Below are 141,586 nucleotides of genomic sequence, written 5' to 3'. Positions count from 1 at the left end.
TCAAAGCTGATGAAAAATATAGGATTGCTCCCTGATGTCACTATCGAACTGCAAGGACAGCACATTCCTGTGAACAAAGACCATAAATTCTTGGGCTTCGTATTCGATTTGAAACTATGTTTCATCTCCCTCATCAAATACCTCAAGGCCAAGTGCCTGAAAGCAATGAACATATTGAAAGTTATCTCAAACATGAATTGGCGCAGTGACTGAAAATGCTTAATGAATCCCTTCTAAAGTCTTTTACAATCACGTTTAGACTGCGGGGCTGTGGTGTATCGGTCTAATACACCAAGTGTCTTAAATATACTTGATCCTGTTCATAATTTAGGCATCCGCCTGACTACAGGAGACCTAAGTACTGACCCTGTACAAAGTCTCTGTGTAGAATCCAATGAGGTGGTCACCCCATCTGCAAAGGTCGTTCTCAAGTTTCATGTATTTCCTCAAAGCACACTCTAACCATGAACATCCTTCTAAAAAAAACCGTAATTTGTGCCGCACTTTTCCACAATTGTCCAAAGTGCGAGAACCCTTTTCACAACGTGTGAGGAAGCCCAACCAAGCAATGGCTGTCCCACTTCTTAAAAGCCCTGTCATGGCTCCAGCCAAGCCAGTATCACACTGGCTGTGGCAGCTGATAGATAGCGACATGTCTTTTGTAGCAGTCACACAGAACGCCCCAGAAATACACATAGAAATGAAATTCCTAGAACATCAGTCAAAGCACTCGTGCGCAGAATTTTACAGTGATGCTTTCAAGTTGCATGCCAGTGTTTCTTATGCTCCGATCGGCCCACCCTTCTTGGAATCCGGCTGTTTGTACCCGGAAACAAGCATCATTAAGGCGGAGGCCTGCACACTATTGTCGGCTGTAAGGCACGTCAAGGAAATAAAACCACAAGAGGGAATACATTTACAGATTCATTAAGCGTTGTGAAAGCCCTAACCTCTCTGCAAAGGAATAAAAAAACAGTCTTTACTGAGCTTTATTCAATCATCTGCGCTTTATATACGTCTCATCAACATATCAGAATACTAATGATAGCGTTGGGGCGAATTGGAATATCATACTTATAAAACAGCGCTCCTAAGTTGGAACATACACGGGACGCTTCGTCTGGGCTGTTTTCTTCCCTGTGTATTTTTCAATCTTGCAGCGCTGCTTGTTAAGTATCCTAATATGCTGGGTGCCTGGCTATAGAGGCATCGAGGCCAATATACTTACCGAGCATATAACCACATCAGTAAGTACAAAACCAAGTAATTCATCCATAGTGTCCAAGCTATTAATTTAAAGTTCTTCCTACGCAAGAAGCTCGGGGTCCATTGAGAATGTAGGTGGGAGACTGAAACACCTGATAAACTTCGCGTGTTAAGCCAAACGTAGGAAACCAGCCACCGACAGCAAAAACACGACAAACTGAAATTATCTTCCGCCTCCCTAGGGTAGGCCACACTTATGGCACTTACTCCTACCTATTGACCGGTGAAGAACCTCCCGTCGGCGCTAAATGTGGCGAGACGCTAACGGTCCCTCAGGGACTGTAAGAGTTTCAGGAAGTAAAAGCTGAAATAAAAAAAAATATAGGACGCTCAAGCTTCACCTTTAAGAGTGGAACGCGATAGATTTCAACGATGCCTGACCGCTCGTCACGCTTCCCGGCAACCGCAGCTTTCTTGCGGATGCGCGGAGGCGAGCGCGATGGTGTTGTTGCCAGGAAACGAGCGGGCCGCGCCGCTCGGGAAAGGGATTACGGTTTGAGTTTCCACGTAACAGAATTATGTTTTCTGGTATATTCAAGTTAAACTCGGACGCTATCATGTCTGTAGGTTGTGTTTAAGTCGTATGTTATTATTTTTCTGGCGTCTTTTACTTTGAGTAATTCAGTTAGTTCAGTAACACGTCTGAGCCTCGCGGATGGCCCGCGTGGTTGTGGTTCGGAATAATTTTTCGCCAAGCGACGTCCGACACCGAAATAGGATTTTTTTTGTGGCCACGGGGCCCCTGCATACAGACAACACATTCCACATCTATCTGGCAAGGTTTCTAGGCATTGAATCACTTTTTGACAATAAATGAGTTCCTGTGTTTTTACGAGATGTTGATACATTGCATATTACCAGCACAAGGGATACGCAGCACATCTTCTCATTAGAGGCTGTGCTGCGATAGCGTTTTTCTAAAGCACGTGCCTCCCAGCCCTAACGTTCAAGGGCTCATTGGCGAAGTACGAGTGCTACATTACTCACACATTTACTACATCCTCCCTTTGTAATGGAACTTCTATATATGGTCATAGCATACTATTCATGGTCATTATTTTATCGTCTATACATTTTATTCACTTTACTGCGATTCATTTTTAGGCTGTATTACATCTGCCATGCACAATTCTGATTCGCAACTCTTAAAAGTTGTCACGTTCTACCATTGACAATCCATTCATTATATTTTGCTTGACGCTTTGTATCCATATCTGGTCCTTGAGCCAATAAAAAGATCAAATCATCATCATTGCAAGGCGCACTTTCGGGCCGGAACAAACTCGACGACCACGACGTTATAGCCATGCCATACCAACTAGAAGTCTCCACCGAAGCACTTCTGCATGCAGCTATAATAGAGAAAGGTTCGGCCTTTAATTTCCTTGTAATAAGCTATAATATTCCCGAACACTAAGCATCGCGATTATAGGCAGCACGGTATGACTTATAGTGCTCACTTTTAGTGTCAACTTGAGCGCACTTGTTTTTCCCAATTGTCTTTTTTCCAGAAATGAGAGGAGCAATTCCACAAGAATTTGGTGTCGAGTTGCACTTCATCAGTGACTACAACCACAGCAAGCACTTCGAAGGGCGAACAGACGATCACGTCATGTACGTGACGCTGTTTATGCATTCGGTGAGCAGTGTTAGTGTACGGCCTTGAACAATTTGGTGTGCCGCTTGTGTAGGACACTTCTCTAATAACGGGCGAGGAATCTCTGCCAGGGAATGGAAACCTTTACGAGATCGTAATGCATTTGGCTCGCAGGCGCAAGTTCACGCGAAGTTCCTGGAAGTCACGTTTTACCAACAAAATGACCGAATTACAGTTTGCGTTTTTCATTGCTATCTATACGGACACTTATGGTCAACTCATCATTGAGGGATATTTAGACATCTGCTTCCATGTACCCGTTTCCTAGTTATGCTTTAGAGACAATTATACAGAATGATTAACAAATAACCCAGAGAAAGGATATAGTAGAAGGTAATTCATATGTTTAACGAACATGTAAAAAGATGTCAAGGAAAATTAGAGTTGCTGAATAGTTATGTTGCCTTATGCGGTGGCCGAATTCAGTTGCTCCGCCTTACACGTGCGGCGTTTTACCTTGCACCAGCACCTCTCTCGGGTGTTTTCGTTCATTTTAGAGCGCAGCCTTCAGGCGCCGAGCACAGCGAACGATGAGACAGCGAACGCGGAGGGCAGAAGGGGATGCAGAAGGGGGGGCAGAAGGGGGGAAGAAGACGCGAGGAGGAAAGCGTGCATGGGAGGTGCAGCGGAACCACGAGGCGGAAAGTGAAGGAGGAGGGTATGGCGAAAACGTGAGAAGAAAAGTGTAGTGCGGCGGCGATGGCCACGGCATGGCGCCAGAGTAGCGCGCGTCGTCTGGGAGTTCTGTCTGCGGCGGCTGCTGCAAATCGCGCCCACGCGTCACCCACGCGCTGCCTCTCGTAATCTCCATATTAACTCGTTAGCGTTAAGCGCCCCTTGTCGCAAAAAATCTGGTGTCGGCGTCGGACGTTGTTTCGCGAAAAAGCTTTCCGAACCATAACCACGCAGGTCCTCCGCGTGGCGCAGAGGCGTTACTGAAATAATTGAATTCCTCAAAGTAAAATGTGTCAGAAAAATGCTAAAGTAGGACCTAAACACAACCTATAGGCATGATGGCATCGATTCTAATTTGAGCATACCAGAAAATATGATTCTGTTAAGTGGAAGCTCGAACGCAAACCCCTTTTCCAGCCTTGCTACAATCCATACAGCGGCGCGGCCCGCTCGGTTCCTTTCAAGAACGAAATCCAGGTGGCGCTCGCCTCCGCGAATCCGCAAGAACGGTCCGGTTGCCGGGAAGCGTGACAAGCAGTCGGGGACCTTTCAATGCTATCGCGTTGCACTCTTTAAAATCGAAGCTCAAGCATTCTCCAATTTTTTAGCGAGGCAGTCACGCCACGCTTCGGTCCGTTTCCAACGTTCCGCACGAGACAGATGGTCCGCGACAACCAATATATCGCGAAATGGAAACACGTATGCAGCTGTGCTAAAATTTCGCAATAGGGCGTATCGTAATTGTCTGTGAATTATTTATTTTGCTTATTCATTCTACATTTCAATTAAACTTAACAATTAACTACCCCCTATGGCTTAACTGGCTTCATTGTCGGTCATTTTTTATGACCTTTGCTGACGAATATCAAACCCATCGCGAGTATGTACGCTTTGCTGTATTTATATCCACGTCTTTGTCCTCACTAAGAATTTCAGCCAACGCTATTATCGAATATGCAGGCACGCGCCCGCTCTGAAGATCTCCTGCTATTTGCAACCTCGTTTCAATGCTGCCACAAAAAAGCACAAAAAAGAACCATGTGTGTCTGATATCACTTATTCCTCAGGTCAGCCTCCGCATGGACCAGCTTACTCCTCCTGTCCCCATCGGTATAACAAAAATTCAGGTGACGTCAACGGTAAGCCAATAGTCAAATTGTTTTTGTCCTGTCTCAATTAAGAGGTTGTACTTGCAGGACAACGAAAGCTATGTTGCGCTGTGGGACAATGGTGACCTCATTGGTAACGAGACGCTTAAGAAGCTGAACGAGGTAGTAAAGAAAGACAGTGACTCTCGGAAGTCGGACGCGGTCTACATGGCAACAGGGTAAGCAGAATCTCACTTTACGCCAATCCAAGTGCACGCAGTGGGAGACAGGCACCAGAACTGCTCGTGATGGGGAAAAAACGGTGTGCGTGGAGGGAAGGGCGCTAACTTAAGCATTTCCACAAATTAAAATTGTGTATCAGACTGAGATTCTAGCTTTGTCTCACTTTGCGACTGCATTGAGATATATGTTTAGGAAAATGCAGGCTGCAATGAAATCACTCGCGAGTTACTTTAAGGTCCTGCGTCCACCTACGGGGCTTCAAAGGCACTGAAAAAAAAAACATTAGAAACTATATAGAAACATACAGTTATGCTCCAAACGGAATTATAGTATTCATAGAAATTAGAGCATGGTTTGAAAGTACAAAGGGATCAAGCAGAAAAAAAAATACTTGTAAATATTCTTTACATATCTAGTGTACTAAACCAGCCAGTGTTACCAGCATATGAAACATTCTTGCAGAATAATTTTCAATCTCCAAGAATATTTAGAAGAAATCTCAAGGAGTACTAAAGTGAACCGGTCAATGAAAAGAAAGTTTTGCCTACTCGAATGCACTCACGGCCACGCAATAAGTACCATTTAAAGGGAACGATTACCATTATCGTATTTTGGCATGCTATAATATGCCCCCCCACCCCCCCCCCCCCCACCCCCATAATCGATAAATAACTTGTCGGGCATTATAACACGATGAGAAACTAAGTGACCTATGCCCACGCGCGAAAACAATGTCGATGATGATTTCAACGAGGAGCTCAGGAACCAGTGTGTGGTTAACAGAAAATAAATGTGGAAAAAATGCAATAACGTAACCCATTTTGAAACGGAACGCAGCTGTCAGAATTATAAATAGAAATAAACCATCAAATTGGCTGTTTCAACCCACGCGCGCCCCTTCGGCGAATTTCAAGTGGGTGGTTTGTTGTCCCATGTCGGCGGCACGTGTCGCTCGGTATTTGGGCTAACTTCGAGAAGAGCGACGGGGGGACAGTCGAACAGGCGAAAGCCTGCTGTGCAGTGTGTGACGAGTGGAGGCACAGGGCACGGCGTCGTGCTGCCCGCGCTGAGGTTTCGTGGGTTCGCTGCATCGTTTAGAGAATGGAGCAAAGGCATTGCCGAGTTCCAAAGTCGGCTCTCCCGCATATCTTACTCCGTGCCCGCGTGAATCCAGTGAAGAAGACCTCGTCTTCTTTGCTGACTTCAGCAAAGCGCGTGAATTCGACGTGCGCGGCGAAAGAGTGGGATGTGCCAGAACGTCCAGAATATCCCGCCCGCGCGATTAAGCTAGCGCATACTCTGCAGATGGCACTAGTATTGAAATATCGCTCTCAAACTCGACGTGTGGTGGAAGCGTGGGGCGGGCGGCAAACATCCCGGGTATCCCGCACGCGCGTTCAAGTTAGCCCATACTCGGCCGGTTGAGGCAGCCGAGATTGCCAGACTTCGTAACCAATGCGTTAGCACGCCGTTCTTGTCACTAACAAAAAAAGAACTTGAGCTTTTGCACGTACAATCATTATCTTGAGGGCAAAAAGAAAGTGCGTGTTTCACATGATGTGCTTCTCGGCCTTTTGGCTAAGATCAAAGTGTATAAATAATAATTGCGTGTCTTTGACACATGTGGGCAAATGTATAAGAAGCTGTTTTTCTTTCAAATAAACGTTGTTAAAAGTCAGCGCTTATGGTGTCGTCTTCTCGTCTCGGGTCCTGTCTACGTTTTGCGCTGTTAACACCACGGTGGCACTAGTAGCACTCTATTATCCCCGATTTTTATGGCTATAGTTATACTCCTTTTTGATATATCCATAGTTTCTTACTATAAGTGTGTTCTCGACATGAATAGGTATCATTTGATATTGTCACGTCACAGCAAGGACCGACCTTTTTAGAGCCCGAGAGACGAGCCGAAGGATCCACGGCACAGTCCACTACGATGATGCACCTACACGCACGATGAATATGATGAAAAGGATGGAGTAGTGTACAATAAATGCCCCTAATATCATTTGCATCTTGATACAACATCTACAAATCACCCAACCATGTCTTTCTGGAATTGGTTAAAGGATAGTTAGATCCCAGATAGGCCAAACGTATGAAGTCACCAAAGAACTTAACGAAAATCAATCATGTTGTCGTCGTCTTTTTGCTGCTGTCTCAACACACAAGTGCACGTCACACACACGCATGCAAAATCCCTTGACGTACACGAAGACGTTCCTCTGTCCGGTAACGCTTTGCAAGACCGCAAATGATGCAAAATCTTCCTGTAAAATGCCTCGTATAACATTGATTCCAACCACACGTGGGATTTGCATAACTCTTTTAAGGTTTTCTCGCTGGGTTTGCCACAGCCGTTCCCATTAGCTTAAAAATGTTTTTTTTTTTCATGGAACAAAACAATGCAAATAGGAAAATTCCGGCACAACCCACCTCACGATAAATGTTGACGTTATTGCGATTAGCATTGAAGATGTGTAGCGGCACACCGTATTGCCTACGACGAAACGTGTATGCAGCCTGCATCCGCTCTCGCACTTCCCACTGTAGACGGCTCACTGCTTTCGGTCATTGAGATAAATCGATGGGTGTCCGTATGTGTCTCTCTGTTACATGTCCGTCTCTTTGTTTTCCTGTAGTTTGTTGTAAGCTGTCGATACGAGTACGTGACCTCCCCGAAGAATGTTGAAGAGTGCTAACAATATTGTTCATTACTTTCAGCCGAGAAATGATCACTCTTATTCCCGGAGGCAAGAGCTCATACATATTAGGTATGGAAAGCATAATTTGTTTCTTAGTTTTAATATCTACCACTTAATCTTTTGAGACATAAGAGCGGAATACAGCTGTATCAGCTAATGCCCTTAGAAAAAAACATCAATATCTCTAATTTGGCATTTATTTACTGCGAAAGCAGCAGGCTGTCACAGCAAACACACACACACGTGTGTGTGTGTGTGTGTGTGTGTGTGTGTGTGTGTGTGTGTGTGTGTGTGTGTGTGTGTGTGTGTGTGTGTGTGTGTGTGTGTGTGTGTGTGTGCGTACGTGCGTGCGTGCGTGCGTGCGTGTGTGTGTGTGTAAGCCGTCCCGCGGAGAGCTTGCGTGTCGGGGGGAGGACCAAGTGTTTATAAGCTGCTGTTGTGCGGCTGCTCAGAACACACTCGCGCAAGCAGTCATGTTAGACTGACACCTCTCTCAAACAGTCATGTTGGACTGATGTACTTTCTCTTGCAGTCATGCTAGACTGATGTAGATACTGTAAGTAAACCCATATTCCTCGTTCTCAATGAGAAGCAGTCCTTCCCTTCATCAACGTCCGCAGCGTGGATAAGTCGGACGACGGCATGGGCCAGCAACCTTCTAATTCATGCACGACTCCAATCTTAACAACGGATCACGAGCGATGGGATTGAGCCCCCCATCCTGACAACGGCACGTGAATACCAAAGTGCAGAAGAAAACTATTTTATTCAGTAATGTGGAAAGTTGGGCAAGTTGGTGATTAACCATCATACCTTGTCGTGTTTTTCTTGTGAGTCTTCGCCGTGTCCGTGTCAGTGCGCTGCTTTAACAACAAGGTATGAAAAATTATTTTATGCCTGCTATTTAGACATTTCCATTTCTTTGTTTTCTATCAAGATCTGAACACACACTTAGCGAGGACAAAAATGCAGAAGTTGGCAATACATATCTCATGGCTTGCAGGTTTGTCAGGTGCATCTCGAGCTTGTGCCAATGAAAGTGCTGCCGTGGGAGAGGACATACCGGGCAAGTTTTCGGGAGTGACCACTGCCGCCCATGAAATTGGACATTTGTAAGTGCGCTGAGTCTAACTCAATATTTTTTGCCTCTGTCTTTAAAAAAAGAAGCGCTCTTTCTTAAAGCCAAAGCACTGTGTGTTGCCCCATTCACCTTCTCTGTCCATTTATTTATGCATGCGCTACAACGTCGAAGATTTCTAAATTTCGTGGTAGTAGTATTGTTGCTAAATAACGAAACTTTGATTCAGGGGAGTTGGTTTATCTTGACAGTTTTTGTATAACAGCACTAAGGGCTACGACGAAAATAGGACATAAAACTGGACGGACGCTGCAAGTCCAACGAGCATTTATTCAACACGACCGGCTACAACACGACCGACCGACCGGCTACATCGGGCACTTAGGGCACGCGTCATTAATCAAAAGATAGTACGATTCAATTAAATCTCGTGTCTGCGGATACTTCGTAAGAAATGACGCCTCTTTATTATGCAGCATGAAAGACGGACTGCTGACACGCTTATCACCTGGTGCCTTTTAAAATACGCTTCAAACTTTTAAAGTCCATTTTTGGCGCTGTATAAAAAAGAGGCGTCATTTCTTACGAGGTATCTGCCGACACAAGAATCGACTGAATTGTAGATGAGAACTTTTACCTGTCATGAACAGTCGGATTAGCTGATTTGCTATATACATTAACGTTTAAGGTTGGGACGACGAATTTTTCCTAGCATGGAATGAGCGCGGTGGAAGAGGGTGGGTAAAATAAATTTGAGGATCCCACGCAATGTGGGAATTGGTTAAAGCGAACCTTTCGTTGATGTTTGTGAAGAGCTCATGTTCCTGATTGGCGACCATTTGCAAGCAGAGGCCACACCACCTACACAGCTTTTCAAGGCGAACCGTCTCGCTCGACATGAACTTATTTAATCCCTAACCCGCCTCCTCCATGCAGGATAACAAACCGGACGTCCGTCTTGGGAACTTCCGCTGCTTTCATTGCCTCTCTCTCTTTCTCTTTCTATCTCTGTTGCACTCGATCATGCAGAGGCTGCACATGTCGACGAAGAAATGATCACGGTAGATTGGCCCTAGTGGCATGACGATTATGGGATGACGATGCCGGAGTGTCGACGCTGGTGCGATGACTGCATGGCGGCTGGGGGACGGCATGGCGGCAACGTGGTGCCGATGATATCACGACGATGGCATAATTGTGATGGTGTGACGAAGGAAATGACGAATCTCACATTACAATGGCAGCATGACTACAATGAAAGAACTATGCTACGTAAAATATTTTCAGCGGTTCGATGATGACGTTATGATAGTAATGTGATCACGAAGATGAAATGACGACAACGGTGCGATGGCAAAGCCATGATGGCAATGGGATGACGACTGTGTAATCACTGTGACGAAATGAAGACCCACCATTGCTCTATGATAGCGGCTCTGTGATAACTACACGATGACAACAATGGCATGATGACGATTAAATTATGATGACAGACTAATCACAACGGAATGAAGATGACGTTAGGAAGGCGCTGGCTCAAATATGAGGGAGTGATGACGATATGACAACGCAATAAAAGTGACAGAGTAACAAATTTCTAGAAACTCCGTTGGATTTGCCTAATTATGCGTGAGCGTTGTACCAATTGCTCATTTCCACGCAGCGCGGTGTCATAATCAGTATCATCAAACTCAATCTGACCTGTATAAATCCGTATCAACCCTTATCAGTCCGTATCAACCTTTTCTAAAGGGTGGCTGAACGGGCATGTTAGTAATGCTGTATCAGTGGTTAGCAGCGTGATGATCTACATGAAAAGTGAAAGAAAACAGCGCTCTTCCCTGTCATTTCTCTCACTTCTCCTGTAGCTAATCGCACTGCTAACTATCTACCTACCTATCTAACTAAATATCTACCTTCGCGTTCTTATACAACAGATGTTTTCCACTTAAGAAGTTTAAAAAACACAACAAAGCTAGAAAGCCTTGGATAACTCGTGACCTCTATAACAGGATAAAATGTCGTAACAAGCTCTTCCAAATTTTTCTGAGTAGCAAAAGCGAAGATGACTTTCGCTCTTTCAAATCTGAGCGTAACAAATTAAATTCTCATATTAAACGCTCTAAACAAGAATAATACGCGAACAAGTGTTTTGCCATCATGGGAAATTCAAATCTTATGTGCAAAGCGATCAATTACGTAATTAACAAAGGCTCTATCGCAAAAGAACGTTGAATTTCAGCATAGTGAATTGTCAGATATTGAGGTTTCAAACACTTTCAATTCTCATTTTATTGATGCTGGTGCGTCCTCACAAAATGATACACCGGTCTCTTGCACGGAATATATATTAAATCGATATTCTTCTACGGTGTTTTTGGCGCCTACTGAGCAGCACGAGATAAAGACCATATTCTTATCGTTGAAAGGCAGTTGTGCTTCGGGTGGAGATGACATAAAAGTGAAGCCGTTGAAAGCCGTCAGTGAAATTGTAACGCCTCTTGCACATATATGTAACTTAATTCTTTCTAATGGTGTGTTTCCAGATAAGATGAAGCTAGCCCGCGTGACTGTCGTTCATAAAAGTGGCCCATTTAACGGCATGAATAAATTAATAACTACAGGCCGATATCCGTTCTTTCTGTCTTCGCGAAAATTGCTGAGCATGTAATTAATAGAAGACTTTGTGAGTTTCTAAACATGTATAAAATAATAGCTCAGGAGCAATATGGTTTCTGCAAGACTAAATCTTCAGAAACCGCTTTACTTGAAATAAAAGAACAAATCCTTGACAACATAGAAAACCGAATGTTAACTTTACGTATCTTTCTAGATTTTAGGAAGGGCTTCGATTGCGTGCAACATGATGTCCTTTTGAAAAAGTTACCTCTTTATGGAATTCGTGGTGTTGCATTATCCTTAGTAAAAAGCTATCTCACCTCTAGAACACAGTACACAACAATAAATGGAGTTAGTTCCAAAACTCAGCACATTAAGTACGGCGTGCTGGAAGGATCCGTCTTGGGGCCTGTTTTATTTTTACTCTATATTAATAATATTGTCAATATTCAAGGCTGTTCCAATATTATATCATACGCGGATGATACTAACGTGTTCTTCTCAGGAAGGGAAATAGGAAATCTTTTTCAGCAAGCTAACATCTGGTTACAGCAACTAAGCTTGTGGCTAAATGCAAATAAACTCCAATTAAACATAACTAAAACTAAGTATCTAGTGTTTAAATCAAAAGGAACAATAATCCACCCTCAGCTAACACTCCAATTTCAGAAGGTCAACCTTGAACAGGAACCAACAGCCATATTTTTAGGAATTATATTCCATGAGTTTATATTACAGACAGACCGACGGACAGATTTCCTTGGTGAGTCGCCTAAGAATGCTTACACATTAAAACAACCGAAATATGACAACAAATCATCTCCATCACACTCCATCCAGTGCTTGCTTGCACCATGTCCTGTACCAGCCAATCGGGCCACGCTAGTGCGCACTATATCCGATGTTTGATTGCACTATGTCCGGTACCGACCAATCATACAATATTGTAGCCAGCAGTGATGACAACGGTACGGCGATGGTGGCATGGCGACCACACAACAGTCTGTAGACCTACGCATTCGGCAAAAGCTATTCAGCAAGACAGCAGCCACCATCAGCATCAGTGGGAAAGTCGCATAAAAAGCTTCGCTTTAATATATTTTGAGGCAATAACAGCAGTTTCAATATATTCACTATGTGTACATGGTAAGTCTGAACCATATGAAAGCAATCAGCAAGAGCCTCAAACGGCTGGACGGCATAGGACAGGAACATTCAGGAGGTGTAAAGCAGTTTACTTACAATTCCGAAAAGAATTTACAAACAGCGTTCTTTTTTACCTGAGGGCCGAACCTTGAAGCCTAGCGAGAAAGTTTGAAAGAAAGTCAGGATATAGTGCAAGGCCGGTAGAAAGAAATACGGTTTTCACAACGTTGCAACATAGCATTGCTGCTGCTGGAACACGCGGCATAAATTTGTGGGCACACGCGAGCTTGCAAATGTTTTGTTGAATTACGATTTACAGAATAGAACAGGTTGTAGACGGATCTAGATATAGAATGCTAAATAAAAGTTATTTACACTAAGACACATTTCAGCAGATAGGCAGATAAGCAAAAAAGAGCGTAGAAGTAGTCATTTTGTTATTCGTGGATGAAAAAGCTTATCGAGCTTTTAGGAATACCTTCTTTCTATGTCTCATCGTTGTTCGATTGAACTTGAGGCCCACAGGATACCCACAGGATTCACTGCACTGAATCCTAAATATAAAGATATATCTCAGTAACTTACCATAGAATGTTTTGCAGATGAGTTCAAAAAAATATGAGATATGTGGATGGAAATTTTTATTTCGCTGAAATCACACCTCGGCGTGCGCTACGCCTGGAGAGAGAATTTCTGTGGCAGTCATAATATTTACTAATATAAAAAGTGAATCGAAGTATTTTCTATTTCAGATTAGGTTCTCCTGACGACACCCCAGGCAAGTGGGGTAATTGCAAAACGGAAGACGGATATCTGATGAGCAGATATGCGAAAGGGAAACGTGACTTTACTTTCTCAAATTGCAGCAAAAATGCCATCGCTGCGTTCCTGAAGTAAGCCCTCTTATTTGACAGGCTGTAATGTCCTTACGTAGCTATCATACAACATTCCTCGAACACGTCAGTGTCGACCAAAATATTCTCTAACTTCAAATAAAGCTGACTGAGGAACATTACATTTGTTTTAAAGAATTCATAGGCTGTGGACATGTTGTGACTCACGTGCTAAACCTTGGTCTGTTTGTTCTTTTCCCCTTCGGTAACTTGTCTATCCCCTGGGTTAATTTGGAGCCTTCTTTTAACAGGTCAGAAACATCTACCTGCTTGACAAAAAGAACCAACTGTCATATTGTGTCCTTCCCCAACAAAGCATTAAAACTTCCCGGAAATGTGATGAGCGGAGATGCCTATTGCAAGCTGTTCTACTCAGGGTTTGCCGCTGCTTATTTTCTTGAGGTGAGAACATCATATTTTATATCCGTGTCCCGCTAAGCAAATAGCAACATAAGTCACAAAAGCAAGTTATCGTCAGACAGAATAAATCAGCCTCTGATAAAGTGCGCAAGACGAGTTTGTTTTATGGAAGCATACAGCACGCGCTTTAAAGAAAAGAACAGGAACCTTGGCAACTGGCATCTTAAAGGAGTGTCCAGGCTACATTTAAACTGACACTATTTTATTTGCATACGAAATGTAGCTGCGAACTATTAGACCACGTCACACCACACTCTAGCAACGCATTCAGTCTCGGGTCCCGAATATGTGAGCCATCTTTCCATCATTGTAGTTGCCGACCGTCATTGTCGTTTTTCGGAAATCATCGCATTGCCATAGTCACTTGCTATGATGGCGTCGTCGTCATTATTGTCATTATCGCGCCATTGCCGACGTCTTTATCATCATAAGCCCAGATATCGTTGTTTTGAGCGGCGTTATGGTATTTCGGTGAGTTGCCCTCAAAACGTTTTTTCCTTTAAGCTAAACTTTCCTCGCCTACCTCACCGGGGTTTGGGGAGTCGTCGACTGGCTGTCTCGCCAATACTGGGAGTTCGAAGCAGTGTCCCCAGGAATAATAGCACGAACAATAGCACCAACTATAGGCTCCAGACGCATTCATTGCATGTGTGAATAGCAAGGTTACTACTACCCTTCCCCAGTATAATCTGGCGCTTTGAGACGCTTGGCACCGGCCTGCTTCCCATAAAAAGAGCTTGATTATAAAAAGTCGCAGTTTCGCCCAAAAGGCGTTGATTGCAATCGAGGGTTCATCATCAGCAGCAGCCTGGTTACGCCCACTGCAGGGCAAAGGCCTCTCCCATACTTCTCCAACTACCCCGGTCATGTACTAATTGCGGCCATGTTGTCCCTGCAAACTTCTTAATCTCATCCGCCCACCTAACTTTTTGCCGCCCCCTGCTACGCTTCCCTTCCCTTGGAATCCAGTCCGTAACCCTTAATGACCATCGGTTATCTTCCCTCCTCATTACGTGTCCTCCCCATGCCCATTTCTTTTTCTTGATTTCAACTAAGATGTCGTTAACTCGCGTTTGTTCCCTCACCCAATCTGCTCTTTTCTTATCCCTTAACGTTACACCCATCATTCTTATTTCCATAGCTCATTGCGTCGTCCTCAATTTAAGTAGAACCCTTTTCGTAAGCCTCCAGGTTACTGCCCCGTACGTGAGTACTGGTAAGACGCAGCTGTTATATACTTTTCTCTTGAGTGATAGTGGCAACCTGCTGTTAATTGAGAATGCCTGCCAAACGAGCCCCAGCCCGTTCTTATTCTTCTGATTATTTCACTCTCACGATCCGGCTCCGTGGTCACTACCTGCACTAAGTAGATGTATTCCCTTACCACTTCCAGTGCCTCGCTACCTATCGTAAACTGCTGTTCTCTTCCGAGACTGTTAAACATTACTTTAATTTTCTGCAGATTAATTTTTAGACCCACCCTTCTACTTTGCCTCTCCAGGTTAGTGAGCATGCATTGCAATTGGTTCCCTGAGTTACTAAGCAAGGCAATATCATCAGCGAATCACAATTTACTAAGGTATTCTCCATTAACTCTTATCCCCAATTCCTCCCACTCGATTGCAATAGCAAATTATAATACAGGTACACGAAGCAAAGGTAGTAGTTTTATCAGCCGTATAAACTTGTAAACACTCGCTGACTAACTAAATTAACAAGCATGGTATCGCACACGCACAGGCAAACATAAACACATCTCACTCGATGGTCGCGGACATTCGCTGTGAAAACGCTGGCGTGAGGAATCGCGGAAGCAGCAGCGAGCAAATTAACCTTCGCGCTGCCTCTCGCTTTAACGCGAACTAAGCAGCGAGAACACAGCGCACACGAAGCTATCATCCCCCAGGTACACCTAGACACTGTCCCCTTAGCAGATCACTTTCAAGATAGGGTCCGCGCGACCGCGCTCAGCGGCGCCGTATACGCAGCCGCCGCCGGAGTGAAGCGCCGTGTCCACCCCCACCCTGGTGCCTTCTGTGCTAGAAGACGGCGCGCATCCTCCCCACCTTCCTCCCTTGCACGCACGAGATCGAGCCCCCATCCTCGACTCACCCTCGCACACGCAGCATCCGGCGCGTGGCCACAATGTTATCGCACTTGTACTTTATACATAACATCATGGTGATGCCGACGGCGGCGGCGGCGGCGAAAATGCGCCTGGAGTGTCCACATAATTGCTATGGCGGCAAAAAAGCGAGAGTGCGCCAACTTCTCCCTTCCCCCGGCAAAAATCGTGTCACATATTTTATTGCAACTCAACAGGGAGTATCTTAAGGTCAACAAAGGTCAATAAAACAACCACAGAATTCCTGTATTTACTTGCAGGACCCAGCCTTTCATGTAGCAGCTAGCGCTTTAACGCCCTATGTAACATTGCACCGCCTTTGGAAGTAGGAGAGGAATGAGTGGTGCGGAGAGGCCTTCAAGGACCCCCCTCTGAATACACCAGTAGGCGCTGGCGTGCGTAGGGAGCTATCACGGCTTTCTCATTCTTGCGCCGTGATCCGCGCACCTTGAGCTCACATCGTAAGGCAACAGCAACGATATCAAGCGTATGGACTCGAAGAACGCAATGAACATACCCTCCAAAACTACGAAGTGGAGCAGAGTCTATACGCAGTAATGGATTCCCTGGAATATGAGAACACATTTGCTCGTAAATGCTAGGGGGCAGCATCCCTACATAGTGATGAGACACCAGCAAAAGTGGACCTTGTCATTTGTACCGGCAAACAAGTATGCTGGCAGACATTTTGTGCAGGACTAGATGGTTTGGTGTCTATAGTGAGTGCGACACTCACTGGTTCCGGTCGGCCGTGTCTTTGGTGTTGGAGCGCAGCTTGCTTACGTCGAGAGGGGCTTTTCCAAGTGAAAAAGTGCCCAACTTTTTCCAGTGGCCTACTTGCAAATCGTCTTTAAACAAACATAGCGTTCTCACGAAACGGCATGAAAAGATTCGCTGAACCAGATTCCCACTGAGCGGGAGACGGCTAAATTTCCTTATCGTGCTTCTGCCTTTATAGTGCGTCAGTTCAAAGTTGCATAGTAGCACACAATTGTTTACACTGCTTCCCTACCGAGAGTACTTTCCCATGTGTTACTTTCAGTGTATACCTTCTTCTTCCTCTTCAGCTATAAGAATCTGTGCCTTTTCTTTCTTTTTGCTCCGCAGCTCTTCGCGTTCCTCAAGAAATGCAAGATTCCTTGCCTGGTTAAGGATAAAAGAACCGAAAAGCTGAGGTTTTTGACGACGCTAGCACCGGATGGCACGCGTTGCGACTACAATGATCGACACAAGGTAAGAGAAGAGATCACTCTACTTTCTCTTCCAAATGAATTTGTCGTTTACCACGCAGTGCCCTGCGTGACACAAATCTATCAGACGAAGAAGTGCGGAACGGTCGATCTTGTTTCTGTGGTTCTTCAAAGTTGTGCGCCTTCTACATATCAGGAGCTTCCCCGAAGACGTCGTCCTCCAGAATGGAGGACGGAGGACCTCCGCGCCCTCATGACAAGGCGAGTCCCGCGGCGGTAGCCCTGTCCGTGGGAAACCGCGACATCACCGACTGTAGGCTTCCCGATTCATCTGACAGCTCAACAGCGGCAGACATGGACTCGGACAGTGATTACACGCTAGTCCAATCGCGCCACTTGAAGCGCAAGCTTCGCCGGACGTCAGCAGGCAGTGATTCTACTCATAACAGCAGATGTGACGAACGGGTCTTCTCCGTGGGCTACACCCCAACTACGGAAGGTACGAATATGAATTCGTTGAATAGACAATCACTGACCAAATACTTCGATCGAATAGCCTCAGGACATGTGAGAGAGATCCGCATTAATGCTCGGAAGAACATTCTGACGGTGGACGTGAATTCTCAGACAGTATTGGAGGCTTTGAAAGGCATTCAAGTGGTTGGCAACATCCCAGTTCGCTCATTCCTAGCGTACGGCAAAGATACCTGCACTGGTGTGATATCGGATGTGGACATTGACATAAAGGATGACGACCTGCGATCTCTATTATCGTCGACAGTGCGAATCCTCGACATCCACCGATTCGGCCGCTCCCGGTGCATCAAGTTGGTGTTCGAGTCAGACTCTTTGCCAGCATCGGTCAAAGTAGGTTATGTGAGGCACTCAGTGCGTCCATATGTACCACGACCGTTACAGTGTCACAAGTGTTTCAAACTGGGCCACGTGAGTGCTGTGTGTAAGAATCCTACGTCGTGCCGAAGATGTGGTGGTGCTCATCAGGTAGACTCCTGTGAGACTGACGCCATGAAATGTGCAAATTGCTCCGGAGACCATGAAGCGACATCCAAGGACTGCCCCAAAATGGTAGAGGAGAGGCAAATTCTGAGAAAAATGGTGAGAGAGAACTCCACGCACAAGGAGGCTGCCGATTCCGTCCGCAAGAAAAGGCGCCGGTTGCGGCAAAGGCGTCGCCGCTCCCAGAGCAAGCCTCGGGGTAAAGAGGCACTTCCTTTGAGTACTTGGATGCAAACCGTGCCACAGAGAGAGCAAGGCCGGCACACACAAGATGCGCCTCCCCCAGTATCTCCGCGCCCGTCAAGGAATGAGGCGTCATCCAACGTGCGTCCAACCTCTTCGGCTATTGAGTGGCCTTCGCTACCACTGAGGGCTTCCGGAGGAGATACTCCTTCGGCGCTCCCCAAGTGCCGGGAGAGTACTGAAAGGCTTGGAAATGAAAAGGTGATAGACATGCTTAAACAGCTAGTAAACACTATGCGTATATTACTCTCCGGATTGGCAACGCCAACTGCACTGTTGGTCGTGAAGGCGTTAGATGCTATGGAGCCGCTATTAGCGGCTCTAAAATAAGGGTATTAATCATGGCTCTCACGATAAAACACTGGACATTGGAACAGAAGATGCATCATTCTGTTATAATGCAATGGAATGCTCGAGGTCTATGCGGCCGCATGTCTGACTTTAGGCAACGAGTATTCAAATACCGCTTCCCAGTGATCGTGATATGCGAGCCAAATCTCACGTCGGAATTTCGCCTTTCCGGATACGTTAAGCTCTGGTCACGTGAAGATGGACCCAAGAGCAAAGTGTTAATGTGTATACGCAGCGACATGACGTTTGTGCGGAACGCGATCACTCCACATGACAGCAATGAATATGTGTGTGTGACACTAAAACATAAACTACATGTGTTTTCGATCATCGGCGCCTACATACCTCCTAGACAAGGACTTGAACTATCTTATCTATCCACTGTATTACAAAGCTCCCCAGGCCCTCATGTTGTTATTGGAGACTTCAATGCTCATCATCCTTACTGGGGAAGTGCCGCAATGAACTGTCGGGGTAGGAACTTGATGGACTTCATAGACAGTGAAGGTCTGGCTGTCATCAACGATGGATCTCCAACTTACATCCGCGGCACTACCTACGGAAGTTGCTTAGACCTCACTATTGTATCTCGGAGCCTCCTGCCCTTAGTCAACTGGTGCTTGGACATAGAAACGCATGGGAGCGATCATATACCAACATATGTACAGATGAAGTGGTTTGTGCAATCAACTCCACCTGCTGTACGCTGCACTGATTGGTCCACATTCTCTACATCTGTCGAAGAGTACTGCGGAGACATCACTTCACCATCTGATATAGAAGACATTATTGTATCATCAATGCAGAAGACAACTAAGCTCATCTGTGCACCTACATCCAGAACGGCGATTGATATTGAATATGAACGACTCCGAGCGATCCGTCGTAGAGCGGAAAGGAAGGTTAGGCGAACTCAATCGTCATTAGACCTTGTCTTATGTCGACGAGCTCAACGAAAAATACGGCGTCACCTTCAAAAAATGGGAAAACAACGGTGGAGGACCTTCTGTTCGTCTCTGGATCCTCGAAAGCCACTTTCTAGGATCTGGCAGGTAGTACGAAGCCTTCGTGCCCCTCCTCAGCAAAAACATCCTTTCCGTGCTCTAGCACTTCACCAATGTCTGACGGAAGTGCAGGTTGCCGAAGACTTCTGTAAGAGAGTCACCCGTACTGATGTTACAGCATGTCCAACATTGGATCGACCCGTGCTACCTCCTAAAGATGACCGTCTTGACCTTCCTTTCACGATGCCGGAATTGGAAGCTGCACTAGCTGCGTCTAGACGATCTTCTGCCCCTGGACCTGACGGTATTTCGTATACTGCTCTGTGCCACCTTGGGATGGAAGGTCGGAAAGTCCTGCTGTCATACTATAACGCCACGTGGTCAACCAGTACAGTCCCGAAGCAGTGGAAAACCAGCCGTTTGGTGGCCCTCCTAAAGCCAGGAAAATCGCCTTACGAAATGTCATCTTACCGGCCAGTAGCTTTAGCTAGCTGTGTCGGTAAGGTGATGGAACGGATGGTACTCACTAGACTAGAATGGTTCATGGAAAAGAATGAGCTTTATCCTGAAATGATGACCGGATTTAGACGTGGCCGGTCTGCAATAGATGGGGTCATTGATCTCGTGTCCACGATCGAACAGGAAAAAAAGCGCCACCGACTTGTAGGAGCAGTTTTCTTAGACATAAAAGGAGCTTATGACAATGTACTGCACGAAGCCATTCTTGATGCCCTCAGTAATCTAGGCATCGGCGGCCGTCTCTACATGTGGATTGCAAATTACCTAGATGGTCGTACAGTCTTCATGTCCACGAATGCTGGCGAAACGACAAGACACGCTGTGGTCTGTGGAGTGCCTCAAGGAGGAGTTCTCAGCCCGACCCTTTTCAATGTTGCCCTTATTGGCCTTGCGGAAATAATTCCTGATACAGTACGCATCAGTACCTACGCAGACGACATATGCATATGGGCATCCGCAGTCACGCGACCACAAATTCGTGCCAGATTGCAGCGAGCTGTTTCTTTAACGTCTCAGTACCTGCAGTGCCAAGGACTGCAACTGGCCCCAGACAAGTGCGCTGCGATAGCGTTCACACGGAAGCTTATGTGTTCGTATCCAATTATGATCAATGGAAATGCCATCCCATATGTCACCCACCACAAATACCTCGGCGTTGTCATTGACCGCGGTGTTTCATGGTCGAAACATGTGGCAATGTTGAAGAAAAAATTAACTGGGCTTGCTCAAGTTTTTCGCTTTCTGGCCGGTATGAAATGGGGTCCATCTGAGCATTCGCTACTCCGGCTGTACCAGGCTCTCTACGTCGGATACATTCGGTATAGCCTGCCAGTTTTATCAAGTATGAGCCCGTCATGTTTGCGTACGCTGGAAAGTGCCCAGGCGCAGATGCTGAAAACATGTCTCGGTGTTCCACGTTGCACCTCAACCTATGGAACAATTGAGGAGGCTCGCGTCACCCCTTTACCTGTCTATCTACGATGCGAACCTCTTCGAGTATTCCTGCGACTGCTTTGCCGTCACGGACGTCATCCCTTATCGAAACTACCCGATACACGGCCGGACTCCACTTTTTCAAGAGCCGTTAAATGCCAAGCATCTGCCATACCAGCATACTTTGCCCCGGCTGACCTTCCACATATGCCCCCATGGGTAATGTCCAAAATACCGGTACGTCTATCTATTCCCGGAATCTCTAAAAAATCGCGAATACCTACCGTCGGCCTCAGACATTTCTCACTTGAATATATGTCGAAAGAATATGACTCCGCGGTGAGCGTGTATACAGACGGCTCGGTCTCGTCGTATGCGTCTGGTGCGGCTTTCGTCGTGCCTGCGCATCAAGTCATTCGACGGTTTCGTCTGCATAACAAGACGACTTCAACATCTACGGAATTAGCGGCAATAAGAGAGGCCGTTAAATATATTGTGCGACAGCCTCCTCAAATATGGACAGTTTTCAGTGACGCAAAATCGGCTCTTCAACTACTTAGAGTGGCGTTGAAAGAAAGCGCTTATAGAGTGTTGGCTCTTCAAACTGCCGAGCTCTACACTTTAGCGCAAGAAAACGGCCACCACATCACATTTCAGTGGATCCCTAGTCACTGTGGTATACAGGGCAACGAACTGGCCGACGCCGAAGCGAAGAAAGCACTCGAAGAACGAGAGTCCCTGCTTTCAATTCCCTTTTCAAGAGCGGACGCCAACTGTCTCCTCTCCAGTGTCATCCGCAAATTGACAGCAAAGCACTGGGACAATCCAGATAATCGCCACAGACGACTCCAGAGATTGGACCCCACCATGAATTTTAGGCTACCACCGAAAATTCAACGAAGCGATGCCAGTCAGAATTCTGCACAGACTAAGGCTGGGGGTAGCGTTTACGCGCGGATACGTGCACCTCATGCGACGCACCGAGTCTCCACACTGTGAGGTGTGCAATGTGACTGAAACTATAGGTCATGTGCTTTGTGACTGCCCTAAGTTCGTGGAAGAGCGTGATAGGTTGGTCAAGGACCTTACGCGTCTCGACAGTGCACCGTTGTCGGAGGATATTATTTTAGGCTCTTGGCCAGACGCTCAGTCGAGTTTTAAGGCCATCAAGGCATTACTGAACTTTTTAAAAATTACAGGCCTGGACTGCAGACTTTGAGCATGCCCAATTGCTTGCCATATTTTCTACATCTTCCTTCTATCGTCATCGTCACCCATCATGCACCTCTTTCTTCCCTCTTTCTTTCCCACTTCCCCTTCCCCCAATGCCGAGTAGCTGGCTAGAGGAATATACCTCAGGCCGACCTCTCGGCATTTCGTGTCATTAAACTTCTTTCTCTCTCTCTCTCTCTCATATCATCAAATACTTTCCTTTTTCCTTGCATCAAAGCAATCAACCCGCTAGTTATTCGACATATATAAATATTCAGGTGTCAAACACTTCAAGTTGAATAATTATTTAGGTCTTATTTCCACTTCAGATCGATACTGGAATGCACATCTTAATGTATGTAACCTAAAACTTTGTATGTAACCGCGCTAACGTAACCCGATGGTGACCCGCCGCGTTTGCTTAGTGGCTGCAGCCTCTAAGTTTCTTAAAATATTACCTATCGGTGAATCTGGCACAACTGTCCATGAGAGTTTTCCATTGGATGCTATGCCGCGTTAGAAAATAGGGAATGTGGGTGTGCGAGGCTTTGTCTCGAACATGTCTTCACCTAACATTTGATCTTGACTGCTCAGAAAGGCTTTTCTCAAAATAATATCTCACAAAAAGTTTTCATGCACCCGTACGACATTTTTAATAAAGTTTAATCACCTACAGCGCATAAGTAAGCGAAAACAAAAAAAATCTGGTGACAAATTATCGCACAGTGAGCGCCGGCTTTGTCGTCTGTTCTCCAACTTTAGCGGGCCATCGATAGCCTTCCCATGGTTGTATGCTTGTACATTCAAGCACAAGTCCTAATCGATGAAAAAGAAATTTCTGCAATATCTAAAAAAATTTCGTTTTCGAAGTGTTTTTTAATAACCAGTGAATCACTGTGACATATGGAATGGTATCCTGGCAGTATCCTGGCTTTCTGAGAACGATGCCAGTACCGTAATTCCTACACGTACATTAGCCGCGCAACGCCTGTTTTCTCTCAAAGTGATATCGTAAGAAACTAAGTCCTATACCCTGCTCATCATGTCGGCGCGATAAGAATCTTACAGGGATATTTGGCGTGTGCCGTCACTCGTAATCTCACATCCTGCGTAAAATAAGAGTTCGTTACAATGAACTTCTTGAAAACTAGGCAGAAAAATATCAGAAATGCAAAATAAAGTTCAAGGGATGCAAGCCACAACTGAGTTAATGTGCAATGGTTCTTTGGTGCCTAAAGGAAGCACCCCAAAACTTAACGATTTCTTTTCGTTTTCTCCCAGGTTTGCAAAAATGCCATCTGCGTATGAGCGCATGATCACTTTCATTTGGAGAATGACTGCTTGTCTCTGAAACGTTTTTCCGTGGACCTCTCACGCCAAAATACATTGTCTTGTATATCAATCAGTCCGTCGCGATAAACTTTGTTCGTGATGCTCCTTCTGAGTGTTGAATAAATGTTGATTTTTGTGAGTAGCAAACAATGTGCTTTCTCATGGCAGAAAAGTGATATAAAAACCTGAACTTCAGTATCCTGAACCCAAGTATCTCTCTACAAAATCCCTCATGTACATATTATAAAGCATCCTGCGTTTCTTGGCTGGAAAATTCAGAAGAATATTTCTATAAGGGTGTCCGAAATAACAGAAATAACAGAAATAACAGAAATAATTAAAGGTAAATGACCTATGAGTTCTGTGGTAGCCCGCAAAGTGGAGGAAAGCTCGTTAAAGGAAAAACTGGTTATTTACCCCACTGTAGCCAAGAAGCTGGGATAGAAATATAAACAGGTTTCTCAAAGAAAGCTTCGCAGTTCCTGAAAAACTTTCTCTTGAGAAACCCCGTGCCAGGACAAAATGTTCTTTAAGCCCTCTTTCTGTGAAGCCCACACGAATTTCCTTAGTAGAGTGTGGGTGTAGGCCAGTTGCTTATTCATGAGTTTGGGAAGTTACCGCAAGCAAAAAACGAGACTTGAAGAAAGGGACAACACGAAGCGGTACTGGCAATTAATGATTTAATGAAATGAACGCCAAGCTTATATAGATCAGACACACGTATGCACCCGAAAAACTTATCTTGGTATTTAAACGCTTATCTTAGTATTTTTATCGCACCCCTGTTTAAGATCGCTCTGTGTTTGAGGGTTTTTACGTTGCTTTTCGGGTGCACATGTGTGTCTGATCTTTATACGCTTGGCTTTCGTTTCATTAGATCATAAGCTGTCAGTACTGCTTCGTGTTGACCTTTTCTTCAAGTCTCGCGTTTCGCTTGCGGTAACTACCTAAAATGATGAATTTCCTTGATAGCTTCCTGCTACTGTTGGGTGGGTGACAATTTTCTCTTTCAAGCAAGTGTCCTCCACTGTTTTGTAAATAACTACATGCAAAAACAGAGAAGGAGGATACAACGGGTGACCTTTATCGGCGAGTTGTAGACGGCATGGTTGACTGGGTACACACATGCTAGAGCTCAGATTTTAATTCAGCCTATTAGGGACGCATAACCGGTATGTATTAGTAAGCAAATGAGGGTAGCTGATATTTTGGTTTGTGTTAACATGACGAGGTATAGTTTGGCAGGTCTTATCAGAGAAACACGGTGCTTACTAAGAAAAAGAAGTGGAGTCGAGGATGGCAAAGGATTGGATGACGTGATGGAATAGGGAAATTTGTAGGAGTCGCCTCGTGGCAGAGAGTTGTAGGAGTCACTCATCATCACCCGGCTGGAGACAGCTGGGTGATTTTGTCCTGCAGTGACAATAAAAAAGACGCAGTTTCGCCTGAAAGACCAAGCGTCGATTGTGATAGCAAACTATTAGACAGCTATAGAAAGTAAGGATAGTAGTTTTATCGGTCGTATAATGTTGTAAATATTCTCTTACTAATTGAATGAAGGACCATGGTGTTGCGTGAGCAAACACAAGTGAACACAACCCTCTCTATGACCGAAGACACCCACTGTGTGAGGAACCATGGCAGCAGCAGTGAACGTATTGGCCTTCGTGCTGCCTCTCGCTTCAACGCGAACTAAGCGGCGAAAGCACAGCGCACACGAAGCTATCAGCGCTCTGCCCATGCATTCTCTCCCCATCGCAGATCAATTTCAAGATAGGGCCCACGCGGTAACGCGCGGCCGCGCCATACGCAACCGCCGCCAGAGTGGAACGCCTCCTCCCCACTGGTGCCTTCTGCGCACGACATCGAGCCGCCATCGTCTGCTCACCCTTACAGGCTTTCACACGCACATACAGCATACGGCGCGCGGCCATGATGGTATCGCACATGTACTTTATACGGAACGTCACGTCCACACCCATGGCGACGACGACGGCGGAAATGCACCTGGAGTACCCAAGTAATTGCTATTCAAATATGCAATAATGGTGCGGTGATTACGTTGATATAATGATAGACTGCCCGTCAGAAAGATGAGGTGTGAAGGCAACGAAATCCCGACTAAGCACTTCGTGCTTACTTTTGGCTCAACTGTTCTGCCCAAGTTCATCGAGATCGGGCAAATCAAGCTTCGTGTCAGGGCGTACGCGCCAAATCCTCTGGGGTGTTTCAAGTGCCAACAATCCGGCCACAGTTCACTGAACTGCCGAGGCCCCCAGACATGTGCGAAATGCAGTGCTCATGAACACTCCTCTGAGTCTTGTGAAAACTCTCTACACTCTGTGAACTGTGGTAGGGGAGCATGCCGCTTACTCGCGGTAGTACCCATCCTGGAAAAAAAGAAAAAGAAATAGTGGCAAGTAAAGTGAAGGAAAATACATCTTTCAAGGAGACACGCAGGCGGGAATCGCACCTGCCAAAGAACAGCTTTGCCATACGAAGCTGCCATACACACGTACGCACATCCACATATACGAACGCGTACAGAATTAAACGTTTTAAGTGAATTCTGCTTCCGGTGATTTATTCTGGAATACCCCAGTCAGGCTGTAGAAACCACGTGTGAGTGCCTGCATTTGGATGTGAAGATTTGTAATCCTTGACATGACGAAACAAGTTTTATGTGATCATGCACATTCACTTGACAAAAATATAAATAAATAAAATCAACGATATAAAACGTCTGTTTACAGAGCATGTGCACGTGACCCGCCAATAAAAAATGCAAGATTACTTTGAAAAAAGGTTGCTTGCGCAAATAAAAGACTTCACAATGTTCGTTGTCAATTTTGTTCGCAAAAAAAATGATCCTTTGACCCATGAATGTTTTTAATTCTCAATCGGTTCTTGCCACTTAATTCCGGCCGATCACATTGAACGTACATATTTTTATATGTGTGAAGGACATGTAAAAAGGCATACAAGTTGGATTTATTAGACAAGAAACAGATGACAGGTGGAGAAATTCACCGAGTGCATTCAGTTTCCAGATAGGAATTTCGTTTGTTTATCGTTTATAGCTTATACAGATACCGATCATCTACATTTACACTGCTTTAACGATTATATGTACGTCTTCGCAAGTTGCGCATTTTTGTGCCGATACAAGAGAGAGATTGAGAGATTTTGCAGGGGTACTCCCCAAAATATGTTTATGCATTGAAATAACTGTAGATAGCTTGCAAGCTGAGGAGCAACATTTGGTCCACCTTACAATCTCCAGCCGCGTGCGATACGCTCTTAATACCGCTGCAGATTATATACAGGCGCTTAATTGTCTTTATTACACATGGTATGAATACGCTGCCAGAAAAAAGCACTGAGTAGACCAGTGTGGCGCTTCTGACTAGGACGAGGTGGTTGGAAAACCGAATCGTCGCACCCAGCCGCTCATTTGCGCCGTACAGCTAAAGCCACGGTGAGCCAGCCACCCGTGCATTTCGAGGTCGGCACAGGGAAATATAGTTTTTTTTTTCATATACCTTGGCATAAAAAATTGAGTGGGCAGCTAAACCACATTCACTAACGAGCAAGCGGTATCGGTTAGGTGGGGCAAACGACGCATCGCAGTAATCATAGTAGATGAAGCACCTTGCGTGAAGAGATACGCCACTGAAAGACACATTGACAGAGATACACCGACGCAGTAAAGTCGCTGTTACTTAAGCGCGGCAGGTTTGTCACAAAACTCAGAGCGCGTATCTAAACTACATTTACCGATGGATGAGCGGTACAAGCCAGTTGGTGCAAACGACGCATCGCAGCAGGAGCAGACGACGCGCGGCGCGTGACGAAAGACGCGACTGCAGCGCCGGTAGTTCCAGTGATAGCCGCTGCGGCCACGTCGGCCAGTGGGCCACGTCGGCCGCTGCAAGCACGAGCGGGCTACCACGGCCGCTCAATGGCGTTTCCATTGAGCGGCCGTGATGCTACACTCCGCGCCGGCCGATGCTCTCACCTCCGCTCCTCCCCTTCTAGTTACCGTAACGGAACCGTGCTTGCCTGGCTCTTCGAGAACGATGCCAATCCGAAGTCACAACATACTGGCATTGGGCATTCCATAGAGTAATTTTTGTAGGAATCTCTACGGGGCATTCCCATGCTATGGTGGCTAGAGGCTATGGTGGCCCTCTAGCCACCGTACCTATGCATAGAGTTTCTATGTTCCCATGCATACCCATAAGAAACTCTATGTGTAGCCCAACAGATGACTCGAGGTTTCATACTAGACCATAATTCTACATCAACCGCTGCAGAGATTGTGGCTATTCGGGAAGCGATTCGCCACATCTGCGGGGAAAGACCTGAAGAGTGGTGCATGTTCACGGACTCAAAACCCGCACTGCAAATTTTGGGATGCTTCGTGCGCCACACCGCATATCAGGTTCTGGCACTGCAGATCACCGAGCTATACTTTCATGCGCTCAAGAAAAACACCACAGCATAGTGTTCCAATGGATCCCGGGACACTGTGGGCTCAACGGTAATGAGATGGCCGATGCTGCAGCAACACGCGCCCTCAGAAATGGCCTGCGAACTGTAGTGCCATTCTCCAGACCGGACATCACATGCCTCCTGTCGGAATTAATGAGGAGTGCGACGAGAAGATACTGGGCCCAGCCAGACGCTCGTCACGTCCGCCTTAAAAGGATGGATCCCGATATGAAATTTCCAAATTTCCTATTTTGCGTGGAATTCCACGCCCTCATACATGCCTGATACACAGACTGCGATTAGGCGTCGCCTTCACGCGCAAATATTTGCACATTATTGGACGGACAGTCTCCCCGGACTGTTCAGTGTGTGGCGCTGTAGAGACTATAGAACATGTGCTCGTGGTGTGCCCTGAGTATGCGCGCGAAAGACTGACAATGGCAGATACATTGAGACATTTACAAAACGAACTACTGTCGGAGGACCTCTTGCTAGGCGCATGGCCACAGAGTTGGCAGACGACAGAGACAATGCGTGCACTTTCACGTTTCCTAGGTGACACGGGCCTGGACTCACGCCTGTGATACCAGTTGTGTAATGTGTCCTTCCCTTCGTTCCTCCCATTATCATCACCCATTGTGACCCTTTTTCTTCCCCTCTTCTCCTTCCCTTACGTAAAGTAGCAGTCCAGATGCTCCATTTATCCCGCCGACCATAGAGTTTCTATGCCGCCGACCTCTCCACATTTTCCAATCATTAAAATACTTCTTCTTCTATATGTGCAAACCACAGTGCAGCAGCGCCAGATTTCCCTCTAGGTAATATAGTGAGAAACTCCATGTGCTTGGTCAATGCATTGGCTTGGTCATGCATGGAAAAACTAATATGTAGGTATTTTTGCCGAAAATTAATTCAATATCCTTAAGAAATGACTTCACAAAAAGACAAAGCTTTTTGGCTACTTTTCGGCTACCCAAAAGTTTCGCTTTTGGCTACATTTGAGCTACTGTGGTGGCCAATTTGGCTACCAGTGGTTGGAGCGATCTGGCAACCCTGCACTCCACCTTTTTCTCGTGCGTTTAGTTTACGCGCGTGCTTTTTGGCGCCCGATCTAATGTGGAGAGTTTTTCTGCTATCTCCAAGATCAATGTTCCCTCGTCCCGTGGCTGAGCGTGAGTATTGGTAGTGCATTGGGTAGTGCTAAACGAAACTTTCTCGCCTGACAGCAAGACTAGCTAGTACCTTGAGAACGATTCCGATCGGCGAGATAAAGGATGCCGCCCGCTCTTTTCAGGTTACTACAGAGAGCTTGCGTGATTGAAGTCGGAAGAAGCTACCCTATACTCGCTGAAGAAAAGGACAAATTGCGAGCGAAAGTATGTGAAACTTAACATATGCTTTTACCGCAAATGGGATGTAACGGAAAAACTTCATTATGCAAGTTGCTGGCCCGTGTTAGGGAATACGAGTAAAAATTAATCGGTTGGCGACAGTACTTAGCAAAAAGGTTGAATTTCATATTTGTGAAATTTCGCTAAGGGAGTGCCGATTTTACCAACTTCTTTATATCTATGTTTAACTATCGCCATTCAGAGCACCTCGTACGACACTTATTTATCAGCTATTTAAATTTTGAACCAAGTGTTAAAAATTAATTTGCTGATTCCGTTCCTTAATTGGTTCAACTATGGTGCTGGCAGTTCGGCTGCTAGCAGTGGAGTATAATTCTCTAGTGACGTGTATGAAAATTCATATTGACTGAAGCATGTCATGATATTCAGTAAAGTGGAAACTTGGGCTAGTTGGTGAGTAATCATCATACCATGCTGCGAGTGCAGCGAGTGTCGTCTTTTCTTGTGTGTCTTCACTGTGTCCGTGTCAGTGCGCTGCTTCACCAGCAAGGTAGGATCATGCCATGATAGCTGCCTGCAAAATGTCATGCAAAAAGATATAGAACTCCCCTGGTCGTTTTGATTCATTAGAATCCAAAAGTTCCTTACAAGGAAATTACACAGAATGAACAGTTCTCATTCTGCTGACAGGATTGTACCTCTCAGCTGCTCTGCTGATGGAGAATATTGATCTTGGAGAGCGAGACTGTAAGCAGCTGCCATGATTACCAATGCCCACTCAACATCTATGTACTGGGCAGTGCTGGTGATGTGCCTTCTTTGTGTTCTAGCACATAGCCTTTCCGGTTGTGGAGGTGGTTTTAAGTTATCCTAATGTACTTGTAATAACAATGATTGAGTGCCTCTATTTAGTCTTCATGTTCCAGGGCTCTGCTGCTTCTAATTTTTACTCGATGGTGCTGACGTCCTTTTGTCTTCAGGTTAGTGTGAGGCCTATCAATGTGGTTACAAACTGGATGAATACAGCAGTAAAAAGCTAACATCTATTTTTAGTAGAGAGCAGTGGCGAAGTCTGGACTGGTAAGAGGAGAAAACAGCCGAGTCTTGTGACTTCACCACGAGGATATGTAAATTCCACAAGTTAGTAAGACTCGCCCTTCTTTTACTTCTGGTTGGGGAATTGCTTGCTTGCACCTGCAAATGGTCACTTTGATGAACACTGCTCGAAGCATTTTAAAAGCTTGCTGGGAATTGCATTTCGCCAGGCATTACATCACTGCTTTGCCTTATTTGCGAAGTAATATTTTTTTTCTGCCCTCATCATTTCCTTCATGCACAACAGTTTGGAAGCAAGAAGTGGTTAGCACTTCTGTGTTTACATAATTTTATTGTTTGTTAATGCCCTGCTCACAATAAAAGAAACATTGGAACACTTGATCTCTTACTTTAGCTGGATTTGGTAATTGTCTTTGGTACCTATCTTGGAACTCATGTTAATAATTTGGCCAGAAATGCACCATTTAAGAATAGTAGAAAAAACTGGAGTCATGTGAAAAGATAAATTATAATTCTCGTCCTCGTTAAGAACATTGTCTGGCACTTTTTTCATTGCATTTTTTATTCTACACTTCATTCACGGATAACACACATGCCAGTTCTTACATCCAAATCTGTAGCACTGAATTTCCACTGTGGAAGTGTTCCTTTCATCACATAAACCCTACTGCGTTGTATCCTGTAATAAAGAAAATAGATTGTTCTTGTATGGTTAGTGTAAAGGGGAGTTGATTTGTATGTTTGTGATGCCAACAACTGTTTTTGGAACACCTTACGATCTCTGCTACCACTATTTTGATAAGGGTGCCTTCACTTATACTGCTATTTTCACTTCTGTGTTGAAAGCTGCACAGCTGAATGAAAATATAGACAAAGTCGCAACTGGTAACACTTGCCAAGATGGCGTACAAATTTCTCTGGGCAAACGAGTTAAGTGAAAATTCCTAAAGATGCAGAAAGTTTTGTGAAAGAAAAATTGGCATTAACCTGTAAGTAGTAGAAATCTACAAAGGAAAAGCATTTGGATTTCTCAAAAAGAAAACTTCACAGTCGACGAAAAATGCGTCCTGGTTTAAGGTGTATTTGCCCGAGATGTAAAGTGGTGCCCCAAGCAGCAGCCACAGTCCTCGACCTTCTCTCGAGACACCGTCTTTCTCTTCCCCGTAACAATTTGACTAGGAATCAGAAAGAAACACAATTATAAAATCTGTCTTTATGGCGAAAGTCATGAATTTACATCTGCATCCCCCCCTTATAGTGTAACATCATCGTCCTATCTCACTGACCTCACTTTGCTGCAACATGTTAAAGCATGTGATCTGTCAGCACCTCAAAGAATACCTAGAGAGCAACGTGCAATTTTAATTCCAGGATGGTTTTATGGAAGGCTTAAGTCCTGTATAAGCATTCAGAATAGACACCGAACTTGTACATTCTAACAGAGCCTGCCTCGAAAACTAGGTTCAGTACGTCGAGGTCGGCAACTATTTCTGAGACACTTCCCATGACGTTGAGCGTACCGCAGGGGTCAGTCTTGGGACTGATTCTGTTCCTAACATATGTCAATGACATACTAAACGCGGTTGATTCCAATTTGAAATAAAGCTTTTCACTGATGCAGTACACAATAGTTAAATCAAAAGCCAATGAAACTAGCCTCAACAATAATCTTGATAAGGTTTGCCACTGGCGTAAAGAGTGGGAAATAAGCTTACACATTAATAAGTGCTCTGTTATGAAGATAAGCAGGAAGAAGAGATCTTTACTTTTTCTCTATTTCATTTGCAACACTGTACTTAATGATAGAGCGTAGGTTTGGGCATGTTGGTATTCCATAACTTTTAGGTTTTTAGCGCACAAAAAGGGACGAGACAGACGTAACTTAATGATGTTTCTGGCTATTAGTACCTTGGGGTAATGCTAATGGAACACATGAAGTGGAACAAGCACATTGAAAACATTTGTATGAGCGCTTTATGGGACCTGCTTGCTAGAGCTGTCCTAGAATATGCATCAGCTTCATGGTATCCGTATGCCAAAAAAAAATGGAACTTGCTAAATTAGAATGAGTACAGTGAATAGCAGTTAGGTTCATCCGGAATCACTACAAAACAACTGGTAGTGTGTTGTAGATGCTGAGTACTCTTCACCACTCCAAGCACACCAAGCGTCTTCCTCCCATAGGGATTGTGGCTCATCTGTGCAACTTTGATTTGATAATGTATTTGACAGGGTATGATACAATATGGATAGCACACCCAATACTCGTCAGATTATCTGCTGGCTCAACTAAACCTGCCGAAACACTTCCTAGGGCCAAATCTCCTTGACTTCATGGTACTGGCAGTAAGCTTTCCATTTTAAACATTAATGCAAGCCTCGTCAGCAATTTCTCCAAATTTCTTTCGTTAATCTCGTCTTACTCATCACATTATTGGGGTTACTGAGACCTGGTTACATAATGGTATGCATGATTCTGAAGAAACCCTCCCTGGCTTCAAAGTGGTTCAGGGAAACAGAAAATTCAGGAGAGGAGGCAGTGTTGCTCTATTCAATCTCACCTTCACTTTTCTTTACTGCCTACCCCACCTGATACTGAGTCTTTGTGGTGTAACGTCCAACTTGAAAAGGTGCCTTTGATTATAAGGCCCGTTTACCACCTGCCTGGTTCTAATATTGAGTATTTACACAATCTAAGTGAATGTTTTCATAATTATAATAGTTCTTCATCCAACATTATCTGGATGAGCGATTTTAATGCTCCTGGTGTTGATTGGCCTTCTACGAAAGTGAGTGGAGACGGAAGTAGCTATAGGGTGAGAGTTGGTTCACATTTCGTTCTCCTGTAGCCTGCACCAGATCGTTCAGGATTTCACTCAGCAAACTTCATTCCTTGAGCTTGTTTTTCTTACATCTCTTTGTAATGTCGAATATGAATGTAATGTTATTGATGGGATATCCGACCACAATGCTGTGTTAATTTCAGTTCCAGCCATCGTCCCTAAGTACCGCTATATCTACTGCACATTTCCCGACTTCAACCGCACTGATAATTTGGGAATTACTGACGCCCTACGCGATTATTTTGGTGAGTTTGAGCTAATAAGTACCACTAGCGATACTAATACCTTGACATGTTTCTATGAAAATCTTGTCAGTGTGTCAACCTTTTCATTCCTCTAAAAACAATGAAAACAAACACAAATTCCTTTGATAACTAGGAACCTTTTGCATTTATCTTGTCGTGAGGCCAGATTAAGTCAATCAAAACGCTCTGACTCAACAAGACTTATGCAATTCCTTAGTGCCAAAAAGAAACTTTGTTCTAAAATGGATACTGCAAAAGAATTTCATTACAAGGTCACATTTCATTACCTTGCCAAAATTAATGAAGACTAATCCTCATAAATTTTGGAAGGCTATCCTACTACCTGGATCATCCTCAGACTCGATAATTAACAATGTTGCAGTTTCTGATCCACAGACAATAGCTTCTTTTAACACTTACTTCCACTCTATCTTTACGACTGGTAACTCGGGAATCCCTGTTTTGATCCTGAACCACACCCTCCAGTTGACGATGTATCATTGTCTCCTGAGGTTCTTAACCTAATCCTAAACTTAGACACCAAGAAGTCGTGTGGTCCTGATGGTATCCCGACTCTTCCTCGTTCGATACTCTCCTTGGTGCAGCAGATATCTAACAATTATCTTTCGAAAATCTCTCTCAACCGCCACACTTCCTCCCTCATGGAAGCTTGTTCAATTCTGCCAACTTATTTAAGTTGGGTAATGTTCAATTGTTATCTAACCATAGGCTCACCTCCTTTACAACACATTCATGTAAATTACTCAAACACATCTTTAAACATGTTATAGAATTTCTTGAAACTAACAAAATTTTATGCACTTTCCAGCATGGTTTTAGACGTGGCCTTAGCACTATAACACAACTGACAGAATTCGTTCACATCAGCAGCTCTTTAGACATAGGTGATCAGATTGATGCTATTTTTATAGACTTTGCAAAAGCCTTCGAAACTGTCTCACACCCTGAACTTATGCACAAGCTGTTCGCTATACTAAATAATTCATCTTTGGTTGGCTGGATATCAGACATTCTTTTCATCTCTACTCACCCTTGATGCCTGTTTCATCAAAGGTTCCCAAGGCTCAATACTGGGTACTATTTTACTCCTGTTTTTTATTAATGATCTCCCTTCTACATACCTCAGTTAAAATATGTCTTTTTGCAGATGATTGTTTTATATCATACAATTAAATCTCCAACTGATCATGTTGTCCTTAACAATTATTTTGCTGACTTCTACAACTGGTCCTAAGCATGGCAAATAAATATCAGTTTTTCCAAAACTGTCTCCATGTTCTTTATTCGACATTCATGCCCTTCCTTCTTTGCCTATGCCTTTTACAATATTACTTTAAGTACGGTCTTCGAATTCAAATATTTAGGTATCCTACTAACACATAATTTGTCACGGTCGAAACAGATTGATGTCACCTGTATCAAGGCCCTTAAAAGACTAGATTACTTACATCGTACACTGCATCTTGCTCCTCAAGAAACTAAACTTCTTACATATAAAACCCTAATTCGCCTAATCCTCGAATATGGCTGCATTGTATGGAATTCATACAAACACTGTGACGTCAAAAAACTAGAATCAGTGCAAGAAAAGGCAGTGCGTTTTGTTTGTAGGAGATATAACAAAGAATTTTCACCTTTTCCCCTACTTGGTGTCGCTCCTCTTGCAGAGTGTCGCTAACTTGAAGGCCTAAAATTCTTTGACACATTAATCAATTCTCTTCTCTAGATAACTATTTGACTTTCTCCAAACCCTCATCCACAAGGAGTCACCATGCTCTAAACATTACAACCTTAGCGACCCCGAGTGCACGACTGTGCTCTGTGATTCTAGGACGGCAGTGAAAAATTATGCCAGACCAAGGGTGTGTGGTGAAGCCGCGTGTGTGTTGCGTGTGGTCGATCTCGCGAGTGAAAGTCGGTGTGTGGTGATAAAGTGGTTTCCGGACCACATGGGCAGTGATGTGTCGGATCGCGGCAACGCTAACCACGAGACGGCGAACGCGGCGGCGTGAGGACTAACCAACCGTGCCGCTACTACTACAGCCGACCCGTCGTGGTGGTGGGAAACCAAGGACAAAATGGCTTCCTACAATGAAATTGTGAAATGGTACCGACTAGAGCGAAGGACTATGCCGCCACCTCATCTGGGCTTGACCCGTAAGGAGGCGGTTTTATACCGACAACTTCAAACGAGGTCGTTATTCACCCCGGTGCTGATGAGGCACGTGTGTCCAAGTGTTCATGAAAGTGATCTGTGTTGTGTGTGCCGAAAGGAAAGAGCCACTGCAGCTCACATCCTTTGGGACTGTGCTAAAAATCCGCATGAAGCTGCAACAATAACGATCCTGCCGCGGCTCGAGGCCGCAACGAGATGCTATGACCAAGATGTCCAAACCCAGGCCGTCCAGCAGATTTCGGCGACCCTCGAAAGGCAACGACCGAGCAAAACCGGAGGGAGGCTGCCACCCCAAAAGAGGGGCAGGCACGGTCGACCAAAGGGAATAGTGCAGCCGCGGCCGAAGTAGAGGCGCCACACGCCGCGAAGACGTCATGGCCGCGTCACGGTAACGCCTCCCTAACAGGGGAAGGCTAACCGTTCTGCAGGCGTGCACAACAGTTTCTTCACTTACTCACTCACTCACCTTCTTAGCCAGCACTGATTCTTTTAAATACAGTTTTTTCCATCAACAGTTGAAGTCTGGAATTCATTACCGGGCAACATCCGTTCACTACCACTGAAACAATTCACGCAAGCTTGTTTATAAATGTATGTTTGTTGTTCATCCCACTCCAGCAATCGACTCATTGAGGCTGCGGTATGTGTAAATAGCATAAAACAGTCTATTTGTATTTAATATATGACATCTAACATTACGAAATTGCTTAACCTCTATCCTGCTTGTGTGAACACTCATCAAAACCATAGAATTATACAGGCGCTACATGCCATGAATGATGAACATATTGCCACGACGCCATCTGTGCTCAACCATGTTGACGATGAAGACGACAACCTAGTGTGTGCAAGCGAGGTGCTGCAGAAGAAGAAGCCTGGACTGAGGGCTTGCCCTAATTCTCTCAAATACTGCTCTCCACTCTTGTCTCCAGTGAGCCGTGACACTGGTGGAGGTGCTGGGTATCGCATCATCACCTAATGATAGGGACGACTCCTGCAAGTAGCCCTGCATCCAGCCCTTCAAGACATCACCCACGCGTCGAGACACCTGTGCACCGTGCAAGCGGCTGCCTGCAAGGTCTGTGCCCGGAATTCGGCCTCGTCCAAGGAACTTTGTCAGCGACCTCACCGACTCGGGAAATGGCGCTTGCAAGTCCAACACAGGTGACTGTTCAAAACAATCTAGTCCCCACTAGCTTCCACCGTGACACGTATGAAGGTGCCGAAGACTGGCTGGACCAGTACAAATGCGTAGCTAAGGTCAATCAGTGGCGTCCGGACCAGAAGCTTTCCAATGTGTGCTTCGCTCTTGAAGGTAGCGCAAGGACATGGTTCCAAAACCGCGAGGCACATTTGACGTGGGACGAATTTCGCCGTCGGCTACTTGACACCTTCGGAAGCACTGATCGCCGAGATAATGCGCAACGCCTTCTCAAGTTGCGCATTCAGAAGCCCAACGAAAGTGTTTCGATGTTTGCCGAGGACATGTCTCGTTTGTTTCGCCGCGCGGATCCCAACGTGCTTGATTCGAAGAAGCTGAGCCATCTCATGCGCGGCGTCAAAGAACAGCTATTCGCTGGTCTCATGCGTAACCTGCCTACAACAGTGGAAGACTTCATTAAGGAAGCCACAGCAGTCGAGCAGGCACTGCAGCAGCGTTGCCGGAAATACGAACGCCTGACTAACGATGCGCCTGCAGGAGCTGCAGTACTGACAGTGACAGAAGAGACCTCGCTGCGTGAACTAATAAGAGACATTGTGCGCGAGGGGATTGCAAAGCAAACTGCGACGCCGAAGGAGTTCGCTGTTGCTTCGGTAGCTGTAGTTGTCCGCCAAGAAATCTGGCAAGCATTTGCATCACCTGAGCCACTCCCTGAACCGTGTCCCGAGCCGCACGCATACAGCTATGCCGACGCTGTTCGCCGCCTGCTTTCTACCGGGCCAGTACAGCAGTACTACCAGCGGCCACCTATTGCTGCCTGGATACAGAGGGAGCATTTCAGGCGACCCCAGCTTCGCAGGACTGACGTATGGTGCACTGCTGATCGCCAGTCATTGTTTTCAGTGTGGCGAACCAGGGCACATTTATCGTTTTTGCCCTCATCACCAGGGTGGCATTCAGGAAATGTCACCTGCCACTGCGTGACTGTTTCCAGAGAGACATCGACGCTTCGACGACAGTGTCATTCGGAAACAAGGGAGCTCAGCTGATCTCCGGTCACGCTCGCCGACTCCGTTGCGTTATTCTTCGCTGAACCGTCGCAGTTTCGCCGACATAGTGAGAAAGCGCTCTCCCAGCCCACGGCAGGGAAACTGAAACTGGCGACCTGCGGGGAGAAAGTTGCAAGTTGTCAAACCGCCGAAAGTCCCCCAACATCACAGAGAAACGAGCAGAGCAACCCGGAGAAACGGAACGCCGACGAATTCGTGAGTGCCGACCTACTCTTAAAGATTGATGGGCACGACGTGACAGCTTTAGTCGATACTGGCGCAGACTTTTCAATAATGAGTGAGCAGTTGGCAGACCGGCTTAAGAAAGTCAAAATGCAATGAACGGGCCCTTAATTCGAAATGCCGGGGGCCAGATAATGACACCTACAGGGAAATATACTGCACAACTCCAGATAGGAAATACAGCTTTTGTCGCCACTTTTATGATTTTAAAAGAATGCTGCAGATCACTCATCCTTGGAATGGACTTCTTGCAAGAGTACGGCGCTGTGGTTAACATACGGGACGGCGAGATAACCTTGTCAACTAGTACAGAGATGAGCCACGACAAAGAGCGCCAACGTACATTGTTACGTGTCGACGACGACACCTGCATACCACCACTATCATGCAGTCTTGTCTCCGTCAGTTGCGGAGAACAGTTTAACAAGGACGGTGCAGCCGAACAACTAACTGCACTTCTGTTCCATCAAGGTGTTACCATCGCTCGCGGTATCGTCAGCCTAATCGGTGGTCGCACACAGGTACTTCTGACAAATTTCACCAATGAACGCCAGCACATCAGTAAAGGCACCGCTGTGGCATACTTTGATGAAATTGACCGCGTTCAACACTGCTTTGCTGTAAAAGAGGAATCTACCACCGATACAATGCCACATGCACCCGTCGTCGACGTTGACCCAGGTTTAGCACTGCAACAGAAAAAGTCTCAGGGAACTGCTTGACAATTTTTAGGACTGCTTCTCTACAACGTCCCGAGTGCGTCAAATACCACTGACGAAACACCGCATCATTACGGAGTAAACAGCAATACCCATCCGACAGCATCTGTATCGTGTGGCTGAGAAAGAGCGTGAAGCAATACAGCAGCAAGTCAAGAAAATGCTCAAAGATGATGTCATCCAGCTGTCAAAAACCCCTTGGGCATCCCCCATGGTACTCGTTAAGGATGGTAGCCTGCGGTTTTGTATCAATTATCGCAAGCTCAATCGGGTTACAAAAAAATGTGTATCCCCTACCACGCATCGACGATTCCCTCGACAGGTTACGGCATGCACGGTACTTCTTATCGATGGACTTAAAAAGTGGATACTGGCAAATAGAGGTCGAGAGGGATCGCGAAAAGACTGCTTTTGTTACGTCTGATGGGCTCTATGAATTCAAAGTTCTGCCTTTGGTTTGTGTTCCGCCCCAGCCCCGTTCCAAAGACTAAAAATTATGGGGTTTAACGTGCCAAAACCACTTTCTGATTATGAGGCACGCTGTAGTTGAGGACTCCGGAAATTTCGACCACCTGGGGTTCTTTAACGTGCACCTAAATCTAAGTGCACGGGTGTTTTCGCATTTCGCCCCCATCGAAATGCGGCCGCCGTGGCCAGGATTCGATCCCGCAACCTCGTGCTCACCAGCCCAACACCATAGCCACTGAGCAACCACGGCGGGTGTTCCTAAGACTAATGGATACTGTTCTCAGACCTTAAGTGGAAGACTTGCTTATTCTACCTAGACGATGTCATTGCTTATTCTTCCACATTTGATGAACATCTCAGACGGCTACGGGCGGTTCTTCAAGCGATGCGGTCCGCTGGGCTTACCTGAAAAGTGCCACTTTGGCTATGAAGAACTAGTTTTTGGGCCACGTAGTAAGTCACACAAGTGTCAGACCTGATCCTGAGAAAATCACAGCCGTCGCAAAGTTTTCAAGGCCTACAGACAAAAAGGCAGTCAGACGCTTCCTGGGCCTATGCGCATGTTACCGGCGATTTATTGCAGGTTTTGCTCACCTGCTTAACCAGAGATGTCACGTTTGTGTGGGGCGAGGAGCAGGAGGCAGCATTTAGTGAGTTGCAGCACTGTCTACAAACTCCGCCTGTTCTTGCCCACTTTGACGTGGATGCGCCAACAATTATCCACACCAATGCCAGCAACGTAGGTCTTGGCGCCGTCCTTGTTCAGCAGTAAGACGGTGCTGAGCGAGTCGTCACTTACACGAGTACAACATTGTCACGTGCCGAGTCGAACTACTCCACCACAGAAGGAAAGCTTGGCTGTAGTATGGGCAGTTACCAAGTTCCGCCCATACATATACGGCCGCCCATTTCAAGTTATAAGTGACCACCATTCTCTCTGTTGGTTGACCAACATGAAAGATCCATCTGCACGTTTGGCACGCTGGAGCCTACGTCTTCAAGAGTACGACATGACAGTGGTCTATAAATCGGAAAGGCAGCACTTAGACGCTGACTGCCTTTCCAGATCTCCGATCGAGTCGTCAGGCGGAGATGATGACGAATCCGCAGGTTTTTTAGGAGTTGTTGATGTGGCCACCATCTCTCAACAGCAAGAGGACCAGGAGCTCGCGTCACTAATTGATTTCTTAGAAGGCCGCACCACAAGCAAGCCCAGATTGTTCTCAAGGCACCTGTCATCATTCTGCCTACGCAACAGTGTTATTTTTAGGAGGAACTTCTCTTCAACAGGGAAGAGATATCTACTAATCATCCCTAAAACTCTCCGCAGTGAAATTTTGCAGGCCTGTCACGATGAAGCTACCTTAGGTCACTTAGGCTACACAAGAACATTAGCACGGATCAAAGAGAAATAGTACTGGCCACGGCTTGCAGCACAGGTGAAGCACCGCATTCAGACGTGCCTTGACTGTCAGCGACGAAAAGTGCCACCACCTACGAAACCTGCCGGACTACTACATCCCGTTGCAGTGCCTGAAACACCGTTTGCGCAAATTGGGATGGACCTTTTGGGCCCATTCCCAATATCTGCTGCCAGAAATAAGTGGATCATAGTCGCGGTAGATTACCTCACACGATATGCTGAAACCAAGGCACTTCCTAGCAGCACAGCAGCCGAGGCCACACAGTTCATCGAAAACGTCGTGCTGAGGCACGGTGCTCCAGCGGTCATCGTAACCGACGAGGGAACCGCGTTCACGGCTAAGCTTTTGCGAACTGTACTCACCCTCAGTGGCACGGCACACAGAAGGACGACAGCCTATCACCCGCAAAGCAATGGACTTACGGAGAGCCTCAACAAGACTTGCAGACATGCTGTGCATGTATGTCGATGTGGAATACAAGAACTGCAACCAAATATTACCCTACGTAACGTTTGCTTATAATACGGCTCGGCAAGAAACAAGAATGACGCCATTCAGTCTCCTCCACGGTCGAGAAGTGACTACAATGCTGGATGCTATGCCTACTCATGATCCCAGCGATTCCGAGACTGACACCGTAGATTTTACAGAGCGTGCCGAAGAAGCAAGACAGCTCACGCGCATTCGCATAGCTAGCCAGCAAGACCGTGATGCCCAACGTTACAATCAACACCATCGATGCGTCGTCTACCAGCCCGGCCAAAGAGTGGGTTTGGGCTCCAGTACGCTGCCGAGGCCTCGTGGAGAAACTTTTGCGCCGATACTTCGGACCGCACAAGGTTCTACGACGCCTTAGTGATGTCAACTATGAAGTCGTTCCTGACAGCCCATCCTGCTCGTGGCACCGTCAGGACCTGCCTGAGACCGTGCACGTGGTGCGCATGAAACCTTATTTTTCTGAGTGACATGGACACACTCTGGTTTGCTGGACACCTCATGCTACCCACCGAACATCGGGACGATGCTCCTTCTGGAGGGGGCCAATTTCCACGACGCCATCTGTGCTCAACCATGTTGACGATGAAGACGACGACCTCGTGTGTGCAAGCGAGGTGCTACAGAAGCCTGGACTGAGCGCTTGCCCTAATTCCCTCAATTAAATACCGCTCTCTGCTTTTGTCTCCAGTGAGCCGTGACAATATACAGATATTCGTTCTTTATTAGGCAAATAACGGGATGAATTAGTACCTAAGAGCAACATTGAAAGTTGAAATGTGGGCATATTTATGAGTTGGATTGTTTAGCTATGCAGTTTTCTTTTCCAATCTTTGTGTTTTATTGTTCCTTGATGTGTGCAATTTCTTAATGTTCACTGCTGCCTAGGCTCGAGTGAGTCTGCATTATTTATAAGTAAATGTCGAGAATTTAGCAGTCTACCACAACACGCACTATGGTAAATCCCAGTTTGAGACAAAATGCTGCTCTTATTTTGGTCACGAGGCCCATCATGGCATAACTGAATATTCGGGTTGTTAAACTTGGTTACAACAGCTTGCACTTATACCATGCTTCTTATCCTCTCATTAGGATGTCTTACAATTAAAAAATGTTTTAAGCAAACATACGCGTACATTTCACAAACTTGGTCATTGAGCAAACAAAAATATGTTAGGCAATAAACTGGTGGCCCTGCTGTTCTCTGATCTGATCTTAAATCACCAAGACTTATTGAACGAAGAAAAAGTGTAACTTTACAACTAGTATCTATGTTCTTTCTTTTGTCATTTTGTAATTCCATTTTTGTTTTAAAGTGAAATGCATTACTCAGGTAACATGTTTTGTTTTCCTGGTGCAGCACTGAGGCATTCCAGCTGTCAAGCATCTGCAGATGGTGAAGTGACACCAAGGATTCCACCACAGCTGTAACTCCTGTGCATATGAAGATAAACATAATCTGAAGCACGCACCACAATCAATACAGGCCAGCATCCGATTGAATGGCATTTGTGCCTTTGGAGCTTTTCGCAAATGTTTGAACGTTACTGAACACCTGCAACCCACAAAGGCAAGAGGCCGTTTAGTACCCTTTATGCCCTGAGAGCTTCTCGCAAAATGTTAATCTGAAGCAACACCTGCGCCCTTACACAGGTGAAATGGCATTTCAGTGCACTTTATGCCCTCAGAGCTTCACAAACGAGTCTACACTGAAAAATCATGCGCGCACCCACACAAGCAAGAACCTATTTCAGTGCCCTTCATGCCCTCACAGGTGCTCACAAAAAGGTAATCTGAACCAACACCTGCGCACTCACACAGGCGAGAGGCCATTTCAGTGCCCTTCATGCCCTCAGAGCTTCTCAAGAAAGTGTACATTGCAGTGCCATGTGCGCACCCACACAGGTGAGAGGCCATTTCAATGCCCTGCATGCCCTTATAGCTGCTCAGTGAAGAGTACTCTGAACGAACACCTACGCACCCACACAGGCGAGAGGCCATTTCAGTGCCCTTCATGCCCTCGGAGCTTCTCGGCAAAGTCTACACTGAAGAAGCACATGCGCACCCATACAGGCGAGAGGCTATTTCAGTGCCCTTCATGCCCTCGGAGCTTCTCACACAAGTCTACACTGAGAAATCATGTGTGCACCCGCACAAGCAAGAGACCATTTCAGTGCCCTGCATGTTCTCAGAGCTTCTCGACAAAATCTATACTGAAGAATCACGTGCGCACCCACACAGGCGAGAGGCCATTTAAGTGCTCGTCATGCCCTCAGAGTTTCTCAAGAAAGTCTACATTGCAGTGTCATGTGCGCACCCACACAGGTGAGAGGCCATTTCAATGCCCTGCATGCCCTTATAGCTGCTCACTGAAGAGTATTCTGAACCAGCATCTACGCACCCACACAGGCGAGAGGCCATTTCAGTGCCCTTCATGCCGTCAGAGCTTCTCGACAAGGTCTATACTGAAGAATCACATGCGCACCCACACAAGCGAGAGGCCATATCAGTGCCCTTTGTGCCCTTGGAGCTTCTCACGTAAGGGTTATCTGAATCAACATCTACATACCCACAAAAGGTGAGAGGCCAGTTTAGTGGTCTTCATGTCATCGGAGCTTCTCATTAGAGTGCTCTGAACTGACACCTGCACACCCACACAGGCAGCATGCCTCTTCAGTGCCCTTGATGCCCTCGAAGCTTCTCGCAAAAGTCTGCGCTAAAGGTTCACCTGCACATCAACTAATGTGAGAGGCTGTTTTAGTGCCCTTAGTGTCGGAACATTTTGGACAAGTCTGAAGAACCATGTGCACATCCACACAGACAAGATGCCATTTCAGTGCTTTTTGTGCCTTCAACTTCTCACGAAAGAGTCCTCTGAATTAACACCTACGCGTATACGTAGGTGAGATGCCGTTTCATTGCTTTTCATGCCCTCAGACCTTGTAAGAGGCTGTTTGAGTGGTTTTCATACTTTCCAAAAGCTCAGTAATATATAGGTCGCCAAGCCAGTGTACACGGAAGATTGTTGAAGCAGAAAAAATGCAATGTTCACAGGGTTCATGTGTAAAGGTCACATTGATGCATCTTTTGCCGAGTTGACTTTCCCAAATACACTTGCTGCACAGTAGTGCTGAGTTGTGAAACTTCTCATTATTTCTTGGTTTTCATGGTTTTTCTTTGTTTTTTTAACCCTAGCGCATATATATTATTTCTTCTCATAAAATACTTTGACGATTGCATTTGTTTATCTGGTTCCATGTTCCCTGTGTTAGTTTCACACTTGACTTGTGGATTACCATCTAGCCCGCACCCAACTGTTGCGGAGCTTTTTCTGTTAGGTTCATATTTTTGTTGGCTGTAGGCTCTATGCATGCGAGTCTTAGAAGGGCTTTTCATTGTTATAATGTTTAAGCTTTTTATTCTCTTGCATATAAGCATTTCTTGCTGCTATAAAGTATTTAGCTGCTAATTACGAAATCAGTTGTGTAGGCCTGTTTCAGCTTGCTAAATAAAAGACTTCTGAATGGATATTGTTAATTGTTGATGTTCCACTACTAGCGTGTAATCTTTCAATTCATTAGCATTTTATTGTGCTGACTTTCAATATAATTAAATTGGTGGCATTTGTAAGGTTGTTTATTGGCATTTAATACCATTATGAGAAATATTCTTAAGCAATAGAAGTTATGCTAATGCACTGTTAATGTGCCTTTTTGATTCCTACTATGCAAAGCTTTTGCAAAGGCTGTGATTAACCCTTTGAGGGTCAATGACGTAAATATATGGCACCGCGAACAAGCACAAGATGGTCGATGCCATATATTTACAGCGCCGTCTGTATGTTTAAAAAGCGTGCCTATTTCCTAACTTTTTCTTTTCTGGCATGTGCTGCCACTATGTGGGACTACAGGGAATTTTTTTCTCCCGCCTCCCTCTCTTGGTTTTCGTTGCATGGTTTGTTTTAGAGCTAATTTGCTCCGGCGCGTCTATATACGACTGCACATGGTCACCTCGTTCGCCATAGGAATCAACTGTGCAACATCATCTGTGTCAGCACCACTATGCGACATCCGGATGCTGGATTCCCTGTGGAAGGTCCCATTGGCACTGACACTAGGGCTCCCGCCAAGTATAAAGCTGCGCAATTGTCGACGCCGCTCTGTGGGCTCGGTTGCTGTACCACAATGCAGACAACTAACCCGTTGCTCTTCGCCACACAGGTTGGTAACCAGCATTCTCTTTTTGCAAAGAAGTCTAGCAATTATCTTCTGGTGCAGCTGCTGAGCCCACGGTGCTGTGTCGCTATTGCTGTTAAGAGTGTTTGTGCCATTCGGTCCTTGCTTCTCTTGTCAGGAGACATCTAGTCTAACCCGAGTCCCGATAGTGCTTACTTTGTACTAAAAGAGCTGCAAAAACTATCAGCCGGCCAAAAAAATAATCACAGAAATGAAAGGCATTAAGAACCAACTACTGGCAACAAATAAGATGGTGTGCGATTTGACTTCCCGAGTGACAGTAGTCGAAAAACTTTGCCAAAGCATCATCCCGTTGCGAAATGAAATCAAAGCCGTAAAAGCAGAAACTGCTAAATTTACTGACCTGGCCACTTGCTTGAAACAGCGTATGGATGACGCTGAAAACTGATCACGTAGAAATAACCTAATCTTTTATGGTGTTCCTGATACTAATACCTCGGAAACATTCGCCCAGTCTGAAGAAGCTGTAACCCAGCTGTGCTCTCAGCACTTTAACATTAACATAGATACAAAAGAAATTGAACGAGCACATCGTCTCGGGAGGCATACCGCTGGGCGCAGTCGCCCCATAATTGTTAAATTTACGTACTTTAAAACAAAATAGACTCTCCTATCAAATGGCTATAAGTTCAAAGGCACTGAACACAGTGTCGGCGAAGATTTTTCTAAGGCTGTACAGAACGCCCGCAGGCACCTTGTTGCTTTTGCAAAAGCAAAATCTGCTCGCTTTTCATTGCATTACAAAGCATTGCACATAGGTACTAAACGCTACGTATTTGACGAGACATCACAGACTGTCAAAAAAACAGCATAGCAATCACATTATCCCACGAATATAAGAACTCGCCCTCCCATTCCACGTAATAATCTGTCTTTTTCAGTAATTTTCACGAACATACGCAGCTTTCTGCCAAAGCGCGAACATGTATCAAATCTTATGTCATCATCCGCCAGTAACTTACTGATACTAGCAGAAACAGGGCTTACAAAAGAAATCAGTGACGCAGAAGTCCTGGCCGATCTTCCCAACTTCGATGTTTATCGATGTGATCGGAGAGGCGCACATGGCCGAGGTGTTCTGATTGACTTGAACCGACAATTGCCGTGCACACGAGTTAACATTGACGGCCACTTGGAAACACCGTGGTTAAAATGTCAATGTTCCCCACAAACAGTACTGCTAGGTGTTTGTTATCGACCCCCTCACCATCGTCCGGACTTTTCTGATCTCTCAAACAACATAATAAATGAAATTACTTCAAAGCATGCCAATGCTATTCTCCTTTTTAGAGACTAATTTTCCCAACATTAACTGGCACAATGGCACTGCTTTACTCACAAATCAAACTGAAGCGAGCGACTTTATAGAAGCGTTTTTAAGTTACCATTTAACCAGCTAGTACTGAAGCCAATCCGTGTGTCGGGAACATCTGCCAATATTTTAGATCTTATACTAACCAGTCATCCTGAAAGCTTAAGATCCCTTACATATCTTCGTGAGATTAGTGATCACAAAGTTATTCATGCTGCCTTCACTTTCGCTTCCCCACCATGTGACATGCATGAGAAGACAATTTGTTTATATGACAAAGGTAACTATGAGGCTATAAATACTGAATCAAACACATTCTTTTTTACCTTTGCAGATGAATTTAATAACCATTCGATTCATGATAACTGGCTGTTGTTTAAGAACAAACTATGTGAACTAAAGAACCAATTTATTCCCAGGATAACCATTCAATCCAATCGACAAAAACCATGGTTTACGAGTTACTTAGAATGACTAAAAATAAAAAAGCGCCTTTATCGCCACGCTAAAGTTAAGGCAAGGTCAGTTGCGTGGGAGAAATATTACCCTGCCAAAGCTGCGTACTTAATTAGAATTCGCGATGCCAAGCGAACTTTTTTCACTATGACCTGCCAAACATTTTACTTACTAATTCAAGAAAATTCTGGCAGGTGATAAACCCCAAAGAAGCGTGTATCAATAATCTTACTAACGAGCTGGGTGAATCAGTGACGGATTTCACCTGCGCTAATATGTTCAACAACGCGTTTTCTTCAGTCTTCACTAATGAAATGGACACACTTCCAACCCCGCCAACCACAAACATACAATGCAACATGTCAGCCATCACATTCACAGTACGTGGGCTGTGATAGAAAATATTAAGTTGTCTTCATCATCTGGCATCGATGACATTAACTCTAAACTACTAAAAAACATGAAACACATTTCTGCAGAGTTTCTATAGTATTTATTTTCACAGTCGCTTTCCACAGGCACCATGCCAGACGAGTGGAAGATGGGGAAGGTTACTCCAGCCTACAAATCGGGCAACAAAAATTCTCCCCTAAATTACCACCCCATCTCATTGACAAGTGTTCCCTGCAAGATCATGGAGCATGTAATCTACTCTCATATTATGAACTTTCTAGAGGCTAACTTCTTTCATCCTTCACAGCATGGGTTCCGCAGGGGCCGTTCTTGCGAGACCCAGCTTGCACTATTTCTTCATGACGTTCATACTAATCTTGACCGTAACATACAAACAGACGCCATATTTTTCGATTGCACAAAAGCGTTTGACAAAATAGCTCATCAACGCCTGTTACTAAAACTTTCTCGTTTGAATTTGCATCCTGATATCCTAAAATGGCTTGAGCAATTTTTAACTAACCGCTCACAGTATGTCTCATTTAACAACCACGCTTCAAACATTACACTCGTCACATCAGGCGTACCACAGGGGTCCGTCCTTGACCCCCTTCTTTTCTTAATTTACATTAACGACTTACCCTTGCATGTGTCCTGCCATATGTTTGCCTGTGACTGCGTTATTTACCGCGCAGTAAATACCATCACTGACTAAATAACTCTTCAGTGCGACCTTAACCGGGTACAAGAATGGTGGGATGTTTGGCTGATGACACTTAACTCTAATAAATGCAGACTTGTCTTGTTTACCCGTCATCATCACCCTCTTCGCTTTTCTTATCGGATTGGTGACGTCACCGTGGAATCCTTCAGATACCTAGGTATCACCTTGACTAATGATCTAACCTGGAATGCGCATGTTACTAATGTTATTTTATCGGCTAACAAGACATTGGGATTTCTAAGACGTCGCCTTCGCCTCACTCCGTTCAATGTAAAACTGTTAGTCTATAGATCATTGGTAAGAACGAAACTCGAATACGCATCTGCCATCTGGGATCCACATCAAGCATATCTCGCCAATGCCCTCAAGACAGTTCAAAATCGCGCCACCAGGTATATTCATTCCACATACTCTTACAACGTCAGCATATCTTTAAAAAAAGAATCTGCCTTATCACTTCTATCCCTTCGTCGCCGCATTGCCACCCTTTCCCTCTTCCACAGGTTCTACTATCTGACGCTCAATCGACCACCATACATTGTTCCCCCAGCGCGCCGGTCACGACGCATTGGCCATCCCCAGCAGGTTGCACAACCACATTCACACACAAATGCATTTACAGCCTCATTTTTCTACCGAGCATCTAAAGACTGGAATGGCCTTCCTCATCAAATCGCTGCCATCACCTGCTCTTCACAATTTGTTCAAGATGTAACAACTTTTTATTTACAGAATTTAATGCATTATAACACTTGTTTGTATATGTTGTATTCCCACCCCTTATGTAATGCCCCTACTACGGGGTCCTTAAGGAAATGAAATGAAACATGCATTGGCGCCCTCACGGGCCGGCGGCTGTTTGGGTTTTGTTCCATGGGCGGTTTCAGCTTCTTGCATTCGCAAAACTTATGGCTATCTCATTATTAATTGCTCAGAGGGCAACCGCCTGTTTCTCGCTCACAGGGGTGTGCTTAGGAAGGATGCCGCCGTACATGCGTTTCCTTTTCTTTTTTTCTTTTTTAGGGACATGCGAGAACTAATTGCCTCTGGTTGGCGATAAGATGAAGATTAGCCGAAGTTTGTCGCGTGTTTTGCTTTTTTGACGGGCACACAACCACACAGTTTTCTTGAGTGCGCTCACCTCCACAGTTTTGCTTTTAAGAGCAAAAGAGAAATTATGGAGCTACCTGAAAACATGGAAAAGTGGGATGCGGGCTTGCTTTCAACCATGGAGGACACTCAAAAGGATGTTTGCGACAGCATTTGGTTTCATCTTGCAGCTTAGTCTCCTACAAAAGAGAGCACAGCTAGCATATGGTGTACAGTTCCTACAAGAGCAACTTAAACTGACTACAATAGAAGGAGCGCAGGTGGTACTCCGCGAAATTTATATTTTCCTGCATTCTCTTTACCATATCGCCACATGCATAAAGATATATTCGAAGCTACGGCAACATCACCCTTCCCCACCCGACAACCGTACGGTCAATTTGTTAATCGTTCGGAATTAACCCTCAGTTAGAGCACAATTATGCTACATTACTAAGCTACATGAAAAGGAGAATCGCTTATCTTGACCACCGCCAAAATTCCTGAGTATAATGATAGATGAGTTCCATATTAAGCCATAGTTGGACTATAAAGGTGGCAACATTATGGGTGTGGCTCATAATTCTAACAATGCCGCCAACAGTTGTGGGGATGCGCGACTCTCGTGCGTCCCCTGATATGTTTTTCCCGCATAGCGCATCTCCTGCAATCCCGCTTCGCCGCGTGGCCTGCGTGACGCCCGCGGCAGTCGATGTGGTTGAAGCGCAGTGTGAGAGATAGCGCGAGTGTTGCGCTGCGGCGGGGTTAGTTGGGCGCAAGGGAGAACACGCTGACTCTGGGGCGGCGGGCCGAAGAACGCGGTGGACGTCCCGTGCGTGCGCTGATACATGCATCTGCGAGACCATCTCGCATGGCCGCCTTCAAACGCGCCACCATACGCGCGAACGACCAGGCGTTGGGATCCAGCATGGGGCAAACATATTCGCTCGCTATCCGGTCGCAGTGAGTTAGACTTCTAGATTTGTCGCGCGCCCATCGGCATGTTTTGTGGATAGCAACTCGGCTAGCAGGCATTGATCTATGAAAGGTGCAATAAATGCCCTTGTGATGGTTTGCACTACTGTGTTGTCGTTCCTCTGTCCCAAGAGCACGGAGGAGAACTCCACACAGTGCAATTGTTTTTATGGTACAAAGCCTGACATGCCAGTTTAAGGAAGTGGCCTACATAGTCCCTCTGCGCAGAGCTGATGCGGAGTTTCTGCATAACCTGCTAAAAGACATTATTTGCGGTCCGAGAAAATTCGTTATCGAGTTGTTGCTGTCGTAAGCGACAACAAATCAGTGAATCGGAAAGCAATGCCTCAGTTTGCATTGCCTATTAACAACCAGATTGTCTATCCTTATCCGTCCGAACACTCAAGGCCGTTGTTCTTTGTCATCAATCCTGTGCACATAGTGAAATGCATCCGGAACAATTGGCTCAATGAAAATTACGATAAGCACTGTCTCTACATCCCCGAGTTTCAGACGGAAGAAGCGCAAGGACAACACATGTGCTCAGCTTCTTTCCAAACAATCCAGGATCTTTATAGTTTAGAGTGCGAACAGCTGCTGAGATATGGGCATAGTTTGTCTAGAAAAGCCCTGTGTCCGTCAAGCATTGAAAAACAAAACGTAAAATTTACATTGCAAATATTTAATGTATCATTGTCTAGTGCCCTATGAACCCTAGTAGCCAAGCACAATTTGCTTTTCTTTAATGAAACCGCAAATTTTGTGGACATTATAACAAAGTGGTGGAAAATTGTGAATGTTAAAACACCACACAAAGGGAAGCGGCTCAAAGACATACTTCAGGAACCTCTTTTTGCTTCAGTGGACGATCCCAAAGTTTTTTTGGTTTTTTTTTTGCGTCAGCTTCTCGACTGACTGGACAGTTGGAGAAGCAAAGACCTTTACAGTGGCATGCTCACCAAGGAAACCCACGCAGCTCTCCACCAAACGGCATATGCGCTGCTAGAAATCGCCAGACCCAGCTCACTTTGATGGGCTGGGTCTCTCTTACGTACTTCTGGGAAAACTTCAGACTGACAGCTTAGAAGAGCGCTTCGGGCAGTGCAGGCAGTTGGCGGGCTCTCGGTACCACGTGTCCACTCAACAACTGTACGAAGGAGAAAATAAGTTAATGCTGCAAAGCTCATCGCCTACATCTCGCGGCAATGATAGTACATGGGATGATAGGTGGGAAGACCTCCGCACTCAGTCAAATGCACCCAGGTCAAACTGGAATGTTGTAGTGACTGCCGACACACTGTCAAATATTTCAAACATCATTCCTGTCCTATACGTAGCCGACTACGCCACTTGCGCAACATTGAAATGACTATACTGCTTGAAATGCAAAGCACTGCTGACGATAGAGAAGCCCATAAATGTTTTCATCGCACAGAAACACTACGAGCTTGTAAAAGTCCTAGACCGAGGTGGCCTTGTGTTTCCCGCAATGTGTATTCTGAATGCTGTTACCCACTGCTATGCTGTTGTATGGCAGCTGTCCCAGAAGTGTGACTTTTTGAGGGTAGCAAATCAGCGGCAACGTTTAATGGACCTCACATTGGAGCTTCTTGCCACTAAGGATTCTTGTGACTTCAACGAATGTGAAGAAGGACAAACCTGTGAAGTTGTCATGAGATATGTGTTATGGTGCAGTGCTAACATTTTGTTGAAGAACATTTGTGGCCGCATCAACGACATACTCTTTGACGCCGACAATAAATCAAGGCAAAGAAAAGAAGCTACTCTGAAGAAGAGGCAGCACTGTGACTTTTAAATATAAGCTATGCTCCCTGTCATCATGTTGGAGAGATCCGCTCTTAATCCTAAGGTTGAACCTTTTCGTTTTTTATTGACAGGTTTTTATTAATGCAGCGTGTAAATAGCTCTGCATAAATAAAATCACCTTGAACACCCTCTGTGCTCTGCGCACCATCTGTTCAACCATGCCTTAAAAAACTGTAATTGTGCTTCGGTTAACTTTGCACGTAAGTGCGCGAATCCTTTATTCAACCCGTATCCCCAAGCATGCCGCCAGCCTTCTCTTGTCTAGGTGGTGTTGCCCTGCCTCGCGTGCCTCAGGAGAGGGCACGCATCTGGGCGTGTTCCTCGTTCGCGCACGTGAGATTGAACCGCATTCGCCAGCTCACCCTCGCACACTCACTCATACGGAACCTCACGGCGACGGCAGAAATGCGCCTGGAGTGTTCATATAATTTCTGCCGCTATAAAGTGATGAAAAAAAAACGGAAGCACAACAGTCTGTCGAACTAGAGTGACCTAGTCGAACAGATGACTGCATGTTAAGCAGACAACAGCTCAGCGCCACCCTAACCGCTGCCGGTACATGCGATTCCACCGTGCCGCCGAGACACAGGATTGGCCGGAATTCCAGAAGAAGGTGACGGCAGCGCCGCCGCGAATTTCAGCATTTTTTTCGTCACTCTCACAATGCATAGAAAGTGCAGCCATTCTGGACACTCTCCATGTTCTAGTTATAGCCTCAATACGGGGTCCTGAATATTTTGCTGTGTGCTTTCTAAAAAAGGTGTGCGCACACCGATGCACTGTTCTTGCTCAAACTTTGCGGAACGATCGCATTTTGGCGTTGACTTCGTTTAGTATCGTTCTGCATCATAATACTTCACACAGTTAATTGCCCGGTTTTTAAGAAAAAAAATTCAAATTCCCTTGCGCTTATAGGAGTGCGAGCTGCTGCCGTGACGGTGCAGTGATAAACTTGTTTCACTGCCTGCCGTCAGCTGCAGAAAGCAGAGTTTCAAGGTGTGTGTGTGGGAGGGAGGCTGTCGCGTGTTGCCCACTCCAGGAACAAGAGTGGGCAGGACTGCCCTCTCTGAAACGTTTCTTTCTGCAGTACCGCTATGGCTAGAGAAGTAGGTGTGCCGACCGACCCGTCTGAAGCGTAGTTCATCACTTCGCATCATGACACAAAAGTGGCGCTGCACTCAGTACAACAGTAGTGTTCCTGTTTATGCTCCCATATGCACGGACACTATGCCACGGTTCTCAACAGTACAGGCGGCGTGCAAGAACTAGAGCACGCACATTGAAAAACTGTCATCTGTAGCATCTGCTACAGATGACCGTTTTCAGTTTGTGGAATGAGGAGATACAGGCATCTCTTATTGCGTGTTTGCAAGTTGCTAAAGATAAAGTTGCGAAAGAAAGCTAAAGAACGAAAATGTGAGCGGCATGGTTAGCAGAAGCTCATCTCTGATGGCGAATGAGCAGAGTCCGCTCCAAATAGTGGCTGTATGTCTGCTTCAGAGAACATCAACATGCACACTTATTTCTTCGCTCTTGAGTATAACTCACGGGTGCCTAAAGCAGCATTGTTCTCAGCGCCGACAACTGAGCAGCAACTGACACCGCTTAATTGTGGTCGAATGACGCTTTTAGGAATAGTTCCTCAAGTAGAATTTCACCCATGTCGAATAGGAAAAGTTTACTAAAGATGCAACAATATTAAATGAGAGCGAGCAATATTTAGGGCTGTGATTGCACGCGATTTTGACCACAAACCCTTGGAGAGATCACAGCAACAAACTGCGAATGAAAGCTGTGCAAATTACAATGTCAAGACTTCTGTGGCCGCGCTTGCGGAGCTTGTCATCGCGTATAGTCAACCACAAAAGTTTACGGACCAAGGGATCTCAGAAAATGCTCAATTTCTGAGCAGCCTGTAAAGTCTATAAAAATATCAATCTGGTCACCTATGTCTAAAGAGCTGCTGATGTCGTGACCGAATTCTGTCAGTTGTGTTATAGTGCTAAGGCCAAGTCTAAAACGATGCTGGAAAGTGCATAAAATTTGGTTAGTTTCAAGAAATTGTATAATGTGTTTCATGTGTTCAAGTAATTGCATGAATATGCTGTTAAGGAGGTGAGTCTATAGTTAGATAACAATTGAACGTTACCCGACTTAAATAAGAGCAGAATTGAAGCAAGTTTCCACGTGGGAGGATGGTTGGCGGTTGAGAGGGATTTCCTAAAGATAATTGTTAGATATCTGCTGCACCAATGAGAGTATCGAATGAGAAAGACGGTCGGGATACCGTTAGGACCACTTGACTTCTTGGTGTCGTGGTGGTATCGTTCTGTTGCCGATGATGAGGTCGTGGGTTCATTTATCTGCCATAGCAGCCGCATTCTGTTTGGGTCAGAATACAAAATGCTCATGTTTGAAGATTTGGGCCACCATTACAACTTTCAGGTGGTGCAAAAAGTATTCCAGAATGTCCCACTACCGGCATCTCTCAAGGCTAGTCCGCATGCTTCTGGTTTCTGACACTTGGCTCCACCAAATCTACAAAAATAAGCTACTCATTAGTTCACAGCCTAAAACTCCAAATTAACTCCGCACTGGTTTAAAACTGCTAAAGCTGTAGTGCGAGGTTCTTGCATAAAAGTTTTAAAAAAAGATCGGTCCAGAACTTCGTGTTTTCTGACAATATCACAGTTACCCATACAACTTTACTTGCACTTCACAGAATGGTATTTGAAGTATACATCATAGCTGAAATCAGCGGCTGCGATCTGCTTAAACACGGATTTTGTCCTCCCTGCATACACACTCTTCCAAACGTACGAGCGACGACACGCATGAGAACCGTTCTACTGACTGCAGCGCCATTTTTGCGTCATGCTGTGGAGAAGTGGTGAACTACTCTGTCGGCACACCTACTTTTCTAGCCACCATATCGTGGCTTCCGTAATTGGTGTGCTGGCAGGACGTGCTGCACAGTAATAGCGGCTGACACAAACTCGTGTAGGCAAACTTTGTGCACTGTCTCGGTTAAGGAGAACTTAGCAACGTAAATTTCACAATTATTCTGCATGGAAAACTCTGCACAAAAAGCAGAATTTCGATCGACATATCCGATATGCGGTGAATAAGATATCGACATACAGTGGAACCCGGTTATACGTCCCCCGATTTTGCGAGGACCCGGGTTTTACGACGGATTAGTGCGGTCCCGGCGAAGTCTCTATAGAAGCAATGCATTAAAAACCCCTGTTATACGACACAATTTTACGCCTGACCGTGTTACACAATGACCCTCACAATGCGCGGGATGGAACGGCGGACCAAAGAAAAGTGCCGCGGGTCTCTTTCCTCGCTCCTTGTTCATTTCTCTCTCCCCCACCAACAGCCGCCCGCGACGCTCGCTGTGCTGAAATAGTGCCATTTCTTCTCCACACTTCTTTCTCCCTCTCTTCTTGGCGGCGTCGCCTCTCATCGCGTTGGGGAAGCGTTTCTCTCCTTCCTATTTCCCAGCAGCAAATCACTGACAAGGTAGCGCGGAGAGGCCTAAGTTTATCGCGCGTGTTCTTCGACGTAATCTTAGCGACAAGCATACAGCGGAGGTTTTGAGTTGTGTGGAGCAACGCAACACACGATGTCCCGAAAGCAAACAGTTCTGTCGCTCGGCGATAAGCTGATTATTATCGATGAAGCGGAAAAGCGGCATGGAGCCACGAAAGCTAGCATTGCCCGGAACCTTAAGTCAGAATCTTCACTTAAGACGATCTTGGCAAACAAAGCGGTGATATCGCAGAATGCCAACAAGTTGGGGCTCAAACGGAAAGCGGCAAAAGGACAGCATAAGTTGGAAAAAGTTCTCGTCAAGTGGCTGCATCAAGCACGGAGCTCTGCGATCAACGTTGACGGCACCATTCTAAAAGAAAAGGCGGACCTTGTGGCATTGTGTCTGGACATCAACGACTTTCAGGCATCGAACAGGTGGCTGGATCACTTTACAAAACGAATCAGCATTGTGTACAGCCACTTCTGCGGAGAAAGCACTTTCATAGATGTTTTGACGGTGAATGAGTGGATGGAGTCGCTGCCAGAGATGATTGCTGCATACAAGCCCTGCAACGTTTTCAACACCGATGAGAGTGGTATTGTTTACAATATGCAGCCCGAGCAAACCCTTGCATTACAGGGTGACAGCTGTCATGGTGGCAAGCGTAGTAAAGAGCATGTGACGGCACTATTCTGCGCCAACGAGGGCGGTTCCGAGAGGGCTGCCCGTGCTCGTTGTTGGAAAGTTTGCAAAGCCACTGTGCTTTAAGAACTTGAAGATGCTGCCGTGCAGCTACAACTTCAACAAAAAGATGCGGATGACGTCTTTGCTGTTCAGCAATTTTTTGCAGCAGCTGGATAACAAAATGGGTGCTAAGGCGAGGAAAATATTGCTTTTCGTGGACAACGCACCATGCCACCCACCCGATACGTCCAGCCTGAAGAACATAAAGGTTATTTTTTTTCCGCCCAACTGCACAAGCCAGCTGTAGCTGCTGGATGCCAGCATCATTAAGTGCATCAAGCAAGGGCACCAGAAGCGATTAGTGCAGGCTGGCGGCTATGGAGCGCAGCAAGTCGGAAAAAAAGATCACTGCTCGACGCCATGCATTTTATTGCCAGTTCGTGAAACGCAGTGTCGCAAAACGCAATCACTAACTCGTTCAAGCACTGTGGCTATAAGCGAGAGACTGCCTCCTCGCTGGGGACGCAAAAACCTCGATGCCGCTCGAGGCCGATGCAGGCCTCGCCAATGACGATTTTGAGGGTTTAAACCTCACCACAACCTTCGCCGTGTACGTGAAGGCCGACGACAATGTTGCAATCTGCGGTGAGGTGTTGCTGGATGACGCCATCGAGGAGGTTTTGCCTAGTGCCGACACCACTGCGACATCAGATGAGGACGACGACGCCGTCACAGATGCCATGCCTGTGCCTACCACGTTCGCCGAAGTGCTACAACACATAGACGGCATCCGGAACTTCATCTGTTCACGTGACGCTGCAGAGGGCCTCCTTTTGGACGTTGCCCAACTCAAGCGAAAGCTCTGGGTTCACGAATCAAACAAGGTCCAAAAGAAACTTGCCAACTTTTGTTAAAGTTCGTGCTGGCTGGCAGGAATCGCAGCAGTGGGCAGTGGAGTACCATAAATGTTCTTTTGAATGAAGCATGATTGGCAGAAAGTTGTATAATCGGGATTCCACTGTATATGGTTTTTTTTCTAAAGCCCTAATGCACAAGTCTGGTCACCTAATCATTATGACCGATATATTGTTATATGTGGTATCATTTTAAGTGGACTGCACTGTATGGAAGGGTTTTAGTTTACGCCTCAACCCATATGTCAAAATGCCCAACTCGCCTGAGGTTACTGGAATACCAGACATGCTCGGAACTGCGACAGAATGCTCGCAATGCACACTGCTTCTATAGCTCTCGCTTGGGATGGACTGCCAGGCGGCTGGCGGAGAAGTTGTAGAGGCTTCACGCACTGGCTCCAAGACAACCAGAAGTGTAAGACGTCCCATCATGACGCAGAGCCACTGGAAGGCAGAGCTTAGCCCCGATCACTCGGCAAATGAATTGAGGGAAAAAAGCACGCCTATGGAGGAGAGCAACTTGAAAGCATCCGTAGCTCTCTCAATACAAGATGATTCACAAAAATTGAGATGCAAATGCTTTACACAATGCACCTACAAAATTTGTCCGACCTGTTTCAGGAACCCTTTAAGTTTGATGCTTGTTTTCGGCTTTTGTACTCTAGTTTATAAAGCCCCGTTTTGGGCAGAAGCAATTAGTTGCCTGATTGATTTAAACAACCAAAAGTTCATTTAAATTAAGACGCACTCTACAATGCAGGACTTCATATTTACATTAACCACTAATTCCCAAATGTGAGCCAAATCAAATTAGAAGAATGCTTTGTACTTCGCATTCATCAGAATGCACTCCCAACAGTCATGGAAAAGCACCCTGCAACAAAACGCCACAGTAATTGGGCCACTGTGGCAGACAATTTGTCATTACGAGACCGCATTTCATCAAACTGGCTTGGTTTGATGTCCTTGCAGCTAACTTTCATAACACTGGCAATCCACAGGTGACATATTTCTATGTGACGATTAACCTGAGGGGTATCTACAAATTGGTAACACAAATCAAAGCATAACTTCTTTGTGTATAAACTTTATTAAGGATGCAAAAGGAAACAATGCATCCTCAAGATATTCAAAAAATGGCTGTGCATGTTTCATTGTGCATGCAAACTAAATGCCGACAAATGCAAAAGACATGGGGATTTGTAAAACATACCTGCTAAGTGAACTTACTAGGATTCTCCACAATAAATGAACATCGACGGTGGAAAATGAACAACATTGGGGAAATAAATTAATGCACAACAATTTTCACAACCGAAGTTTCAACAGTCAAGTTTGCCATAAATGCAGTTCTTTTACACCACAACCACCACAACTCCACCACCCAAATGAGACGAGGCGTACGGCTTCCGGCTGTGACAAAGTTGCCAACTTTGGCAGGTGTAATGACAATTAGAAAGGGGGGGGGAGAAAAACGTGCCGATAACCTCCCGGCATTTCGCCTGAGAACAAACTGTGACACGTACAAGGAACACAATTCTAAGAAAAAAAACAATAAAAAGACCAGAGTTGTATCTTTGGAATACATACTTCACACAATGAACTGAAAGTAGGTGAGAAGACGCTCTTAAATAGAGCCAACATGGCCTAACAAAGGCAAGCTCGCTTGTAAAGTTGTCTTGATGTGGGCTGATTGGTAGGTATGTAGGTTAGGGTAAAAGCAGTGCAAAGATTACACGTCTTTCTTTTATGGTATCACTTCACACTGTTTTTGCCTTAAACCACTAGTATTAAGACTGCTGATTGCCAGTTCCCATTTCCCCCTCTTGGTCCACCTGAATCCATCCCAATCACGGGAAAGAAAAACAGGATACACCTTCACATAACAATGTTGACACCTTCGTAATATAACTAGCAATGTGCTGATGAGACCAAAACAGCAAGGGAGGCCAATGTCCAGCGAGGTTTGTTTACAAAGGCTGGCCATGTGAGGTCATTCTGAGTTTCTGATCCTCTATGATGCATTCAGCTGGCGGCACAAACCGCATTTGCCGAGATGCAAGAGTTGGGAAGATCAAGTATTACAACCTGCAAGACGGCAAATGCCAAAGCCACTGGCAGAACAGACCTTGCAACACACGTGAACGAAGATGGCCTCAATTAAGACAAGCCCAACAATGTGTCAATTCAGGTGAGTTATTCACACCTAAACTTACGAGTGCACTATAGACAAGATGGAAATAAAGATTGTTGTACATTGTCCCTGTCACTTCTATCCCACCTGTAGTGCACTTTTGCAAGTTAAAACGAGCCCATAGTAAAAAAAACCAGACAACAGCCTGAAACACTCAGTCCACCAAAGATCATCAGCAGAAGCAGTAGACAGGGAGGCAGCACTGGCAGTCATGCAGGGGATGCACTAGGAAGAGGTTTTACTCGCACCCGCAGGACAGCAACTGCCAGAGCCACTCGCAGTGCCACCGACGGAAGAAGCGACGATGTCATCACAGCCAGAGGATCCCGCTTCGTCTGGGTGGCAGGGTGAAGGCCCTTGTCAGATCCGTGGCTGGTAGGTGAGTGTGACGTGAAATGTGCGCACGTCCAGTTCCGTACAGTCCTGCTCAGATACAATTGGCGGACCATCGTTCTCCTTGCCACCAAGGAACCACTCGGAGCGAGTGCGCAGCCTCTGTGCCTGCTGGCGCTCTAAGGGGCACGACGATGATGCAGCCGCCTCATCAACGTGCAGCTCCGCGAGCGCAGGTGCCGACTGGTGCAGACCCCAGCGCTGCGCCTCAGCCTGCAGCCAGGAGCGCTCAGCCTCGAGCGACGTCTTGCGCGGCACCAGCGAGTCCGGTGGATACCGAAAGGCAAAGATCCAGTCCTCCTCAACACGGAGCACGCGGCCAGTCAGCCGCGCGTAATACTCGTAGTTGTGCCGGCCAAACAAGTTGCTCACTCCAAAATTGTCAATGAGAAAGCGTGTGGCTCGGCTGGCAGCACGGAATCTGGCCACATCTTCCATGCGCGCCACCTTGCCCGTGCAGGTGCGGAAGAATGACGGTGCCACGCTGACACCCAGTGCCTCGGCCGTCATTCCGGTGCGGCTCAAGTCCGAGGCAACCAGGCGGAACGTGCCAAACAGCAGCACCAGCAGCCGCTGCGCAGGGAGCGGGAGCTGGGCAAGCAGATGCTGCACCCGCTCACGCCGCTCCTCAAGGCCACCTGGCTGGTCCAGTGCCACCAACAGCTGGGCCTCCAGCTCAGCGCCAAACACGCCGCCTGCCAAGAAACGCCACACAAGCTCTGGCTCAGAAACAACACCCGCCACTTTCTGCATTTTTCCTCTTATGAGCCACGGTACATAGTGTGCCAAATGAATAATTCCCAATTGACACTCAAGAAGCGAGTAATGTGCCGACATGACTCGAGACTTCACTTGCTAAGTAGCTCTTCTCTTGAGGAACCCGCTTCTCTATACAGTCGTCTTATTTTTCGGACTCCTCAGGGACCAAGAAAGCGTACAAAAAAAGAAGAATGCCTTAAACTGCCTTCAAGGGCTCAAATTGCCACAGCCATGTCCGAAATAGCTTTAAAAGCCTTCCAGTGCAATTATTAGGCGTCTTGATGCTCGTACTGTGACAGGAGACGGCGGGTGCTTGCGTGTATACTAAAAGGAACACAGTTTTAAGTCCTGTGACAGTATGCTGTGCCACAATACATTGCATACGCTTGACTGGGTAACACCACTGACTTTCGGGAACCGCCATTATGCAATGGTTTAGATCCTTTTCATGCTTTCTGCGCTTTGACACCGTAGGTGACGATCAAGGAGGCAAAGTTCTGGCTTCATTGCCAACATCGGCAAATTAAAAGCTTGGCATTGAATAGCTGGAAGCTTGACAGCAAACATTGACGCTGCTAAGCCTAATGGCAGCACAAAATGACCCCAGCTGCCAGTGCTTGTTCGAGGCTGAGAGATAATCAATATGGTGATGGCTCCAATTAACGCTGTGTCAGGCCTGCAGCCACAGCAAAAGGTCTGAAAAATAGGACGGTAAAGGGTTTCAGCGTCCGAAATTTCAGATGTTCTTGTACATTGGCTACATGCAAAAATGTTCCAAAGGCTGGGTGAATTCATGATTGAAAATACGCTTACTCCGACTTAACATAACAAATTAAAGCAAAAGGCTATTAACGTTTCGCCACCTAAGCAGGTGGCATCTCCAGTACATATTGACACAAATGAGGGGAGGCTAAGTCTACTTGTGCCACACATCCTTGTAAACGTCCAGCAGGCAGCCACGGTTGGCGGATGAACACACATTTGTCACAACGGATGAACCACGATTTTAGGAGTTTTCTTTTCCCCCACTTATGCTCTCGGGCCAGCATCATTGCATTGTCAAGGTCAAAGCTATGCTCTGTCGTCCAGCGGTGTCTGACAAGGTCGGTCTTTGAACGCTTTGCATGGGTAACCTTGGCAACATTTCCTTTGTTTTCTTTCAATCTCGTTGACCTTTTTCTGTCCATTTCGCCAATGTAAGCTGCGTCACAATTCCCGCATGGGACTTCGTGGATGACCCCGCTCCGATTGTCCACGGGGTGCAGTCTTTCAGTTTCATGAACACATTCCCCAAGGTAGAATAGAGTCTGAAAATGATTTGTATGCCCAGGACGCAATGCTCTCCGAGCAGTATCTGACACACCCTGAACATAGGGAACAGATACTACAGGCGCTGCCCTCACTCGTGACTCACTACCCCTTCTCCTCTGCATTCACTTCTGGGTATCGTTAATAAGCATCCTGGGATAATGGCGCCTTTTTAATGCACCAAGTACCTTTTCTACTTCACGTAGCCACAACTTCTTGCTCGAGCACACTTTATCACAATGTGATAAACTTGTCTAAAGCTGCTGGACAATGGGGCATAGCTTTGACCTTGACAATGTGATGACATTGGCCCAAGAGCAAAAGTGAAGGAAAACTGCAATCGTGGTTCATCCCTCGTGACCAATCGGCATGCAACACCAACCGTGGCCCCCTGCCAGACATTTACAAGGACATGTGGGATGAATAGACTGGACCTCCCCTCATTTGTGTCAGCGTATACTTAAGATGCCACCTGCATAGGTGGCAAAATGTCTATACCCTTTTGTTTTAATTTGTTATATTAAGTCGGAGTAAGCCTATTTTCAAACGTTGGCTCTATGAGGTACATGGCAGTGCCGAATAAGGCATCTGAATGATCAGGCACGCCTTAAATATCAAACATCTGAAAAACCAGTCTTTGACCGCATACAGTCCAGAATATAAATAAACAGAAAAATAAGAGGCCGTAGTTAAAGTGCACAGCACACTAAGAAATTAACACCAAATGCCATAGCAACCACAGCGAAATTCATCATTGGAGTCTGCTCTCTTTAAATGCCCAGAGTATTCATCACATACAGCAAAAAGCTGCAAAGGAAGTGAACCCACCAGGCAGTTTACGCAGAAAGCGCTTGAGGACCGATGCCATGGTGTGTACCGAGAAGTTGTCCAGGTTCACCAGGCGACCCTGGTGCAGGGAGTGTGCCAACTTGCGTGCGTTACCCTGATGTCCTGGTGCCCGGAAGACATCTTTCTTACGAGGAGCCTCCTGAACGTGGCAACACACAAATTTATTTTATTTTAGCATCAGGTCACATGATAAAAAAAAACAGAAATGTAGCTTGACAGACATCTGCACTCTTTAAATAAGGATGGCATGCAATCAAGCCAGACAGAAGCCAACAGCAGGAACACATCTCATTAATCAGGCCTCTTTGCTGATGCCAGTTGTTACTAAATGCGCAAATAGTAATGTGTTGAGAAAAGCAAGTGACAACTTTGAATAGTGAAAAATAGGCTCGTGAAATCTCAAAACACATCATGAAAACAGCATTTAAAAAACAAGGATTACACGGAAGCACTGCTTCTGACAGCCTTTATTATAAATGACATTTCAGATACACACCATATTGTGACAAAAGTGCTGTTTCTAATCTAAACAGCAGCAAACCGGCTTCCCACATCTGCCAGTGAGGCTCAGATGAGCAAACTCGACTTCTGTAAGATCAATTTACACCTAAATGACGGGCGATTCCTCATTCCTGAACCAGACTTAATGAACACGACGGCAATACCGCTTTGCTGCATCTTCTGGGGCTCCAATATTTTTTCTTGGCTTCTTAGACTCACTTGCTAATACTTACAGTACAAAGCTTTGATCTACAAGTACACATAAAAATTGTAAAGAAAGCAGCCTAGACTGCATGTCTTTTACACAAGGTGCACTCTCAAATGATGGACAATTATTCCAATGGCAAACATGAACTTCAAAGACCATCCAAGTCTTCACCTTGAATATTGCTTTAAATTTCTGCAAAGGTGCTCAACTTGTCTGTCAATGCACTGCTAGAACTCGAAAGTGTGGGAATAGTACTCCTACATAAATTTAAGCTCCATTGTTTCGTTTTATGAAAAAGCAATCAGGATTGGAAAATGCATCCAGAAAATTTTGATAGATCAATCTTTTTTCTTGGTTGTAACAAATGAATTGAAAAAAATTATGCCTCATAACCCTATAACCATAAATCCTTAAATATTGGGTTATGGGGCATACGGATTTCTTTTGTAAGAAAGCAATGCAACAATCTGCATCCTTCATTTCATAATAGCATCATTTTCATTCTTAAACTTACAATGTTTTTCATATTTTCTTATCACTGTATGTTATGAATATAGTACATTGCTAAACCATGTAACTGTTTTGCCATATGCCATGTGTCACCTATAACAATCAAGGTATCAACAATCAAGGTATCTATAAATAAGGTGCAAATTATATCTGCCCACATATAATTCAGTTATGCCACATTTTTGCAACTTCAGATAAATTAAAAACATACCTCACCTAAAAAGCTTAACTCAGCAGAACACACTAAGAATTTTCAATTCTTCAGTGAATTTGGCAGGTTTACAAAATATGGACTCCATGCGCAAATTCTCTACAGGAGCATTAGACATAAAAACATCCAACTAAATCACGTCCAGCATACTTTGAAAGCATTCATCCAGCCACTTCAAAAATATTCTTGATGTAAAAGCATTGTCAGAAACAAAGAAGTGACCTCACTACATGACAACACACTGGCACCACGGGCAAACACCCAGATGTACTATCAGTGCCAAATGAAACACAGAGCATAACTGAAGGTATAGTGCATGCCATCCAGTCATCACCAATAGCAGGCATGCACATCCAGTTTGACCACTCTGTGTGATAATGTTCCCTTATACTGCAGTATATTCGTTTCTGTTCTGGTTCTCTTTTATTTGAAACCAAGAAAAGATGACGGAGCAGTAAATCATAAGCACCGCTGTTTGCGTTTCATTTTATGATGATAGAACATACAGTTTTGCCGCATTGTGCAATAATACTTGCCCTATACTGCAATATTTTAGCTTGTTTATTTTTATTTGAAAGCAAGAAAAGAAAAACCAAGGACAACCAGAACAGGAACGCAAATATCAATTCAAATCGCCCATGCCCAGGTGGTGAGTTGTGACGCTGCAAACGCCATCATTGCACTTCACTGCCATAGGTAAGTAAAACTGTGCCCAACAGCTGGTGCTATGGCTTCTTGCACAAAACTCCAAAGCACAGCCAGAAACCAAGCCAAGAAAGAGCGGGCAGTGCAAAACAGGAAGGGAAAGCGCACACCAAATCATAACCACAACATTTGACACTCATCGTAATGGGCCTCGTTCTCTGCTACTTGTAGCTCTCGTGAGTCGGCAAAACCAGCACAGCACTACATAATAACAAAACTACTGAACAGCGAAAGCAAAGGCGGCGCAGTCTAGAGGAAATGACATCTTCAACCTACTCTCGTTGACTACGAGCAACACATGAGAAAAAAAACATTTTGATTGCTGAGTACCGGCACTGAGTGCGGAGTTTCTGGTTAACTTCAGCCAATAGCAAGCATCATTTGTTGGATAAGAGCAGGATAGCAGGACAAGAAAGAAGTCTGCCACACAAATCGCTTTCTTTTTTGTTTTCTAGGCACTGTCAGAGGAGACAGGGCAATGCAATGTCCTTGGCTGCAGTGGTATCACACAGGTAATGTAAAGCAACTGCAATGTACACTTCTGTTTTAAATCTGAGAAAAAATGTCTATACAAACAAAGCCATAGGTGACTTGGGATGAAGCAAACTTCCTCTGTTTTGGCTGATGTTGGCCCCATGGCTAAAAACATGTCTGCAAGATATATATATATATATATTTTTTCTTTTCAGTTGAATAAGCTTGTTCTCGGTGATTTTGCGCATTTGGATGGAAAATTATTATTCTCGGGTACTTGTGTGCATCATCCTTAAATGATCAATAAAATAGCTGCAACGTTAGCATCTCGCACCTTGTTGAGCCGCAGCATAAGCACGAGCAGCGGTGCAGGCAAGTCACTGCTGTCCTTGCAGAGCTGCTCCAGGGGCACTCCAAACTTGACCCGCTCAAGACGCGATGACGGGGCCTGGCCACCACCGCACGAGGTCACCGCCTGGCTCAGGCTGGTGGCACCCCGGTGGACACGGCGCGCCCACGTGGACATGCCTCTGGCAACCTGGACAGAGGCACAGCTAAGTCAAAGGCAGTTTTTGTGAAAAAAAGTTCCAAAGGGTTCTCAGCGAACATTAATGGCGTATTTACAGGACGGACAGCTCTGCAGATGACTGCACTACAGCTATCCAGGGAAAGCATGAGGAATGCGGGAGATGGAAATTCAATACGATGAGTAAAACAACGAGAACAAGACGATAGTAACCTTGCAGCCCTTCTGGATGCCTATAGCATCTCCATAATAGATAGGACAAGCAGACTACAGAGCCGGAAAAATATTAAAGCTCTCTATTTCTATCTCTGTGAATGTCAGCAGCATCAACATGGAGGTTGCAAAGAAGCCCAGCCACAATAGCTATTTTGTCTAGATTGAGTGATGTAATGTATTTGTTTCCTCAAAAACAGTCTTGATGGCAAAAAAGGATGGTGCTTGTTGCCAGGCTTACAAAGCATCCCAGACTAACAGCACACAACTGCCAGAAACAGCTCTGCATTTTGCGCCTATGCACATCATGGATCATTCCGTGATGAAGTCACATGAGTCGTATGACATGGAAAATCCTGATTTGTTCCATCATGAAGCCATACCAACTTGGCCATCTTTCTGTCTTTTTTAACGGAGGCCTTTTCAAAGCTATTTTAAAGCAAAGCTTTCTTTGCCTCTTCCACCGAATTTTTCACTGCTGCAGCTGCTGTCTTCCACGCCGCATAGGGGGATGGTTGAGAATGTGTATAATGTACACAGTAGAGACGCAGGAGAGGTGTCTGTGAGCCTTTTCAAGCGAGAATTTCATCGGCATCGCCACAATGCCTTCTGAAACACCCTAGCCATTGACACAGTGGCCTATGGATGGCTGTAATTATGCGTTAGCCCCCCACAAAAGCATTGCAGAAGCTGCAGCGCTTACTTTTGTACTCACATGCACCAGTCCAGAGGAGAGATAGTATGGTGGAAGGAGACAGAGTATGAGTAAAGCAAACACCTTGACGAAACAGGTGAATAATACCCACTGTTTGCTCGTGGCAGCTTGCATACATGGGGCAATGTGGGAGAAACGAAAGGTATCGTCAGAAAGCATGCTTCGTTTGGGGTCTCTTTAATAAAAGAAATGCTGCTACTAGACATGTCAATAATTGTGGACAAACTGTACAAGTTTTAATTCAATATATGATATTTCTGCTATTTCTGAAAAATAAACATCGTGCAAGTTTGTACATGTGGACAACTGACACAGGGCGTGCGGACACAAAGCTGGACTAAAGCACTACAGCGTCAACACGACAACACTTCAGCCAAGATGCAATGCGCCCATGTAAGAAAATAGCAGTGCTAACCTTCTCGCAGGCTACAAACAATGGCGTACAACAATGCCTCAAGCAAACACACCTCGCTGTGTATTCTGTGTACTATGCAGACAAACACATGTGGTGCACACAAGGTAACAATGAACATCACATCACGACTGCTGTAGGCCATCAACATCACCGCCAAATATAGTCAACGAAAGTAAACAGCACAGAAAGCTTCACTTACATCAATTACCACAGTGCATAGGATCTGCATAACTTTTTAATTCATGTGCAAGGAAAAGGCTGATTATCTAAGAAGAAAACAAAGGCGCCAAGCTACTCCTTCTTGGATTTCCTAGCGGAACCTCACTACAGGTACATTAGTGTGACACGATGACAAAGTGTTTTCTCGTGTTTGGGCCATTCTGACGCAAGAAATAATAAGTTGCTCGGTTGAGTTTCTGGTTATTCAAGAATTCAATGCACTCTTTCTTTGCCAATTAAGAATTAACCAGACCCAAGCAGATGCTGTCAAATTCCATCATGTCACAACAGAACAATGCGGCAACTTAGCTGGTCAGTAGCAGAATAACATACGAGGATATAACTTAGTATCGGAGAGTTCAAAAAATTAAAGTCTGGGATTCTATGTGCCAAAACTAGTTAGTTATGAACCGTTAAAAAGAGTGATGGATTTGCGAACCATGTGAAGCAAGATGTTGAGATTGCACAACAAATCTTATTAGCTGTCAAGCCACTTGGAATATCAGATCAACATGGCTGTAAAGCGCAACAAAAGCAAAAAAAATTATAAATAAAAATATGCGAGTATTACATTATGTGTGCAGCTATTATAATTGGCAGCATAGAACAGCAAATAGCCGTACAGCAGCCTGTACCTAATGCATACCAATGAAAAGATGTAGACATGATGCCACGAAACAAGTTCAACAAATACAGTTCTGAAACCAAGAGGTTCATACAGACAGTCACACTCTGAACTACAGAAACACAATTCACCAGCTGCAATTGGTTCAGATAATGATTGCTAAATAGTGTTGCGTAAAGCACAAAGAACCATTTCTAACATGCGAGATATTTAGTATTTCAAATGGCGTTGTTGTGACATTTCCGCAATAATTTACGAATTGTTTTAGACCACTATAATCCTCATTCGAATGCGTTCAAGCAGGCCTGTAGCGATCCGGTTAACCAAAATGCAACTTGCACATAATCAACTGAAACTGAGAACATATGAGGCATGTTCGCGCGAGGATGGTTCCCCACGAGCGACTCGAGGCACACACATCTTATCTGCGATCACACAGCAGCAACCTTTCAAATATCTCAGTACTCGTATGACGCATGCACTGACTAAACCCGAATATCCTCGTGTAGACTGTTTAGTTAAACAGGCTGTATCTGCTCCTTGGACATGCACAGAAACGCTACCCCGTTAGATACTCCAACACCATCTCTTTTCAATGACACACTCCGCAACACATCTTTACACTAGATGACGTTACACGACAGTTCATAGGTACAACTGCACCAACGTTCTTATCTGAACAAACAATCCCACAAACAATTTCACAGGCAATAGCACAAGACGTGCACGTCTTGCCGTTTAAGCACAACGCGCGTCATTTATGCCACTCCGGCTGTCACAAAGTCCGCCGCCTGTCTGTCAACAGCGCATCTGATCAGGCATTTACATTCGTGTAAGCGGCATTAAGTTACAGCGACTATTCGTCTGCCTGTCCTAGCGGAGTTGCGATCTCATCGTAAAGTCTTCAAGCTTTCAAACGCGCAACAATGACTACGAGTCGCCGTTTGAACCAGACCTAACTCAGCCGTGCTTCCGCCTTATACAAGTGCACAGAACGGACACTGTGCTCGTAAAGCGTGGATTAATTCAATTCCTTTAACTCCTTGCTGTTCCCATCAACTCGAAAATTACCCTTTACAACACGGACACTGCTTCCAGGAGACAGCATGTGTGCGTTGTTCCAACAACAACAATTCAGTCTGGATGATGGCTCACCTGCAACTCAACCTGGCTGACAGTCTCCGATCATGCTGACCGCCGAGCGCAGCGACTGATAAGACAATACGCTCATGCAACTGGTTGAGCGGTCAAGCAGCGGGCCCGCCGCTGCACCGTACCTGCAGAAGTCGGCACGACACTTTCAAAAGACGTTAATGCCAACAAGCGAGCAACGAGCGCCGAGAGCCGCCATAAGCTTGTCACGTGACACGATTAATTTGTTGCCAGCCGATGGCTCATAAAAGGTGCTCTACAGCACGACCTACTGGCTCTACAGTATCGCCGAGGGGTCTGGAATTGCAGGTCCCGTTCTACGATTATGTCCCCCAAAATATTATTTTAGTGTGCTGTATGCGTTCTCGATTTTGCACAAAATGTAGAGAACCAAATTTGGGTATGTCAACTGCCTTCACAGTATTTAAATGCACGAAACTGCTGCGTAAAGCGGGCGTAGACAACCCAGGCGCGAAGGTATTGCAAACGAAACGTCTGCGACTTGAAATATCTACTTTCGCTTATGACCAAATGGAAACTGCGAACCAAAAGAACATATATCGGTGAAAAAGTCGAGATCGTCTGCAGTAGTCTGCAGTGACAGTTCGATAAAGCGAACAGAGCGCCATTCTGCACGGCGGATGTGTCATGCAAGTGTGTGCGGCGCTCGCGCGCTTTCTCGAATGTGCGGTGCGTGCGGTGTGCAGTGCATCGAACTAGGGCGAAAGTACGTAGTACGTTCTATGCGGTCACTTGAGCTCGTATGCGGATCGGTAGAAAGCTAGCGAGCTGACTATGCTTTAAAGGGGGCTTGTTGTTAGTGTGGTGACATCGCGATATTTCCCGATCATCTCGAGCGACCATCCTGTGCCCTGTGCTCATGTGTGAATCCACGATTGGTACGAGAGCCACAGCAAGAGCAGGCGAGCTCAGTTAGCCTGTTCGCAACAGTAGACTCGTTTGACATGGCCACGGTTCCAGAAAGCGTAAGCCCCGAGCAGCGGCTTGTGTGTGCGATCATTCCGCCGCTCGATTCCAAGCGGCACAAGGGCCAGGCGGGCCGCATCGCCATCCTGGGTGGATCGCCCGACTACACCGGAGCGCCGTACTTCTCCGGCATGGCGGCCCTACGAACAGGCGCTGACCTGGCCTACGTGTTGTGCCCGCCCAGCGCCGCGCAGGCGATCAAGTCGTACAGCCCGGAGCTCATGGTTATGACTCTTCCGGAGACCGCGGGCCCCGATGCGGTCGCGGAGCGGGTCTGCGAACTGCTGCCGCGACTGCACGCTCTCTTAGTCGGGCCAGGACTGGGTCGCGCAGAGGCCACGCGCGGCTTGCTCAAGACAGTGGTAGCGAAGGCGCGGTCGCTGTCCCTGCCCCTGGTCGTGGACGCAGACGCACTGTACTTCGTGGCGCAAGATCCGGACATGGTGCGCGGATACCAGCGAGCGTTGCTCACGCCCAATGCGGCAGAGCTGGAGCGGCTGTGCAACGCCGTGCTAGGTGTCAGGGCCGCGGCGCCGGACCGCGCGGAGGCGGCGCGTCAGCTGGCCCGAGGTCTGGGCAACGTTACCGTGCTGGCCAAAGGTTCGGAAGACGTCGTGACAGACGGACGCGTGAGCCTGTACTGTCGCGAGCAAGGCAGCCCGAGGCGGTGTGGCGGACAGGGCGATATTCTAAGCGGAGCTGCGGCAACGCTGATGCACTGGAGTCACGCCGCTGATGCTCCGGCTGGAGATGGTGCCGCAGGTCAGCTGGCAGCAGCGCCTTTGGCAGCCCTGGGTGCCGCCATGCTGGTGCGTCGGTGCAGCCGGCTTGCCTTCCAGAAGATGGCACGCAGCACGCTGACATCGGATATGCTGGCTGAGATGCGCACCGCGTTTTCTGCCCTCTTTCCGGTCGACTGAGGTCTGCGCGCCTAAAAGGGCGAAAAACTGAAAACAAAGTAGTTCACCTAAGTCACCTCTGAGGTCGAGTTAAGCAGTTCTGCGTGTAATCGGATAACTGCTCATAAACCTGCAGTTAACTAAACCCGTTGCTGTCAAGGACGGGCGCATGGGTTTCGTTTCATAGGCGTTTTCTTTCAATAAAGACAACATATCACTGCTGTGGCACGCCCAGAGCCTTTATAAAAGAAATGTGTTTTGCTTGCATGGCCTGATTTGTTTTCCGAGGTGTTTAAGTAGGTGACATGGTCGATTCGGTTGTGGAATCGCCTATCGTTTTCGAATCGCCAAACTTGGTCGCCATGTCTCGAAGTGTGGTACTGTCGTGTCGGCACGAGCAAAAAGAAAGTACGTCAGTATTATTAGCGTCGAAATTCACATTGCAGTTAAAGTAATGACAAGCATGCATGCACGCTGAATTAAACTGGCTCGGTTCCAACACACTGTACTGGCATTCTAGTACACCAGTTCCAATCAGTGCTTCGTATTGCGTTTGCGAGCATTGCGGCAGTCATAGTGGAAGCAGGTAAGTGCAAAGAACACGCACAATCGAACGCAACGTGCTTGGGTCAACTGCGGCCGGAAGGAATAAAATAAAAAAAAAGGAGAACGCCTTGTGGATTGTATACGCCCGATATATTCGGTCTAGAATATGCGTTCAACGTGCGAATATTTGAAATATGCGGAGACAGGTGCAGCTTGGTTGTACCATGCACGCGCCAAGTTTTAATTTAACAGGAGAGAGTAAGTAAACCGTAGTTAAAATATTACTGTAATGTTCGAAGCGAAGCGCCTTTCGCATGACATGCAGTTTCTCCACCCAGAAGCTCCAAAGAACAACCGAAACTGAAACTGAAGGAAGCCAGCCAAAGTCAATATGGGAGTCTGAACATCAAGCACCAGCCGTGATGGAAAAAGGCAGACGCGCGGTTGATGGTCACAGTTTATGGGACTATACACATCAACATCGCGCGCACTTTTCGTTGAAAGCGTTTCCCACAAGCGCCACGTGCTTCTAGTACTTGTGAGATGAGTGCAAGCAGCATCGACTAACGAAATGGTCCTGCGAAGCCGAGCCAAAGGTAGCATCCTCGACTACGCTTCCCGGAGGCAGTACGACGCTGATCTTCGCTTCAGAAACGCCCTGATCCGCGACGGTCTTGTCTTCGGTCCCGATTTGTTCCGCAAAGACCTCTACGCGCACTATGGATGCGTTAACGCCATCGAATTTTCGAATGACGGTGACTGGCTTGTCTCAGGTAAGGCGCTGTCATCTTGCGGTTTAGCGCTCTGAGGATGGACCGTACGCCGTCTGTATCAGGTCTTCTAGAACTTCTCAGCAGATTATTTCCATCCGATGTCATACGGATTAGTGATCTTGTCTATCTTGTTGCTTCTGCATCCACTCGTGAGTGTCACCGACGTCCATGAGCAAATCAGCGCAGCAATCGTATTGGGCCCGTTTGTGCGCCGATCAGTAGCCTTGCTTTTCTTTTTTTAACGCAAGACGCGTGCTGGCTTTCCGTGTTCATTCTTAACCCAATATTCCTTATGTTCGCCTTGCGTAGAGAAAACCTTTAAGAGCACATTCAGCGTTGACATCAACAGGTTGCAGGAAAGTTGCTGAAACCGCATAGAGAAACGTACGCGCATTCTGACGCGGTGTCTGTCAAACTGCTTTGTGGCTAGAGTTTTTGAAATGTTGCTACAGAGCTTTACTTGTGTCCATGGACGGTGCCATCAGGAGTTGTTAATGTGTTAACAACCCATTCACATGGAGCGCGTTCGATGGTGATCGAGTCCCATCGAATTCCTCGATTACGACTGGCTCCTTTGCTCTGGCGGCAGAAGGCAGCCAAAAGCGATCATGAAACTCGATCCCGATCGGGTTCGATTCAAACGCACGATGTCGCAGCAGATCGATGCATTAAGTACGTTAAAAAGCAGGAAGACTCCAACCAAGATTTATTTTTAAATACCCGATGTTTCGGAGCCCGACCGGCTCCTCTTTCAGGGGTGAGATGACGTGAGGCGTTGGTTGGAGTTTTCCTTCTAACTCACTTGTCCCCAACCAGGCAGATATCTGCCGAATGTTTACCCTTGAATAAATGTGTTGTGTGTGATCGTTAAGCGAGGGCCACCGCGTGTGGCAGCGCAAATATGCGAGGATGGTCATCTGACAAGCAGGCGTATTGAGTCGGTAGCCCCTGCCAATCATCTAGACGGAGATTTCCCACAAGGGAAACAAGTTCAAGAAAACCTGAACGGTTAAAGCAACAACCACGGTAGATGTGCTGACAGCTGATTCATGTGTTTTGGCCAACTCATTTCAGGGGGAGACGACCAGCGGGTGCTTTTGTGGAATGTACAGGAAGCCATTTCAGGGCCAGGTCGGCCACACGCCATGAAAGGACACCATAACAGCAACATCTTCTGTCTCTGCTTTGACTCGTACCACAAGACTGTGTTTTCAGCCGGTATGTTGACCCACAGAGGAGCTAAGACAGAACCTGGTTTGCATGCGACACCATAAATTGGTCTTGTTTTAGAGCTGAAGTCAAAAACATACAAATGGTGCAGGCTTTTCCAGACTCACTTCATTTCCAACTCGTAGAGTAGGGGTATCCCTGGCAAAAAGCTGACACAAACTGCATGACAAAACTTAAGGGCCTACGAACAGCAGCTGGCAGTGGATTTCACAGAGAATTCAAAATATTGCAAAGCAATGCAGACAGTGCTGTATGGAAGTGATATCTGCATGAAAAACAGGCAGAGTGTGCTTTTTCTTGACGCACCAATACCGTTCAGTTAATAAACAGTGAAGAAATAACATAATGAACTCAAAATAAACGTAATTATTAAAGTAATTATATGTTATTGTCCTTTGCTTTGTCTTGGTCCATGCATTATGTTTATTATGCTTTTCGTGTGTGTACTTATGCATGTTTATTATGTGTTATTGCTGCTACATTCACTATTCAATCTGCACTGTAGTGCACCACTCAAAGGGTACCAAGCTGTTTGTGGTGATGTAATCAATAAAATAAATAATTAAGTCAATTTAGCTATTCATGTGTATTAGTACATTAGGTATAATAAACAGGCTGATCAAAAGGAGCTAGTCAACAGAGATGTAATGTTGGTTTAGCAGTCGTCATCATCTCATCTAAAAATTTCGCATTATGGACTTAAGGGTGGGGAAAAGTGATTTATCAAGGTAGGTCTGAGGTCGCACTTTGTTTTTTGGAACGGCGATGTGCTCCCTTTCATATTAGTGCTCCTCTTGCTTTGCGCCTTCACCTTGTTACCACTTGTACATTTTTCCACACTGTTTGCATTTTAATGCGGAAGAAATGTAAGGCCCTATACACCAAGCATAAGCCCTTCACAATGCTTCATTCAAGCCTCCCACAATGTCTGCAGTGAATGAAATAGGAGCTGTAAGTTGTAAATTTCTTACATGCGGTACTATGTCAACAATGACAGGACATTGCACGGCAACTGTGAAACATCAGCACTGAAGGAATGAACCTTAGTTGTGTTGACTTAGTGTTTCCCTTGACACACATGAATCAAGACATTTCATTCAAGGCAGCATCTAGTTGCACTGAACCACATTTTATCGAAGTGGAGAAAAGCATTTGAAGTGAAAATAGGATATTTCAGAAATACTTTGCCGCAAAAGGTACCTCAATGTGTTTAGCAGAAACAGAGTAATTGGCAATCAAACACGGCCTTTGCTGTGCGCCTGTTCCTTCTTCGATGCCTCGCACTGCAAAAGCTACGGCGCAGCAGGGTGTGCCTACAACACTCTGCCTTCCAATGGTCACCGTGTCGTGCAGTTCAAATTTCATTTTGGATGTTAACGTAGATGTCACAACTTCCGATTTTGGTGCCTACTATGCAATAAACATAAGCCAAATGCAGTTGTCCTCAGCGAGCCACTGTGCGCTTAGCCTGTGGACTCGTGACAGTACCCCGCAGCTGCCACGGTATCTATGCTATGTAGTCAACCGCAGCTACCAATGGCAGTTGTGTATGGGAATCCGCTTTATTACGAAATAAAGCATAAGCCTGCCTCCATAAGAGAGTATGGAAGCAGGCTTTTGTTGAAAAGAGAGCATTTGAGAAAGAGGTGATTTCACGATCCGCTTGCGAGCTCCACGTACCACGTACAACAGCAAGACTTGGCTGAGACCCGCCGTGGTTGCTCAGTGGCTATGGTGTTGGGCTGCTGAGCACGAGGTCGCAGGATTAAATCCCAGCCACGGCAGTCGCATATTGACGGGGGCAAAATGCAAAAACACCTGTGTACTTGTATTTAGGTGCACGTTGAAGAATCCCAAATAATCAAAATTTCCGGAGTCCTCCACTACAGTGTGCCTCATAATCAGAAAGTGGTTTTGGCATGTAAAACTCCATAATTATTTTTTTAAGAGTTGGCTGAGGTGTTCACAGCAGCATATGCTACCCGCAGACTATGTTATTTCACCAAGCCAGAGGGGTAGTTCGGGACCCTTTAAAGCCAGGGATATTGTCTAGAAGATTACAGTGCAGGAAGACTTCACCTGAATGAATTGCTCAAGTGAAATTATTGCTGAATGGGCTGCTAGCGTGGTATTATGCTCCCTTCTCCTGCTTGTGACCTGTTCTGGTCTGCTGTACTGTGTAAAATATAAATAAATGTAGGTGTGGAGGTTTGGCCATGAGCAGAGAAATTTTAGATTTCTTTGAACTGGAAGCTTTCAGTGATGTTCAATCAAGCGTTGTGTCACCTGCAAAACTTGAAAGCCTGTATTAAGAGAATGTGACGGTGATACATATTTGAGACATAAAAGCAGATAAAGTAACACCCAGGGTCGTTCAATGCGGCAGTAGGATAACTTAATGAATATGCTGGTGAGAACATGATTCACATGAGTGCTTCTAACAGCTGTCCTTATTTATTGTTAGTGAAAGCCACGAGCAAAGGGAAACTACAGTACAATTGACCCCAAAGTTCACGAACCACAAGATCTTAGAAGAAGCTTTTTGTGAGCAGCCTGTAACAGTAGCCAGTAAAACTACATTGTAATGTCGTTCAATATACTAGCAGAAGGTGAAAATGTAAATACCAGGCTGCGTTGTGAGACTGTGGAGATAGCTTTTTCTCGGTTTCCTTTGTCTAAACCATGTAATTGACTGTATGGGAAAGAAAAATACAAGACAGGATTAACTAGAAAGGAAATAATGCTTGTTGTATTCATCCTGAGCACACATTACCTAGCTACAGCACCCTGTCATCTAGTTTGTACGTAATGACTGTGAGCTGAATGAAACTTTAATCAAATCAACTTTTTTCTTGCCTAGCCCATTTGATTAGCCCACATTCAGCATCTGTGAACCAACTACTTAAAGGAGAGTAATGCAGAATTAGTTCTGTTGAAGTGGTTAGAAGTCCCTCTCAGAACAGCAATGCTATGGTTGCCAACTCTTCTGTGAGCGAAGTCAGGATTGGGGAGGGGGTCAGGGGGATGGCTGGCGATTATTTTCCCTGTCAGAATCACGACCCCCCAGTATGTACATGCAACTGAGTTGCATTTTAGTGCTAGCCTCCTGCTATTTTTAATGAAAAAAGTGCAGTAGTCGCCTGGCTAACGCAGCTACCATTACAGATTAAGGTACTGTCAATGGTTCAGAGCCTGCAGCAGAACTAGAACCATGACAAAAATGAAACTGCCTTTATGATTATGACAGTGCAACAGAAGACTAAAGAGAAGAGTGTGCTACCAAGCTGCAGGCATTATAAACAGGAAATATTATTTATTTATTCAGTAGAAAAAAAAGAAAAGTGAAATTGGAACATTTTGTCCTCCTGATAAGGTCCATTCACTTAGGACATGTATTCAAAAGTTGGGACTGTCCGACTAAATTTGGGACAGTTGGCAGCCCTAAGTGATGTATGTACTGCATAGAAACCATTGCGAATACTTTGTCAAAGCTTTCTGCATCACGCACATATTTAAGATTAAGTGATGGATCGTAACAGAAACTGCACTAAGTGGTGTTGCTCATACGGCATGTTGAACTAGGCAAAATAAAATTCTCATGTTTCATTATGCAAATTTCAGTGTTTATTTTCTTTAAAAATGTATCCCTCCCTCAGTGACTGTGGCATTTGTAGTAGTGCCCTCACTGACACCTTTGTCTTTTGGCAGGTAATGACGAACAAGTCGTGATACATGATGTCGCAACGTGAGTATATGTTCAAAGCATTTAATGACGCTATTATGCTGTTTGCAAGGATGCACTTGTTATGAACTTGACTGCTTTCATTACTGATAGAACATCTGACTAGCCACTTTCAAGCATTCCCGTGGTGATGTTTACATTCATCTTGTCGAAATAGAGCACGCTGTACATATTTGGTGGTTCATTCACCATAGTTCACCGTGCTCCAACTCAGCGCGCAGAGGTGCTCTCGTTTCCGAGCTGGGAGCATGATTGAGGTCATGTGGCTCAATCGGTCTGAGAGTAGGTAAACATTCAGCTGAGGCATGCTTAACCTGTCTCCAATGTTGAGAGGCCTCTACATAGTTGCAAACGTAGTAGGTGCCACTTGAATATGCCATGACATTCTGTACAGCATGGCCTCCTTTGTTACTTTCCTATGCCTGTAACTTCTTTTGTTTTGGGACACCATTGATGGTAACAATGATGCTCATCATCAGTGATTCTTTCCAGTTGAAACAGTAGCAAATGGCGAAAGGAGTTCAACATCCTTTTCTTGATGGGCAGACTCATTGGCAATGAGCTTTCGAAAGCAGTGCTATTATATTTTATATGCTGTTGCTGTATTTGTAATGCTAGTTCTACATTATTTACTGGAGCACTTGAGTAAACTTCGGGTGAAGTGCACCCACCAGTTACCCTGAATCAGTCGTGACACAGTGCAGTTAAAGCTTATCTTTCTGTTTGTCTGTGTGTGTGCATGTAAATACTGCTGATTTTATAATGTTTAGCAGAAGTCAAACAGATCTACACAAACAAAAATAATATCATCACGATAATACACACATAGTAACATGTACGTAATTTCGATTGCATGGATTAGAATAATGTAAAATTGAATATATTTAATTGTGTTAAAACAACCTGATCACAGGATAAGGATTGCTTATCACCAAATAATACATTCCAGTGATCAATGCTTCACAGGCATAAACTGTGCGTGAAGGTATTAGCGCAAACTAGGTCCATAAAAAGAAGCTCATATATAGTGCCCTGTCTTACAGGGCTTAGCAAGTGTTAAATCACTCATGTTAAACAGAAAACAAGAAGCAGTAACATGCAGAAGTTGTATTGAATAAGTAGTGCCGCAGGAGGAACGTTACGTCTACTCTTAAAGTGTGACAAACTGGAAGAATCTAAAAATTCACAATGATGAAGCAGGAGGTAACGTCAACTCGCTCTTTGCTTTGAAGAGAGACAGAAAGCTCCTTATTGAATGCGGAGAGTCCTGCCGGCGTATACGTAGGCGCATACGTGCTACTCTGCATAGGGAAGGGGATTGGGAACAGAAAGGCCCTAGGAGGAGAAGGAGGGTGGGAAAGGAAAGAAAGAAAGCTTTGGAGGAAGGTATAGACACCATTATGATGATTGCAAATAAAGAAATTGTGTTGCGATTTTAGTGATCCTAGTGTGACGCCCTCACTCTGTATTGCAGGGGTGCCACCAGGGATGTGTTCTTGCATGATGAAGCAGTCTACGGCTTATCAGTGCAACCTGGTAATGACTATGTATTTGCCAGTGCTAGCGACGATGGTTGCATTCTCGTGTACGATGTGCGAGAGCCAAGGTCCTCCGATCCCCTGCTCCTGGCCACCTCCAAGTCACCCTTCCATGCTGTCACCTATAACCCCGCCGAGCCGCGGCTCTTGGCCACAGCCAACTCGCGTGAGGGTGCAGCTCTCTGGGACGTGCGACGTCCACGCCACCACTTGCTCTGCTATGATCATGATGGCGCTATGCAGAGTGCCATGAGTGTGCGCTTTGACGATCGAGGCACCCGAGTGCTGGTTCTCCGACGGCGCCGACCACCAGCTGTCTTTTGGCTGGAGAGCAGGCAGCCTGTGGTCCAGCTGGACCACGTTGATTACTGCAACTCCTGCACCATGAAGAGCTGCTGCTTTGCGGGTCAGCGGGATGAGTATGTCATGTCAGGCTCAGATAACTTCCAGCTCTACGCCTGGAAGCTGCCCGACAATGTTGAGGACAGGACGAGCACAGATGGCAAGAGTGTCTGGGTGAGGCAGGCTCACCTGGTAATGCAGGGACATCGATCCATAGTGAACCAGGTGCGCTTCAACAAGGCATCCATGGTTGTGGCATCATCAGGTGTTGAGAAAATGATAAAGGTGAGTGGTGTCTTGAACTTTCTTCCATCTGAGAGTCTTAAACATTGATCATCATGCTCACTCACGAGTACACTTGCTCACACTTGCTTTGCACTCATTTCACAGGCACGAGAAAGAGCCTTAGTGAATGACAAATGCTGTGAGCACAAACAGGAGTGAGTGGAACAAGGACAGTCCGCAAAAATGTCCTGAAAGGTGTGAAGTTGAGAACCGACCAACCTGAAGACTATGAACGATAGATCCTGAACAACACATTCCATTACTAGTCGCTTTTTCAGTATCTGCATGAAACGGGCACACATGCTTATATTTAATTTCATTCTGAAGCTATGCCATGTGGCACCCCAAGGGAATAGTAGAAAGAGAGAGTGCCGGTGAGCTTGAGTGGATGTAGGTTTGTGAGCAAGTGCTAGTCAGTGGGAGTTGACGTGAGTACGAGCCTTAGTGAGTGCCGGTAAGTGTGAATGGAAGCGACTGTGAACATGAGTGCTAGTGAGCATTAGTAGCAATGGGAGTGAGCTTGTAAGAGTGTGAGTGCACATGGGCAACAAAAATATTGGTGACTGAGTATGCACGTATTCTTCTGATCTGTGGTCTTAAGTATGTTGATCATAAACGGGGGGGGGGGGGAGCGCTTTAGAGTAAAATCTCATTACTGTGCACGCCACATTAACGAATTTCTCAAATTTCTGAATATTTTTAAGATCCCCACCAGATTGCCTATATATCAAATGTAAAAATATTTTAGAACTACGAATTTCAATACAGTGCATATTTCAGAATAATGCACGTAGTTTATTTTCCCCTTTATAACCGTGGAACATCAGTATTATAAATTCTGCTAAAAGTAACAGCGCCACAACTCTCGCGTGAAACAGAAACTGCGAGCGCAGTGGCTATCACCATGTCGCAGTATCTATCATCGTCACCATCTCGAGTACCAACTGCTTCACCACAAACTTCGCCAAGATCTTCATGACAAAAGGTTTGGTGACGTTCGCACGAGATGCAGCGATGAACCCAGCTAGTGATGGTGCCAAGAAGAAGCGAAAGCAGTTTTCACTGCAGGACAAATTGGACGTATTGCAGGATATCTATTCAGGGAAAAAGCAAATCGATGTGTGCAGACATGTGTGGCATTGCCCCATCGACCACCACGACTATTTTGAAAGACCGAGACAAGATGTGTCAAGCTTCATCGGGAATTGTAACTCACTCCTACGAGGAAACAGCTGCGACTGGGAAACATTCAAAATGTGGACCAAGCTGTTCTCATGTGGTTCAAAGATGCCAGACTGCAAGATGTTCCCGTGTCTGGCCCAATGCTCCAAGAAAAAGCCTGCAAATTTGTCTATGCGCTTGAAAAAACTGGGTTCGACTCCAGTGCGGGTTGGCTTTTTCGTTTCCGCCAAAGAAACGGAATAACTTGCCAGGTAGTCTCAGGTGAGGAAAAGGCTGCTGACAGAGATGGTGAAAATTCCTGGCACAACGATCGTTTTCTAGAGGTGACTGAATCGTATTCTGAAGACAATATTTTCAACACGGATGAGAGCACATGTTTTTATCAGCTCCTGCCACACCGGACGATGCACTTCAAAAGGCAGCAGTGCAAAAGAGTGAAGAAATCACATCTTCACGGCACAGTCCCGCTCTGCTGCAATGCAACAGGCACGAAGAAAATTAAACCGCTCGTCATCGGCAAGTACGTGAAGCCTCGCTGCATGAAAAACGTCATGTCGATACCGTACAACTACCGCGCCAACAAGCAAGCCTGGATGACCAGAGAACTCTTTTCCGAGTGGCTCACCAAACTCGACCAAATGAGGAGGGATGACCGAAAAATTGTACTGGTTGTCGACAACTGCTCTGCTCACATTGTGAATGTTCGCTTGACTTACATTCGCTTGAAGTTTCTGCCGCCAAACAACATGTCCTTGCTACATCCCCTAGACCAAAGCATTATAAAGAGCGTGAGAGCAGAATTTCTTAAGCGCCTTGTGCAACGATTGTTTATCGACCTCCGCCCGGCACCAAAATACCTTCATTATATTTAATATTCATCACAAGCGTAAGTGATCACTGCATGGAGATCGATGTAAGACGTCTTCATCCTGAAGTGGATATAAATTAGGCTGATGGTGGTGATAAGCTTACCCACTGTTAATGGCAAAAATAAATTTGTGATTAGATTTATGTGAAATAAACGCAAGCGCTAAGCCTCCAATACACCATCAGAAAGTCTCCTATCAATTTTGATGGCCCGTCGGTGGCTTGCCATGCCAATAAATGGCACAGAAGCAGTGCTAAATTGCAAACGTGCATTACAGTGTCATTATGCAACCATGCAACTGGTGTGGTCACACGATATGGGTGCTGTAGGTTTGCCAAGCTGTTGGTCAAAACAAGCATATTCATCTAGGATGTGCCATTTTCAGTTGCTTTTGCTGAGAGTTTGATATTTCTGGTTAATAGAATGGAAAATTGGGCTAGTTGGTTTACACTAAGCATCGTCTTAAGTAGCGCTAACTTCACGAAACACAAAAACAAAGAAGGGAGACACACATGGTAAACTTCAGTTGAAAGTTGTAGCACTTGATGGTGTGTCCCCCTTGTTCGTTCACATTTTTCATGAAGTCCATGCTACCTAAGACCATGCTTAGATATTTTTGGTATGAGAATACGTATTTCGAACTGTGAGCGAGCAGATATATTTACTCTGCTCTAACCAATAGTGCCTCTGATTTTGCATTTTCGGTTTTGTTGTAGCATTCGGGTTCTACTCATTGAAATAAAGCCCAACCAGTCGAATTCTTGTTTCACTTCATTATGTCTGACAATTATTTATATCCATGTTCATCATATGGAGGTTTGACTTACTTCCAATGTCTTTAATGCATCTGCTATGGAATGCCCCTTATTCAATGTGAGCCTGTGCATGACACTATCACCTTCTGATCTGGCACAAGAATACAAGAACAAGCATTATTTTTATGCGAAGCATATTACGAGAGCTCAACCCAGCTCCTCAGGCGCGGCGGTGTCGCCTTCCATACCACGTGACACCATGACGTCAGGACAGAGGAGGAAACGGGGCTCCAACTCGCGCCGTCGCTCGCTGCGTCGCCCGCCGCATCGGACGCGGTGAGCGTCGAGCAACGCAGCGTTCGGCGCGACAACGATTTATTCATGAAGCGCAACGCCGCAGACACCGACACCGACGACACCGGCTTTTCTGCGACACGAGCTCCTTAACGCTGTCGTGTTAAAATAAAGGCTAGTATGCTTCGCATCCTGGGCGTAACCTTAGCTAAGCCACAGCCATTTTTTTTTTGTACCTAAATACAGGTGTAAGCACACAGTGCCTCTTTATTACATCATCAGTGCACATGTGTCTATAATCCTCTGAATAATGTCATCATCTTGCTGTGCATAATGTGCAGCTGTACTTTTTGTTACATGTTTCCATAGAAGGCGGCACTAAGAAAATGGGGCTTCGTCATAACTTTTTAAAAGAGTGTCCTGTAAGACTTTCTGAGTTTGCACTTCATGAAGTTGCGTAAAGCTCAGTTTACATGGTGGAAACTGATGCCTCCGCTGCCTTTCCACCGTGCCGCAGCTTTGGAGCAGCCTGCCACTTCCAGGTGGCTTGCATTGCAGCCACTCCGAGATGCGTCGGCGCCGCTACACTTACCAAGAGTATGTGAATCTTGTACTGGAGAGTGGCCAGCTGTCCAGCCATGACTACAGCCACAAGTCAGTGGAGGAGGACCCACGCATGATGGCCTTCTTTGACACACTGGTGGGTTTAGTGGCGTAGCCAGAACTTTCGTTCGGGGGGGGGGAGCTCATGTTGCAGCTCAGCCTGCTCCTTATAGAACTTGTTGAGGGATCAAATACATGAATAATAACTGCATTGGCATTGCCAAAGATGCTGCAAACGAATTCTTGAACGCTACACACTTTTAAGACAAGTAATATATGTATTTTTTCATATAAAAATATACTCGTATATTTCAAAAATTGTGCTCTAAATAACTGATATCAATGCTTCCATGTTTTCTGTCTATTTAATAAGTAAAGAAAATATCACATGAACTTTAGAACTATATCAGTTTGAAACCCGCCAAGCAGTGCATACCGCTGATATGAAAAATGTAAAGGCCATGAAATGAACAATTTGAGACAAATAATTCAATGAAACTTAGTTTACATTTTTGTACATATGCAACGGCCAGAGAAAAATCTCTGTATGATGCTGTTCTTTGTTACAATGTATTGTGCAGGAGCAGCTATCACGGGTAGTGTATTGTGAGTAATTGCACTGAAATTACAGTCGCAACAGAGAGCACATACAAAAAGCAGGAATTTTGCAAAATATACGAGGGCAAATCAAATGAAAGTGAGCCAATGCAAATATATCACAAATGGGGTACTTTATTTAAAAGTAGTTTCCATGAGCATTTAGACATTTGTCGTACTGACTAACGAGTAGCGTGATTCCTGTCTCGTAAAACTCCTTGGGTTTCTGCTTCAAAAATTTTGTAACTGACTCTTTCCCATCATAGTGCGACAGGAATCTGATTCCCTTGAGCTGTTTTTTCAGAATACCCCAAAATGTGGAAGTCGCTAGGCGACAGATCTGGGCTATACGGCGGATGTTGCAGCTTTTCCCACTTGAACTTTGCCAGTTTTGCTTTAACCACATCAGCAACGTGGGGATGGGCATTGTCATGGAGCAAGATGACCCCATTACTGAATTTTCCACGTCATTTGTTCTTGATTGTGACACGCAGCCCATCCGGTGTTTCACAATGTCGGAAACGATTGACAGTCTCTCCAGGTTTAGCAACTTCAATCAGTAATGGCCCCTGACGATCGAAAAAGAGTCAACGGCACCTTTCCAGCAGAAATGACAGCCATTGCTTTCTTTGAAAGTGGTGAATTCGAATGTTTCCAGTGTAAGCTTTGCCGTCATGTTTCAGGCGTGTAGTAGTGGCACCATGATTAGTCCCCGGTCACAATTGCAGACAAGAAGTCGTCACCCTTGTTATGATAACAGATTTGATGGCTCAAGGCAGTGCCAAACCTCTGTCTTCTGGCAGTGGTTCAAAATTTTGGGCATCCATTATGCACACAAGAGCTGATAACCGAGATGTTCATGAATTATGGTGTGACCCGAACCGTGACTGATGTTCACACAGCCTGCCAATTCATTGATGCTTATCTTCCATTCTTGTCTAATCCGCTCATCAACCTTTGCAATTATGTTGGGGGTGATTGCACGGTGACTTCGGCCCGGTCTTGGATCGTCTTTGCAACTTTCACGTCCTTCTTTGAACCGTTTGCTCTAACGCGTCACAGTGGGCAATGAAATGCAATGTTTAACGTACACGGCAGCCATATGGCAACTAATTTCTTTTTGGGAAACACCTTCAGCTGTCGAAAACCTCACGACACCTCACTCTTCAACTTTTAGAGTATCCATTATGTCACGCAAACATGTTCAACCCAGTGTGTGAGAGCACTAAAGAACCTTTATCCTCACACCTGCATGTCACTTTTGTAAATGTTTTGTAGATGCCTGTGTGCTACGCGTATGCCTCGCAGATAACGAACCAAACCATTATTGCGCTGTATGGGTTGGTGCACTTTCATTTGACTCATCCTCATACATTAGAAATGCAAAGATACAATGGAATATACAGATACGAATATAGGTCTTGATGACGGGCAAAAAAGTGTCACTGGAAACAAAGTTCACTGCACGTATACACAAAACCTCGCAACAAGATATTTAAATATACGTATAAGTCTCCAATAAATCTATTTATCTAAGAAAAAGTCACTGTATTTAATGCGTCAAACAAGGCAAAAAAATGTTGCGCAACCACATATTCGTAGATCACAGCGCCCCCTCCCTCCACTCCTCATGATGTATCACGTGCGACAGGAAGCAGCGCACTTCCTCCCCACTTTTCTCCTTTGTGCACACAAGACTGAGCCACCATCGTTGGCTCAACCATGCCACCCCCCCTCACACATACAGCATGCAGCGCGCGGTCACGATGTCATCACCCTTGGACTTTATACGGAACATGAGGGCAACGGCGATGGCAGGAATGCGAATGGAGTGTCCATATAATTGCTACCGCAGTAATATAATAGGAGTATCCGGCAACTGAACTGTCCCATGGCCCATTACTTTCTGCAAAAGAAGAAGTAACAAAATTGAACTTTCACCATGCGACAATTTGCGGCACCGCAAGAATGTCTTTTTTTGCTTTTGCGAAGCGAGGACACTGAAATGAAAAACGCAAAGGAAAGCATGTTGGCTTCAATCGAATGCCTACTTTGGATACCTAATTTCATTTCATTTATTTCACCCGCAAGGTACATACTACATTATAGAGGGGAGGGGCTAAGAGAATACAAAGTAAACATTGGTAAAAGTAACTCAAACAAAATAAATAACAACAGTAATGACTGCAAATATTGAGTTGACATCCGATGACAACAAACGGGGGTACAAAAGATATAAATACAAATGTGATGTACACGATGGTGAAGAGGTTCGAAAAACATATTATGTGCAGTAGATTTACAAAATGCATTAACTTTTTTTATCATGATGCTGATGAAAACGCTGCAATAGAGAAAGGTACATACACATAGGCAAGACAAATGGTAAGTATATTACAAAAGTTCGTTTTCAAGTGCGTTTCTAAACATAAGTGGATTAATTATACCTGTTAATGAAGGGATAAACTGTTCCAGTCTTTGCTAGTCATTGGTAAGAATGAATTCGCGCCCATGATAGTATTGAAATGCGATAAGCTAACTTTCTGATTGTGGTCACGGCGAGAAGAAATGAAAGGTGCTGGCTTGATCCAAAGAATGTGTAAAAAGGTGTTATGATAATATATCTTGTGAAAAAGAGAAATGTGTGAGTGTTTTCAGCGGTCGGATAAGAGAGGCATGTTTAATAAACATTTCATGTGTGTTATGCTTGCTGTCCGATTCAAGTTACTTAAAATGAAACGGGCTGAACGGTATTGTATAGCTTCCAGCGTGTGTATTAGTGTTGAATGCCAGGGATCCCATATTGATGAAGCATACTCAAGTTGCGAGTGAACGTAAGTGGTATACAGTAATTGTTTTAATGATGATGGTGCATGAGAAAAATTTCGGCGCAGGTACCCTGAAGTGCAGTTAGCTTTGGACACTGTAATATCAATATGTGATTTCCAAGACAAATTCCAGTTATGGTCACTCCTAAATAACGATACGAGGTCACACATTCCAATGATGTATTAGTGAGAGAATAATTAGGAGAACTAGAGTTAGTACAAGAAACCCTCATAGTTTTGCACTTCTTAATGTTAAGTTGCATTTTCCACATGGTGCACCAATCAGTTATTCTATTTAAGTCAGTTTGCAGAGCTGTTACATCACAGTCATTGGAAATTTAGCGGTATATCACACAATCGTCTGCAAATAAACATATCTTTTATGAAACATTAGTAGGTAAGTCATTCATGTATATAAGAAACAAAAGTGGGCCCAGGACAGATCTTTGAGGGACGCCTGAGCTGGCAGGGGCTAAAGAGGAGTTAGATTCATTAGCAATTAATGTGGCTACCGAAGGAATATTGAAGAAAACGTGAGTTGCTTCGTCCACAGAGAACCATACACATACTGCTCGGTATCCTAAACTGCGAGACAAGACTTTCCGGAGAAGTTGCACTCAAGTGAATACGTTCCAACCCGTCAAGCCTCGCAGTGATGGCGGCGCGTGACCATTGTTTCTTTTACTCGTCTGCTAGCTCCAAAACTCTGCCAGGCAAAAATCTACTCCGCCAGAGAATAACGAATGTGCATTGAAGTGTGCCACATGGTGGCCGGGGCAACACAAAAAAAGCGCATGCGCTCTAGCTGGCTCTGGCAAGCCCACGGGTAGCAAGAACAAAAAAATTGAAGAGGCTCAATGTGTCCTCACGAATAAAAGTCAAAGTAGAAAAATACATCAGAACGTAGTTACCTTTGCTGGCTTTAATGTCTTGACATGAATGCTTTGGCGCTGGTGAAAAAGAAATGTTGATCTGTGACATGACAGCAAAAATGAGCCACCGCAATGCTTCGCTTCATTGGACCTCGCTGCGTGCTTTGTCAACTTGTCTCATAGTGTATTGATTTGACTTGTCTAGTTGTATGATCCGATGTACGACTTTTAAAAAGTCAATGCACCTTTGGAGTCAAATGTTTATAAGAACATTAAACCCACAAAGTTCCAGAATTTAAAATGTAAAGCCCGACTTTGAAAATGTCAATGCACCTTTTGCATCAAAAGTCTATCAGAACTTTATACCCATAATGTTTCGGAATTGAAATCCATGCGCTCCATAGATTCCGCCGCCTCCACGAGATGCCGCGACGAGCCCGCTCACCGTCAAAACGCCCTTGAAACTTTGTGCTTGGATTGTGCACAAAGTTTGTGCATAATTGTGCTCAGATTGTGCTCGGATTTGTGCTCCTTGCGTTGTGACTCCTGTGACGTTGTGAATCCCCATAAGAGCCCCATGGCTACGCCCCTGGGTGGGTTATATGAAAGCGTGCACAGCTGCAGACAGTGCCAACACTGAGCCTTTGATGGGACATTCAAAGGCCAACTGTTAAAGGTCCTCACCAGGTTTGGGAGTTGCAAACAGACAAGAGCAGTGCATAGATTACATCTGTAAAGTATCAAATGGCTGCATGGTGCGAAAACAGCTAAAGTTTTCAACAAAAGCCTGTGTTCCCTTCTTCTCACGGGAGCCCCGCTTCCCGCTGGAAAATAAAGGTCACATGCATATTCACCTGTATGTCATATGCACTGCTTGCAGTGTCACTGATTATGGAATGGGACTTTTGTAAATCATCGTATGCATTATGCAAGAAACCATCAATAATGAACCATATTTCAATACTTCCGGCGTATAACCAAAAATTTCAATGCAGCCTGGTGAGGAACTCTTTTAGTGTTATCGTAACCTCTTGTGTTTTTTTCAGTGCATGTCCAATGACACCGAAATCGAGGGCCACTTAGAGGTCGCCCCTTTGTAGTACTACCATAAGGCCAAAGCAGGTGGTTACTAATTCAGGCGTTGATGACAGCTGAATCAGTGAATGCAATTTTCGTTCCCATCCCTTTTTTTTCTTTCTTTCTTTTACTACATTGCCACCAGTCACTTTCCTGGCCTGGACACTAATATTTCTGCTGTTAACATTTTATCTGTGTATGTACCAGTGGGAACATATTGATTGACGATTGGTGTTTGTTCAGATGTGAAAGGTTTTTCAGCCGGTGTCTGTACATATGAGGCACGGACAGAAAAAATTCCTCACTTCTGAAAACTAGTGGAGGTCACCTAAGGCCACAATGTTTTGGAACCCTTGCAATACATCATGCTATTCCGTAGAATGAATAATGGTGTTTGCAGGTTGAACGAGAAGCTGAGGGTTGGTCATCATCCGATTCAAGCCAGTGCAACAGAGCGAGGACTTTGTCATCATCGTCGTCATCGTCATCATCATCATCGTCGTCATCATCATGCGACTTGTCCAGCGAGGATGAAGAGACCATTCAACATCTGCTGAGCCTTCGCCGGCTGAGGCAGCGGGTCAACACATCGGATAGTGAGGACGGCTGGGTGCGATCCAGTCCCACTCTACCGTAAGACACAACTCTTTCCAGTTTTTCCATCAAGGACATCCTGTTTAAGTGAACTCGCCCATATTAAGAGGGCATGCAAAGACGTTTAGCATGTAGTCGTAGTCATAATTTGTACTGATCCAAATTTATCAGTGTATTGATCATTCTACTGATCATGGTCATAAACTGTACAGTCGAACCTCGCTACAGCGAGCCTCATCCAACACGGAAATATCTTCATTATGTCTTATGTTTGTTAAAAGTGAACATGCTGATAGACAGAATTGCAATAAGGTCTGTGCGTAAGAAACACAAGTGCGATGCCTCTGACAGGCCAGCAAAGGTACTACTACTGACAATTTTGATGACCCATTGGCAACATACTAGCCCAACACCATGACACAGGAACTACACTATATGTCAAATGCTGGTTGGGCATCGTCATCAATATGCAATTATGTGATCAGTGAGATCACAGAAGATGAGCATGTTAGTTTGCCAACTGCAAGCCTGCCATGCCACGCTGCTGGCTGTATCCACTGCGTAAAGTTGCTTTTGCTCAGTGTTTGACAGCTTTAAAAAAAAAAAAAAATCAGCACCGTGTTTGTCTCCTTCTCATTCTGGTCCTGTCGTTTAGCGCTGTTTGAATTTTATTGCCACTACTAGATTACATTTTTTGAGCTGCGAGCAAACAAATATTCATGTCATCGTAACTGATCTCGTCTTAGATTTTGTATTTGCAGCATTGTTATAAGTCACCTTCCGTTAATTCGACCCTCACAGGGCCAATGAGATTGGTCGTATTATCCAGTGGGCCCAATTAAACAAGAGGCACAAGAAAGCACCAAAACGCACCACTGATTCATATGGCCATACTTGCCCTAATTCTAACACGTCCCTGAACCGAATGCGCGTACACTTTTTATGGGTTCAAAGCAGAAATTGAATATGCAGCTGATTTTTTTTTGCAAGAAAAATTTAGCATGCCTCTGATTCTGGCACGAAGAAAAAGATGAAATCAGTGAGCTTTGCCTTCACAAAATAGAATTTTATTTACTTAAGGACCCACTCTCCAAGCCCTGTCAAAAATGTTCACTATACAAGAAGCTGTGAAGTGCGGCAGTCTATGGAGTGTTCTAATGCAAAAGTTTAAAAAAAAGAACAGTTCAGTGTCACCCAGCATGAGAGCAATTTATATCTTGGGAGGCCATTACGGCCTGACACGAGCTGCTTGCTCGCAACAGAAGACTCCATTGCCTCTCCCACATCAGAGTGGAAGACCTCCACCTCATTTCGTTTGTCTCCTTTCATTTCTTGCCGCGTACCGCATTTCTATAGACAGTTCTGTGTACTCTGTGTGTCACAGAAATTCCAGAGTTCACGCTGCTGCTGTCTATTAGTGTGCTACGGACAAAGCGCCTAATGTGGAAACGCCACTGTGCTGATGGCCAAAGTTGCTGCGTCGAGGAGAAGAGTGCACAGGCTTTTGTTTGAACTTTCATGTGTTTTCACAGTTTAGATCTCACTAATACATTCGAGTTACGATAATCACCACATGGTTACACACCACGCTTGCCTGTTTGCAGTGCCCAAACCTAGCGAGAAGCCCTTTTGAGCAAATTTGCACATCACGGCCATCTTCTTTCTGCTGCAGGCCTGTAGGAGGTGAACCAGAAGAGGGGCCGCAGTCCAGCCAACCGGCAGACGAGTCCAGCAGGTGAGGATGGCGATGATGCTTTCTGCTGCTCCCTTTGCAGAAATAAATCAACAGCTGTCCGACTCATGCCAGCATTGAGAAACAACAAAAAATGATGTGAAGGTTACTGACTCTTGTCTGCTTGCACTTTTTGTAGGAGACATCCATCACCGAAGTTTGGCAAGCATTCTTTTTAACCTTCAGAACTGATGGTGGTTGTCACTCGAGAGTGCTAGACACAGATGACTGCCAAACAAAGACTGCCTTGCACAGAGCTACAATATGTATATAATTTTAATGAGTCTGTCACCATCCGTTACTGCTACAGTGGAATGCACTTTTCGCCTATAGTGGTGACAGATTACACCACCATACCATTGCAAAAAAAAAAATTAACCAACAATTACGATACTCCCCAATGCGAAATTTGAGCACAGCTCTATACGTGTTTTTATTACGCTATATATTGGCTGGCCTTGACAATGGTCTTGTGCGGTACATTGCGAACATATTGGAGTGTGGCACCATTGCCTTGCTTATCTGGAGATCGTGAGAGCAAGCCCCACGCGCTGGCCCCACAATTCACAAAGCCGCCAACAAATCTCCCAGATGATGCGCGATTCTGGCACCGTCTCGTAGCCATCATCATCGCACTACGCTTTTCTTCTCACACTTTCGCCTTACCCTCCTCCACTTTTTACATCATGGTTCCGCTGTTCCCTCCTCCCCACTTTTATCCTTGTGCCTATTCTCTCTCACCGCTTTTTTCATCCCCTGTTGCGCACCGCATTCGCTCTGTTATGCCAGGAACACCTACGCTTGCCGCAGGAACGGACACGTAAGAGCCGCACTCTAAAATCAACATTTTAAAGTGATAGCTTCAAGGGCCCCGTTACGCAGCGAGCACGAGGCCGCCAGAATTGAGGGTGAGTAAAAACGCTATGAATCACTGTGTGTTCAAGGTTTGTACCAATCACAGAGCGGCAATTGGTTCCTCGAATACCACCAAATGGCGCTCGCCTCCATGCATTCGAAGAAGAAGCGCCTCCGGCTGTGTGGGGGAAAGAAAAAAAAGAACCTGAATGCTCGCCTTCATGTATAGTGTTCACCGTGAGCGTTTCCTGGTAAACATTGCGGTTAGATAAGCTGCAGTTGCCAGGCTTCTAAGCTTTTCTTTCGAGGAACCCATATAGGTTTCCTTTGTAGCACTCAGCTATGTTTGGGTGTATGTCTCATTTTCCCTTTATTAATTATTTCTCTCCATCTTATGGGTTTCCACAGAACTACTGCGTCAAACTCTTGCCTTTGCTTCCGAGTTGTTGATAAATTCGACTTCGCCTGCCATCTGCTAGCCACCAGGTTAGCTCAGATAGTAGAGTGGCTGCCCCGGAAAGTCTTTGATCCCGGGTTGGAGTCCCGGACCAGGACAAATTTTTTTTTCAACTGCGAAGCTTTTCTGTCGAGGAACCCGAATGGATTTCCTTTGTAGCACTCAGCTACGTTTGGGTGGATGCCTCATTTTTCCTTTATTAATGTTTTCACTATTTGTTGGAACTGGCATGTAAGCATAAACCTTAGATAATGTTTTCATCCAATGATTAGAGGATGCATGCTGAATAGATTTCGTGCATGTCACTATTGGTGGATGTTGACCAGCTATGCTGGTGTATGCAACAAAAAAGTTGAACGCAGCCCATCAAGCATTATTTTCATGCTGTATAGTTCTCTACTGTATTGACTGGATGCTTGTTGATGCGTTGTACCAAAAGTGGCACATTGAAAGTACAGGCCCAGTATATGCACTCTCGAGCACTGAAATTTACCGGCATTGGTATTGTGCACCAATGCTGGCATCATAGAGTTTCTCACAAATACTGCTGGAGTGAGCAAGCACAATCACTAGAGGGAAACCTGGAACTAGTTTCTTCGGGAGCGTGGGTATTATTTATCATTTTCAACAAAATACTGCGTTCCGAGTGCGATGATTCGAAATGATTAGGCATGTGCAGAGACACTTATTGTACCTGTACATATAAAGCGCAATAGATGAGGCCCGAAGCCAATAGCTGAACAATCATGGTGTCAGAGTCCCCTCTAGCAAATTTTGTACAGAACTATGGCCTATATCCCATGATTACCAAAGGAATTTGCAGGCTCATGTGATGGTAGAAAAAAAGTGTTTTCTAGTACTGCGATAGTGCTTGCACGTTCCTCACGATGCCCTAACTAGCATTTATGCCGTCATTGCAAAGCCTGCCAGTTGTTTTACCCATTGCATGCAGACGATTCCAGCAGCTCTTCAAAGTGTGTCTCACAGACTCAATGTTGGTGGCATTATCTAATGGTGTTTTTCACTGGTCGTTCTGGAGCAGCCAATCCAATCTGCCAAATCTGCCAGTGGAGCGCAAGAATGCTCCATGATGGATCATACCGGAAGTCTGTGCGCACATGTCACGCAAACCAACTTCTTCTCTGTATGTTTCCATGGCAATTGAAGTCGCCGTCCCACAGCGTTTGTCCCATTTCCGTCCAAATCCGTGCCTCAGCAGTGGAGCAAATGAGAGCAATCTAGCATGGAGCCAGTTGATCCAACACAACCAGAAGAAAGTGCGAACCTGCTGCAGATTAGTCGATGAAATCTGGATTTGCAGCCGTGGAGCAACAAAATCCTGCTGCTCCTGATCGCCTAGTGAAAAACACCATAACACAAAAGTTCTTCGGCACACGTGAACGATAACTTTAGGATTCACTGTTGGGCCAATTCACCTTGCATTCTAACAAGGATGTATTAGTACTGGAAACATCTTAATCATTTATATCAGCCAGACAAAATGATGAGTAAGCAATCGCCTTATGAAGCATGCACATTTGGTCATAAATGTTACTTTATTTGGATGCTAGGTGCAACTTCGGGAAACAAAGGTTAGGGGTAAGAACAGTACAGCTCAGTTGTCTTCAGAGCCATTCTGTCATGAAAAGAAGTGCCTCTATCTGTATCAGTGATGCATCTACAAGCTTGCGCACTTCCACTATAAATTCACGATTGATGCTCTTTGTCTTGCACATTTTTTTATGTCGTAGTCTTGTGCAGTGACCTGGTGATGTGATAGGGTGCATGCACTCCAAGTAGTACTGTTATTAAACAGTTTATACCAGTGCTAATCCTTTTCTGTTAAATTTGTGTCTGTCCTGCATTTTGCTCTTATGTACCCTGGTTCTGTTTAGCCTAGCAAGGCCGAGAACAGAAAATGTTCATTGTTGCAGTGTAAAGAATGATCTTGGTAAAATCAAAACCAAGAAGCATATGTTGAACAAGGGTCGACAGTGCACAATGCTGCACTGAACTGTCACTTGGGGCCTTATTTTGTAGCTTGAAGAAGCCTACACATGCATTAAAGTACTTGCAAGTACACACTCCCAGTGTTTCCCAACGTCTTTCAGAGAGAATTAGCTAGAACTTCGCAAGTGGGCACTACCAAGAGGGCACTACCAAGAGGGCACAGATTGTAAAGGCATGCCCAATGGGGAGGGTCCCTTGCCGCCAAAGTAGAAGAGGCAAGTGCTGCATGTGCCCTCTCTCTCCATCATTCGCAGCCCCGCCAGCGAGCGTGTTGGCAGACCGGAGTTCAAGAGGCCCCGATGCAACTTCCGCAACCAGCGCTCGTACAGACGGCGACGGCGGAGCGGCAGCTCGGACAGGCAGTGACGACACCAACGCCCGGGTCATGTTTTCGGGAGGGGTCGCGCACTTACAGATTTCCTTTAATAGAAGACACTCGTGGTTGTTTTGCTACTACAGGTCGGGTCGCACCTTGAAGCCGGGCCCCGTGGGCGGCTCGGTGAGCGACGTCAGGCCGTTGGCCGGCTCGCACGAGAAGCGGCCGCTGCGCGGGCCGGGCTTGGGCCTCTCGCCTCGCCGGAACGCGTCCAGCAGCTCGTCGACGTCCTTGGCCTGCAAGTCCTCGTAGTAGTCGTCGTTGACCTGGATCATGGGCGCGTTGACGCAGGCGCCCAAGCACTCGACCACGCTGAGCGTGAACAGTCCGTCGGACGTTGTCTCGCCCGGCCGGATGCCCAGCTTGCGTTCCACGCACGCCTGAATGTCCTCGGCGCCGCGCAGCATGCATGGTGTCGTGGTGCACACCTGGACGTGGTAGCGGCCGACGGGCTGCCGCATGAACATGGTGTAGAAGGTGGCCACCTCGTAGACGCGCATACGCGGCATGCCCAGGTAGTCGGCCACGTAGTGCATGGCGGTCAGCGGCAGCCAGCCGTGCTGCCGCTGCGCCAGGTCGAGCAGCGGGATGACCGCGGCGTTCTTGTGGCCCTCCGGGTAGATGCTGGTGATCGCCTCGGCGCGCTTCGCGTTCTCGGGCGTAAATTCGAACTTGACCTTGGCGTTGTTGTGCTCGTCGTCGCGGTGGACGAACAGTTGGTCGCTGCGCAGCGCCGCCGAGCCCGAAACGCCGCGAAGGCTGGTGCTCTGCCGCCAAAGAGACGCTGTCCGCACGGCCCACCAGCTGGCTCGCTGCATCTCGCTTGTTTCGGAGTGCCGCTGTGACTTTGCGATGCCCTCGCTCGCCGAGAGCTGTACGGTTTTCGCGTGCTCTTGGTACAGCGGAGTTGAGCGCTGATGCGTTTGTTGCCGCCGCAGTGGTTAACTGGAAACGCAAGCGAGCAGTCGCGGTCAGTTGAGACTGCTATGAACGGTTTGCCTTTGGTATAAACCTTTGCAGAAGATCGCTTCGTGTCTTCGGTGGACGCGCAAATAGTGCAGGAGAGGACAGACGTGAACGTAACGGGAGGAGAAAACGCGTAGTTGTGCAACGGCTCCGCGCACGTGCGTGTGAGACGCCATCTCCACCTAAGTGTGGCGCTGACGTCGCCTTCTCGCCATACTCGTGGTTGCCTTCAGAGGCAGGCAACCCGAATTTCGATTCGCTGCCTCGTTTGTTTTGTTTTTTCTCAGAGAGTTTGTGTTTATCTGTGTATGTTTACTCTGTTTGATGCACAGTGACGATTTCACGGTAAGTGTACGGTGCAAAACTGTTAATAAAGGGAGCGATGTTTTTTAGCTACCTCGCACTGTGGAGTTACTAGCGGCGCCGACTTGTACGTACCAAGGAGAATTATATATATATATATCCTCAGTACGTAGGTAGTGCATGCTTTGTTACCGCATTCAGCAAGAGGCTGCTGCTCTGCGAACTTCGCTTGGGGTTATGAGTACAAGTAGATAATTATCGCACAAGTCATCAAGCAAAAAGTTTTCATATCATATATGCGATTTGCAAAATGTAGATGCTGCGAAAAATTATTCACTTAAATCTTCGACATTCTTATTAAACAATTATTAGTAACCTCCCCCAAGCTACACTGAAGCCTGGGTCAACGCAGGGTGCTGTAGCGGATGGCCCCGCATTTTTGCTTGCCTTTGTATCCTGCCGGCCTTCGTATGCACTCCTATCAGCTCTCCCGCTACTTTCACGTCACGAGCGACATGTGCGTTATCAGCCTGACATAGCGTGATATAGTGGATCCAAAATAATTTGTTGGCCCAGTTGGTAACGCATCTTGGATTATTATGTTTGAACGATCGAAGAGTAACACATGAGGCTCTAGAAGCCTTTTTGATTCGAAAAAACGAGCAGCAGCGTGTCATGTCGTTTTTGGATTCAAGGCTGTGACGAACATTATTAGAGAGTTTTAGATAAGGGGGACGCACGCGCATGTTGTCACATTGCCCCACGCGCTCGAAGGGGAGGGGGCAAACGCTTGCGTCCCCCTTATGTGAAACTCTCTTTCCGATGCTTGCTTCAATGACGTGGCGCTGGTTGTAGTGGACGAGTGTGCCTACTTGCGCTCTGTTAATCGTCCAAGCGTGATATACCTTGACAGGAGATGGGAAGGGATGGGAGATGGGAGCTGCAGGAAGAAGGGAAATGCACTTTCGAGATTATGATTTTGGGGACACACTAAGCCGCGAAGGATTATTTCTTTCCCTTATTTTTTTCTTTTTGGAGCACGATGTCGCGGGTTCGAGTCCCGATCACAGCGCCCGCATTGCGATGGGGCCGAGATCCGAAAACGCGCGCTCGTGCACTTGGATTTGGGTGCGCGTTAAAGAATCCCGGATGGCCAAAATTAACCCGGAACCGTGCTCGACAGCGCGTCTCTCATGGCCTCATCGTTGCTTTGAGACGTTAAAACAAATGAAAATTTTTTTTCGTCTTTTGATTGTTTTGGGGGTGATGTGCGATCGTCGTAGACGCGTGAGCGTGCGAGACCCCACGACTGTGATTGTCGCTCAACAACTACGTTTAGGGCTCGAGCTGGCGATGTGATAAACCCAAGATAGCAGCGCGAGACAAGATTAAGACGCGCAGTAAAGCGAGCAACTTGGACTGAAGGGCAGAGGAAGCGCCCGTTTCGAAGAGTAACTGCAAACCGACCTCTGGAAATATTTGTGGAGTATTTCACTACATATATATCTATATACACTACAATCTGTCGCATCGCGGGAAACGTCGCTGTAGTGGATACACACGCGTTGAGTAAGTACGTTCAGCGGCGTATGCATGCCGACAGTCTTTGTGGAATTCCTTAGGTCGCCAGCTCTTTGTAAATTCGCGGCGAGTCCATGGCCCGAGGAACAACCTCGGTAGGTCCCTTCTAATTATCGTTAATAAGTAAAATTATGGGGGTCTAACGTCCCCAAACTGCACACTCCGTTAGGGGGGACCCACCAAATTGGGAGGGGCTGCGGATTATGTTGTACCAGCTGGTGTTCGGGAGCGTGCACCTACGTAAAACCAAGTACGCGGGCGTTCTTGCATTCCGCCCCATTCGACATGCGGCCGCCTCTGCATGCCGGGATTCGAGCCCGCGAGCTAGGCAGCGGAATACCATGGCGGGTCAAATTATCGTTGCGTGACGCCGCTGCCATGGTCGTGTATGATACTGATATTGTTTTTTTTTTAATGGTGTTAAATTCGTCTTCTATGTAGTTATGTCTATGTGCATTCGTTAAGTGCATCTTGTTCACGTTCTCTTTTTGTGTGTATTTCTTCTTCGTTGTGTACCAAATTATAGAGAACATGTGCGCGGGCACACAGTTCGATTCAGTGACTGCCCGCGAGCCGCTGCCTTCAGCGAATGAGTGTTGACGCGCACGAACATGGTTTGTGGTTCGAGCGGATGAATGCATCCCGGTCAGTTTGCAACATCTGGAATGAGCTGATATTGATACGCTGTTTAATCTCACAGTATATCATTTTTCCTATCTCTGCATTATCTTTTAAATTTACGCAATTTCCTGTACATGTAGCCCCGGTTTCCACAACTGTAGTTTACAGAAGCTTAATATGGTTCTTTTTATTAGTATTGCTGAGTTACATTGTTCTAAACATGATATACTTGAGTTACTAGCAATTTCTCGATTTTCGAGCATTTTTTTATAAGAACATTGACGACCTATAATAAAAGTATACTTCCTATACAGTAGTTAAATTCTCGCTTTCTCCTTTCAATGCAACAATTATCGAAATCGAAGCAGCAGGTACCGAAGAAAACGATTTACGTCCATTCCCATGTAATTAGATATATATGAGCCCCTGTGGTAAATCTCAACACTGTCCACAGTGCGATCATTGATACGTGCGTTATTGACATGACCTCAATTTGCCATCCAAGTAAATTTGTCGCGATAAATCTACTTGCAGCGCGAAGGACAATGACTGCGAGAGACGACAAACACTGCGCTCTCGCAGTCCTTGTCCTTCGCGCTGTATACGTCGTTTTTATCATGAATTGCCAACTAGCCCAAGCAACCACCCTATAAAGTTCACTTAAATTTGTCAGCTGTGTTCATCGGGCGGTGTACGTCATGTGGCTCTATAGCACTCCGAGCGTCATTTCCATCGCTAGGTTGCCGCTCATTTCGTCCCGCCACTGCTCCAGCAGTCTGAAGAAGAATTTGCCTTTCTTTATCGTGGGTGGCAAATATGTGCTACACTTTTGATATACTATAGTAACGATGCCCACAACAACGTCTCACCTTCGTATAGAAAACACTTCGCTGCTGAGCGACATACGTGCACCGTACGAAGACCGTCGGCAACTTGGCCTGCGAAGTACATGTGCAAGGTGCGATTACTTGTCCTACAAGGCGCCTTTCATATGAACTATATCGGGGAACCTAATTGCTTAAGGCGGCAATCGTGAGTATTTGTGGGACGACGACGATGAGAAAGTAACATTTATTGGTCCCGTAATAGTTTTAAAGGCCACAGGCCTGCCAAGTAGGCTCGGGCTTTGTGGCCTACTCATGCACGTTCTTGATCACGTGATGCACCGGAATTGTGCCCCCTACATTTCCTAACTTTCATGGGGGTAAAAAAGGGACGCATGACATCTTGGATCTGTATAGTCCATGCGGGACGCTTGTTCGGTATAAAGTAAGCGGTGCTCGCAAGCGGTAAACTGTAATGGTATAGTGAACGATATACAGGGACACTAGAAGGCAGCTGAACGGCATCTGATTCTTCCTTTTTACCCGGGAAAAGGAGGAAGAGGAGGAATAAACTTTTATTTTGGAAAAGGTATCCCGGGGTAAGCCCCGGTTCTACTCTCGATGGGAGGTCTCATTCCAGGAACCCTCTGGCCTTCGCTGCCTCCTTGGCCCTGGCGACGAGGCGTCGTTGTTCCAGGTCCTCGGAGACGAGCTTGGCCTCCCACGTTTCTATGAGGTCTTCGCTTTCTTGTCTGGCGTTACAACAGTCTCTCAGTGAAGGCGATGCGTCTTTGTCTAGATGCCATGGACATTCGATGATCAGGTGCGCTAAGGTGTCCGGTACGCCGCACATTGGGCAGTGGTATCCTTGTAGCGGCGGGAAAAGGAGCCGCACAAAACATAGCGCGTCGCAAACAAATAAAAGTGATGTTTACGAATGCGACATATCTGCCGCAAATATAACAATGAAAAGAAATCGAAAGTTACATATTTGCTCATTAGAAACTAGTCGGGAAGAACACACAAAATACTGGAGGCTTTGTATGATTTACGAGGCCTTCACGCCAATTTTTACCCCTCGTCGATGGCGGAATACCAAATAGGCGTTTTCTTTTCTTCCTTTTATTTTTAGTGTACTGTCGTATATACATGTACGTTTACGTCTGCATATACGGATGTATACATCCGTATATGCAGAATAGGCGAAGCTCGTTACGCAAGGCGCTCGATTTTTCTTTCTTTTTTTCGGCATTTCCACGGCGTGCTCGAAGAGCAGTCGTCCTTGCGTCGGCGGCGTGCCTTCGATGCACGGAACGGTCTTCCTTTCCAGCCTCGGACCAGCCGGGCCTTTCAAAAAAGGGCGGCGCCTCCTCCCCGCCGGTCGGGAGGGCCGATTGCACGCGTCATTAGCGCGGCTCACGGCGGCGGCAGGCGCGATAAGGCGTCGGCCGTCATTCGGCGATGCAGCGTCGTCGCGTGGGCATCGTGGGCTTCGGCCAGCTGGGCCAGTTCCTGGCGGCCGAGGTGCAGCGGCGGCCGGAGTCGCTCGAGCTCGCCTTCGTGTGGAGCCGGGGCCGCGTGGTGCACGGGCTGCCCCCGCACCTGGTGCTCGAGGACCTGGCGCTGGCCGCCACCCGACACCCGGACCTGGTGGTCGAGGTGAGGGCCGCGCTGTGGCTTGTATCCGCTGTAAGCACGTGTACTGCAGTTGGGAGTGCAAGGCGCAATGCGATTGCAAACATGGGAACGTGACGCAGCGAAATCTATACGGTCTGTAAAGGCAGTAATTAAAGATCCGGAACCACCAGGTAAAAAGGTTCAGTGTTCTACAGTGCGGACAAGGCAACGTTTAAACGCCCCGGTGCGGTGATGAAAGGAGACATATTCGACTTGTGATAGTATCTATAGTGGGTGTGAATCTAGCGGCATGTGATGTGTAGCTACTGTGTATAGATAAAGACTCGCCGTAATGCAAAAGATGGAAACATGGTGGCGCCCTGTGATTAAAGGGACACTAAAGATAAATACTTAGTGTAGTGTGTGTAGATAAAGTATTATTTCAAAACTCAAATTTGTTAATTAAATTTGTTTAAATTTGTTTCAAGCTTCAAATTTTGTTAATTTCCCTGAAGTAGGTTCATCGATGGACCTATATTATAGCCTGCGTTTTTTTCCCTTTTTTTGAATATCGCGCTCAAAGACCAGCGCTGGTAGGTCAGTGTGACGTCATGAATTAACCTTCTTTTTAGATCTGGGACGTCGGGGTTCATTAAATCTTGAAACATGCTAAGTTCATCTTTTAGAATACAGCGTATATATAGTCCACTTTTAAGAGGAAGCGTTAGCTCGAGTGCTCGTATCTAAATACATGTAAAAGGAAAATTCGTTTTTCTCGGCAACCACTGCACCGAATTTGACCAGGTTTGTTGCATTTAAAAGAAAAACTTAAAGTCTAGTGACTGTTCGTTTCGAACTTTTTATTTAGATTGTCAATTTCTTAGTCAAAATTAGCAAAAATCGAAAATTTTCAGAAAGCGACACCCTCAAGTTTACAACTCTGTAACTCAGCAAGGACAAATGATATCACAGTTCTGTGTATTGCATCTGATACTACATATAAAGCGGACAAAATTGATGTGTTACATATGAATCTAAAAAAATTCAGTAATATGGAAATACAGCTTTTGCAGAACCCTTGTACACAACGCAAAAAAAATCACCTATGATATAAATTGACATATCTAATTTGTCCGCTTTTAATGATCTAATGGATGCCGTTTACCAAACCGCGATATCTTTTCTTGATGCAGAGCTATTAATTTGTACACTTCGTGCTTCTATATTTTTCTAACTTTCGAATTTCTAACAAGATTTCGGCCCTAAATCGAAATTCGGCATCCAACAGTCACCATAATTCAACTTTCCCTCTCAAATGCAACAAATTTCATTAAAGTCGGTCCAGGGGTTATCTCAGAAAAACGTTTTTGCGTTTTGCATGTATTTGCATAGGCCGCATCAGAGTTGGGCCCGAGCTAAAGCTTCCACTTAACAATGAAACATCAACTAGGCCTGGGCGGACACAAAAAGAATTTCGAACCGAATTCCGAAACATGCATACCCAGCCACTTATCCACCATCAAAGTTGCTCATACCTTGTATTTCATTCTTTACGAAGTTATTCCTCGGAATTTTGAGAACGGCAGCCCACAAACATATGTACTGGAAAACACCGACAGCTCATGTCCTTTGTGTTAGCTCTTTTCAGACTGAATTATTAGAAATGCAAAACAATAACAGGAGATCGACCTACGCGAGAGGCTGCGTTTACACCAGAAAGCTCGCCTTCGTGCATAGCGTTCGCCGCCAGCGTTTCCCGTTAAATGTTTCTGTTACATATATAAGCTGCAGCTGCCGGGAAGCATGAAAAGCAGTAAGGGGTCTTAAAGGCGAAGCTTAAGCGTCCTCCAAATTTTGTCTATATTTTTCTTGCCCATTAAGCTTGATCCTACGATAAGAGTGGCTTTTCTTATGTTTTTTTTTGGGGGGGGGGGTATTGTAAAAGTAGAATTAATGCACTTTTCACGCATAAAAGTTTTATTAACGCGATATGTGACATAAAGAAAGGTATAAATTGCCAGAATCAAGATTGTGGGATAGCACTGAACAAAGTTTGTAAAGACACGCTGTTATCTACTAAGAAAAATATGGAACAAAAATTATGAGATATACAAAATGCATTGCCATCTAATAGGCACTGTCTCCGTAAAAATCAAATGTTTTCATTGGTTATTCCGCTAGAAAACTTTAACTGCAAGAGGACGTGCCGGGGCTGCGGCCGCCGATGTTCCGAGCTGGTTTGCGTCGTCGTCGCTCTCAGAGTTTAAGTCAGACGAGTAGGCAGCATCCTCCGACTCGCTGCTGCTCGATCTATCGATAAAATGAATCGCAGACTCAGCGCAATGGCGGAATCACGAGATCTGAGATCTTTCGAAGCGCGCGCGCCGCTCCCGGAGGCGGCCATTCTTGCTTGCTGCTTTTTTTGGCGATCGCGAGACATCGGAGCGCGTTCAAAAATGATCGCCTTTCGTGAAAAAATCGAACTGCTTAGAAGACAAAAATATAGTTCCCCTCCTTCATGTCCGATGGCGAAGTGTGTCCATGAGCGACGCAGAAGGTCTCGAAAGAGGCGTTTCAAACATTCCATAGCGGGCGCCATTTTTGCTTTCTACTTTGCCGATCGCGAAACTTCAAAGCGCGTTCAAAAATCACCGCCTTGCGGGAAAAAAGCAAACTCCTTAGAAAATAAAAATATAGTTCTCCTCCTTCACATCCAATAGCGCAGTGTGTCCGTGAGCGGCGCGGAAGGTCTCGGAAAGCGGCGTTTCAAACTATCGTTAGCGGGCTAACGATGTACAATGGGCGCGGTAAGGAAAGAGTTAAGCCAATCACAGGGGCCGCAGCAACCCCGTGAATCACTCAGAACTGATCGACGAATTCAAGAATGTAACGTGGAACTTGAGCGTGCCCAGAACAGCGCCATCCGCTCATAGCGAGGCTGGCGTTTCTGACATTCCAGGAAGCGCACGTATTTACCAGTCCCAACCTTGACGGTTAGGCGTATACCCGTCGTTTCCTACACAGGTGGCCCACCCTTCCCTGGTTCGCACTCATGGCGAGCAGCTCCTGCGCCACTGCGACCTGCTGGTCGGTTCGCCCACGGCGTTCGCCGAGCCGGACGTCGAGGCGCGACTGCGCGCGGCGGCTAGTCGCCACGCGCTGTTCGTGCCGTGCGGCGCGCTGTGGGGCCTGCACGACATCCGGGCACTGGCGGACCGCGGTCAGCTGGCCGAGCTGACGGTCACCATGACCAAGCACCCGTCGGCGCTGAGACTGGCCGACGCCGAGATGCGCGTCCGGTGCGACCGAGCGGCCCTCGGAGCGCAGGCCGTCACGCTCTACGACGGTGGGTGGTTTCGAGGCCTTCGAGGGTGGCAGCATTTCCGTGCGACGTGGGGAATTCTGACGTGGGTGCATGGCACCCACGTCAGAATCCCCACGTCGCAAAACGTCTTCAAAACGTGGCACTACTTTACGAAGTTTAAGGGGTTTCGGTGGCGTGTCGCCTTAAGCTCCATCTCGTTTCTTCAAAGCAAACTGCTTATCGAAAAGTGGTCAATAGGGGGTAGCAGGCGAGTTCACACAGCCAACTCCCTATCTTGGAGGTGATGCGGGTGTAAAGATGCAGGACGAGCCGAGATGGCTGGTGTCGATCCACATGTGCGCCGTCTTCGAACGTGGTGGTAAAGATCGCGTAACCTCAAGTTTCGGAGGCTCGTGGAAGGGAGAAGCAGCAGAAGTGAGAGTTAATGTATATGCTGCCAAAGGTAGCGTACACAGTGACTCTATCAGAAGCGATCGCTCCCCTTGCGATCTTCGTCACGCCAGCGTTGTGACAGCGAATGTTTGCGGACATCGAGTGAGATCTGTTCGGGTGTTCCTGTCTGCGCATGACATCATGCTTGCTAATTTAAATAGCAAGCGAATGTTTTTTGCAATTAATATGGCGATAAAACTATGAATCTTAGTTCATGTAGCTGCCTAATACCTTATACGTTATTTAATTCAATGTTTCGCCTTTCGGACGACTTTTTTCTACATTTTTGGACGAGTGCTTGCTTTACTTTACCATGGATCTCCCGCTCCATACGGGTTTACGTCGCACTCCTACAGCCGACAGCAGCTGCGTTCAACATGGCTGACTTATGGTGTCAGTCACCAAGAAAAACGAAGTACGATATCAGTACCTTACTACTTTCTGGCGTCAGTACCACATCAAGAGCCATGAAACCGTATCTTTATTCAAAAGAACCTTACAGGTCCTATGGCAGGGCATAAAGTAAGGGGGGCATATTAAACAGTAAAGGTATAAAAAGTACAAATTTCCAACAGGAACAGTGCTCTAAAAAGATTACCGTGTTACGCAATATTGAAGGCACAGGGAATACAAAGCAACACCTGAAGGCACACGAACATTTCTCACTGTTAACAGAGCAAAAAGAATACTGTTTATGAAAATAATATACAACATTACAAAAATGCGCGTATAGGCGGATCTTTTTTTTTTATTTTACACTGCATATAAGACCGGGTTGTCACAGTTATGTTCTCGCCTCGTGTTATGGTAATTACCATATTTTTTGCTCTGTTTGAGCCTTCAGCTGCCAACGAGGGGCCTAGCTGTCGATCTGTGTATGACGAGGCGAAGCGGAAAAGTGACAAAGCGTGAAGATGATGACATACATCTCTGTGAGCAAATGGAATGTATCTGATAAGTCCCAATTCAGTCATCAACTTTGTGTTACGTGTAGTTACGTTGTATGTGTCGCTCGGCATCTGCATAATTAACTTTGCAGTCTTAGTGCTGTTAAGAACAATGAATAGGTTGTCGGGTTTTACGTGCGAAAGCCGACTGCCCGTACGGGCGGGCACCACGACCAAATGGACAGAGCCCGAACCATTTTACCTATCACTGAGGCCTAATGGCCGATTTGAAATAAACACAGATTGGAATAGCTATGCGTTCGTTATATCGGCCTTGAGCCCGTAACCTCTTGCTTAGCAGGGCAACGCCATAGCCACCGAGCCACGTACGGCGGGTCCGATAAGAACAATAGCTGGCGTAGCCTATCTCCTTTTATGAGTCAGAAAACTCGTAAACGCTGCTTGCGCCTTCTCGCGATTGTTCACACGGAACCGCATATTATGTGCTCTTGAGAACATATCTTCTCATAACATTTCAACTAGAGCGGAGGGACACTGTCTAAATGTATGACGTCATCCTCCAATATCGCGCGCCGCCTGATTTTGGAGGCCAATTGGCCACATGAAACCGGTGCAAATATTTCGAGGTGGCATCGATAGCCACTTGTCTTGCATTTGTGCGTCCTTTGTGACTTTACAGTTTGCAGTAAATGGATCTGCTCGGTAACCTGCCTAATCCCACTTCGTGTTATACCGTACTACGCCACTAATTTTCGGTTCCACCGCTTGCTGAGCGATCCTTATCCTTCCCACGTTTCTTTGTTATCTTGCCAAGTTGCATCTTCACCAACGAATCGTACCGATGGTACGCACACTTGGCGCTTCTCTCCAGTGAGAGGGCCCTTTCTCTGCCCCTCGTGCAGGGCCCGTGCGCTGCCTCTGTCCAATGGCGCCCAACAACGTGAACAGCATGGCGGCCGCGGCGCTCGCGGCGCACACGCTGGGCTTCGACGGCGTCCGGGGCCGGCTGGTGGCCGACCCGGGCATGGCCGACTACCACAGCCTCGAGCTGGACGTGGTGGGACCCAGCGAGCCGGACGGGCGGGCCTTCCGCGTCCGCACGCTGCGCATGAACCCCGCCGACCGGGGCGCAGTCACGGCGAGCGCCACCTACGGCGCCTTCCTGGGAAGCATGCTCGGTACGACGGATGTGAAACGACGTGGACGCCCTCTTTGCTCTTTTCGCGGAGTCCCGCTGTTGGGTTGTAGCATAGAGTTTCGTACAAAATTTTTTGTGGGGAACTCTATGGGTTGTGGTTCACGTCAGAGGTTCCCCTCACCAGGCTCCGTGCCCAGGGAGCGCTATAGCTACCGCAGAAATTTTCTCAAAGGGTTTAGTAATAGTGTATATGCCAGCAAATTAAATTTTGCGGAGCGATGGCGTGAGGAGGTAAGTTACCTTTTTTTCCCGCATGCAGCGACGGCTCTCTCTCATTGCCTCGACCAGCGCACGCAGGTGGAACTCCTCGCCTGTCTCCTCCAGTGGCGGAGAGAGAGAGAGTCAATTTTTACTGATACCAGCAATCACGGTGGCGGACGCAGACTCCCTCCGCCTAGCATACGGCCGAGAGCTCCTGGGTCTCAGCGGCTGTCTCGGCTGCTGGACGGCCCAGACCTGCTGGTCTCGTTGGTCTGAGCTCAGCAGCAAGGTCTCCCACTGCAGCCAGCCTTTAATTTTGCGGCCCTAGAAAGGAGCCGTCTTCGAGCATGCCCATAGCATATGTGGCAGATCCGCCCTGCCCATATATACATAATTCACATTGATCATTGTATTGCCCTGGATAGAACCTGCTGCAGGCCACCGGGTTAGGATACATTTTTCTCAGGGGAGGCAGGCAGCATTCTGGCACAAAGAAATTGGGTGGTTGGGGGGGAGGGGTCACGTGTTTGGTGTGCCCCCCGCCCCTGGCTACGCCCCTGATCTCCTCCTCATAAGGTGCTGTGATATTGTGCTGTCTTTCAGCTGCTCTCATAGTTGAAAAAGGGGGTGAAGGACCCCTTAAGCACGACAACGCCGTCATTCCAACGGATTTTCCCTTCGATTTTTTTTACACTATTCTGTGGTGAAGCAAATAAAGCAATCAATCGACATTGTAGCCGAGGGCCCACGTGACGTTTACGTCACTACCTCCGCCTTCCTTCCTCTGGCCAAATTTGATTATTAAATCAGCACGTGGGAGATACTTCAGCTTATAGGCACCGTGGGTCAGTCAGTTCTGAGCTTCAACAGAAATTCGGGCTTCTTGGTCTTGCATAATAGGTAAATCACAGTGCATTAGACAAGGGATGACCGCGCCGACTCCTAATAGTTGGAAGTCGTAACGCCGTGTGCGTCTCGTTTCTGCGGTCGTCCCTTGTCTAATGCGCTCTGATTTAGCTGTTTTGCACACATTAAGACATCGACGTTTTTCAGAAATATTGAAACAGTAAGAGTGGTATCACTAAAGATCGCAGTGTCGTCTACTTTGAGAAAAAGAACAGTAACGTTTTCACGTAATAACAGTCTTTCTCTCTCTTTATCACAGAGGCCGCCAAGGGTCGCGGACCAGGAGTTCACTTCTGCTGAAGCCTAATGTGAAAAAAATGAAATTTTGTTGTCACCGCTTTGGCAGCGTATGTTATCCTTGTCTTTTATGTTACTGTTATTTCTTTCTGTGTAAATTTGTGCTTACACGGAGCCATGGATAGTCATTTTCTTTCATCTCGCTGTTCTGTTCTTTCGGTTCTTTCTTTCTGTCGAATAGTAAAGAAAGCAAAGGCAAAAAGTGTGATGCTTAGTTATTTGTGGCAAAGTACAGAACATTTACCCCCTTAAGTACAACAAACTTTAGGAGCATAAACGTTGAACACCTTTAACCGAGAACCTTATGCGCATCATCGGTATACTTCGTAATGGTGCATAAATCACTTCTTGAATTCAACAGGCCGCAACCATTAATGCACGGAAATTGATACGAAATAGCCGGTATATGCCACGTATACCTGGCTGTGTATCCGGCATATGGGTAAAGCGTACTCACTGATGACTAGGCTCTCTCAGATTCACTCATTTCAAAAGCGTGATTTCGAACACGAGTGGGTGACGAGAGGTGTGGGTATGCGTGAGTGTAAGCGTGAATGAGTACGTATCGGTGAGAGTGCGAACGTGAATGAGTAGCTGTCTGCGCAGTAACGGTTTTCAAGCGATAGCTTTACTGGCCGCGAACTTGCGATTTCGTCGTGGCGGTGCTCCGAGGAGGCGCATGACGTCACAACGCGCGCCTCGCAGCGGATATTTCTTTCTCTCTCTCGCTCCCTAGTCGCTACTGCGCATGCGCGACTAGTAGCACCAAGCAACAGGTGTTCCGCTGCTGCGCAGCGCCGCGCCTTTCCGCAGCCGCCGTTTGGTATGGCGTCACATCGCGTTCCTCGTCGTTGCGCTCGCCTCCGCTCGCTTCGCCAGCTGCGTCGCATGCCTGATAACATGTCGGAGGATTGAAAAGGAGAGCTCGTGTGCGCCGCAACCACAGTTGAGGCGGCAGTATGTACGGCGACAATTCTGATAAACAGGAGGCCTCCTGATAAACAGGCCTCCTATAGGAGGCCTGGAATCGACATCGGAACGAGATGAAGAGAAACGAATCACCCAGGAAACAGACGAACAGCGCGCCGAACGACTGGCTATAAACGCCGCAACATAGCTAGACAACCACACTAACCTGGACTTGCAATCAAAATTAACCAGGACTAACCATGTTATGCCTTAGCTTTCGCTACGTGTATCCTGGCATAGCCGAGCTAAGCCACTGTCAGTTTTTTAAATTGGCACTATAAAGATGACTATCACATTAAAGTGTGCTAGTAAACCTCGTGGGACATGCACGCAGAAAGAGAGACAGTTGGCGGCGCCGTTTCGAAATTCCCTTGCCACCTCCACATGACGCCATGGGTTTTGATAGTATATACTCCAGTCTAGTTACTCGTTTACCGATGGTACTATGAAAACAATAACATTGAATTCTAAACAAACAAACAAAAATGAACTTAGCGAGTTTTAAGAACTTTTCCCGTACTAAACCTGACTAAATGTGAGAATAGTCACTAAAATCTTTGTCACTAAGGCATGGGCGCGCAGCTGTTGCGTCACGAAATTTGAGAAAGCATGGACTTCGTTCTCTCCGCAAGGAGTCGGCGTCCTTTCCAGCAAAAGAACGGAAATAGAGATTGAAAAGAAATTAATATTTGCAAGACTAAAATGATTTAGCCTTATAGTATTGCTCTTAAGTTTGTCCTCTCCGTAAACGCGGTGCCAAGTCCACAACACTGTTTTCTAGATTCTGCGAATTACAAAACCGCAGTCATTTCGAGCTGTTGTTTTTTAATCTTACCATCACAACATCTAGAAGAGTTGACTGTTGGGATAGTTGGTCGTCCATATTTGAAGTAGTAACTTAGCGCGAATAAAACCACAGACACAAGAAAGACGGACAAGGACGGGACGCAGGGCGAAGACAGGACACCACAAACGCTGGACTGCATGTGTAATTCTTTCTTTGCGATATACCAATATAGAAGCGGCGCTAAGACACTTATCGCTCTTTTTTTATGCTAAATGCCTCGAATGCCAATCTGCGGGGTTGTGATTTAAAGTGACGTAGTACACGGGTTTTGTAAAGAAAGCTGGCTGCACTGGCGTCTTCGGCAGCAATCTCATAGGTGTCCTAGGGACGTATTCTGAAACGTTCGCCGCGGCGAACTTTTCGCACTGGCCACGCCTCCGCCGTTGCGGCGCGCGCTGAATGGCTGCTTTGACAAAACCGGAAATTCATTTGCGCCACCTGAATTTCCGGTTTTGTCAAAGCAGCCATTCAGCGCGCGCCGCTACGGCGGAGGCCTGGCCAGTGCGAAAAGTTCGCCGCGGCGAACGTTTCAGAATACGTCCCCTATATAGGTAGGGGCGTTGCTGTCACGAGGCAAAAGAATTACAGCTGTTTCAGTCGAAATGTTCCCTTCTGTCGTTACAAACGAACGTCGAGCACTCGATGCAAATGTGGCGTTTCATTTCATATTGGCGCACCGTATGGCGTATGCAGCTTCGCTATTGGTGTGGGGCCATTACTGAAAGTGTTTGGCCTTCAGTTGAATTCATCAATCTTATCACATATGGAAAACCAGACTGAAATGATAAAATTCCAGCGGTTTGAAAATGAAAATTGTGTAGCAACTACGCAGTGTTCATTTATGCATGAGGTTGTAGAAAATGTTCTACTCGTTTACCTTTATGCACCATAGTACAGTAACTAACGGTATAAGTATTTTTATTACGTGCACGCTTGGCTATTCCACAAATGAAGACAGTAGCGTAGTATATGCATGCTCACGAATTTTGGGAATCTTCGAGACGTGTTTTTTTTTTTCCCCTGAGCTTGCGAATAAATACGCTGGTGTTATTTTTTTCGAAAAACTTCTTTAGACACGAATTCGAACATACCAAAACAGGTGCTGTAGTTTCAGGATTCTTGCTAAGTTAACGTCACTTAATTCGGCACTCAACCACTTCGATGTCGAAATCTCGAGACGTACTCTAAAGGAATCAAGTTTATGGCAACATATTAGGTGATTACATATGAATATGTTTCGGATTATTTTCTTATTCACCTTTGTGTGTGCATCTCTTATATGCCATGTGTCCCACATAATTACTCGTGCCAAAGTTTTAAAATATGCAGTGCCACGTAGCTGGACAGAACCTTCTACACGCAGCTTGCATTACCCATTTTGTTTCTGCATTGCTTCGAAAACTTTTCTCCTTAATTTGTGGCACCTCTGATAACTTGCGATAGTTTGTTTAGCTGACGAAGGACAGTAACCCGAGTTTAACAGTCAGCTGTTGCAAAATATTTGATTAGATTCGATATCCGAAAGTGTCGAATAGTTCATTTTCAAAGACGAATACGATTTGTTAATCTGTAATATTCGGTTCGTACACGAAACTTCGAATGCTCACCCACCCCTACAATTGAAAGAATAGTAGTTTTATCAGCTGTATAAGGTGCTGTAAATATGCACTTACCTACTAAATTTACGAGCACGGTATCGCGCGTGCACCAGCAAACATGAACACATCTCACTCGCTGTCAGAATGCTGGCGTGATGGACAGCGGCAGCAGCAGCAGCGAGCGAACTTTCCTTCTTGCTGCCTCTCGCTGCAACGTTAACTAGCCACGCGAGAACACAGTAGCCTAGCCTTTGTGCGCACTACACATTAGAGAGCTCTAGTTTAGGGGACGCAAGCGGCTTGCGTACGCAATCCGCTTGCGTTTCTTAAATTAAAACTCTCTGTTACCTCCAAGATCATGCGCGCATGGCCGAGCTAAGCCGCGCCATGTGCAGCCGTAGCCGGAGTAGAAGAGGAGATGCGACGTGACTGCAGGCATCATCATCACCATCATCAGCCGCAGCCGGAGGGCGCGGGTAAACATGGTTTCAGGTTACTCGGGGCCGCGGGAGAGGAAACCAGACGCTTGTCAATAGAACATATGCGTTCGTGGCGCTTCTGTCACGTAGTTATGTATATACCCAATAATAAATGAGTGAAAATTTTATTGTGACCATATAATTTCCCTCTACACGGTTCCCACCTCGACCTTGTGCGCGTGGAAGGTTAGCAGGTCTCCAGAGGCGAGCGGTGCAATTGGTAGCAAAAATGATACAGCCAAATGCATCGTACGTCACGCTCCACTCAATCGGCCCTGCAACGAAGCACGGGGACTTCTTCAGATGTTTTGCTTTGTATGTGTCCCTCCGCCTGAGAAAGACAGCGCTCGCAGTCCGCCCGTGTTCCCGGACAGGTCCAGGTGAGCCGGAGGACATCCACCTCGTCCGCCGGAGCCGAGCAATTTGGGCAAGCTTGAGGGTTTCGATTACCCTCTCCAGAATGCAAGGCCCGTCCGGATGCGCCGGATGCAGCCAGTCCGGATGCGCTGCAGCATCCTGCTGAACTGAAGTATAGTTCAGTTCATGTTAAGATGCAGTTGGAGGAACGTATTGTGCGTACCCAACGAAATTTGGGAAACATTAAAGTATATTATTTTTTATTTATCCTAAGGAAAAGGGAGAGAAATCAAGCAGAGGAAAGGCAGGGAGGTCAACTAAACGACCGTCCGGTATGCTACCCTATAGTCTAGGTGTAGGGGAGAGGGAAATAGAAAGGGGGAGGGAGCTAGTGAACACTGCGTGCACGCGGGAGGATGCTGCTGTTCCTCAGTGACTTGGCGCAACCTACTCTGGGAGATCGGCCTTGAATCTGGTGGCGCAAGGGTTAAAATAATAATGGTAATAATTTTGAGGAATATGATCTGAAAAAGAAACACCACAGGAGGAGGAACGCACTGCCCGATTCTTAGTCAATTTTCCCTTTAGTGGTTATGCGCCACAACCTTTGAAGTCATGTAGCGAGCATCATCATCACTTTCGGCATGTACTGCCATACAAATTACGAGCCATGTTTTGAGGCAACAACAGTAACGAACTATGTGAGAGGGCAAAGCTACAATGGCTTGACCGAGAAGAAGAAGTGTCGGGCATGCGGCATGCCTGGCTGGCCGCCGCCGCCGTGTGGCTTGCCGCTGCGCTGCCCGACCAGGAGGACGACAGGGCGCTGCAGCCGGGCGTCCCCTGCGACGAGTGGGACGCGTCCACGGGCACCTGCTTCTTTCGGCGACAGGTACGTGGCACCGCGCCGCGCGCAGGCGACGCATGCTACGCGTCTATCGCCTCGCCGCGATACCTGCCAATGCAATACTCGCCGTGAGAAGGCAACAAACAACGACACCAATTAATGTCAATGAAAGTGGATGAAAAGACTACTTGCCGCAAGTGGGGAACGATCCCACTTCTTCGCATTACGCGTGCGATGCTTGCGTCATTGCCATTAATTTATCATTTATTTATTTCAATTAGTAAGTACTAGTAATTTCCCCTGTGATGTCCTTGGTGTGTTCGTTGGCTTCATATGATATGATCAGTAAAAAATCGGGCCCCTTGGTTAACCTTCTTTCTCCTCGTTCTTACATATACAGGGTGTCGCACCAAGATTCAAAAATATGCAAATGCCACGTAGCTGGAAAGAACTAAGGTAACGTTGTTTGCCGTCGCTTGGAGATACTCAGATTATTTTTTGCAGCCTGCCTAATTACATAATTAGGCTCAATCAATTAAACAACTTCTCAAATATTATAATTAGGTGAAAAGTACCAAGAAGAAAATTGTATAGCAACATGAAAAACCCCCGATACAGCTTTCTGTTGTTCAATACGTGCTGCATACCCTCCTCCTCCTTCTACTTACAAGGGTTTAAGAAGTGACAACTATTGGTTGAAGAATGCATAATCATTTCACAAAAGCATGTCACGCTTGCCAGTCGTACAGCACCAACGAACCCGCCACGTGAACGCGCGCACGGTCATCCGAGATCGGCAAACATGCGACCGAAGGCAGCTCGCAGCACGAATTAGCACCAGAGTTGCAGAGTAGCAACTCCGAATTTGGCACGATTCTGGAATCACTCCACATTTTTAATTAACCGGAATGGAATGGGAATGATGACATCAGTATGGCAGATGGAGTGGAAATTGAGTGGGAGCCCGAGATTTGGCAATGGAGTTGGAATGAAAAGGAACATTGTTCAGCAGCTCTAAACGAGTAAATTTGCTAGTTAGACTAAATTAGATTTGGTCAATTTATTACGTTTCTCAATTTTTGTTCCGTACGGCTGTTGCAGTATCCACCTATACGTGACTAGCTCTGCCGCAGTAATCATAAACAGCCCGGTATTCTACAATATTCTACATCCGGAAATCTGACTGACTATCATCTACATCCGGAATCTGACTATCCGGAAACCTTTCACCGTGGCATTGTTGAAGTACATTTAAAGACAGCAACATTTAGGTTGAGTTCAACTCCTTAACATTTAGTTAAGAGCCAACTCGTTAGTTTTAGTGAACTCCTTAAAGATTAGTACAGGCTATTTAAGTTGCCAAGAATTCTTTGATTTAGCAAGGACATGTTTGCCCTCCGACAAAGGAATGCAGGCCAAAGCACGGCCTCGTCGTAAATAGTTGCACCCTGCGCTGAGTGAAAGCGCTTCTGAAGAGATTCCGCGTTTTAATTCACGTGAGCTTAGGCTGGGGAAGAGGCAACATGAACACCTTATTAGCAACTGTTAAATAAGACAGGACACACCCTTGAGTGTAAGGGTTTACTTACTTTGCGGATTCTCCCTTCCGCGTCTGGGCAAACGCGAAGCCGTCACTCGTGGAAACTGCTTCGATCCAGCCTCTTGTTCAGGGTCAAACGCTGCCGGACTATTTGGCGCAATAACACATGTGCAGCAGCCACGCGCCCGTAGCTTTCCATTCATAGCCATAGAGAGTTGTCCGCGAGTATAATCATTTCACAACAATCCGAACAATACTGCCACCTAAGGACAGTCCAGAGCTAGAGCAATAATGAGGATGTGGAGGAGTCGGACGAGAAGGAAGGGAGATTGATTAGCAGAGAAGATAAAAGGCCTGTTGGGGGCCCGCCATCATGACTCTATACTCTGCAGCCTGCCGCTGACAACTGGACCTCGGTCAACAGAGTGAGGAATGAGGAAGAGGGACGGAAATATGACAGATAGGGGCCCTTCATTCATGACGAGTCTAATTAAAGGATCTTAGACGTGACTGTGCAGATGGCTGCCATGCATCGTCACTGTGGCCGCAGGTGGGCGACACGGTGACATTGTGGCTGCGCAGTGCTGGTACCGGCGTGGGTCGTGTCGCGTGGCGACGGCGGTACCGCGCGCTGGACGGGTCGTCGTCCCACGGCGGCGGAGACGCTGTGGTTGAGCTGCGACCGGACACGGCCCCGTGGAACGTAGCCATCGGCGCCGGTGAGCTGCGCATTTCGCCCATCACCGACTCGGACCTGGAACCCAACAGCTGGGAGGCCATGGCGGGACCCTTGGGCAACCTCAGCTTCCGCCTCGAGCTGCTGCCTGTAGACTTGGGGCCCGTGTTTCGCGGCGACCAGCTCACCATCAACCTCGAGCACTACCTCACGCTGCCGCTCGAGTCACTGCACTTCCGCTGGGACTGGGATTACCAGCCACTAGCCACCAACATGCGGGTACGCTCGTGCGCGGAGGATGCCACAATTATGTGCGTCATTTGATACGAAAATCTTTGACGTTAAGAAAGAAGCACAACAAAAGAACATCTAGCAGACGATTGTGAATAAGCAAACAGAACAAACACATAGCTATCTTTGAAGAAGGGCGCAAATTAACACATATACAGACGAAGCAAACGGGAACGACGGCCAACAGGACTGTAATGTAATTGTGTTAATTTTGCCCCTCTTCTGACAGCTATGCATAAGCCCAATATGAAGTACTGTCGATCACGTGTTTCTTGTCGGCTGCTGTTCCTTTGCAGCTGCCGTAGTTTCTATGCTCACAATGATAGTTATGGGCACGGTGGTGGTTATGGTGTAGTTATGGGTCTTGGACCCGCCATCTTGATAATGCACCGGCTCATACATGGCTCATATTCATGATTATTTATTTCGCTGGAGTGCAGGAGGGCATTACGGTCACTTGGCACTCCATAATATTAGAGAGGGAGGGGGGTGCATGAGAATATGTTGGGGTTCGGTGGCCCCCCATTGCACCCTTCTATAGCCGCCCCTGACCTACTCGCAGGTGAGCCGGTCAGGCCGCTCGCTGCGCATCACGGGCCTGCGGCGAAGCCAGGGCGGCCTGCTCGCGTGCTCCGTGTACTCGTCAACAGGCCTTTTAGTGGCACGGCGCCGCTTCAGGCTGCGCGAACCCATCGAGGAGCCCTTGCCCGAACTGCAGAGCCCGTTCCAGTTGCAACAAACCGGCGGTCGAGTCAAGCGCGGCGTAGTCGAATCAGACACCACCGACAGCCAGCTGCTGGCGCCCTGCACAAGACACACGCAATGTGGACTGCACGCCTCGTGTCGTATGCGCTACTGCGTATGCGGCGCCGGATACGTTGGCAATGGGCTCTTCTGTTGGGAGTCTGCCGCTGCTGCAGCAGCAGGCGGAGGCTAGGTCATCCTCCCGTTCGTTTTGCTTGAACTCGCCTGCGTCAGCGACATCGCCATCGCTATCACGGGTTATCCAGCTTCAGCCGCTTTAGTCCATTTCAATCCAAGCGAATTTGCGTTCTGCTCATCGCGCTCACATGGTGCGTATTTTCTGCTTCTTCTTCTTCATGTTATTGTACGGTGGTTGTTGAACAATTTGAATGAAAGAAAAGTCCGGTCATGTTACAATTATTACACGAAGCCTTAGACGGACAAGCGTCAGATTGTGCTACAGCTGGAATCAGAAGCATATGAAGCACCCGACCACCTAGCAGACCAAAAGAACGCTAAACTGCAGTCGCAGGACCTCTCAGCCTCTTCTTTAATCCTTTCTGGGTCCTAAGTGGTTTAGAGGTTCGCGTTTTAATTATGATGTGTCAGAGACGCCCACCAGGCCGAAAGAATACAGCGATAGAAGGTTGTGCTAGCGAAGTGTGCGTATTATATAACGTTTTTAAGTACTTACAATGACATCTTCGTTTGCAGTGATAACTCGAGTGAAGTTCGCGCAATGAGATGCACCAGCTGACCCGGGCGCCGGCGCACTAATTGTCAGTGGCTCTTCCCGGTTCCTTTCAAGGATGATGCGCTCTGCCGTGAGTGCCGGTATGTTACTTCTGGGCCACTGTATTCGCCAGCGTGGATTCAGGTGAGTTATCGAAAGGCGCCCTTATTTTGGTCTTTACCCCTATTCCTAGCAGTGCTATGGGACCGAACGACTGTTATCGCCTTACTGCCGTTCATATAGTACAGAACAGCGCCAAGGTCGGTCGGAGAAAGGGAAGTACTTGGTTGTCTGTAGTAATCAATATCTATAAGGGGGAGTGGATATTCTGCCGTGCCGGCAGAGTCGCCTGAAAGATATTTTGCCGGCACTTTGTCCTCATTGGCTAGCTACGGTCACGCCGGGAGAGTCAGATACCACCAAACGGAGTCCTCAGGAGAGCACCTGAGATTATTATAAACCGGGCGGCGCAGGATATCTATATGGCATCCAAGAAACACCGGGGTTACCAACGCTGGACCCAGATTGGTCCACTCCCGGTTTCAGACCCTGTTGCCCCTTTGGTGTCATGGAGGCGCCGCCAAAGTATAAGAAATAATGACATGTTCTTTACACTTCGTAATAGCGCAGCTTCTCACTTCCCTCGTGGCCCGACGAAAGCCAACCAACGGGGACGAACTGCCAGCGAAATTTCTCTCGAGCTACTGTGCCGGTACAACATCCACTGCCGTTAAATAAAGACAAGACTCGGCAGCCCTGTGCCAATGACTTCACCAAGGAGCTGCTACCCTTTCACATGACCTAACAATCCCAGTCATGCACCCGAATTAATGTTAACATAATGAATGCCCAAGATTAGACTTCACTCGAATGCCACTGAGCACTGCTGCCATGTTGCACATCTGCAAGTGGGCAGATTGATCGTGAGTGGTGGTTAATGTTATCAGTGACATGGTGACATTTGTAGTTCTCCATTCCCTCAGTGCATGAGTCAAGAACAATTCCTTGAAGGATGTACACCTCATCTATCTGGCATAAAGGGCACACTGTGTCGGCCGCAAATTGTTGTGCTGAGATTTCTGTTTGAATGAAAGTATACAGTGTATGGAAGCTGCAGGTACGCATGAGCTCATAGGTGAGCATCAAGGCAATCTACAGTGCAGTGTTGTAAATCTCGGAAGCCATGGAGTTGGTTCTTCTCCACTCTCTGCTTGACAACGCTGCACATTTGCTCATGAGCAGTTTTGACATGGACCTAATTTCATCTGTGGTGTGCCTGTCCTAATCTGCCTCACTGACCTGGCACTCACGCTATCTTGGGCTAGAGGTGATTATACAGGAGAAAATGATGAGACATGCTGTACAGTTTTTTACTTGCCCTTATGGTACTTCAAAGGTGCAATGTAAATACAGGACTTTAATAGTTTTATGCTATGTTTAATGTGATCTGGTAAAAGTAGTTTGTAGTGTGGCGTAAGTTTATAAGGCACTTTTTTTTTCTTTGCAAGATGTGTAGAAAAGGTGTAATGTTGGTTGCTTGGTTGGCCCTGTACTTAGGCTTAAAGGCACACTAAAGGCCAATGCTGAGTCGACGTAGCCTGTTTAAATACCATTCCAGAAACCTTGCAACACTTGTTTCGTGCCAAGAAAAGACTAAGCTTATGAGAATATTGTATCTGAAAGTTCTGAATACCTTTTCCGAAATTCAAATCTCCCGCCACCCAACCGGGGGAGTGGTGGCGTTGCACATGCAATCACCACCCTTTGCTGCCGTCGGTGAGTGAAGCGGCGCCCAACAGACGGTGGCACTGAGCCAAGGTGGATTCACCCCTGCAGCTTCTTTTTGGTTAAGTGCCGTAGACCGTTCGGGAATTCTGCGACATCACAAGGAAGTTGAATTTTCTGCTACTTGCAGTTTGTGTGAGTTTCGCGAGCCAGCAAAACCAGCGCAGCACTACGCGATCAGAAAAGTACTGAAACGCAAAAGCATGGGCGGCGCAGAATCAAGCGAAAACAAAACCTTTTGACCGCTCGCGCCGTTGTCAGTGGTAATTTCAATGAGTTCTTTTTTCTAAACATGAAATGGAACTGGACAAGTAGCATTTTATTTCATCTTATAATACAATATGAGGATGTTTTTTACAATGAGTATTTAAGTACTAGTGACAGAATTTAACTGAGGAGTGCTTTCGTCATCGGGCAAGTGCTTGAATATTCCGGGGAAGTCTCTAATATCATATCCTGCATTTAGCTCGCTCTCTCGGTTATTAAGGCCCTGTTCACGATAATATTGACACCTTAGAGATTCTCGAGCACTAATCTATCACTTTAGCCTGACTTAGTATTTCCCTTTAGTGTCCCTTTAATTTTAAAGATCCTCAAAGATTTTATTTTCGAGAGATTGCGTGAAACATTGCAAGTGATTTACATATGCAGTAGAAGATTCTATTGTTCAGGAACTGTAGGCGAGGCCTCCTGCCAGAGTGAAAAAGGAAAGTAAAGAATGAAGTGCTTAAGCAATAAAAGGTTTGCAAATGCATTAACATAACATGAAAATAACAAGATATTAACAAGGCATAACCGTGCGATCACATGTATCAAAAAAGAAAGAACTACGCATTAAAAAATAAAAAACGATTTCAGTTAATCTTCAGCAGTTCAATAGATGTAGCATCTTTAAATTTATATGTCTAAGGAATTCCAAAAGGTTATTAAAAAGGACTGTTTGTTTACCATGGTCAGTATTTATCTGTGGCAAAAGAAGATTATGCCTCATGGAAAACCATGAAAGGAGGGGATTTTGTATATTCAGATGCTCTCTTTAATGCGACCCATCATTTTGTGAACTTGTAGTGTAAGCCCATAATGAAGCTTTCCTTCACCACAAATGCAATGTGGTAGAGCATCAACTTCAGAACTGTATGGTTCTGGGTATGAACCCACAAAAAATTTGTGCACTTTTTTATTCTTTTTTCATTTCCAAGGGCTTGAGCATGATGTTACAAGGGGCCACAAAATTACAAGGATGTCCCAATACCTATTTGCTTAGTGCAGTAAAATGTGCAGTAAAGGCTTTGGTCTCTGAAGTAACATAAATGGGCAAGGAAGAAACAGTTTTAGCAGCCTTTTGCATACCCTCGTACTGCACTAGTTAGAGGTGAAGCCTAACACAATCAAATGTAAAAGACGACTTGGTCTACACCTGGTTCATGTACTGGTACTGGTTCATGTACAAAATTCAATGCAGCTTACAGACGAAGAAAGACATGTTGGCATAAACAACCTTTGTCTGTAAGCTGCACTGAATGTTCAACACAAACTACACCAAATATGTAACAAACGAGAAGAGGGGAAACCAAGGGGCCCAGTTATTGTTAGTTACGGCCATACAAAGCCAGCAGATAATGAATGTAACGAAAGCATAGGGGATATTATTTGCTGCAGTTTATAGAATCGTAGAAATTATGAGTAAAGGGAAATGAAACTGGACAAAAAAGCACGACTTGCTGCCAGTGAGAGCCAACTCACATCGAAGAATGTGAAGAAGTAAAGACAATTGCTATGTTCGTTTTTTCTCAATCTTGACACCGTCTGCTTTTGTACAAATTGGAAATAAATTTGATTGGTTGATTCTGTCTGTGCTTGCTTGTGGCAGTTTCAGTGATCACAGGAACAGGGCGAGCCAGTGTATTGTGACACCATGTGGCATCCACCACCTTTGTAGCAAAACTGGAACTGGTTTGCAGAAAACAAAGTACTACAGTAAATTATTTAGGGCACTCTGACATTTGCGAGTGTTTCTTTTTATGTTTAAAGTGTTTCTTTTTTTATTTAAGGCAAGGAATTGATATAACTAAAGTACTTCTTTCAAATAGGCTAATGTTGATGAAGTAGTATTGTCACTCGGTGGTTCCAAGTGTTCCTCGGAATTTTTCGTTCCAGCACAAGTACAGTGGCACAGCACCTACAGAAAATGTCGCGCCTCCGAGTCGTGGACAACAGCGCACTGGGTCGCCAGGCCATGATGGATGGAAAGCCACCAAAAATCATCCATGTGTACAACAAGACTGGCTTTGCCACCATTGGTGATAAGGTGCGGACTAGCCTTCAGGGCATAGTTATAGCATGCCATTCTTTCGGCTGCACTCAAGTTCAGCTACTATATTCTAAACAAAAAATGCCCTGAGAACCACTGATAAACTGTATTAGACCACGGACTACAGGCAAATGCCTATAGTCCAGCCTCTCGATGGCCAATAACATTTAATATGCAATCTGCACAGGTGCCTCCACCCAATTAAAAAAAAATAAAGCATGACGTGCTGCATGTTACACAAGCAAATTTGCCTAAACACAGTTTGTACCAACATATACGTTGAAAACTCCTCGTTTCAACAAAAAGAAAATTGATGTGTGACTGATAATGGAATCCAACCTCTGCTGCCAAGCACAGCAGCTCAGTGCCCTAACCATTAGACCACAATCACACGCATGCTTCCCTTGGTGCTTTAAGCCCATTCAGCCTTCTAAAACATCTGGTGCATGTGTACCTTGCCACTTTCTTGTCTTCTTTCCTTCATTCATCTTACTGACCATGATGGCAGTTCCAACTTCATGATCGGCCAAACTTAATCAAATTTTAACACTTCTTCACTGGAGTACAAGTGCCATCCTTGTTTTAACATTGGCCACATGGCATAAACATAGGTCCATACGGTTTTATACACTGTTGCTGGTTACATCACAATACCATGCTTCTCTAGCCAACGCCCATTCAATGACCAAGTACAAACCAAATATCGGGTCACATGGCCGCTGTAGAACATGATTATCTTCAATGTAGTCACTGTCATTCTGTTACACAACTCAATTACACAAACACTTTCATCCACCTTGTATCGCTTTGTAGGACCCTAAGCAGCACTGAATAGACATTCTCTCAAAGCGCGCCTCCTGCTCCGGCGACCTGGCGATCCTGAGCCAGCGGAGGTGTTACCAGGGCCATGGAGGCAACGTTTGCAATGTTTGGCTGAGAATGGGGACTAGGGGCCTCAAGGCAGCTAGGTGCATTTCGCTTGACCTAGGCACTCCTTCGACGAAAAGTACCTTTATGTGCTGTTCCTGTTGGCGGTCTCATCTTGCGCACCATCAAGGTGTGACACCTGCAACGCCACTGGTGACACCCATCGCGCAACCATTGTGAGACTTGCAAGCTGCTTGGTAGCTGAGTGGCAACTCCGAAGTTGGAGTGATTCTGGCATCGTTCCACATTTTCAAAGACTCAGATTGAAATTATGGCACCAGTTTGGCATATAGAATGGGAGCTGGAGATTCCAGAATGGGCACATAGTGCCAGAGCACTAAATGTTGATATTAAGCGAGACATCATCATCAGCCTATTCATGTCCACTGCAGGACGAAGGCCTCTCCCTGTGATCTCCAATTACCCCTGTCCTGCGCCAACCGATTCCAAATAGCACCCACCAATTTCCTAATTTCGTCACTCCATCAAGTCTTCTGCCATCCTCTACTGCGCTTCCCTTCTCTTGGTACCCATTCTGTTACCCTAATGGTCCAACGGTTATCTACTCTGCGCATTACATTACCTCCCCAGCGCCATTTTGTTCTCTTAATGTCTCTTATAATGTCGTCTATGCCCGTTTGCTCTCTGATCCAAACTGCTCTCTTTCTGTCTCAGTTATGCCTAGCATTCTTCGTTCCGTCACTCTTTGCGCGGTCCTTAACTTGTTCTCAAGCTTCTTTGTCAGCCGTCAAGTCTCTATGCCATATGTCAGCACCGGTAAAATGCACTGATTGTATACTTTCCTTTTCAATGATAGTGGTAAGCTCCCATTCAGGAGCTCACAATGTCTGCCGTATGCGATCCAACCCATTTTTATTCTGTGAATTTCCTTCTCATGGTCCGGGTTCCCTGTGACCTAGGTAAACATACTCTTTCACAGACTCTAGAGGCTGGCATGCGATCTTGAACTCTTGTTCCCTTGCCAGGTTATTTATCATCATCTTTGTCTTCTGCATATTAACCTTCAGTCCCACTCTTACACTCTCCCTGTTAAGGTCCCCAATCATTTGTTGTAACTTGTCTGCATTGTAGCTGAATAGAACAATGTCATTGGTCAACCGAAGGTTGCTGAGATATTCGCCGTCGATCTTTACTCCCAAGCCTTCCCTGTATAATAGCTTGAATACTTCTTCTAAGCCAGTAGTGAATAGCATTGGAGAGATTGTGTCTCCTTGTCTGACCCCTTTCTTTATAGGTATCTTCCTGCTTTTCTTGTGTAGAATTAAGGTGGCTGTGGAATCTTTGTAGATATTTTCTAGGGTATTTATATAAGCGGTCTGTACTCCTTATTACGCAATGCCTCTATGACTGCTGGTATCTCTACTGAATCAAATGCTTTTTCGTAATCTATGAAAGCCGTATAGAGAGGTTTATTGTACTCCGCGGATTTCTCGATATCCTGGTATATCTATTGTAGAGTAACCTTTCCTGAAGCCAGCCCTCCAACCTTTGGTTGTCCTGAAGCCAACCCTTGGTTGACTAAATTCCAGTGTTTTCCTTATTCTATTGGACATTATTTTGTTAAATATTTTATATGAGGCTGGGAGTAAGCTAACGGGCCTATAATTTTTTAGTTCTTTAATGTCGCCCTTTTTGTGGATTAGTATAATGTTTGCATTCTTTCAGTTTTCTGGGACCCTTGCAGTCGATAGACACTTCGTATGAAGAGCCACCAGTTTTCCTAGTATTATGTCTCCTCCATCTTTGATTAAATGGATTGTTATTCCATCCTCTCCTGCCGCTTTTCCCTGTTTCATGCCTTGCAAGGCCTTTCTGACCTCATCTCTAGTTATAGGAGGAGTTTCTGTATACTGTTCATTATTGTTTTGAATAGAGTGCTCCTGAGTCGTCTGGGTACTGTAAAGGTCACTATAGAATTCTTCCGCTGCTTTTACTATATCTTCTAGGTTGCTGATAATATTACCCTGCTTATCTCTTAGTGCATACATCTTGGTTTGTCCTATGCCAAGTTTCCTTCTCACTGATTTCAGGCTGCATCCATTTTTTACGGCTTCTTCAGTCTTTCTACATTATAATTTCTAATATCCCTTATTTTTGCCTTGTTGATCAGTTTTGACAGTTCCGCGAATTCTACATTATCTCTTGAGTTGGACACTTTCATTCTCTGTTTCTTTATTAGGTCCTTTGTTACTTGGGAGAGCTTGCCTACTGGTTGCCTTGGTGCCTTGCCTCCCACTTCAATTGCTGCCTCTGAAGCCAGCCTCGTTACGGTTTCATTCATTACCTCTATGTCATCATCATCTCTCTGTTCTAAGGCTGCATATTTGTTTGCAAGTACCAGCCTAAATTTGTCTGCTTTTACCCTTACTGCCTCTAAGTTGACCTGTTTTTTCTTGACCAATTCTACTCTTTGTTTAAATTGAGGTGGATCCTGGCCCTCACTAACCTATGATCACTACATTTTACCCTACCTATTACTTACACTATGCTGGGATCAGCAGAAAGTATGAAATCAATTTCATTTCTTGTTTCACCATTAGGGCTTTTCCTAAGCGAGACTACAAAACCAGTAAGTTTCCCAATTAGACTAAACTAGATTTGGTCAATTTAATACATTTCTCAACTTTTACTCAATACGGCATTTTCCATATCTACCTATAGGCTGTAACCCCTGTCGCTGTAATTATTAACATCACAGCATTCTTCACATTCTATTCTTCTGACGATGTGGAAACATGTAATATTCGTGACAATGTTGCAATTAACTTAAAGCCGCTAACTTTTAGTTAAAGTGAACTCTTAACTTTTTGTTGAGGGTTTAAGTTCGTTAACTCCTTGGTTTTAGTGAACTCATTAACATTTAGCTAAGGAGTCAGGTTTCGAAGGATTATTCAATTTACCAAGAGTATGCTTGGCCTATGACAAAGCTATCCAGGTCAAAACCAGCCATGTCGCAAGCAATTGCACCATGCACAAGTCCATGCATTTGGAAAGCCTGCAATATTTTTTCACACACTGTCAACTATTCAGAATGTGCTATAACAGGTGGTCAGAGAAGTGTGCTGAAATATTGTCTACATTATTATGCCAGTACATGTGAACCAAGAAAGGCAGCAGACTTCAGCTATTTCATTTGCTCTGAACACGCTGTGACAGCAACATTCTCCTTGAAGACCATCGTCTTAACTTTGCTTGCCTGCTCTTTTGTCAAATAAAATTGCACTGATCCACTATGGGGGACATGGTGTAAGATTATTAAGACATTAGGAGTGTCAAAGTGGTAAAAAGTATGTATGAAGTGTGGGAAGCTGGTCATGTGGTAGAGATATACATAGTGCAACTGACAGTGGTCTGCTCCAGTCCATTGTCAGTTGCACTTCTCTCTTCGGTGAGACAGGAAGTGTGTTGAGTGAGTTCCTGAACAATACTTTCCAGTGTTGTGACTGCAGTTTAAACCATGGATCTGGGACCTCAAACAGGCGTGACCTGATCGTAATGCATTTTTCTCGCAATTACAGCTAAATAGCAACTGAAATATTTATGCTTTGCTTTACTCGAATGAATAATAGAAAGATTAAAGGGACACTGAAGGCAAATGCTAAGTCTTCTTACCTCATACCATTCCACAAACCTCTCAACGCTTTTATGCCAAGAAAAGACTTTGTTTATGAGAAAATTGCATCTGAAGGGTCTGAATACTTTCAACGCAATCCAACCAGGGGAGTGGTGGCGTCGCATGCGCCATCACCACCCTTTGCTGCCATCGGTGATTAAAACGGCGCCCGACAGATGTCAGTAGCGACCCTAGACAGAACGGTGGATTTGCCGCTGCAGATGCTTTTTGGTCAAGTGGCCTAGACCATTCGGGCATCCCGTGACATCACATGGAAGTTGAATTTTTTGCTACTTGCAGTCTGTGCGAGTTTCGTGAGCCAGCAAAACATGCGCAGCACTAAGCGATAACAAAACTACTGAAATGCGAATGCGTGGGCAGTGCGGAGTGGAGCAAAAGCAAAACTTTGTACCGCCCGCGTCTTTGTCAAGGGTAATTTCGATGAGCTCTTTCTTCTATAAATGAAATAGAACTGGACAAGTAGCATTTTATTCAGTCTTGTAATACAATGCAAAGATATTTTTTGCAACGAGTGGTTGAGTACTAGTGACAGAATTTAACTGAGGAGTACCTTCGTCATCCGGCAAGTACTTGAATGTCCAAGGGGATTCTCTAATCATGTCCTGCATTTACCTCAATTTCTCGATTATTGAGGCTCTGTTCGCAATAATATTGATGCCTTAGAGATTCTCAGGTACTAATCTATGACTTTAGCTTGACTTAATATTTGCCTTTAGTGTCCCTTCAAGCAGGTAATCTAAGGTAGGCAAGACCAATATTTTTGTTCTCGACTAAAAAAAAGAAAAATGGAACGTAACACTATTTGTTCTGTTCTTAAGACTTCAAAAATATGTTTGCTTTGGTCACTAGGCACGCAAGCGCAAATAGTAAACAGTTATACAAAATGCGGTTTATTTGCTGGAATTGGAGAAATTGAATATACCAGTTCAGCTACTCCAGTAGTGGGAAAGGTCCAGCTCTCAGCATTGTGAGGTGTTAAAAAAAAAGGATTGGAATTATGCAGATCTCCACTCCCCAGAATTGAATGGGAATGGAAGGCTCCACTTTGCAACTCTGCTCGGTAGCTGCAACAGTGCCATTCCTCCTGGTCAGTGGGAGTTGCCGTGTGGACAGTGTTCCACCATCATGTCACGTCTGTGTATATATTCAAAACACCACCGGAGTAGTCAAAGCGCAACACTAAATTTTACTGCTGTTGTCACTGCTTTACCCTTCAGGCAAAACTGCAGTTTTTTCTTCCAAATGTGAAGCTTTTTTCTTTGTAGCTTCCTACCACACTGAAGTGTATGGCAGTTTTTTCATTTCATAACACTTCCTACACCTTGTGGATTTCCACAAAACTGATTTGCCATACTGTACATGCACTTGGAGTTCTCAAATATATTGGCTCCACGCTGCGATCTGCTACCCTCCTGGTCAGGTGGGATGGCAGAGAAACTGCCCCAGAAACGCGTTGTTCGCAGGTTTAATTTCTGGATCAGGACAAATTTTTTCTTCAACTACGAAGTTCTCTTTCCAAGGAACCTGTGTGGGTGTCCTTTGTAGCTTTGTTCTACTGTCTGGCGGATTGAAATTTTTCCCTTCCTTGCAGTCACAGAGTGTTGCCTTGCAGGTGCTGGTGGCAATCCTCGGCCAAAAGAAGAGGGGCTTTGTCGTGGGCTGCAAGCACATGAAACAGCGGCCACTGGTGCCTCGCTACGACACAAACAACATGGTGCTGCTCGACGACAGCGGCAACCCACTGGGCACCCGCATTCTGGTGCCTCTGCCATCGCTGCTGCGGGGCGATAAACCACGCTACTCCAAGATCCTGGCTCTCTGCTCACGATTTGTCTGAAGCCACTCGTTCAAGCCCTCTGTGGAAGTGACTGCACTTGTCTGGCACCTTTTTCTCACATCAGTGCACAGTTTCAGAGGACGCTAAGTCAAGGAAAGTAGCCACTGTTAGTAAAAGCACCTTTTGACACACAGCCGTATTTCGTCAGCAGATAACGTTTTCGCAAATTTACAAAGGCTTCGATGAAGTATTTCAAGGCAAATGTGTGAATCGAAAGCGACCAACCATTAGAAATAAACTGCTACTGAAGCTTCAAAAAACGGCGGACCCCTCTACTAACAAACTGTCATGGCATGACTTTTTCTCTCTGTTGCGGGGGTGTGTGCACGTGAGTACATATATGCAAAGGCTAGTCTTATGCACCAGCAGTGCACTGTGGTGGGTTAGAAATGAATTTACATATTCAGATATGAATAGCCGATGACATCTAGTATCTAAACGTAGGCCAAACATTGAAATATTGTTTGGGCTAACATTAAGATGTGCTTCCTCTAGACAGCTAGTTGAGCATTCTTCTCAAAGCAGGAGCATGGCAACATTTCATCACAGTTCAAACCTACAGCCAGTGGAGCTTTCAGGGACTCTGCCACAAATACCATAAAAACTTGCACATAATACCGAGGTTTTTGATGACATCTGGGACAAATCTGGGTATCTATCTGGCAATTTTGTCAAAGAACAGCCCTTTCGCATCTCCAGAGCTGCAAAAGGTAGGTCTCAACGAGACTAGCAGGAATCTGTCACAAGAGTAGCTAAAATGGACAGTATGGCCATAATTTGTGCCAATATAGCCGAAAATTACCTGCATCGCACCATACACTGTGCTATTTTTCAGAATCGGCCTGCCTGGCGTCTTGGTCAAAAAAGAAGACAGATAAACCAAAGTTGACGTGAAAGAAGGCAAATACCAGTACACAAGCGCATCTAAATATTATGAAGAAACTTCAAAATAACAAACAGGATCAGATAAAAGACATAAGGTCTGACAATAGAAAAAAAAAAATTCAAAATATATGCAATTGTGCAACATTGCTTCATCTTCAATGCCCTAATTTCAGCACATATACCATGTACGTCAAGCATGTCTTCTTTTGGCCCAGTTTTGGTTGATGTGCCTTCTGAAACCTGATGTATAATCTGTTTTATTACAATGCAGCACTAAATTTTTCCGTGTCATTTTGCACACTTAGTTGGGATCTTAGTGTTGAAACATGTTGCAAAGCAGCAGGCACCATTGCCATCGGGCACTGTGACAGAACTGAAACCAAGCTGAACGTGCTGAAACATCTGCAGAGTCCTGCATACCTCATACCGTACCTGTGACCATGCCTGCCATTGTCCCATTTCCCCGTTGCTGAGTTGCACGATGACAGCATCATGGAGGCAGCTAGCGGAAAGTGATTTTGGCTGCCGAGGCTACGAGCAACGGAGCCATTGAAGAGAGCAGCTAAGACTGGTGGCAACAGTAAGAAGCGCTTTCCAGTGTAGCAGGTAGTGATGAAATCTGAGATCCCAAGAATGAAGGCTTCCCACAAATTGAGGAGGAGTTGGCTGCCTCTGTAAAATGACAATGTTATCTGCAGCTTGCTGTGGACATCAAGCTACTGCAGCAAGACACAATGTAGGTGGTTATTTATAAAAAGTAATGTTCGTAATAATATATAAATGACACTGCGCAGGTGGACAGTTCAACCACACTTTGCACGTCAGGTGTATAACGATGCTAATGCACGACGAGGCACTGTCACAAGCAGCGATCCCCAGCGGCAGCCACTGGCGTTTCGTTCACTGCAAGTGAGCTATTTCGGCACTTTTTTTTATGGTACTTTTGGTGTGGAGCATGCATGTTATGAATATTTTTACTGCACTTTCATTGTGCTCATTCATTTAGAGTATGGCAGCATTGCAATGTGCGCCTACGGCTGATAGGTACTGGATTACCAGTTTTATGAGGCACGTTGGCTTCTTACTACATTGGCACACTTTATGTGCAAGGCTTTAAGATGAAATTCAGAATATCAGTCAGTCACTTGGGACAGCAGTGATGAGTACTTCTGGTTATGCCTTTGCAACAGTGCATTGGTTTGAAGAAATAGCTGGCGAGTAGGTAGGCAGTGCAGTTTTCATAAAAAATCACTGAATGTGGTAGTGCTACATATTATATGTGTAATATTTTATTTTTGCAGTCCTAAAATAAGCCCTTGTACCAGTTTATGGCAGCACTGTTAAGCATTCACTTAAACACTCCCTAGAAGTACACATGAAAACACGCTGAAAGTATACAGACAAGGTTGTTTAGTTCATTAGTCTACATCTCGAAGCAGTGTTGTGGTGCTTGATGGCCTTCGTCCCAGCTCACAGGAAGGAAACTTGGCAGCAGGGACACCAGCCACTCAGTTTCAATGCCAAGTTCAATGTGATGTTCAGCTTGTCAATCATAGGTCACAACGTCCCGTCACGTGCCACTGACAGAGCAAAATCCAACTGTACAGGACATGCGCTGTGTTTGCTTGACTAGAAGTTGTCAGTCCTTGACATCTGCTATGCCCTGGGGCGTGATGGCAAACATGGCTTCGGCCTCGGGTAGGCACGGCGAGTCGTATATCTTGCAGATGCGGGTTTCCCCGCGGCCCTTACGCAGGTAGAGCCTTGTAGTGGAGGCATGTGCCATGATGTTTCCTCCTATGGGCTTTTTGGGGTCGGCTGAGAACATGGCTGCTCCGTCCACCTGGGAAAACAGTGCAAGTTGCTGGAACTATACAATCAAGCCTCAATGTGACAAAATGTCAGACATAAAGTAAACTTAAAATGATTCTCATCTACTATGCTGCTATTCGTTGTGTGGCTCAATGTAGCAGCACAGTACATAACCATGCGAGCAGGGATGAGTGCCAAAACGTTGTGATGCTCGGCTTCTGTAGAATCATCACCTACGTCATGACACACACACATCCTGGACAACGAATCAAACTGGCTTGTAAAAAGGCCACTACATCAAACTATTTCGGTCTCTCTGAGACTAACCAGTATCTTCTTCTAGGGTTTCGAGGTCCAGGTCCTTCATTCAAGACACACAAAAAAAGTTGTTAACGTCTCGTAAGTTAGCACCCACCCACCACGGTAGCCCACTGGCTATGACAATGTGTGCTCAGCTCAAGGTCACGGGTTTAATCCCGGCTGCAACGGCTACCTTCCGATGGGTGCACATTGCAGAACCCCAGGTGATCAAAATTAATCTGCAGCCCCCCAATCAGATAACTAGATTTTAGCACATAAAACCCCACAATTTAATTAATTTTTAATTAAGCTGCATTCACTATGAAATGCCACCTTGGTGCAAAATTTGCGCTTGAACGTTTTAGCACAGGGGTGTACCGCACTTGATTCTCCAATTTATGCAGCCTTTGGTGCAAAGCAATTACCTGAGCAACCACTTGGTTGGTGATGAGCACTGCGACGCCGAACTCGTCAGCAAGCCTCAGGAGCATTCGCAGAAACCGTGCCAGATGCATTTGCCGCGCACTCAGTTCTCCTCGACCAGAGTAGTCCGTGCGGTACAGTGCGGTGGCCGAGTCAACAATAAGCAGTGCATACCGAGTCTCGGCCATCATGGCTGATGCCTGCACCCCCATCGGTCAAAGGAAAAATTAGGAAAGGTGAAACGGTCATCCACCGAAATGTAGCACAAAGCTACAAAGGAAACCCAATACGGGTTTTTAATAAAGTTTTGCGATTGCAGAAAATTTGTCCTAGTTCGGAGATCGAACCTGGGACCGACACTTCTCCGAGGCAGTTGCTCTACCATCTGAGCTAACCAAGGGACTAGCCAATCGCAAAGCGAGGGCGAGTAAATCGACAGCTCGAAGCACAGGAATACTGAATATGGCAAATAAGTTCTGCAGAATCTCGCGAGATGGAGGAACGTTCATGAAAGAAAAAATTTTTGTTAACCCAAATGTGGCACAGAGCTACAAAAGAAACCCAGTACGAGTTTTTCAGAACGACAGCCTTCCAGTTAAAAAAAGACATGTAGAAAATTTTGTAAAGAATTCAGAAAAAAAATTATGTCAGCAAGAAATGCAACACTTGCCGCATACTGTATTTAATCAATTCAGATGTGAACTTTTTTTTTCCTGAAAGATTTACTAAAACATGACTGGCACGTTAAAATTGAGTTCAAAACCAATATGTGGTGTCCAAATCCCAATCTTGAAATCTGTGCTGTGGGTGCCGGAAGTTTGTCATTATTGGATGCCACCCATAGCTGGTGTCAAAATTGCACTTTCAGCGACCTCACATTAATGAAAATTGAGCTTGAAAGCCATGCTTGACTATACAGTGAAAGCCTGAACTTTGTCACGTCAGCTTACTGAAATCCAATCTAATCCAGTTGTCGCTACAACTATAGAAATTTTCTCTTATTATGAAAATCTGGCGAGGGAACAATCATGGGTATTGTATTTTGCATTTTCAGGAGTATGAAAACCGTAACATGCCTTACAATTGAGGGCATTGCATTTTCTATTTATGGCCATGAAAAATTGGTTTTGCATTACAAATGAGGGCACGTTAAATTCTGTAAATACGACAACTTTTACTTGTAATTGACTATCTAGATTTCTAGAATAAACGTAATTGAGAGGCCAGATCTTTCGCTTGTTAAGAAATCAAACCAGGAGACAAAGCCAGGGGAATCACAGGGCAAATTAATTGTAGTTCAAATGTAGACACAATCAGATAAAGTGGACAAAAAGAAATCTCGCAGGTGGGAGCTGAACCCACTTCCGTGTGATTTAGCTGTAGCAATGAAGCTACCACAGCAGCCATCCTTGAGTATTTTTGTAAGTGAACAAGATTAGCCCTGGGAGCTGCCATCATAGTCACCACTTGCAGCCACGATTTTAACCCCAGGCAACACGTATGGGAAATCTGTAGCCAGCAGGTGGCCAATATACCCTCATATGCTACCTGAAGGCTGCTAAAGTTAGTCCTTTCAGTATGCAATGGTTGGTTGAGAAGAATAAAGGAAACCAAGGGGCTCAGTTTTTGTTAGGTAAACTGATATGAAGCCGGGAAAATTGCCTGTTATTTTCAATTAAAATGCTTGAATAATAAGGAAAAGGGAAATTAATGTGGACGCGAGATTGGCCACTGCAGTAGCCCAAAGGCACAGCATTGCACAAGCAATGCAGAAGATGTGAGTTTGGCTCCCATCTTCAACAAATTGTCTTTTCGTCCACTTTCATTTCCCTTTTCTTTATTATTTTTACATTTGAATTAAAAAAGAGCAGTAAATTACCCCTTCATTTGCAACAGCATTGTGAATGTCCTAAGAAACATAACAGGCTATTGCAGGACTACCGTTTTATGCTTTTTATGTTTCCTTTCGGAATAGATGCTTTTCAATCAAGATGGCTTGCACAAACAGCAAAAGCTGGAGCAGTGGAACTATGCATTGCATAATTACACTGCTCAGAAGTTGTAGTGCAATGCAGGTAAATTTTTGAGCATCAAAACAGGAGTCACAATCTCGATGAATCACTAAATTGTCATGCACGTAAACTCAAACAATGATCACGGATATAATGAATCATTGGATATAACACAGTAAATTTAAAATGTTTCTTGCTGATATTAGCATGTAACAAATATATGCTTATAAACGAATATTGGATAAGCAAACATATTTGCGAGTTGGATGCTGCTTCATTATAATGATATTCAACTGTATTGAGCTTGTACTAATGTGCAGCAAGATGCTTTGTTGTAGTGACAGGCATTCAGTGACACTGCAACATTACTATCGCCTCTTGTCGGCGCACTTCGTTTTAATTGGTTTGGTGACAGCATAAATTTAAACTATCCTGACAGTAAGAGTGCTGGCACATGGGCTTCTTTGGCCTAGTCCACTTTCGCTGACTTGATCCACCGATGTGCAACGAAACAGCGATGCACATTCTGGTTCATACTGAATAGGAGGGGGGCAGTGCACAAAAACGAAACAAACAAGAAACTAGACGGCAGTGTTTGTGTCCTCTGCTCTCTCTGTGTTGCACTTTTTGCGCCACCTCGCTTCTATTCAATGTGAACAGATGCAAAATAGCCTAATTATCAACCTTGCTGCATTCTGTGGTGAAGGCCAGCACTACGCAACAGTTCTTTTCGATAATGGCACTATCACAGACCTGAATGAGCAACTGTGTCTGGTGGTCCGAGTTGTATGCACGCGCGTAGGCCACATTGTCCAGCACATCCGGCCCTGACAGGCCGTACTTGTCGGCCACAGCAAGTAGGCGTTCAGGCCGGAAGGTGCCCTCCGTGTCGATGTAGAGGCACTTGCCCTCGCCGCCGCTGTGTTCAATGGGCAGCTGGCAGGTGACCGCCAGCATGTGGCACAGCTGCGTCTTTCCTGTGCGAAACTCCCCGAATACCTCCGTGATGGAGCCAGTCTCAATGCCTCCACCGAGCAACTTGTCGAGCTCCTTGGAGCCCGTGGTGATCTGCACGATGTCCGACCGCTTCTGGTGGATCTCGGTGGCTGTGGTGAAGCCAAGCGGCACCATCTTGGCTGCCTCTGCAAGAAGCTTGTCAGCCTTGGCCTCGCTGATGCCCTTGATGGTGAGCAGCTGTTTCTTGGGTGCATATGCCACTGCCTCGACAGTGTGGAAGCCAGCCTCTTCAAGCTTGCGAATGTCTGCCGCCCCAATACCATTGCCCTGCATCATCAGAGACCATCAAGGGATCCTCAGTTAAAAAAAAAAAAAAGCTGATACCATGCGTTTGTGGAATAGGTGTAAGCGAAACTTTGATGAGTCAACAAGTCGAAACAGCACTTTAAAATAAGACGCACACAGCAGATTTCGGCAACAAATGCATCCTGTTACATTATCAACCATAATGGTGTACTTTGCAGAGCAAAGGAACATTTTATTTGGAGGCAATATTCCTGAGTGATCACTTTTGGTGGCACTATTACCATCGCGAGATTTTATGTGACCTCAAACCAGATTTGCCAAAGTGAACTGCCGCAAGGGTTCCTGGCACTGTGCAAAGGTAGCGAGCATGGCACAGCACAAGAAATGCTGTCAGCCATATGTGCCGACACGTTTCATACCGAGTCAAACCTCACGAGAGTGACTGTGTAACCAACAGCTTCTACTCATCAAGACAGCCACTGACAACAACCACCATGATGACACGCCATATCGTAGGGAGGTAGGCAAAAAATAGCTTCACTTAAACACTAAAAACTCTTTGCAAAAACCTAGCTGAAAGGACTTGCGATGACAAGTTCGTGTTTTTTTTAAATATTTTTTCCAGACAGTGGCACTCATGCATATGTTTGATTATTAATTGCTGCTTCAAGTACGCATTGACAAATTTGTGCAACCAAGGTACAGATAGTATAGGTGTAGTATAGGCGATGGTATGTGGCAACATCTAGCACACACTTGGCAAATGACGGCTGTTGCCTTTGAGATTCACTGGGTGCCTGTGCATTTATCTTAATGTGTGTCTGTATGCCTGATTGAACATATGACACAAATGGCTTCAGAAAAGATAAAGAACAGTGCAAAGACTAAGTATAACTAGCTATGGCAAGCAAAGCGCCAACCAAATGCACAGCTTAGAGGCGCATATGATTCACAAGAGAGTTCACAAACCAATGCAAACACTACTTGCTATTGCAAGCAAAGCCAAAAGCCAGGTTTATAATGCTTTACCTCCACATTCTATGAGAGCCTAGTCTAGATTGATAATTTTAAGCAGTAGTTTCACCCTCATGTGACATGATTTAAGGTATCAGTGTAGCACTGGGCATTCATTGATGTCACACTTCTGATGACTGTCCAAATGATTGGTTCAATAAAGAAGGCAATGCAAAACTAACTCAAACAAGAAAAGCTCACTTGCAACTTTCCTTTAGCCAGTTCAGTGAAACGGCATGCATCAAAAGCAGTTGCTGAATATGTGGCTCTGTGTGTTAATGGCAATCATGACACCTTGGTGAGCATCTTGTTGCCAAACATACATGACATGTCATATGTTGCTATGAAAATCCGCAGGAAGTGTTTGTGTGTAAAACAAACATGTTACCTAAACCTAGACCCGTGATTTGACACATGCCTGTAGCAACTGCAGTTGCACTAAGAATAGAGTAGAATGGCGACGGTCAGCGCGCGAAATCGCTCATCCTGAATTAAACCAGGCCGGCAAGTTTCTCTGGCAAAAATTCAGGTTCGAAAAAATACGATCCGGCGAGCTGTACGCTGACCAAACTGACTTTCTTTACGCACTGGAAGAGACAAAGCTTCTTCAGCCCATCAATGCAGCGCACCTGTTACTGTAGGCCAAGCCCACCTGCTTACCTCTAACTTCTGGATTTTTAACGGCCCGAAGCTTTCGGCCTCCTCGTAATCCACGACGTCTCTCTCTTGGACATCCGTCATTTTGGCACTCAGTTCGGTGTCAAAGGAACGCGGCCCGCACGAGGCAAAACACAACAAAATCTCAGCGCCGGTAGCTGGAACAAAAACGCAGAAAACAGTGTATTACGCCAGCACAACTTGCTTCAAACACACGAGTCGATCGCGCGCGAATGCGGGCTCCTAGTTACCGCTTCGGTTTACATAATTCGACCAAAGTTGGCGACAAAAGATTACGAAATCGTTCCAGGTAAGGAAACAAAACAAAACAAAACATCCGTTCATATGGTAAAGACCGAACGCTATCGATTGAACACTCGGACAAACTTTCGCTTCAGCCGTCTGGTATCAGCTGCTACTTTCTATGTTATTCCGCACTTTGCGCACAGCTTCGACTGTTACGAAAAGGAGGGACTTACCGCCTACTGCTGTTTCATGCGTAGAACAGATTCAAGAAGATATCAAGGCTCTGCTTGAGAAGGATCTACACATTGCGGCTAATACACGCGGAAAACAAGTCAGAACGCGAGCGCGAAGATCCCGCCATTCACAGATTAGTGCGGCAAACACACGAAAAAAAAAATAACGAAAAGTACAGCGTCACCGCGAGGGTCGCCACCAGATGTATGAATATTATGTTGACATCTGCCTATATCCAAAAAAGAAATAGTTGTTAAAAGTAATGGTTTAAAGTAAAAAAAAGAAGCCAGCAGACAAATTTGTTTACTGAACTGCCCAGTTGCGTCAAAACCGGGATTATTGAGAGGGGCGCCACTTTCTCAATATATGATCACTAAGGTTTTTTAGCGCACGAAAAGGGACGTCTTTCGTGCCTTTTCGTGCGCTAAAAAACCTCACTTATTCAATAACAACACGCCCTAACCTACGCTCTTTCAAATATGATCACTGTTTATGAAAACACAATTAGGGTCACGTCGACTATGTTTATCGGCATGTGGTCGCACCACTGACCGCCTAGTGGAGATCAGTGGGTCGCACTGGGTCGCACCATAGAGTTTCCTACAAAAATTTATGGGTCGCACGTCTCAGAAGGCAAGAATCGGGCACAAATCGGCTAGCAGCGTTAGCAGCGCCCAGCTAAAGTTGCCCATGCTCTAGCAACAATAGTACAAATGATTGAGAATGTAGCGCTCACCATGGTGACTCTCATACATCGCGCATGTTGTGGCGCTATTCACTGAGCGACTAGACAGGCATTAAACCAAAAGTGACATAATGCCTAGCCAAGCCTAGCCGGAACAAGCCACTTAATTTCTATACGGATGTTTATGGTTCTGCTTCGTACCGTTGGTGCCCCGTGCGTTGTTGCTGATATCGAGAAATATTCATTTTACCTCAGTTTGCCTAATTATCCAGCTGCGAATGCGACTTAGAAGGAGCTGAGAGGTAGGGACAAATCGTACAGAATGAGCTCGGAAGAGCGTGACAACGCGCCGACGAAAGATAAGTTGCGCCTGCTGAACAGCACGCTGCGCGCTCTACGCTCGTCCACTTCGGACGTCGAGAAACTGGCAGCCCTCCTCGTCCTGACCAAGGCGGTGGATGCTTCTTCCGTGCAACCCAAGAGCAAGCGAAAGCTGCTCGACGCCATCGGCGTGCCCTTCATCGTGAGGATGCTTCAGTCCGACACGGACACCTTCCGTGTACTGGGCGCTGACATGACGTGCGCGTTCGCGATCGAGCCGAGCCTGTGTGAACCGCTGCGACCAGCGCTGGACGCACTCGCAGGGTCCTTGGCCGACCTCGGAATCGCGACGGGAGTCGAATGCGCCTCGCGGCTCGTGCTGCACGAGCCGGGGTGCCGGGCACTCGTCGACAGCGGCCTGCTGACAGCGCTGGTCGAGCTGTCACCAACAGAGCTGGACCAGCTGGGCTCCCTGCTTACGGCCCTGGCGACCGGCCTGCAGTCAGCCGAAGGTCGAGAGTCGGCCGGTGATTGTCTATACGAGGCCACCTTGCTGTCCTCGGCACGCACTTGCGTCGGTCGGTCCCTGACGGGCAAGCTGGGCGCAAATGCGCGGCGTGGTCTGTTCGCGCTGCTCGCGTCGCTGGCCGAACGTCGGGGGCTGCGGTCGCTGGACGCGCCGACCGTGGCCCTGGCCGCTGTCGAACTGGAGATGCAGCTGTGCTCTCAGGGGCTGCCGCCGGACGCCGAACTCGTGGCCAACTGTTGTCTCCTTTTGGAGGTGGCCGTGGATGACGCTGTAGCGAGTGGCAAGCTGCCGCCTGGCGCCGCCGATCGTGTTCCAGGTGCGCTGCTCGTTTTTCTGGACGAGGTAAGCCTGCCGCGCGTTTGTGTGCGGCTACCCCACACACACACACACTTTTTTTTTTCTAAATAGGTACCAAAAGCCCATAGCTGACAGTTGGCGGGTCTATGCAAGCATCAGTGCTCCACGTTGGCGACGAATATGGTTAGTAAGCTAGAAAAAACAAAGCAAGGTATAACACGAAGTAGGACAGGGAACTCTGTAATATAGCTGTACTTTTGCAAAATGTGCTGCCTTGACTACACTTGTAGAAGCCATTCAAACAGTGCTTTCCATGGTACCTAAAGAATCTGCGCGAGCTTCTGTGGCATAAGGAATGTAAAGCGATCCGTGTGGCAGTTTGTGCCAAGAGAGGCTGTATTTTGTCCACAGTCATTTGTAAGCATGCTTCTGCAAGTGATGCATACTGTACAAAGACTCAGTGCTCTGTTTCATACATGGCAAGCAACATTACAAAGGCTAGGGAGATGTAAGAGAGACATAGGCATTGATGTAGCAGTGTTTCTTGCCGTTGTGACGAACATGCTGCATATCTGAACCTATCGACTACCGAATGAGCGGAGTGTCAAGTTTTCTGCAACCAGTGGCCACAGCGTACCGCTTTCAATTGTAAGCAAAACACAAGTTGCATAGTGGAGGCACAAAGGTGCATATATGATGTGTGGGTATGATTTGACGCAACCTTATGTCCACAAATATACGATGTGGTTATTCTGTAAAAAAGATCCACTCCTGTCAAGGCGGTTGGTCCGCAAAGTTTCATGCTTCTGCCTTACAGGGGTATGAGCCATTGCTCCTGGCCCTGCACTGCTGCTGGGATTGGCCCACTGGGTTTTCCGTCAACATGACGGAGGCGAAAAAAAATCCAGAGATCCTAGCCACAGACAGCTTCTCTGTAAAAGGTCCACATATTGAAAAATTGGCAGAACCCTTCTCACAGTGACAGTCAACGGTAATAATGTGTTCCACAAATGCACAGTTGTGGTAGCCAGTAATGGTAAGACTCTTGTTACGATCTTGTTCTGGTGTTTGTGGTTTGGACTTGGGCTTCACTCAGAGGTTCGCTCGCCTATGCTGCAGGGGTGTCTTAAGCATGGTAGCTGGCCTGAGCTATACTGAGGCGTCGTACTAAGCAGGCCCCGTCGTCATCTATATATATTGCTGAGAGTTGCCCGTTGGTGAGGAAGTGAGGTTGGGAGGTTGAAGGAAACGAGAAATGGGTTTATTTTACATATTTACACAACCGGCTCCAAATATTTGAGCACACTCAATGTAGGAGCACTTTAAATGTCTGAGCTCTCTAGATGTCAGCACACACACCACAATCGGAGGTGGTGTCCACCTTTAAAACAGTAGTTTTCCCTGGGTAACTAGACAAGTGAATCTGATGACTGAGTCTTGGCCAATCATAATGGTTGAGCCATTCACAAAACCCACCCTTCCTGGGCTCTGCCACTGCTTGATCTCTCTAGTGAAATACTTGTACAGATAGTGGGGCACTTGACTCTCTTATGCCCCTTTATGTTGTTTACCCCTCATGGCTCTCACATCTCCTGTAAACCAGCTACCCTGCCTAGCTGAGCACCACCAGCAGTCGGTGTAGTTGCAGGATAGTGCAAGAGATGGTGCGAGTGCTGCACTGCTAGAGCTGTCTATCGGCAGGGTTAGTCGGGAGCACAAAAGGGAGTAGGCACTTTCTCTTTGGCTTGGGGCTGGCTGTGTCCGCGGATGTTGCATGCACTCTTTGCGGTACCATATTGCAAAAGGCTTTGGAGCGGGATACCGGAACAGACAAACACATTCGCTCAAATGCGCCACCTTTCGCCTGACTGTACATGCGAACGATTAGGTGTTAGTGTCCAGGGTGGGGGCGAACATATTCGCTCGATATCCAGTCACGGTGAGTTGGACTTCTTCCATTCGTCAGCACCCATCGGCATGTTCTATTGGTAATAATTCAGCTAGCTGGCATTTGTGTATGAACGGTTTAGTAAATACCCTTGTGATTGTTTGCACTACTACGTTGTCGTTTTTTTGTCCCAGGAGCACGTTTGAGACCCCACGAGATCAGCTAAAAATTGTTTCGCTGACTTTGATTGAGCTTTTGTCTCTCTCTCGACAGGCATTTCAGTCTCCTTCTTGGGGCCCTGGGCAAGCTGCAGTATTGCCTGCTTGCCGTCTGCTGTGTCGCTGGTTGGCAGACGACTCCACAACCATGCGACCAGAGGTTGGTAAAGTGCTAGCACCGCTTCTTGACGTGGTCACGTCAAATGAAGCCATGCTACCACTCATCATTCCTGCACTGTGCCACCTCACAGCTGACGACGCCCTGCGACCCATTGTGCTGCAATCGCCAATCTTGGCCCGTCTATTCGACTACCTTAACGAGTGGTGTGCCTTGCCTCAGCAGCTGGAGACCTGCACAGGCGTATTCTTAAACCTAGCTGTGCTTGGAGCCGAGACGTTGGACTTGTTTCCTTCTTTGTTGGACTTCTGTGTCGAAAAGGCAATGACTGATACTGTGCACTCAGTGACACTGAAAGCAAACCTGGCACTTTTGGGGCTTTTTCTCCTCAGGTCAAAGTTACATCGATCAATCATGACAGCTGGCACTCTGGACATGACAGCTTTTACCAAACATTGCACTTCGCTGTTCAATTCTTCGCCTTCTCTGCCTGCAAGTGATGTGGAGGAATGGAATGAGCTCAGCTCCTTGGGCAAGCAAATCCTTGCAGATGTTTCGCCCATTTTAAATAAGTCTACATTGCATTCTGGTGTGTGCCAAAAATAAACTTCATGCCTTGTTATTGTTTGCAGTCTCCTTAATTGGAAATGGCGAAACAAAATGTTTGCACTACAGTCTTGCCTTGCAGCTATCCAAAGATGCCTGTTCAGTGAAGTCGTTTTTATGTACTGCATTAGCAGAGTTTAACAAGTTAGTGCTACTTACAGCATCTGGAATTCATGCCTTGGTGTATGTGGTATGTGGACAGTACACGTATGCAGCATACAAAAGTGGTGATGATAAAAACTTTTTTTTA

The 141,586-nt window shown here is 45.9% G+C and overlaps 11 protein-coding genes and 1 long non-coding RNA gene across 24 annotated transcripts in view; 9 read left to right on the top strand and 3 right to left on the bottom strand.

The window, feature by feature from the left end:
* LOC139050687 (venom metalloproteinase antarease-like TfasMP_A) overlaps positions 1-23,866 on the top strand; it is an 80,064-nt gene extending 56,198 nt beyond the window's left edge. For all 5 annotated transcript variants that reach the window (XM_070527294.1, XM_070527296.1, XM_070527295.1 and 2 more), the window contains 9 exons: positions 2,778-2,905; positions 4,666-4,737; positions 4,795-4,925; positions 7,654-7,703; positions 8,638-8,746; positions 13,230-13,370; positions 13,622-13,772; positions 17,023-17,148; positions 23,666-23,866. In XM_070527294.1, coding sequence (XP_070383395.1) covers positions 2,778-2,905; positions 4,666-4,737; positions 4,795-4,925; positions 7,654-7,703; positions 8,638-8,746; positions 13,230-13,370; positions 13,622-13,772; positions 17,023-17,148; positions 23,666-23,692 — 935 coding nt within the window. In that variant the 3' untranslated portion in view covers positions 23,693-23,866. The remainder of the gene's footprint in view (positions 1-2,777; positions 2,906-4,665; positions 4,738-4,794; positions 4,926-7,653; positions 7,704-8,637; positions 8,747-13,229; positions 13,371-13,621; positions 13,773-17,022; positions 17,149-23,665) is intronic.
* A 5,381-nt stretch (positions 23,867-29,247) lies between these two features.
* On the top strand, positions 29,248-44,991 carry LOC139050508 (uncharacterized). The gene is made up of 3 exons (XR_011508909.1): positions 29,248-29,382; positions 29,505-29,586; positions 42,824-44,991. It is a non-coding gene; the product is annotated as an uncharacterized lncRNA (long non-coding RNA).
* Positions 44,992-56,126: 11,135 nt separating this feature from the next.
* On the top strand, positions 56,127-56,804 carry LOC139050816 (tigger transposable element-derived protein 6-like). Its single transcript, XM_070527587.1, has one exon. It carries the CDS (start codon positions 56,127-56,129, stop codon positions 56,802-56,804), a length of 678 nt encoding a protein of 225 aa, XP_070383688.1.
* A 1,901-nt stretch (positions 56,805-58,705) lies between these two features.
* On the bottom strand, positions 58,706-69,815 carry RhoGAP71E (Rho GTPase activating protein at 71E). 2 transcript variants are annotated; one of them, XM_070527091.1, is made up of 4 exons: positions 69,615-69,815; positions 66,081-66,300; positions 63,117-63,276; positions 58,706-60,916 (listed from the first exon to the last, which is right to left on the bottom strand). In XM_070527091.1, exons 2-4 carry the CDS (start codon positions 66,270-66,272, stop codon positions 60,189-60,191), a joined length of 1,080 nt encoding a protein of 359 aa, XP_070383192.1. In that variant the 5' UTR covers positions 66,273-66,300; positions 69,615-69,815; the 3' UTR covers positions 58,706-60,188. The 2 variants fall into 2 exon arrangements, with proteins under 2 accessions (XP_070383192.1, XP_070383191.1); XM_070527090.1 differs by having other exon boundaries at positions 66,081-66,284; positions 69,615-69,814.
* A 130-nt stretch (positions 69,816-69,945) lies between these two features.
* On the top strand, positions 69,946-71,725 carry Naxd (NAD(P)HX dehydratase). The gene has a single exon (XM_070527093.1). The coding sequence runs from the start codon at positions 70,577-70,579 to the stop codon at positions 71,516-71,518; it is 942 nt and encodes a 313-aa protein (XP_070383194.1). The 5' UTR covers positions 69,946-70,576; the 3' UTR covers positions 71,519-71,725.
* Positions 71,726-72,427: 702 nt separating this feature from the next.
* LOC139050555 (DDB1- and CUL4-associated factor 5) lies at positions 72,428-95,068 on the top strand. The gene is made up of 8 exons (XM_070527086.1): positions 72,428-72,816; positions 73,891-74,034; positions 77,755-77,791; positions 79,263-79,953; positions 83,570-83,752; positions 89,430-89,662; positions 91,296-91,358; positions 94,932-95,068. Exons 1-8 carry the CDS (start codon positions 72,615-72,617, stop codon positions 95,041-95,043), a joined length of 1,665 nt encoding a protein of 554 aa, XP_070383187.1. The 5' UTR covers positions 72,428-72,614; the 3' UTR covers positions 95,044-95,068.
* ND-24 (NADH dehydrogenase ubiquinone) lies at positions 95,061-96,286 on the bottom strand. Its single transcript, XM_070527098.1, has one exon. It carries the CDS (start codon positions 95,869-95,871, stop codon positions 95,131-95,133), a length of 741 nt encoding a protein of 246 aa, XP_070383199.1. The 5' UTR covers positions 95,872-96,286; the 3' UTR covers positions 95,061-95,130.
* Positions 96,263-108,269, top strand: LOC139050561 (aspartate dehydrogenase domain-containing protein-like). Of its 2 annotated transcripts, none has more exons than XM_070527097.1 (5): positions 96,263-96,364; positions 100,679-101,007; positions 103,990-104,311; positions 106,533-106,808; positions 108,195-108,269. In XM_070527097.1, the coding sequence occupies exons 2-5, from the start codon at positions 100,810-100,812 to the stop codon at positions 108,233-108,235; spliced, it is 837 nt and encodes a 278-aa protein (XP_070383198.1). In that variant the 5' UTR covers positions 96,263-96,364; positions 100,679-100,809; the 3' UTR covers positions 108,236-108,269. The 2 variants fall into 2 exon arrangements, with proteins under 2 accessions (XP_070383198.1, XP_070383197.1); XM_070527096.1 differs by lacking the exon at positions 96,263-96,364 and adding an exon at positions 97,686-97,891.
* A 4,881-nt stretch (positions 108,270-113,150) lies between these two features.
* LOC139050560 (uncharacterized) lies at positions 113,151-121,395 on the top strand. 2 transcript variants are annotated; one of them, XM_070527094.1, is made up of 5 exons: positions 113,151-113,374; positions 115,420-115,824; positions 116,399-116,909; positions 117,295-117,457; positions 121,256-121,395. In XM_070527094.1, exons 1-3 carry the CDS (start codon positions 113,234-113,236, stop codon positions 116,771-116,773), a joined length of 921 nt encoding a protein of 306 aa, XP_070383195.1. In that variant the 5' UTR covers positions 113,151-113,233; the 3' UTR covers positions 116,774-116,909; positions 117,295-117,457; positions 121,256-121,395. The 2 variants fall into 2 exon arrangements, with proteins under 2 accessions (XP_070383195.1, XP_070383196.1); XM_070527095.1 differs by having other exon boundaries at positions 113,240-113,374; positions 115,452-115,824.
* mRpL14 (mitochondrial ribosomal protein L14) lies at positions 121,287-127,828 on the top strand. The gene is made up of 2 exons (XM_070527584.1): positions 121,287-121,406; positions 127,583-127,828. Exons 1-2 carry the CDS (start codon positions 121,287-121,289, stop codon positions 127,826-127,828), a joined length of 366 nt encoding a protein of 121 aa, XP_070383685.1.
* A 2,158-nt stretch (positions 127,829-129,986) lies between these two features.
* Positions 129,987-136,834, bottom strand: spn-A (RAD51 recombinase homolog spn-A). Its single transcript, XM_070527092.1, has 5 exons — positions 136,674-136,834; positions 136,198-136,352; positions 134,014-134,544; positions 131,251-131,448; positions 129,987-130,556 (listed from the first exon to the last, which is right to left on the bottom strand). The coding sequence occupies exons 2-5, from the start codon at positions 136,276-136,278 to the stop codon at positions 130,353-130,355; spliced, it is 1,014 nt and encodes a 337-aa protein (XP_070383193.1). The 5' UTR covers positions 136,279-136,352; positions 136,674-136,834; the 3' UTR covers positions 129,987-130,352.
* Positions 136,835-137,456: 622 nt separating this feature from the next.
* Positions 137,457-141,352, top strand: Neurochondrin (neurochondrin). Of its 6 annotated transcripts, XR_011508951.1 has the most exons (4): positions 137,457-138,525; positions 138,618-138,689; positions 140,668-140,772; positions 140,864-140,874. XR_011508951.1 is itself a non-coding variant. In XM_070527088.1 (3 exons), the coding sequence occupies exons 1-3, from the start codon at positions 137,682-137,684 to the stop codon at positions 141,334-141,336; spliced, it is 1,422 nt and encodes a 473-aa protein (XP_070383189.1). In that variant the 5' UTR covers positions 137,457-137,681; the 3' UTR covers positions 141,337-141,352. The 6 variants fall into 6 exon arrangements, 3 of the variants coding, with proteins under 3 accessions (XP_070383189.1, XP_070383190.1, XP_070383188.1); XM_070527088.1 differs by lacking the exon at positions 138,618-138,689 and having other exon boundaries at positions 140,864-141,352; XR_011508949.1 differs by lacking the exon at positions 140,864-140,874 and having other exon boundaries at positions 137,458-138,551.
* The last annotated feature ends 234 nt before the right edge of the window (positions 141,353-141,586 follow it).

The sequence above is a fragment of the Dermacentor albipictus genome, chromosome 10 (genome assembly GCF_038994185.2).
Source record: "Dermacentor albipictus isolate Rhodes 1998 colony chromosome 10, USDA_Dalb.pri_finalv2, whole genome shotgun sequence".
Classification (NCBI taxonomy): Eukaryota; Metazoa; Arthropoda; class Arachnida; order Ixodida; family Ixodidae; genus Dermacentor; species Dermacentor albipictus.
The sequence above is the reverse complement of the archived record's forward strand: the minus strand, read 5'-3'. Positions and strand labels throughout refer to the sequence as shown.

Excerpts from the sequence above, each read along its gene's own strand:
- LOC139050816 (XM_070527587.1), top strand. The coding sequence starts at position 56,127 with ATGTCCCGAAAGCAAACAGTTCTGTCGCTCGGCGATAAGCTGATTATT.
- RhoGAP71E (XM_070527091.1), bottom strand. The coding sequence starts at position 66,272 with ATGTCCACGTGGGCGCGCCGTGTCCACCGGGGTGCCACCAGCCTGAGC. Across the intron at positions 63,277-66,080 it reads TTATGCTGCGGCTCAACAAG|GAGGCTCCTCGTAAGAAAGA; the intron begins GTGCGAGATGCT and ends TGCCACGTTCAG. Across the intron at positions 60,917-63,116 it reads CTTTCTGCGTAAACTGCCTG|GCGGCGTGTTTGGCGCTGAG; the intron begins GTGGGTTCACTT and ends GTTTCTTGGCAG.
- Naxd (XM_070527093.1), top strand. The coding sequence starts at position 70,577 with ATGGCCACGGTTCCAGAAAGCGTAAGCCCCGAGCAGCGGCTTGTGTGT.
- LOC139050555 (XM_070527086.1), top strand. The coding sequence starts at position 72,615 with ATGGTCCTGCGAAGCCGAGCCAAAGGTAGCATCCTCGACTACGCTTCC. Across the intron at positions 74,035-77,754 it reads CAAGACTGTGTTTTCAGCCG|GTAATGACGAACAAGTCGTG; the intron begins GTATGTTGACCC and ends GTCTTTTGGCAG. Across the intron at positions 91,359-94,931 it reads CCGGCAGACGAGTCCAGCAG|CCCCGCCAGCGAGCGTGTTG; the intron begins GTGAGGATGGCG and ends CATCATTCGCAG.
- ND-24 (XM_070527098.1), bottom strand. The coding sequence starts at position 95,871 with ATGCAGCGAGCCAGCTGGTGGGCCGTGCGGACAGCGTCTCTTTGGCGG.
- LOC139050561 (XM_070527097.1), top strand. The coding sequence starts at position 100,810 with ATGCAGCGTCGTCGCGTGGGCATCGTGGGCTTCGGCCAGCTGGGCCAG. Across the intron at positions 104,312-106,532 it reads GGCCGTCACGCTCTACGACG|GGCCCGTGCGCTGCCTCTGT; the intron begins GTGGGTGGTTTC and ends CCCCTCGTGCAG. Across the intron at positions 106,809-108,194 it reads CTTCCTGGGAAGCATGCTCG|AGGCCGCCAAGGGTCGCGGA; the intron begins GTACGACGGATG and ends TCTTTATCACAG.
- LOC139050560 (XM_070527094.1), top strand. The coding sequence starts at position 113,234 with ATGCGGCATGCCTGGCTGGCCGCCGCCGCCGTGTGGCTTGCCGCTGCG. Across the intron at positions 113,375-115,419 it reads CCTGCTTCTTTCGGCGACAG|GTGGGCGACACGGTGACATT; the intron begins GTACGTGGCACC and ends CTGTGGCCGCAG. Across the intron at positions 115,825-116,398 it reads CACTAGCCACCAACATGCGG|GTGAGCCGGTCAGGCCGCTC; the intron begins GTACGCTCGTGC and ends ACCTACTCGCAG.
- mRpL14 (XM_070527584.1), top strand. The coding sequence starts at position 121,287 with ATGTCGCGCCTCCGAGTCGTGGACAACAGCGCACTGGGTCGCCAGGCC. Across the intron at positions 121,407-127,582 it reads TTGCCACCATTGGTGATAAG|TCACAGAGTGTTGCCTTGCA; the intron begins GTGCGGACTAGC and ends CCTTCCTTGCAG.
- spn-A (XM_070527092.1), bottom strand. The coding sequence starts at position 136,278 with ATGACGGATGTCCAAGAGAGAGACGTCGTGGATTACGAGGAGGCCGAA. Across the intron at positions 134,545-136,197 it reads TAAAAATCCAGAAGTTAGAG|GGCAATGGTATTGGGGCGGC; the intron begins GTAAGCAGGTGG and ends CTGATGATGCAG. Across the intron at positions 131,449-134,013 it reads AGACACAGTTGCTCATTCAG|GCATCAGCCATGATGGCCGA; the intron begins GTCTGTGATAGT and ends ATGGGGGTGCAG.
- Neurochondrin (XM_070527087.1), top strand. The coding sequence starts at position 137,682 with ATGAGCTCGGAAGAGCGTGACAACGCGCCGACGAAAGATAAGTTGCGC. Across the intron at positions 138,552-140,667 it reads TGCTCGTTTTTCTGGACGAG|GCATTTCAGTCTCCTTCTTG; the intron begins GTAAGCCTGCCG and ends CTCTCTCGACAG.